This window comes from Oncorhynchus mykiss, chromosome 6 (assembly GCF_013265735.2).
Source record: "Oncorhynchus mykiss isolate Arlee chromosome 6, USDA_OmykA_1.1, whole genome shotgun sequence".
In the NCBI taxonomy this organism is placed as follows: Eukaryota; Metazoa; Chordata; class Actinopteri; order Salmoniformes; family Salmonidae; genus Oncorhynchus; species Oncorhynchus mykiss.
In genome coordinates, this window is record NC_048570.1 from 94,028,535 (window position 1) to 94,134,313 (window position 105,779).

General features: G+C 45.3%; 1 protein-coding gene across 1 annotated transcript; it reads left to right on the forward strand.

Moving 5' to 3' along the window:
- Nucleotides 1–14,995: 14,995 nt before the first annotated feature.
- Nucleotides 14,996–85,473, forward strand: LOC110526873 (CD82 antigen-like). The gene is made up of 9 exons (XM_036981635.1): nt 14,996–15,269; nt 42,163–42,235; nt 43,559–43,631; nt 65,537–65,661; nt 67,517–67,591; nt 74,390–74,488; nt 77,942–78,121; nt 78,747–78,830; nt 83,295–85,473. Exons 2-9 carry the CDS (start codon nt 42,173–42,175, stop codon nt 83,370–83,372), a joined length of 777 nt encoding a protein of 258 aa, XP_036837530.1. The 5' UTR covers nt 14,996–15,269; nt 42,163–42,172; the 3' UTR covers nt 83,373–85,473.
- The last annotated feature ends 20,306 nt before the right edge of the window (nt 85,474–105,779 follow it).

The window sequence follows — 105,779 nt, forward strand, 5'->3', positions numbered from 1 at the left end:
ACTCTGCCCCCCCCCCCCCCCCCCCCCCCCCAGGCAGGTCAATCAATAGTAGAGGGTGTTGGTTAGCTGCCTGGCCTGGCCCTGGTCTGAGCCTGACCTCACTACTCTACCCAGGCAGGTCAATCAACAGTGGATGGTGTCAGCTAGCCGCCTGGCCTGGTGCATGGTGGCATGCAAGGCTGAGTACAGTGGCCTCTCCTGTGTAGCTTCTCTCTGTTGTCACTAAGTGCTACTATGTGTCACTGCGTAGCGCACGGTGCAGGGCTAGCCAGCCCATACAATTACAATGATCATGATGATGACCAATAGAATCATTCTATTTCCATGGGGGGGGGGGGGGAAACCCCCTTCTCTTGGTTTCCAACATTCCAACCTCTCTGACCGACAGAATGATGTATTTTAATAGGATGTCTGTGTCTGCGTTCATTTACCAAGTGGGAAAGTGGTAATTACCAGTTGTGAAGTGTTAAATACCGATTGGATTGGATGCATTCACATGTTTTGAACTCGTTCAGATACGCTGATTGGCTGACAAACCACGTCCACCGTAATCTAACAGTACAGCCATCATGCTCGTAAACAAATTATAACGTTCAAAAACCACATTAATACATTGCTTTTTATAAATAATGTTTTGTTGTTACATTTAAATGCCCCCCCCCCAAAAAAATGCTCCATTAGAGGTCATTTCCTTTCATATGTGATATCAGAGGTCAGTATGTGGGAGTTGTCAGGAGTTCAGAGATGATGAGTTTCCCCCACTAGTAATTACCAGTTGGAGGGGCGTTCAGTGTGGGGGTTTTCCCCCAGTCGCATGCTGGTAAATACCCCCTTCCCGCTTGGTTACGAACACACCTATCAGACCGAGTCCTTTGTGTTATTGTGTGAGAGGAACACATGAAGCTGAACCTTCAGTAGTACTTGTGACATTGAGGAAGGTCAAACACCAGGCTCTGAGAGAACGTCTGCTACATCTCTTCACTGTACATGTTAACTCCGTTAGAACATTAACCCTAGCCTGGGTACCTGTCTGTTTAACGTTCATTACACTCCTTAGAGAACATTAACCCTAGCCTGGGTACTTAACGTTCATTACACTCATTAGAGAACATTAACCCTAGCCTGGGTACCTGTCTGTTTAACATCCATTACACTCATTAGAGAACATTAACCCTAGCCTGGGTACTTAACGTTCATTACACTCCTTAGAGAACATTAACCCTAGCCTGGGTACTTAACGTTCATTGCACTCCTTAGAGAACATTAACCCTAGCCTGGGTACTTAACGTTCATTACACTCCTTAGAGAACATTAACCCTAGCCTGGGTACCCATCTGTTTAATGTTCATTATACTCATTAGAGAACATTAACCCTAACCTGGGTACCAGTCTGTTTAACGTTCATTACACTCCTTAGAGAACATTAACCCTAGCCTGGGTACCCATCTGTTTAACGTTCATTACACTCCTTAGAGAACATTAACCCTAGCCTGGGTACCAGTCTGGTTAACGTTCATTACACTCCTTAGAGAACATTAACCCTAGCCTGGGTACCAGTCTGTTTAACGTTCATTACACTCCTTAGAGAACATTAACCCTAGCCTGGGTACTTAACGTTCATTACACTCCTTAGAGAACATTAACCCTAGCCTGGGTACTTAATGTTCATTACACTCATTAGAGAACATTAACCCTAGCCTGGGTACTTAACGTTCATTACACTCCTTAGAGAACATTAACCCTAGCCTGGGTACTTAATGTTCATTACACTCATTAGAGAACATTAACCCTAGCCTGGGTACTTAACGTTCATTACACTCATTAGAGAACATTAACCCTAGCCTGGGTACCAGTCTGTTTAACGTTCATTACACTCCTTAGAGAACATTAACCCTAGCCTGGGTACTTAACGTTCATTACACTCCTTAGAGAACATTAACCCTAGCCTGGGTACTCGTCTGCTACATCTCTTCACTGTACATGTTAACTCTGTTAGAACATTAACCCTAGCCTGGGTACCAGTCTGTTTACTGTTCATTACACTCCTTAGAGAACATTAACCCTAGCCTGGGTACCCATCTGTTTCACTGTCATTACACTCCTTGGCATGCTATGTTTGGAGTGGAATGTTACCACAAACAGACTGGATATTGGAGAGAGTTGAAAGGCCATGCTTTCTGAGATGATACATATGTGTGGATCATCATGGGAGTTCTGCCTTTATCTGTCCAATGAGATGATACCATATGTGTTGATCATCATGGGAGTTCTGCCTTTATCTGTCCAATAAGATGATACCATATGTGTGGATCATCATGGGGGTTCGGCCTTTATCTGTCCAATGAGATGATACCATATGTGTGGATCATCATGGGGGTTCGGCCTTTATCTGTCCAATGAGATGATACCATATGTGTGGATCATCATGGGGGTTCGGCCTTTATCTGTCCAATGAGATGATACCATATGTGTGGATCATCATGGGGGTTCTGTCTTTATCAGTCCAATTAGATGATACCATATGTGTGGATCATCTGCCTTTATCTGTCCAATGAGATGATACCATATGTGTGGATCATCATCGGGGTTCGGCCTTTATCTGTCCAATGAGATGATACCATATGTGTGGATCATCTGCCTTTATCTGTCCAATGAGATGATACCATATGTGTGGATCATCATGGGGGTTCGGCCTTTATCTGTCCAATGAGATGATACCATATGTGTGGATCATCATGGCGGTTCGGCCTTTATCTGTCCAATGAGATGATACCATATGTGTGGATCATCATGGGGGTTCTGTCTTTATCTGTCCAATGAGATGATACCATATGTGTGGATCATCTGCCTTTATCTGTCCAATGAGATGATACTATATGTGTGGATCATCTGCCTTTATCTGTCCAATGAGATGATACCATATGTGTGGATCATCTGCCTTTATCTGTCCAATGAGATGATACCATATGTGTGGATCATCATGGGGGTTCTGTCTTTATCAGTCCAATTAGATGATACCATATGTGTGGATCATCATGGGGGTTCTGTCTTTATCTGTCCAATGAGATGATACCATATGTGTGGATCATCATGGGGGTTCTGCCTTTATCTGTCCAATGAGATGATACCATATGTGTGGATCATCATGGGGGTTCGGCCTTTATCTGTCCAATGAGATGATACCATATGTGTGGATCATCATGGGGGTTCGGCCTTTATCTGTCCAATGAGATGATAACATATGTGTGGATCATCATGGGAGTTCTGCCTTTATCAGTCCAATTAGATGATACCATATGTGTGGATCATCATGGGAGTTCTGCCTTTATCAGTCCAATTAGATGATACCATATGTGTGGATCATCATGGGGGTTCGGCCTTTATCTGTCCAATGAGATGATACCATATGTGTGGATCATCTGTCTTTATCTGTCCAATGAGATGTTACCATATGTGTGGATCATCTGTCTTTATCTGTCCAATGAGATGTTACCATATGTGTGGATCATCTGCCTTTATCTGTCCAATGAGATGATACCATATGTGTGGATCATCTGCCTTTATCTGTCCAATGAGATGATACCATATGTGTGGATCATCTGCCTTTATCTGTCCAATGAGATGATACCATATGTGTGGATCATCTGCCTTTATCTGTCCAATGAGATGATACCATATGTGTGGATCATCATGGGGGTTCGGCCTTTATCTGTCCAATGAGATGATACCATATGTTTGGATCATCATGGCGGTTCGGCCTTTATCTGTCCAATGAGATGATACCATATGTGTGGATCATCATGGGGGTTCGGCCTTTATCTGTCCAATGAGATGATACCATATGTGTGGATCATCATGGGGGTTCGGCCTTTATCTGTCCAATGAGATGATACCATATGTGTGGATCATCATGGCGGTTCGGCCTTTATCTGTCCAATGAGATGATACCATATGTGTGGATCATCATGGGGGTTCGGCCTTTATCTGTCCAATGAGATGATACCATATGTGTGGATCATCATGGGGGTTCGGCCTTTATCTGTCCAATGAGATGATACCATATGTGTGGATCATCATGGGGGTTCGGCCTTTATCTGTCCAATGAGATGATACCATATGTGTGGATCATCATGGGGGTTCGGCCTTTATCTGTCCAATGAGATGATACCATATGTGTGGATCATCATGGGGGTTCGGCCTTTATCTGTCCAATGAGATGATACCATATGTGTGGATCATCATGGGGGTTCGGCCTTTATCTGTCCAATGAGATGATACCATATGTGTGGATCATCATGGGGGTTCGGCCTTTATCTGTCCAATGAGATGATACCATATGTGTGGATCATCATGGGGGTTCGGCCTTTATCTGTCCAATGAGATGATACCATATGTGTGGATCATCATGGGGGTTCGGCCTTTATCTGTCCAATGAGATGATACCATATGTGTGGATCATCTGCCTTTATCTGTCCAATGAGATGATACCATATGTTTGGATTTTTTATTTTACTAGGCAGTTCAGAACAAATTCTTATTTTCAATGACGGCCTACCGGGGAACAGTGGGTTAACTGCCTTGTTCAGGGGAACAGTGGGTTAACTGCCTTGTTCAGGGGAACAGTGGGTTAACTGCCTTGTTCAGGGGAACAGTGGGTTAACTGCCTTGTTCAGGGGAACAGTGGGTTAACTGCCTTGTTCAGGGGAACAGTGGGTTAACTGCCTTGTTCAGGGGAACAGTGGGTTAACTGCCTTGTTCAGGGGAACAGTGGGTTAACTGCCTTGTTCAGGGGAACAGTGGGTTAACTGCCTTGTTCAGGGGAACAGTGGGTTAACTGCCTTGTTCAGGGGAACAGTGGGTTAACTGCCTTGTTCAGGGGAACAGTGGGTTAACTGCCTTGTTCAGGGGAACAGTGGGTTAACTGCCTTGTTCAGGGGAACAGTGGGTTAACTGCCTTGTTCAGGGGAACAGTGGGTTAACTGCCTTGTTCAGGGGAACAGTGGGTTAACTGCCTTGTTCAGGGGAACAGTGGGTTAACTGCCTTGTTCAGGGGAACAGTGGGTTAACTGTCTGTTCAGGGGAACAGTGGGTTAACTGCCTTGTTCAGGGGAACAGTGGGTTAACTGCCTTGTTCAGGGGAACAGTGGGTTAACTGCCTTGTTCAGGGGAACAGTGGGTTAACTGCCTTGTTCAGGGGAACAGTGGGTTAACTGCCTTGTTCAGGGGGACAGTGGGTTAACTGCCTTGTTCAGGGGAACAGTGGGTTAACTGCCTGTTCAGGGGAACAGTGGGTTAACTGCCTGTTCAGGGGCAGAACGACAGATTTTTACCTTGTCAGCTCGGAGGATTCGATCTTGCAACCTTTCGCTAGTCCAACGCTCTAACCACTAGGCTACCTGCCGATCATGGGGGCTCTGCATTTATCTGTCCAATGAGATGGTCGGAATAGACTCTGCGCCACGGGGTATTGTTGTTATTAGTAGCTGCAGCTTTGGGGCCACAGCTTAATGGTTTCATGACAGTATAGCCCCTACGACTGCATCAACCTACTTCCAACCTGCAATAAAATCCATCTATAAAGTCAAACGTCTCTTCACCTCATCATCCGCGTTGATTTATTATACCTCAATGTAGGTCAACGTGCAATGCTATACGAAATAAATACAATTTCAGTCTGTAGGCCTACCCAATCAATGCATCTGATGTTTGTTCTATACAGACATGATAATTACGCTCGAGCGTCACGGGGATTTAGGGGTTAAAGAAGGGCATTGCGCGCAGGCTCGCTAAAATGGTGGGAGACTGCAGAGGATTCCCTCGCTCTGTTCCGAGCCGTTACACTAACATGCTTGTTGCTGACGCTGAGCCTTTCTAAAAGTTAACAGCTGGTTACGTAACGCCCGGCACTAGAGCTAGGATCTCCACTCTTCTCGGTCCCGTCCGCGCTCCGCTCCGCGTCGTGTTGTTCACTCTTGGCTTTGTTATTATCAGTCCAAAGTCCAACAGACAGAGACAGCTCACACACAACAGGACAAGGAGACCGACCACTCCGTTGCACCAACTTTTATTCCCCCCCTACAAACTTTACGCCAAACCGTAAGTAATTATACCAGGCAAACTTTGCGCATTGGTATTACACAATATGATTTGTAGTTTTTTTTGCAAATGGTTAGCCTACGTTTTTCCTTGGATAGAAGCGCAATTGTTTTTGGGGGTGACACGCTTGACATTTTGATGAGCCCTTTGGAAGAGAAAAGTGGAATGGGAGTGTATGTAGAATGATGAATTTAAACAGAATTCGGGGGGGATATAAACGTTGGAAAGGTTAAAGCAATGGTCCTGTGTTTTCATCAGTTACTGCTGATGTGGCGTGCGTGTGTGGAACTCAAACACTAACGTCTGTAATTGAGACCAGTCGTATCCCAGGCATTGGAACTTTCTAACCATAACGTCTGTTCTCCTGACGATGTGGATACATCTGTAGTGAAGTTATATACTGAATCATTGTTGATGCATCATGATACAAAATATACACACTTTGTTGTTCAACATTGCAACGTCTCTTGTAGTGTTCTACATATATATTTGAGAGGTGTTTTTTTATTTTTTATTGTGAAATTGAATATGGAAGTCTGAAACATGCCTTTTTCCGTCTCTGACAGACTTCAGGGTTTATCTTTATTGTTATGGAAAAAAAAAATAACGCATCTGTTCTGGTTTTTCTTCTCTCATTAGCTGGTCTAGAATGTTCTCCCACGTTGGTATGAGTTCCATTCCTTCCTGTTGTCTTTGATATTGTGTCCGAACGTTCAAACTAAAACGGAGGGTTGAACAGTGTGGAGTCCTTCCAGCCACTGACCTCCACACCTTCTATAGTGTAGATGATACTTCCGACACGTGGAACATACTGCCAAGTACTTCTCCACGGCAGCGTTCACCGTTTTGGGCAGGGAGCCATGTATATTATATTATCTCAAGGCTGATCTCACATCTGTTTGGTCTTATCGTTGTAATGGATAATATTACATGGACAGAGAGAGGGCTCCTGATCCTAGATCAGCGCTCCTGTTTTGAACACGGACCCCAGAACAGAGGTCGTTTAGGAACGTGTTTCTACCAGACCAGTGATGGCTAAAGCAGAGACTGTGTGTTCAAAACCATCTCCCTGCTGGAGAGTTTTTTTCCTGTGTCTCATATGGCATCCTATTCCCTACATAGTACACTACTAGTACTACCTATTCCCTACATAGTACACTACTGTTGACCAGGCCCTGTAGGGTGCTAGATACAGGATAGTTTGCCATTTGGGACTCAACTTAGTAGCAGGTCAGGGGGAAGCAGAGGAGACCTTTAGGACAGCATCAGACTAGTGTGTGTGTTTACAGTAGCTGTTCTAACACACACAGATACAGACACACAGCACTCAACCTACATACTAGTAGCACTATGTAACTGTCAACATAACAGACTGTCGGTCTTGTTTCATATCTCCTCTCTATAACATACTATCAGTCTTGTTTCATATCTCCTCCTCTCTATAACAGACTATCAGTCTTGTTTCATATCTCCTCCTCTCTATAACAGACTATCAGTCTTGTTTCATATCTCCTCTCTATAACAGACTATCAGTCTTGTTTCATATCTCCTCTCTGTATCAGACCATCAGTCTTGTTTCATATCTCCTCCTCTCTATAACAGACTGTCAGTCTTGTTTCATATCTCCTCTCTATAACATACTATCAGTCTCGTTTCATATCTCCTCTCTATAACATACTATCAGTCTTGTTTCATATCTCCTCTCTATAACACACTATCAGTCTTGTTTCATATCATATGTGTGACTGGTTGGCAGAGCTAGCTGTGTGTGTGTGAGACTGGTGGGCAGAGCTAGCTGTGTGTGTGTGAGACTGGTGGACAGAGCTAGCTATGTGTGTGTGTGACTGGTGGGCAGAGCTAGCTGTGTGCGTGAGAGACTGGTGGACAGAGCTAGCTGTGTGTGTGTGTGACTGGTGGGCAGAGCTAGCTGTGTGTGTGAGAGACTGGTGGACAGAGCTAGCTGTGTGTGTGTGTGACTGGTGGGCAGAGCTAGCTGTGTGTGACTGGTGGGCAGAGCTAGCTGTGTGTGTGTGAGACTGGTGGGCAGAGCTAGCTGTGTGTGTGTGAGACTGGTGGGCAGAGCTAGCTGTGTGTGTGTGAGACTGGTGGGCAGAGCTAGCTGTGTGTGTGTGAGACTGGTGGGCAGAGCTAGCTGTGTGTGTGTGTGTGTGACTGGTGGGCAGAGCTAGCTGTGTGTGTGTGTGTGTGACTGGTGGGCAGAGCTAGCTGTGTGTGTGTGACTGGTGGGCAGAGCTAGCTGTGTGTGTGTGACTGGTGGGCAGAGCTAGCTGTGTGTGTGTGTGTGTGTGTGTGTGTGACTGGTGGGCAGAGCTAGCTGTGTGTGTGTGACTGGTGGGCAGAGCTAGCTGTGTGTGTGTGACTGGTGGGCAGAGCTAGCTGTGTGTGTGTGACTGGTGGTCAGAGCTAGCTGTGTGTGTGTGACTGGTGGGCAGAGCTAGCTGTGTGTGTGTGTGTGTGTGACTGGTGGGCAGAGCTAGCTGTGTGTGTGTGACTGGTGGGCAGAGCTAGCTGTGTGTGTGTGTGTGTGACTGGTGGACAGAGCTAGCTGTGTGTGTGTGTGTGACTGGTGGGCAGAGCTAGCTGTGTGTGTGTGTGACTGGTGGGCAGAGCTAGCTGTGTGTGTGTGTGTGTGTGTGTGTGACTGGTGGGCAGAGCTAGCTGTGTGTGTGTGACTGGTGGGCAGAGCTAGCTGTGTGTGTGTGACTGGTGGGCAGAGCTAGCTGTGTGTGTGTGACTGGTGGGCAGAGCTAGCTGTGTGTGTGTGTGACTGGTGGGCAGAGCTAGCTGTGTGTGTGTGACTGGTGGGCAGAGCTAGCTGTGTGTGTGTGTGACTGGTGGGCAGAGCTAGCTGTGTGTGTGTGACTGGTGGGCAGAGCTAGCTGTGTGTGTGTGACTGGTGGGCAGAGCTAGCTGTGTGTGTGTGACTGGTGGGCAGAGCTAGCTGTTTGTGTGTGACTGGTGGGCAGAGCTAGCTGTGTGTGTGTGACTGGTGGGCAGAGCTAGCTGTGTGTGTGTGACTGGTGGGCAGAGCTAGCTGTGTGTGTGTGACTGGTGGGCAGAGCTAGCTGTGTGTGTGTGACTGGTGGGCAGAGCTAGCTGTGTGTGTGTGACTGGTGGGCAGAGCTAGCTGTGTGTGTGTGACTGGTGGGCAGAGCTAGCTGTGTGTGTGTGACTGGTTGGCAGAGCTAGCTGTGTGAGACTGGTGGGCAGAGCTAGCTGTGTGAGACTGGTGGGCAGAGCTAGCTGTGTGTGACTGGTGGGCAGAGCTAGCTGTGTGTGACTGGTGGGCAGAGCTAGCTGTGTGTGACTGGTGGGCAGAGCTAGCTGTGTGTGACTGGTGGGCAGAGCTAGCTGTGTGTGACTGGTGGGCAGAGCTAGCTGTGTGTGACTGGTGGGCAGAGCTAGCTGTGTGTGACTGGTGGGCAGAGCTAGCTGTGTGTGACTGGTGGGCAGAGCTAGCTGTGTGTGACTGGTGGGCAGAGCTAGCTGTGTGTGACTGGTGGGCAGAGCTAGCTGTGTGTGACTGGTGGGCAGAGCTAGTTGTGTGTGACTGGCGGGCAGAGCTAGCTGTGTGACTGGTGGGTAGAGCTAGCTGTGTGTGTGTGTGACTGGTGGGCAGAGCTAGCTGTGTGTGTGTGTGACTAGTGGGCAGAGCTAGATGTGTGTGACTGGTGGGCAGAGCTAGATGTGTGTGTGTGTGAGACTGGTGGGCAGAGCTAGCTGTGTGTGTGTGAGACTGGTGGGCAGAGCTAGCTGTGTGTGATTGGTGGGCAGAGCTAGCTGTGTGTGACTGGTGGGCAGAGCTAGCTGTGTGTGACTGGTGGACAGAGCTAGCTGTGTGTGACTGGTGGACAGAGCTAGCTGTGTGTGACTGGTGGACAGAGCTAGCTGTGTGTGACTGGTGGACAGAGCTAGCTGTGTGTGACTGGTGGGCAGAGCTAGCTGTGTGACTGGTGGGTAGAGCTAGCTGTGTGTGTGTGTGACTGGTGGGCTGAGCTAGCTGTGTGTGACTGGTGGGCAGAGCTAGCTGTGTGTGACTGGTGGACAGAGCTAGCTGTGTGTGACTGGTGGGCAGAGCTAGCTGTGTGACTGGTGGGTAGAGCTAGCTGTGTGTGTGTGTGACTGGTGGGCAGAGCTAGCTGTGTGTGTGTGTGACTGGTGGGCAGAGCTAGATGTGTGTGACTGGTGGGCAGAGCTAGCTGTGTGTGTGTGAGACTGGTGGGCAGAGCTAGCTGTGTGTGTGTGAGACTGGTGGGCAGAGCTAGCTATGTGTGACTTGTGGGCAGAGCTAGCTATGTGTGACTTGCACTCCTTAGAGAACATTAACCCTAGCCTGGGTACTTAACGTTCATTACACTCCTTAGAGAACATTAACCCTAGCCTGGGTACCCATCTGTTTAATGTTCATTATACTCATTAGAGAACATTAACCCTAACCTGGGTACCAGTCTGTTTAACGTTCATTACACTCCTTAGAGAACATTAACCCTAGCCTGGGTACCCATCTGTTTAACGTTCATTACACTCCTTAGAGAACATTAACCCTAGCCTGGGTACCAGTCTGGTTAACGTTCATTACACTCCTTAGAGAACATTAACCCTAGCCTGGGTACCAGTCTGTTTAACGTTCATTACACTCCTTAGAGAACATTAACCCTAGCCTGGGTACTTAACGTTCATTACACTCCTTAGAGAACATTAACCCTAGCCTGGGTACTTAATGTTCATTACACTCATTAGAGAACATTAACCCTAGCCTGGGTACTTAACGTTCATTACACTCCTTAGAGAACATTAACCCTAGCCTGGGTACTTAATGTTCATTACACTCATTAGAGAACATTAACCCTAGCCTGGGTACTTAACGTTCATTACACTCATTAGAGAACATTAACCCTAGCCTGGGTACCAGTCTGTTTAACGTTCATTACACTCCTTAGAGAACATTAACCCTAGCCTGGGTACTTAACGTTCATTACACTCCTTAGAGAACATTAACCCTAGCCTGGGTACTCGTCTGCTACATCTCTTCACTGTACATGTTAACTCTGTTAGAACATTAACCCTAGCCTGGGTACCAGTCTGTTTACTGTTCATTACACTCCTTAGAGAACATTAACCCTAGCCTGGGTACCCATCTGTTTCACTGTCATTACACTCCTTGGCATGCTATGTTTGGAGTGGAATGTTACCACAAACAGACTGGATATTGGAGAGAGTTGAAAGGCCATGCTTTCTGAGATGATACATATGTGTGGATCATCATGGGAGTTCTGCCTTTATCTGTCCAATGAGATGATACCATATGTGTTGATCATCATGGGAGTTCTGCCTTTATCTGTCCAATAAGATGATACCATATGTGTGGATCATCATGGGGGTTCGGCCTTTATCTGTCCAATGAGATGATACCATATGTGTGGATCATCATGGGGGTTCGGCCTTTATCTGTCCAATGAGATGATACCATATGTGTGGATCATCATGGGGGTTCGGCCTTTATCTGTCCAATGAGATGATACCATATGTGTGGATCATCATGGGGGTTCTGTCTTTATCAGTCCAATTAGATGATACCATATGTGTGGATCATCTGCCTTTATCTGTCCAATGAGATGATACCATATGTGTGGATCATCATCGGGGTTCGGCCTTTATCTGTCCAATGAGATGATACCATATGTGTGGATCATCTGCCTTTATCTGTCCAATGAGATGATACCATATGTGTGGATCATCATGGGGGTTCGGCCTTTATCTGTCCAATGAGATGATACCATATGTGTGGATCATCATGGCGGTTCGGCCTTTATCTGTCCAATGAGATGATACCATATGTGTGGATCATCATGGGGGTTCTGTCTTTATCTGTCCAATGAGATGATACCATATGTGTGGATCATCTGCCTTTATCTGTCCAATGAGATGATACTATATGTGTGGATCATCTGCCTTTATCTGTCCAATGAGATGATACCATATGTGTGGATCATCTGCCTTTATCTGTCCAATGAGATGATACCATATGTGTGGATCATCATGGGGGTTCTGTCTTTATCAGTCCAATTAGATGATACCATATGTGTGGATCATCATGGGGGTTCTGTCTTTATCTGTCCAATGAGATGATACCATATGTGTGGATCATCATGGGGGTTCTGCCTTTATCTGTCCAATGAGATGATACCATATGTGTGGATCATCATGGGGGTTCGGCCTTTATCTGTCCAATGAGATGATACCATATGTGTGGATCATCATGGGGGTTCGGCCTTTATCTGTCCAATGAGATGATAACATATGTGTGGATCATCATGGGAGTTCTGCCTTTATCAGTCCAATTAGATGATACCATATGTGTGGATCATCATGGGAGTTCTGCCTTTATCAGTCCAATTAGATGATACCATATGTGTGGATCATCATGGGGGTTCGGCCTTTATCTGTCCAATGAGATGATACCATATGTGTGGATCATCTGTCTTTATCTGTCCAATGAGATGTTACCATATGTGTGGATCATCTGTCTTTATCTGTCCAATGAGATGTTACCATATGTGTGGATCATCTGCCTTTATCTGTCCAATGAGATGATACCATATGTGTGGATCATCTGCCTTTATCTGTCCAATGAGATGATACCATATGTGTGGATCATCTGCCTTTATCTGTCCAATGAGATGATACCATATGTGTGGATCATCTGCCTTTATCTGTCCAATGAGATGATACCATATGTGTGGATCATCATGGGGGTTCGGCCTTTATCTGTCCAATGAGATGATACCATATGTTTGGATCATCATGGCGGTTCGGCCTTTATCTGTCCAATGAGATGATACCATATGTGTGGATCATCATGGGGGTTCGGCCTTTATCTGTCCAATGAGATGATACCATATGTGTGGATCATCATGGGGGTTCGGCCTTTATCTGTCCAATGAGATGATACCATATGTGTGGATCATCATGGCGGTTCGGCCTTTATCTGTCCAATGAGATGATACCATATGTGTGGATCATCATGGGGGTTCGGCCTTTATCTGTCCAATGAGATGATACCATATGTGTGGATCATCATGGGGGTTCGGCCTTTATCTGTCCAATGAGATGATACCATATGTGTGGATCATCATGGGGGTTCGGCCTTTATCTGTCCAATGAGATGATACCATATGTGTGGATCATCATGGGGGTTCGGCCTTTATCTGTCCAATGAGATGATACCATATGTGTGGATCATCATGGGGGTTCGGCCTTTATCTGTCCAATGAGATGATACCATATGTGTGGATCATCATGGGGGTTCGGCCTTTATCTGTCCAATGAGATGATACCATATGTGTGGATCATCATGGGGGTTCGGCCTTTATCTGTCCAATGAGATGATACCATATGTGTGGATCATCATGGGGGTTCGGCCTTTATCTGTCCAATGAGATGATACCATATGTGTGGATCATCATGGGGGTTCGGCCTTTATCTGTCCAATGAGATGATACCATATGTGTGGATCATCATGGGGGTTCGGCCTTTATCTGTCCAATGAGATGATACCATATGTGTGGATCATCTGCCTTTATCTGTCCAATGAGATGATACCATATGTTTGGATTTTTTATTTTACTAGGCAGTTCAGAACAAATTCTTATTTTCAATGACGGCCTACCGGGGAACAGTGGGTTAACTGCCTTGTTCAGGGGAACAGTGGGTTAACTGCCTTGTTCAGGGGAACAGTGGGTTAACTGCCTTGTTCAGGGGAACAGTGGGTTAACTGCCTTGTTCAGGGGAACAGTGGGTTAACTGCCTTGTTCAGGGGAACAGTGGGTTAACTGCCTTGTTCAGGGGAACAGTGGGTTAACTGCCTTGTTCAGGGGAACAGTGGGTTAACTGCCTTGTTCAGGGGAACAGTGGGTTAACTGCCTTGTTCAGGGGAACAGTGGGTTAACTGCCTTGTTCAGGGGAACAGTGGGTTAACTGCCTTGTTCAGGGGAACAGTGGGTTAACTGCCTTGTTCAGGGGAACAGTGGGTTAACTGCCTTGTTCAGGGGAACAGTGGGTTAACTGCCTTGTTCAGGGGAACAGTGGGTTAACTGCCTTGTTCAGGGGAACAGTGGGTTAACTGCCTTGTTCAGGGGAACAGTGGGTTAACTGTCTGTTCAGGGGAACAGTGGGTTAACTGCCTTGTTCAGGGGAACAGTGGGTTAACTGCCTTGTTCAGGGGAACAGTGGGTTAACTGCCTTGTTCAGGGGAACAGTGGGTTAACTGCCTTGTTCAGGGGGACAGTGGGTTAACTGCCTTGTTCAGGGGAACAGTGGGTTAACTGCCTGTTCAGGGGAACAGTGGGTTAACTGCCTGTTCAGGGGCAGAACGACAGATTTTTACCTTGTCAGCTCGGAGGATTCGATCTTGCAACCTTTCGCTAGTCCAACGCTCTAACCACTAGGCTACCTGCCGATCATGGGGGCTCTGCATTTATCTGTCCAATGAGATGGTCGGAATAGACTCTGCGCCACGGGGTATTGTTGTTATTAGTAGCTGCAGCTTTGGGGCCACAGCTTAATGGTTTCATGACAGTATAGCCCCTACGACTGCATCAACCTACTTCCAACCTGCAATAAAATCCATCTATAAAGTCAAACGTCTCTTCACCTCATCATCCGCGTTGATTTATTATACCTCAATGTAGGTCAACGTGCAATGCTATACGAAATAAATACAATTTCAGTCTGTAGGCCTACCCAATCAATGCATCTGATGTTTGTTCTATACAGACATGATAATTACGCTCGAGCGTCACGGGGATTTAGGGGTTAAAGAAGGGCATTGCGCGCAGGCTCGCTAAAATGGTGGGAGACTGCAGAGGATTCCCTCGCTCTGTTCCGAGCCGTTACACTAACATGCTTGTTGCTGACGCTGAGCCTTTCTAAAAGTTAACAGCTGGTTACGTAACGCCCGGCACTAGAGCTAGGATCTCCACTCTTCTCGGTCCCGTCCGCGCTCCGCTCCGCGTCGTGTTGTTCACTCTTGGCTTTGTTATTATCAGTCCAAAGTCCAACAGACAGAGACAGCTCACACACAACAGGACAAGGAGACCGACCACTCCGTTGCACCAACTTTTATTCCCCCCCTACAAACTTTACGCCAAACCGTAAGTAATTATACCAGGCAAACTTTGCGCATTGGTATTACACAATATGATTTGTAGTTTTTTTTGCAAATGGTTAGCCTACGTTTTTCCTTGGATAGAAGCGCAATTGTTTTTGGGGGTGACACGCTTGACATTTTGATGAGCCCTTTGGAAGAGAAAAGTGGAATGGGAGTGTATGTAGAATGATGAATTTAAACAGAATTCGGGGGGGATATAAACGTTGGAAAGGTTAAAGCAATGGTCCTGTGTTTTCATCAGTTACTGCTGATGTGGCGTGCGTGTGTGGAACTCAAACACTAACGTCTGTAATTGAGACCAGTCGTATCCCAGGCATTGGAACTTTCTAACACTAACGTCTGTAATTGAGACCAGTCGTATCCCAGGCATTGGAACTTTCTAACCATAACGTCTGTTCTCCTGACGATGTGGATACATCTGTAGTGAAGTTATATACTGAATCATTGTTGATGCATCATGATACAAAATATACACACTTTGTTGTTCAACATTGCAACGTCTCTTGTAGTGTTCTACATATATATTTGAGAGGTGTTTTTTTATTTTTTATTGTGAAATTGAATATGGAAGTCTGAAACATGCCTTTTTCCGTCTCTGACAGACTTCAGGGTTTATCTTTATTGTTATGGAAAAAAAAAATAACGCATCTGTTCTGGTTTTTCTTCTTCCATTAGCTGGTCTAGAATGTTCTCCCACGTTGGTATGAGTTCCATTCCTTCCTGTTGTCTTTGATATTGTGTCCGAACGTTCAAACTAAAACGGAGGGTTGAACAGTGTGGAGTCCTTCCAGCCACTGACCTCCACACCTTCTATAGTGTAGATGATACTTCCGACACGTGGAACATACTGCCAAGTACTTCTCCACGGCAGCGTTCACCGTTTTGGGCAGGGAGCCATGTATATTATATTATCTCAAGGCTGATCTCACATCTGTTTGGTCTTATCGTTGTAATGGATAATATTACATGGACAGAGAGAGGGCTCCTGATCCTAGATCAGCGCTCCTGTTTTGAACACGGACCCCAGAACAGAGGTCGTTTAGGAACGTGTTTCTACCAGACCAGTGATGGCTAAAGCAGAGACTGTGTGTTCAAAACCATCTCCCTGCTGGAGAGTTTTTTTCCTGTGTCTCATATGGCATCCTATTCCCTACATAGTACACTACTAGTACTACCTATTCCCTACATAGTACACTACTGTTGACCAGGCCCTGTAGGGTGCTAGATACAGGATAGTTTGCCATTTGGGACTCAACTTAGTAGCAGGTCAGGGGGAAGCAGAGGAGACCTTTAGGACAGCATCAGACTAGTGTGTGTGTTTACAGTAGCTGTTCTAACACACACAGATACAGACACACAGCACTCAACCTACATACTAGTAGCACTATGTAACTGTCAACATAACAGACTGTCGGTCTTGTTTCATATCTCCTCTCTATAACATACTATCAGTCTTGTTTCATATCTCCTCCTCTCTATAACAGACTATCAGTCTTGTTTCATATCTCCTCCTCTCTATAACAGACTATCAGTCTTGTTTCATATCTCCTCTCTATAACAGACTATCAGTCTTGTTTCATATCTCCTCTCTGTATCAGACCATCAGTCTTGTTTCATATCTCCTCCTCTCTATAACAGACTGTCAGTCTTGTTTCATATCTCCTCTCTATAACATACTATCAGTCTCGTTTCATATCTCCTCTCTATAACATACTATCAGTCTTGTTTCATATCTCCTCTCTATAACACACTATCAGTCTTGTTTCATATCATATGTGTGACTGGTTGGCAGAGCTAGCTGTGTGTGTGTGAGACTGGTGGGCAGAGCTAGCTGTGTGTGTGTGAGACTGGTGGACAGAGCTAGCTATGTGTGTGTGTGACTGGTGGGCAGAGCTAGCTGTGTGCGTGAGAGACTGGTGGACAGAGCTAGCTGTGTGTGTGTGTGACTGGTGGGCAGAGCTAGCTGTGTGTGTGAGAGACTGGTGGACAGAGCTAGCTGTGTGTGTGTGTGACTGGTGGGCAGAGCTAGCTGTGTGTGACTGGTGGGCAGAGCTAGCTGTGTGTGTGTGAGACTGGTGGGCAGAGCTAGCTGTGTGTGTGTGAGACTGGTGGGCAGAGCTAGCTGTGTGTGTGTGAGACTGGTGGGCAGAGCTAGCTGTGTGTGTGTGAGACTGGTGGGCAGAGCTAGCTGTGTGTGTGTGAGACTGGTGGACAGAGCTAGCTATGTGTGTGTGTGACTGGTGGGCAGAGCTAGCTGTGTGCGTGAGAGACTGGTGGACAGAGCTAGCTGTGTGTGTGTGTGACTGGTGGGCAGAGCTAGCTGTGTGTGTGAGAGACTGGTGGACAGAGCTAGCTGTGTGTGTGTGTGACTGGTGGGCAGAGCTAGCTGTGTGTGACTGGTGGGCAGAGCTAGCTGTGTGTGTGTGAGACTGGTGGGCAGAGCTAGCTGTGTGTGTGTGAGACTGGTGGGCAGAGCTAGCTGTGTGTGTGTGAGACTGGTGGGCAGAGCTAGCTGTGTGTGTGTGAGACTGGTGGGCAGAGCTAGCTGTGTGTGTGTGTGTGTGACTGGTGGGCAGAGCTAGCTGTGTGTGTGTGTGTGTGACTGGTGGGCAGAGCTAGCTGTGTGTGTGTGACTGGTGGGCAGAGCTAGCTGTGTGTGTGTGACTGGTGGGCAGAGCTAGCTGTGTGTGTGTGTGTGTGTGTGTGTGTGACTGGTGGGCAGAGCTAGCTGTGTGTGTGTGACTGGTGGGCAGAGCTAGCTGTGTGTGTGTGACTGGTGGGCAGAGCTAGCTGTGTGTGTGTGACTGGTGGTCAGAGCTAGCTGTGTGTGTGTGACTGGTGGGCAGAGCTAGCTGTGTGTGTGTGTGTGTGTGACTGGTGGGCAGAGCTAGCTGTGTGTGTGTGACTGGTGGGCAGAGCTAGCTGTGTGTGTGTGACTGGTGGACAGAGCTAGCTGTGTGTGTGTGTGTGACTGGTGGGCAGAGCTAGCTGTGTGTGTGTGTGACTGGTGGGCAGAGCTAGCTGTGTGTGTGTGTGTGTGTGTGTGTGACTGGTGGGCAGAGCTAGCTGTGTGTGTGTGACTGGTGGGCAGAGCTAGCTGTGTGTGTGTGACTGGTGGGCAGAGCTAGCTGTGTGTGTGTGACTGGTGGGCAGAGCTAGCTGTGTGTGTGTGTGACTGGTGGGCAGAGCTAGCTGTGTGTGTGTGACTGGTGGGCAGAGCTAGCTGTGTGTGTGTGTGACTGGTGGGCAGAGCTAGCTGTGTGTGTGTGACTGGTGGGCAGAGCTAGCTGTGTGTGTGTGACTGGTGGGCAGAGCTAGCTGTGTGTGTGTGACTGGTGGGCAGAGCTAGCTGTTTGTGTGTGACTGGTGGGCAGAGCTAGCTGTGTGTGTGTGACTGGTGGGCAGAGCTAGCTGTGTGTGTGTGACTGGTGGGCAGAGCTAGCTGTGTGTGTGTGACTGGTGGGCAGAGCTAGCTGTGTGTGTGTGACTGGTGGGCAGAGCTAGCTGTGTGTGTGTGACTGGTGGGCAGAGCTAGCTGTGTGTGTGTGACTGGTGGGCAGAGCTAGCTGTGTGTGTGTGACTGGTTGGCAGAGCTAGCTGTGTGAGACTGGTGGGCAGAGCTAGCTGTGTGAGACTGGTGGGCAGAGCTAGCTGTGTGTGACTGGTGGGCAGAGCTAGCTGTGTGTGACTGGTGGGCAGAGCTAGCTGTGTGTGACTGGTGGGCAGAGCTAGCTGTGTGTGACTGGTGGGCAGAGCTAGCTGTGTGTGACTGGTGGGCAGAGCTAGCTGTGTGTGACTGGTGGGCAGAGCTAGCTGTGTGTGACTGGTGGGCAGAGCTAGCTGTGTGTGACTGGTGGGCAGAGCTAGCTGTGTGTGACTGGTGGGCAGAGCTAGCTGTGTGTGACTGGTGGGCAGAGCTAGCTGTGTGTGACTGGTGGGCAGAGCTAGTTGTGTGTGACTGGCGGGCAGAGCTAGCTGTGTGACTGGTGGGTAGAGCTAGCTGTGTGTGTGTGTGACTGGTGGGCAGAGCTAGCTGTGTGTGTGTGTGACTAGTGGGCAGAGCTAGATGTGTGTGACTGGTGGGCAGAGCTAGATGTGTGTGTGTGTGAGACTGGTGGGCAGAGCTAGCTGTGTGTGTGTGAGACTGGTGGGCAGAGCTAGCTGTGTGTGATTGGTGGGCAGAGCTAGCTGTGTGTGACTGGTGGGCAGAGCTAGCTGTGTGTGACTGGTGGACAGAGCTAGCTGTGTGTGACTGGTGGACAGAGCTAGCTGTGTGTGACTGGTGGACAGAGCTAGCTGTGTGTGACTGGTGGACAGAGCTAGCTGTGTGTGACTGGTGGGCAGAGCTAGCTGTGTGACTGGTGGGTAGAGCTAGCTGTGTGTGTGTGTGACTGGTGGGCTGAGCTAGCTGTGTGTGACTGGTGGGCAGAGCTAGCTGTGTGTGACTGGTGGACAGAGCTAGCTGTGTGTGACTGGTGGGCAGAGCTAGCTGTGTGACTGGTGGGTAGAGCTAGCTGTGTGTGTGTGTGACTGGTGGGCAGAGCTAGCTGTGTGTGTGTGTGTGTGTGACTGGTGGGCAGAGCTAGATGTGTGTGACTGGTGGGCAGAGCTAGCTGTGTGTGTGTGAGACTGGTGGGCAGAGCTAGCTGTGTGTGTGTGAGACTGGTGGGCAGAGCTAGCTATGTGTGACTTGTGGGCAGAGCTAGCTATGTGTGACTTGTGGGCAGAGCTAGCTGTGTGTGACTTGTGGGCAGAGCTAGCTGTGTGACTGGTGGGTAGAGCTAGCTGTGTGTGTGTGTGTGACTGGTGGGCAGAGCTAGCTGTGTGTTTGTGAGACTGGTGGGCAGAGCTAGCTGTGTGTTTGTGAGACTGGTGGGCAGAGCTAGCTGTGTGTGTGTGATTGGTATCACATTAGTGGGTGGGTGCTGAGTACACCGATGACATCAGTTGGCCAGTCTCCCAGTGTGGACGTGCCTTGCCCCCCCGCAGCCCTCCTGCCCCCCCAGTGTGGACATGCCTTGCCCCCTCCTGCCCCCCCAGTGTGGACATGCCTTGCCCCCTCCTGCCTCCCAGTGTGGACATGCCTCTCTCATCGATGCCAGAGATGACTGGCTGTGAGAGACTTTCTTTCACTTTTACTTCAGAGTTGTTGATCTGATCACCTCGCTGGACTTTGTGGGGTTTTTTCCCCTCTGTGTTTTAGAGATGGAAGGAGAGATGTGGCCAACATAGATGTTACTGGCCCAACCCTTAAGATCAATCAATCAATCAAATTTATTTTATATAGCCCTTCGTACATCAGCTGATATCTCAAAGTGCTGTACAGAAACCCAGCCTAAAACCCCAAACAGCAAGCAATGCAGGTGAAGAAGCACGGTGGCTAGGAAAAACTCCCTAGAAAGGCCAAAACCTAGGAAGAAACCTAGAGAGGAACCAGGCTATGTGGGGTGGCCAGTCCTCTTCTGGCTGTGCCGGGTGGAGATTATAACAAAACATGGTCAAGATGTTCAAATGTTCATAAATGACCAGCATGGTCGAATAATAATAAGGCAGAATAGTTGAAACTGGAGCAGCAGCACAGTCAGGTGGACTGGGGACAGCAAGGAGTCATCATGTCAGGTATTCCTGGGGCATGGTCCTAGGGCTCAGGTCCTCCGAGAGAGAGAAAGAAAGAGAGAATTAGAGAGAGCATATGTGGGATGGCCAGTCCTCTTCTGGCTGTGCCGGGTGGAGATTATAACAGAACATGGCCAAGATGTTCAAATGTTCATAAATGATCAGCATGGTCAAATAATAATAAGGCAGAACAGTTGAAACTGGAGCAGCAGCACAGCCAGGTGGACTGGGGACAGCAAGGAGTCATCATGTCAGGTAGTCCTGGGGCATGGTCCTAGGGCTCAGGTCCTCCGAGAGAGAGAAAGAGAGAAGGAGAGAATTAGAGAACGCACACTTAGATTCACACAGGACACCGAATAGGACAGGAGAAGTACTCCAGATATAACAAACTGACCCTAGCCCCCCGACACATAAACTACTGCAGCATAAATACTGGAGGCTGAGACAGGAGGGGTCAGGAGACACTGTGGCCCACTCCGAGGACACCCCCGGACAGGGCCAAACAGGAAGGATATAACCCCACCCACTTTGCCAAAGCACAGCCCCCACACCACTAGAGGGATATCTTCAACCACCAACTTACCATCCTGAGACAAGGCTGAGTATAGCCCACAAAGACCTCCGCCACGGCACAACTTAAGTGGGGGGGGGGGGGGGGGGGGGGCGCCAACCCAGACAGGATGACCACATCAGTGACTCAACCCACTCAGGTGACGCACCGCCTCCAGGGACGGCATGAGAGAGCCCCAGTAAAGCCAGTGACTCAGCCCCTGTAATAGGGTTAGAGGCAGAGAATCCCAGTGGAAAGAGGGGAACCGGCCAGGCAGAGACAGCAAGGGTGGTTCGTTGCTCCAGAGCCTTTCCGTTCACCCTCCCACTCCTGGGCCAGACTACACTCAATCATATGACCCACTGAAGAGATGAGTCTTCAGTAGAGACTTAAAGGTTGAGACCGAGTTTGCGTCTCTGACATGGGTAGGCAGACCGTTCCATAAAAATGGAGCTCTATAGGAGAAAGCCCTGCCTCCAGCTGTTTGCTTAAAAATTCTAGGGACAATTAGGAGGCCTGCGTCTTGTGACCGTAGCGTACGTGTAGGTATGTACGGCAGGACCAAATCAGAGAGATAGATAGGAGCAAGCCCATGTAATGCTTTGTAGGTTAGCAGTAAAACCTTGAAATCAGCCCTTGCTTTGACAGGAAGCCAGTGTAGAGAGGCTAGCACTGGAGTAATATGATCAAATTTTTTGGTTCTAGTCAGGATTCTAGCAGCCGTATTTAGCACTAACTGAAGTTTATTTAGTGCTTTATCCGGGTAGCCGGAAAGTAGAGCATTGCAGTAGTCTAACCTGGAAGTGACAAAAGCATGGATTAATTTTTCTGCATCATTTTTGGACAGAAAGTTCCTGATTTTTGCAATGTTACGTAGATGGAAAAAAGCTGTCCTTGAAATGGTCTTGATATGTTCTTCAAAAGAGAGATCAGGGTCCAGAGTAACGCCGAGGTCCTTCACAGTTTTATTTGAGACGACTGTACAACCATTAAGATTAATTGTCAGATTCAACAGAAGATCTCTTTGTTTCTTGGGACCTAGAACAAGCATCTCTGTTTTGTCCGAGTTTAAAAGTAGAAAGTTTGCAGCCATCCACTTCCTTATGTCTGAAACACATTCTTCTAGCAAGGGCAATTTTGGGGCTTCACCATGTTTAATTGAAATGTACAGCTGTGTGTCATCTGCATAGCAGTGAAAGTTAACATTATGTTTTCGAATAACATCCCCAAGAGGTAAAATATATAGTGAAAACAATAGTGGTCCTAAAACGGAACCTTGAGGAACACCGAAATTTACAGTTGATTTGTCAGAGGACAGACCATTCACAGAGACAAACTGATATCTTTCCGACAGATAAGATCTAAACCAGGCCAGAACTTGTCCGTGTAGACCAATTTGGGTTTCCAATCTCTCCAAAAGAATGTGGTGATCGATGGTATCAAAAGCAGCACTAAGGTCTAGGAGCACGAGGACAGATGCAGAGCCTCGGTCCGATGCCATTAAAATGTCATTTACCACCTTCACAAGTGCCGTCTCAGTGCTATGATGGGGTCTAAAACCAGACTGAAGCATTTCGTATACATTGTTTGTCTTCAGGAAGGCAGTGAGTTGTTGCGCAACAGATCTGTTCACATACCCAGAATAAATAGAAATTAATGTGTCTTTTTTTAGTTAGCTATCAAGTTAAGTTGATTGTGAGTTGTGTGTTGAAGGGGATCGTTGTACTACGAGTGGGCAATTCCACACTAATCAAATTACGCTTCGACTTTTTTTAAACTTTAAAATATATGCCAAACACAAACTTTATTTGAAAGTTTATCAAACCATACAAGTCTATGCACAAGGACTACGTTGAACAAGTTGTCGCTGGTAAATGTAGCAAAAACTAACTTAGTGGAAGAACTGTGCTGAGGTAGACTTTGGTAACAGAATTACAGTAAAATCTCCCTCTGGGTTTCATGATCCCTCAAACACCCTGTTTTAAATATCTGCTCTGAATTAAGATTCAAACGTTTTCTCCAACACCCTGTTTTTAAATATCTGCTCTGAATTAAGATTCAAAGATGTCCGCAGATAGAACTGTCTGTCAGCTATGACCTGGCGCCTTGAGTTTGAGAATATCTATATATTGTTTTTGGGGGTTATTGAACTACAGTACGTGAAGTGGATTTACCCCAAATTAACAGGAATTACGGAAACAAAATGACATAATTGGCCCCTGATCTGTAATTAACAGAAATGCATAATTTATGGATTTGAATGTCTATTTTTCTGCATATCTAAGCACACCTCTTGGAGCTAATCTACATCCTCCTGTCTGGTGGTTATTTTATATTAAAGAAGATAAATATGTTTCTGTGCCCCTCTGCTCAAATCTGGGTGAAGGACTGAAAGGAATGTGAGTTATTCACTACATTTTAGATATAGCTTGCTTTTTCTCTGAAGTCTACCAAAGCTTGCCAGCAGGCATCCCAGCTAAGATAGTTAGACAAGATAACTACTCTAACTTGATTGATAGCAATTTTATGAAGCTGGCTTCAGCTGAAGCTGAATCGAGGACAAATCTTAGGGGGGGGTGAGGGGGGGACGTGCCCTCTCTGTGTATAAAGGCTTCTGGGTGCTCATGGGCCCTTTCTGATGGAAAAGCTCAGAGTACAGACAGTTTAAGTGGTGTTTTAGACTCTCACGCAGTAAATCATTTCAAACAGTTTCTTATGAACGGGATTGCAGTTTGCCTGCATTCCGTGTGTGTGTGTGTCACACTGACGCTGTAGGTTGTGTGTGTCAGACTTTGTTCATAGAACCTGTAATATCTGCTGAGATGTTGTTCATGTATTCTAGGTTCCAGTCTGGGACCGAGGTTACTTGCTTTCTAGGCTTGTTAGTGGTAGACTGCATGAACTGTTAATTAATCAAGCCCACCAATCACCGGGTGCTCTACCAGTGGGGGAGGGCCCACCAATCACAGGCTGCTCTCCCAGTGGGCAGCTGTTCTACCAGTGGGGGCGGGCCCACCCATCACCTATGGGACGATGTCGGTAGTGGTTCCACCCAGCAGGTTGCTTCTTTATTCAAAAGGACATCGTTGAATCAGATTAACTCCTCAAATTCAACCGATGAGCCCTCAAACGTTGACCCCAAAACTCTAACTAGTCCCTAATCCTTGCAGCCACAGTAGAGACCACTGCACCCCTGTAACTACTAGACTCTATAGTCTGAACCATGCGTTTCTCCTCTGTTTACATGTTCCTGGTAGCTGGGGGGGGGGGGGGGGCAAGCATGAGACTTGTTTCTCAGCAGGAGCCTCCCTCATTCAGACAAACACCCCTCCCCATCATCCCCCCCTCCCTCCCCCCCTTTTCCCCCGGTCGGTTGTCATGGGAACGTCACAGAAGGAGTCTTTTTAATGAAGTTATCTGGGAGGTTCAAACTAGTTCTGTTACCATCAGTGGAGTTCAGGGGTACAACCTAAACGGCACACTATTCCCTTTATAGTACACTACTTTGACCAGAGCCCTATGGCCAGGGTGCCATTATATATTACACTACTTTTAACCAGAGCCCTATGGCCAGGGTGCCATTATATATTACACTACTTTTAACCAGAGCCCTATGGCCAGGGTGCCATTATATATTACACTACTTTTAACCAGAGCCCTATGGCCAGGGTGCCATTATATATTACACTACTTTTAACCAGAGCCCTATGGCCAGGATGCTCATGACTGTTGGGGCTCACACTGCTGACAAGTCCAGGCAGCACCCCTCACTGTTGACACCTCTAACCTCTCACCCCCTTTCTGATCCTCACCCTACACCCCCTTGTTTCTCTGGTCCTCCCAACCCAGTTACCTCGACCCCCTCCTTTCTATGGTCCTCCCAGATCAGTTACCTCGACCCCCTCCTTTCTCTGGTCCTCCCAGCTCAGTTACCTCGACCCCCTTGTTTCTCTGGTCCTCCCAGCTCAGTTACCTCAACCCCCTCCTTTCTCTGGTCCTCCCAGCTCAGTTACCTCAACCCCCTCCTTTCTCTGGTCCTCCCAGCTCAGTTACCTCGACCCCCTCCTTTCTCTGGTCCTCCCAGCTCAGTTACCTCGACCCCCTCCTTTCTCTGGTCCTCCCAGCTCAGTTACCTCGACCCCCTCCTTTCTCTGGTCCTCCCAGATCAGTTACCTCGACCCCCTCCTTTCTCTGGTCCTCCCAGATCAGTTACCTCGACCCCCTCCTTTCTCTGGTCCTCCCAGATCAGTTACCTCGACCCCCTCCTTTCTCTGGTCCTCCCAGATCAGTTACCTCGACCCCCTCCTTTCTCTGGTCCTCCCAGATCAGTTACCTCGACCCCCTCCTTTCTCTGGTCCTCCCAGATCAGTTACCTCAACCCCCTCCTTTCTCTGGTCCTCCCAGATCAGTTACCTCGAACCCCCCCCCCCCCCCCCCCCCCTCATTTCTCTGGTCCTCCCAACCCAGTTACCTCAACCCCCTTGTTTCTCTGGTCCTCCCAAACCAGTTACCTCAACCCCCTTTTTTCTCTGGTCCTCCCAACCCAGTTACCTCGACCCCCTCCTTTCTCTGGTCCTCCCAGCTCAGTTACCTCGACCCCCTCCTTTCTCTGGTCCTCCCAACCCAGTTACCTCGACCCCCTTGTTTCTCTGGTCCTCCCAAACCAGTTACCTCGACCCCCTTGTTTCTCTACTCCTCCCAGGCCAGATACCTCAACCCCCTTGTTTCTCTACTCCTCCCAGGCCAGATACCTCAACCCCCTTGTTTCTCTGGTCCTCCCAGGCCAGATACCTCAACCCCCTTGTTTCTCTGGTCCTCCCAGGCCAGATACCTCAACCCCCTTGTTTCTCTGGTCCTCCCAGGCCAGATACCTCAACCCCCTTGTTTCTCTGGTCCTCCCAGGCCAGATACCTCAACCCCCTTGTTTCTCTGGTCCTCCCAGGCCAGATACCTCAACCAGGCAGGGATAGTTAAAACCCCTTTAAAAACAGCCTCTGGTCACTTGGTCATAACTAACCATTGTTCTGGTGAGAAAGGGACATCTTTCATATCGGTCTGCTGTTGTAGTGAAGAGGCCTGTGTCCCAACTGACGCCATATTCCCTATGTAGTGCACTACTTTTGAACAGAGCCCTATGCGCCCCCGGTCCAAAGTAGCGCGGTACATAGGGAATAGGGTGTTATCTGGGGGAACGCAGTTTGAATGTACGGCTGGTCCTCTCTCCTCCTCTCCTCCTCTCCGTGTTGAGTTTCTCCTTTTGTTCAGGGATCAGAGTGGCTGAAAGCTGCCTTTGTTTTGGTGGCCAACTCAAAGCGGGGCCCTGTCCTGTCCTGTCTGTCTCTCTGTCTAGAGGATGGTTGCTGGAGGATGTTGGCTATGGTGTGTGTGTGTGTGTGTGTGAGAGAGAGATGTAGAAGAGGGGGGCCAGTGAGTGCACAGGTTTTGTTAAGGAGGGCAGGTGTTAAGGGACGTGCTGTGTGGGTTTGGAGAACAGTTTGTGTGTAGTCTTAACCAGAGACTGGCTAGACCAGCTGAACGCTGATGAAACTTAACCTTGCCCTGCTTGGAGAACAGGCTCGTTCAAGTGGACGACCGCTCCATTAAAACGGGGTGTGTATGTGTGTGTGATTTGTCCTCTAACAGGGGAAGCCTGTATTCTAGCTTAATTATCAAGCCATTAGGATGATGTGTGATGACAGCCTGTAGGATGGGAGTGACTAATGAGACTGGTGTTAAACATGTCCACACTCAGCCTCTTTGACTCCACACATGAGAAGAAGGGTTGTCACAATCCCAGTGTGACCGTACTACCGGACCGGAGTGTGACCGTACTACCGGACCGGAGTGTGACCGTACTACCGGACCGGAGTGTGACCGTACTACCGGACCGGAGTGTGACCGTACTACCGGACCGGAGTGTGACCGTACTACCGGACCGGAGTGTGACCGTACTACCGGACCGGAGTGTGACCGTACTACCGGACCGGAGTGTGACCGTACTACCGGACCGGAGTGTGACCCTACTACCGGACCGGTGTGTGACCCTACTACCGGACCGGTGTGTGACCCTACTACCGGACCGGAGTGTGACCCTACTACCGGACCGGAGTGTGACCCTACTACCGGACCGGAGTGTGACCCTACTGACCCTACTGCCACGGACTGGAGTGTCTTCCAACACTAGGAGTGTTTTTCTTCCAACACTAGGAGTGTCTTTCCTGAAATGAAGTCCCCTGCATGTTTTTGTTTCCTTACTTTCTTACTTCCTGGTATCAAGATACTGGAAGAGTGACAACCCTACAGCACTGATTTGTCAAATTTAAACATATTTGTTTTGCCTACTTATTTGCTACTAATAAACACAACATTTTATACAGTTGAAGTCGGAAGATTTCATACACTTACACATTTAACTAGTTTTTCAACCACTCCACACATTTCTTGTTAACAAACTATAGTTTTGGCAAGTCGGTTAGGACATCTACTTCGTGCATGACACAAGTAATATTTCCAACAATTGTTTACAGACAGATTATTTCACTTATAATTCACTGTATCACAATTCCAGTGGCTCAGAAGTTTACATACACTAAGTTGACTGTGTTTTTAAACAGCTTGGAAAATTCCAGAAAATTACATCATGGCTTTAGAAGCTTCTGATAGGCTAATTGACACCATTTCAGTCAATTGGAGGTGTACCTGTGGATGTATTTCAAGGCCTACCTTCAAACTCAGTGCCTCTATGCTTGACATCATGGGAAAATCAAAAGAAATCAGCCAAGACCTCAGAAAGAAAATTGTAGACCTCCACAAGTCTGGTTCATCCTTGGGAGCAATTTTCAAATGCCTTAAGGTACCATGTTCACCTGTACAAACAATAGTACGCAAGTATAAACACCATGGGACCACTCAGCCGTCATACCGCTCAGGAAGGAGACGCATTCTGTCTCCTAGAGATGAACCTACTTTGGTGCGAAATCATTTCCAGAACAACAGCAAGTGAAGATGTGAAGATGCTGGAGGAAACCGGTACAAAAGTATCTATAGCCACAGTAAAACGAGTCCTATATCGACATAACCTGAAAGGTCGCTAAGCAAGGAAGAAGCCACTGCTTCATGTTGTGGGGGTGCTTTGCTGCAGGAGGGACTGGTGCACTTCACAAAATGAATGGCATCATGAGGGAGGAAAATTAAGTGGAATTATTGAAGCAACATCGCAAGACATCAGTCAGGAAGTTAAAGCTTGGTTGCAAATGGGTCTTCCAAATGGACAATGACCCCAAGCATACTTCCAAAGTTGTGTCAAAATGGCTTAAGGACAACAAAGTCAAGGTATTGGAGTGGCCATCACAAAGCCCTGACCTCAATCCCATAGAAAATTAGTGGGCAGAACTGAAAAAGTGTGTGCGAGCAAGGAGGCCTACAAACCTGACTCCGTTCCTCCTGACAGAGCTGGTGTAATGGGCCAAAATTCACCCAATTTATTGTGGGAAGCTTGTAGAAGGCTACCTGAAACGTTTGACCCAATTTAAAGGCAATGCTACCAAATACTAATTGAGTGTATGTAAACTTCTGACCCACTGGGAATGTGATGAAATAAATAAATGCTGAAGTAATTCATTCTCTCTACTATTATTCTGACATTTCACATTCTTAAAATAAAGTGGTGATCCTAACTGATCTAAGACAGGGAATGTTTACTAGGATTAAATGTCAGGAATTGTGAAAAACTGGATTTAAAATGTATTTGGCTGAGGTGTATGTAAACTTCCGACTTCAACTGTACACACACATCTAACAAGTAGGCCAAACATGACAGAGTGACTCCAGACAGTGACTCCAGACAGTGACTCCAGACAGTGACTCCAGACAGTGACTCCAGTCAGTGACTCCAGACAGACAGAGTGAGAGCGTCTCCAGACAGACAGACCAGACAGACAGAGTGTATGTAAACGTCCGACTTCGACTGTATAGAGCCATTCCAGAGAGGGCATGTATTTCCCAGAAACCCCTAGACTAAATTGTCTTGTCCTGCACGGCTCTAACCAGCTCACGGGTGTGAAAGGAGTCTGTGTCTAAGTTGTGCACGGGATCGTGTGTGTCAGAATGAACGCTAATGTCAGAAGTTATCGTATCTTTGTCTTATCTTTGTACATTTCACCTTTTTAACACACAAACAGAAGCACATTCTTTCATTATCTCTCTGTAGGCGCTCCAGATACAGTATCTCATAGTTTTAGTTTCTATGTTACCGGGGGGGGGTACTAACATTTTGAAGAAGAGTCCAGTGGCACAGCAGTAATGGAAGTATCGTGTCTTGACACACACATACTGTAAACAAAAGCAGATTCTTATTCCCTTAAACACACTATGTCTAAATCAGGGATGGGCAACTGTAGGCCCGCGGAGGTGAACTCAGTCGGGGTCTCAACTTACTGTTGACATTGAGAATAATAGAATACACAACGTGACATTTTAGATGATTGGTTTTGCATCAGCAGTCAGCCATTTATTGGGGTGGGGGGGGGGGGGGGATTATTCTAGGGGCCATCTATCTAAACATGTAGTGAGCATTAGTCTAAACGTGTAGCGAGCATCGGTCTAAACGTGTCGCGAGCATCGGTCTAAACGTGTCGTTTTGCCTCCAGCCCGTGACAAAATGAGTAGAATTGTAGGGAAAGAGCTGTAACAACTGTTAATTATTCTCTCTGTTCCATGGTAAAATTAGTATAATTAGGGCTGGGTGATATGATATGGCCTAAAAATCAAAACAAAAACATTGAGATATGATTTATTTTTAACTTCTGGGTAATTCACCACATATCTAGGTATTTTATTTCTATGTTTTCTCTAAATAAGCGTTGTACAATGAAAGGTCAAATACACTATTTCAAACAGTCAACAATAATCTAATAGGGGCTTGGTGTGAGGGGAGGGGCTAGGTGTGAGGGGAGGGGCTAGGTGTGAGGGGAGGGGCTAGGTGTGAGGGGAGGGGCTTGGTGTGAGGGTAGGGGCTTGGGGTGAGGGGAGGGGCTTGGGGTGAGGGGAGGGGCTTGGGGTGAGGGGAGGGGCTTGGGTTGTGTGTAAATCATAGAGGAAGAGGCGAAGCAAGAGGTTTTACTCCAAAATCTGTCCACAGTCACCCCAATGCATTTCTATGGGCTTGTTTTGGACCTAAGCTTGCCGCCTGCCTTTCTGCCTTTGGGACAACAATTCCCATTGTTCGGGCTGAGACATGAGCATCTCGTCATTTATTTCCAGATCTCTGGTGTAAATGGGAAGATGCACAGAGAAACAAAGGAGACGAGACCAAAAAGACAACATGAGAACCAGCACCTAAACGCTCAGAAACATGAACAACACAAAACTAGATTCTTGCGATTTTACAGGCATTTGGAATATCATGAAAACAAAAAAAAAATGGATGTGGGTTTTCAGACCCACGAACCACAGCAGCCTGATGAGTTTTTAATTTTCTTGTGGCCCCCATCCCCATCAGTGTCCCATCCCTGGTCTAGAAACAGTGTAGATCTAGTCTAGAATATCCTTACTTTTCCTTTTAGTTTAGGCCCATTTTACCCCGTTTAGTCGACTGGTCGATTTGTTGGGATCGACAGGCTGTTGGTTGAGCAGTGGCAAATTTATATAAAAAATGAGTAAGGACTTGCACCTGATTATACATATCAGTAGGGTTTAGGCCTGGTTGTAGCAACCTCGTGATGGGTGTAGGGTTTAGGCCTGGTTGTAGCAACCTCATGATGGATGTAGGGTTTAGGCCTGCTTGTAGCAACCTCGTGATGGGTATAGGGTTTAGGCCTGGTTGTAGCAACCTCATGATGGGTGTAGGGTTTAGGCCTGGTTGTAGCAACCTCATGATGGGTATAGGGTTTAGGCCTGGTTGTAGCAACCTCATGATGGGTGTAGGGTTTAGGCCTGCTTGTAGCAACCTCATGATGGGTGTAGGGTTTAGGCCTGGTTGTAGCAACCTCATGATGGGTATAGGGTTTAGGCCTGGTTGTAGCAACCTCATGATGGGTGTAGGGTTTAGGCCTGGTTGTAGCAACCTCATGATGGGTATAGGGACAATTAGAGTATCATGTAGTAGCCTAAACCCTATCAATGTTATATTGAACTGGGTGAATGGAGTACGAATGACAGTCATCCAATATGCTGTAATGCTCATAAAAAAGAGTTGAATCCTCCCTAGTCATAAACGGCACCAACCGCCTCTGATGCAAACACATGTAGACAGAAAGTGGAAGCAAAGTGACCTGCAAGCTCTCACTCTGACTTCAAACTCTGATCTTGACTCAGTGCTTTCACTCTCTCTCTCATTCTCGTTCACGCTCTCGCTCTCGTTCTCGCTCTCGTTCTCGCTCTCGTTCTCGCTCTCGTTCTCGCTCTCGCTCTCGTTCTCGCTCTCGTTCTCGCTCTCGCTCTCGCTCTCGTTCTCGCTCTCGTTCTCGCTCTCGCTCTCTCTCTCTCTTTCTCTCCCTCTCTCTCCCCCCCTCTCTCTCTTTCTCTCCCTCTCTCTCCCCCCTCTTTCTCTCCCTCTCATGCACTCTTATCTCACTTTACTGAGTGTTGTATCAGCCAACCCCAATGTGTTCTCTCAGTAGTGCCTGGTACAGATAGAAACAGTGGAGGAGAAGCAGAACAACTAGTAGGGGAAAAAAGAGCGTTCAGAGCGAGAGAGAAACTGAACTGACTTGTTTGTTGACACCCTGAAGTGAAAGCAGAAGAAAAGGTCTGTGTCCCAAAAGGCACCCTATTCCCTAAACACTGTAGTGCCCTATGGGCCCTGGTCAAAAGTAGTGCACTACAAAGGGAATAGGGTGCCACTTGGAAAGGCTGTCATATGATCCTAAAGCCCTCTGCTCTGGAGGCTCCTGGGATACTTTACAGTTTGGAGAAGGGGAAAAAAAACATGATGAGGTGGAGGAAAAGAGATGAAGAGGGGTTAGTGTAGGTTAGGAGAGAGGAGGAGGGGTTAGGAGAGAGGAGGAGGGGTTAGGAGAGAGGAGGAGGGGTTAGGAGAGAGGAGGAGGGGTTAGGAGAGAGGAGGAGGGGTTAGGAGAGAGGAGGAGGGGTTAGGAGAGAGGAGGAGGGGTTAGGAGAGAGGAGGAGGGGTTAGGAGAGAGGAGGAGGGGTTAGGAGAGAGGAGGAGGGGTTAGGAGAGAGGAGGAGGGGTTAGGAGGGAGGAGGAGGGGTTAGGAGGGAGGAGGAGGAGGGGTTAGGAGGGAGGAGGAGGAGGGGTTAGGAGGGAGGAGGAGGAGGGGTTAGGAAGGAGGAGGAGGAGGGGTTAGGAGGGAGGAGGAGGAGGGGTTAGGAGGGAGGAGGAGGAGGGGTTAGGAGGGAGGAGGAGGAGGGGTTAGGAGGGAGGAGGAGGAGGGGTTAGGAGAGAGGAGGAGGAGGGGTTAGGAGAGAGGAGGGGTTAGGGAGGAGGAGGGGTTAGGAGAGAGGAGGAGGGGTTAGGAGGGAGGAGGAGGAGGGGTTAGGAGGGAGGAGGAGGGGTTAGGAGAGAGGAGGAGGGGTTAGGAGAGAGGAGGAGGGGTTAGGAGAGAGGAGGAGGAGGGACTGTGCCTCTCTTCAGTGTCCATATTGTCCTGTTCATTCTGATCTAAAAGACAGAAACTGATCCTGGACTAGGTCCCCCTGTCCATATTGTCCTGTTCATTCTGATCTAAAAGACAGAAACTGATCCTGGACTAGGTCCCCCTGTCCATATTGTCCTGTATCATTCTGATCTAAAAGACAGAAACTGATCCTGGACTAGGTCCCCCTGTTCATATTGTCCTGTTCATTCTGATCTAAAAGACAAACTGATCCTAGACTAGGTCCCCCTGTCCATATTGTCCTGTTCATTCTGATCTAAAAGACAGAAACTGATCCTAGATCAGCACTCCTAACTCCGAGAACCTTTGTGAATGCGGGCCCCGGTCTGTGATTGGTTGGCTACGGTAGTGTGTTAAACTACTGATGGGTCTTCTGTAAGATGTGTGTAGCAATGTGTTTACGGCCTCTTAGAATGACGACAGATGTCTGACACACACACACACACACAAGGTCGATTTGATACGCTGTGTACTGTCTGTATGCTACTGAACTCGCTGAAAGTGTCTAGTGTGTTTTTATTAACCAATGAGGTTGGAGACAAAACATTTTTTTAAAGAGATGACCCTTTATTCTCTCTGCTTTCACTTCGTCTTGGAGACGGAGCCCTGATCTCATCCGGATATAATGGTCTGAATCACTCACTTGTTAGTATTAGATAGTATACTGTATATAGCCCCTCTACTGTGTTATATAGCCTCTCTACTGTGTTATATAGCCCCTCTACTGTGTTGTATAGCCTCTCTACTGTGTTATATAGCCTCTCTACTGTGTTATATAGCCTCTCTACTGTGTTATATAGCCTCTCTACTGTGTTATATAGCCTCTCTACTGTGTTATATACCCCCTCTACTGTATTATATAGCCCCTCTACTGTGTTATATAGCCCCTCTACTGTGTTATATAGCCCCTCTACTGTGTTATATAGCCCCTCTACTGTGTTATATAGCCCCTCTACTGTGTTATATAGCCCCTCTACTGTGTTATATAGCATCTCTACTGTGTTATATAGCCTCTCTACTGTGTTATATAGCCCCTCTACTGTGTTATATAGCCTCTCTACTGTGTTATATAGCCTCTCTACTGTGTTATATAGCCTCTCTACTGTGTTATATAGCCTCTCTACTGTGTTATATAGCCTCTCTACTGTGTTATATAGCCTCTCTACTGTGTTATATAGCCTCTCTACTATATAATGTTGCAGAACTTAACAGATGATAAATAAATCACTGCCATAATGTCATCAACAGCAGTTTTGAGGTTAGAGTCTAGGAGACTTCATTTGACCTTAGTCACTGTGCCTTTCTGGATATGAGATATGCCCGCTAAGAGAAGAGACGCACCGCTAAGAGAAGAGACGCACCGCTAAGAGAAGAGACGCGCCGCTAAGAGAAGAGACGCGCCGCTAAGAGAAGAGACGCGCCGCTAAGACAAATGACCAAAAGCAGCGGAGGCCGCGGTGAGTTCACGCTCACCTGCTGGGCGGCGGTGAACGGTGGCGTTTTTAACAGAGAATTTTTGGGAAAATGTAACAATTTGCGTCCAATATTGTGGTCGGGGGACAATAGCCCGGACCCTCACTGTTTTAGGTCTTTGGTCTTCGCAGGGGCTCTTGAACTTTTATATAGACCTGTGATTGATGAAGGGTAGTGCCACGATAACAAAATGATGCTTAGACTCAGACTTTTCAAGTATAAGCTTTAAAAAATATATATATATGGAAATTGTTAAAGAGTAGTCCTCGTGTATATGTTGTTCGGTTTGTTCAACATTGCAATCAAATATATATATATTATATTTCTGCTAAAACTAAATATAAGAGCATTATTTTCTTGTCATCCAACAAATGTAAACGCCTGGAGTTTACTAAACGGTATTGGCTCGGGATTTGGAACTGGTGCTTTAGTCCAATGAGATGGAAATAAAGCTCTTTGGCCAAGCGGTGAGTTTGGTGTCGAAATGAGAATGAACCTACTGTAAAAAATATAGTGGTGGATCTTTGATGTTTTGGGGATATATTTCTTCCATCGGTCCTGAGGCTGTTGTTAAGGTCAACAGCATCATGAACTGTACCCAGTACAAGGACATTTTTGCCAAAAAAACTGGTTTCCTCTGCCAGGAGAATGACAGTTGGCCGCAAGTGGATCTCCCAGCAAGACGATAACCCCAAGCAACACATTTTAAATCCACATAGAAATGAATCCACACAATCAACATTTTTGCAATGGCCGTCTCAGTCTCCAGACCTTGAGACACATTTGAAAACCTGCGGTTTGAATTGAACAAGGACAAGTTCGTAAACTCAGACGAAGGAGATCAAGGTTCTGGACAGATTCTGTATGGAGGAATGGTCGAACATCTCTCCCAATGTGTTCTCCAATCTCAGAAAACATTTTAGAAAAAGTCTCTGTGCCCTGATCCTCACACAGTGAGCTATTGAAATCAAGGGAAGTCGATCTATTTGACCCCTAACTTTTTGAGTATTAGTATAAAATAATACAATATAGCTCAGTATTTTACATTTATTTTATGCAGTGGTTTTTGCTCATGTTTATCAAGGGTACCAATACTTTCTGAACCCACTTTATTTCTAGTACCTTTTTTAAAGGCCCAGTGCAGTCAAAAACAAGATATTCCTGTGTTTTAAGAGGTTGGAATAACATTGAAAAATTGTATAATAACACCCTTTTTAATGTAAGTGCTGTTTGAAAAGGTCGCTTTACATTTCAGCCGGTCACATTGGTTGAATCAACGTTGTTTTTACATCATTTCTGCGAAATAAGTTGAACCCATGTGGAATAGACATGGGTTGAACCCATGTGGAATAGACATTGAATTGACGCCCAGTGGGTTCACTTTGATTTGTCACCCATTTTGACATGCTCCTATGAACTTCACATGTTGGTGCTCATGGGTCCTTTTACATGGAAATGCCCCTAACTTAACATTGAGTCAACGCTGTAGCTGGCGAGTCAACGCTGGTAGCTGGCGAGTCAACGCTGGTAGCTGGCGAGTCAACGCTGGTAGCTGGCGAGTCAACGCTGGTAGCTGGCGAGTCAACGCTGGTAGCTGGCGAGTCAACGCTGGTAGCTGGCGAGGCAGCGCTGGTAGCTGGCGAGGCAGCGCTGGTAGCTGGTGAAGTTGCAGTGTCTGGAGAATCCCTCATTCTTCATGGAGGTTTTACAAATAGCCTCCCTTTCTCTTATGGGCCCTGGTCTAAATGTAGTGCGCTATATAGGGCCCTGGTCAACAGTAGTGCACTATATAGGGCCCTGGTCAACAGTAGTGCACTATATAGGGCCCTGGTCAACAGTAGTGCACTATATAGGGCCCTGGTCAACAGTAGTGCGCTATATAGGGCCCTGGTCAACAGTAGTGCGCTATATAGGGCCCTGGTCAACAGTAATGCGCTATACAGGGCCCTGGTCAACACTAGTGCGCTATATAGGGGATAGGGTGGGATTTAGGATACTTGGTGTGCAAGTTGGTGTCCACTTCTATATTACAGCCCTGTCATGTTTTCCACTGTATCTGTCCAGCCGCTTCATGCTGTGGTAGGTTGATTGTTGTGCTCGCTGTTCACTTTGCTGTGTGTTGCTGGTTGTACAGCCTGATGGAGGTTGTTGGTTGTGTTTTGCTGGTTGTACAGTCTGACGGAGGTTGTGTTGCTGGTTGTACAGTCTGATGGAGATTGTTGGGGTTGTGTGTTGGTGGTTGTACAGTCTGATGCAGGTTGTTGGTTGTGTTTTGCTGGTTGTACAGTCTGATGGAAGTTGTGTGTTGCTGGTTGTACAGTCTGATGGAGGTTGTGTTGCTGGTTGTACAGTCTGATGCAGGTTGTGTTGCTGGTTGTACAGTCTGATGGAGGTTGTGTTGCTGGTTGTACAGTCTGATGGAGGTTGTGTTGCTGGTTGTACAGTCTGATGGAGGTTGTGTTGCTGGTTGTACAGTCTGATGGAGGTTGTGTTGCTGGTTGTACAGTCTGATGGAGGTTGTTGGTTGTGTGTTGCTGGTTGTACAGTCTGATGCAGGTTGTTGGTTGTGTTTTGCTGGTTGTACAGTCTGATGGAGGTTGTGTTGCTGGTTGTACAGTCTGATGCAGGTTGTGTTGCTGGTTGTACAGTCTGATGCAGGTTGTTGGTTGTGTGTTGCTGGTTGTACAGTCTGATGCAGGTTGTTGGTTGTGTTTTGCTGGTTGTACAGTCTGATGGAGGTTGTGTTGCTGGTTGTACAGTCTGATGCAGGTTGTGTTGCTGGTTGTACAGTCTGATGCAGGTTGTTGGTTGTGTTTTGCTGGTTGTACAGTCTGATGCAGGTTGTGTTGCTGGTTGTACAGTCTGATGCAGGTTGTGTTGCTGGTTGCACAGTCTGATGCAGGTTGTGTTGCTGGTTGCACAGTCTGATGCAGGTTGTGTTGCTGGTTGTACAGTCTGATGGAGGTTGTGTTTTGCTGGTTGTACAGTCTGATGCAGGTTGTGTTGCTGGTTGTACAGTCTGATGCAGGTTGTGTTGCTGGTTGTACAGTCTGATGGAGGTTGTGTTTTGCTGATTGCACAGTCTGATGCAGGTTGTGTTGCTGGTTGCACAGTCTGATGCAGGTTGTGTTGCTGGTTGCACAGTCTGATGCAGGTTGTGTTGCTGGCTGTACAGTCTGATGGAGGTTGTGTTTTGCTGGTTGTACAGTCTGATGCAGGTTGTGTTGCTGGTTGCACAGTCTGATGCAGGTTGTGTTGCTGGTTGCACAGTCTGGAGGTTGTGTTTTGCTGGTTGCACAGTCTGATGCAGGTTGTGTTGCTGGTTGCACAGTCTGATGCAGGTTGTGTTGCTGGTTGCACAGTCTGATGCAGGTTGTGTTGCTGGTTGCACAGTCTGATGCAGGTTGTGTTGCTGGTTGTACAGTCTGATGCAGGTTGTGTTGCTGGTTGCACAGTCTGATGCAGGTTGTGTTGCTGGTTGCACAGTCTGATGCAGGTTGTGTTGCTGGTTGTACAGTCTGATGGAGGTTGTGTTTTGCTGGTTGTACAGTCTGATTCAGGTTGTGTTGCTGGTTGCACAGTCTGATGCAGGTTGTGTTCCTGGTTGTACAGTCTGATGCAGGTTGTGTTGCTGGTTGTACAGTCTGATGCAGGTTGTGTTGCTGGTTGCACAGTCTGATGCAGGTTGTGTTGCTGGTTGTACAGTCTGATGCAGGTTGTGTTGCTGGTTGCAGTGGTATTAAAGTACTTCAGTAGTTTTGGGCGTATCTGTACTTGACTATTTATATTTTTGCCAACTTTTATTTTGCTATATTCCTAAAGAAAATAATGTACTTCTTTACTCCAAACGTTTTCCGTGACACCCAAAGTAGTCGTTACATTTGGACAGGAGAATGGTCCAATTCACACACTTATCAACAGAACATCCCTGGTCATTCCTACTGCTTCTGATCTGGAGGACTCACTAAACAGAGAACATCCCTGATCATCCCTACTGCCTCTGATCTGGAGGACTCACTAAACAGAGAACATCCCTGGTCGTTCCTACTGCTTCTGATCTGGAGGACTCACTAAACAGAGAACATCCCTGGTCATCCCTACTAGCCTCTGATCTGGAGGACTCACTAAACAGAGAACATCCCTGATCATCCCTACTGCCTCTGATCTGGAGGACTCACTAAACAGAGAACATCCCTGGTCATCCCTACTAGCCTCTGATCTGGAGGACTCACTAAACAGAGAACATCCCTGGTCGTTCCTACTGCTTCTGATCTGGAGGACTCACTAAACAGAGAACATCCCTGATCATCCCTACTGCCTCTGATCTGGAGGACTCACTAAACAGAGAACATCCCTGGTCATCCCTACTAGCCTCTGATCTGGAGGACTCACTAAACAGAGAACATCCCTGGTCATCCCTACTAGCCTCTGATCTGGGGGACTCACTAAACAGAGAACATCCCTACTGCCTCTGATCTGGTGGACTCACTAAACAGAGAACATCCCCTACTGCCTCTGATCTGGTGGACTCACTAAACAGAGAACATCCCCTACTGCCTCTGATCTGGTGGACTCACTAAACAGAGAACATCCCTACTGCCTCTGATCTGGTGGACTCACTAAACAGAGAACATCCCTGGTCATCCCTACTGCCTCTGATCTGGGGGACTCACTAAACAGAGAACATCCCTACTGCCTCTGATCTGGAGGACTCACTAAACAGAGAACATCCCTACTGCCTCTGATCTGGAGGACTCACTAAACAGAGAACATCCCTACTGCCTCTGATCTGGAGGACTCACTAAACAGAACATCCCTACTGCCTCTGATCTGGTGGACTCACTAAACAGAGAACATCCCTACTGTCTCTGATCTGGTGGACTCACTAAACAGAGAACATCCCTACTGCCTCTGATCTGGAGGACTCACTAAACAGAGAACATCCCTACTGCCTCTGATCTGGTGGACTCACTAAACAGAGAACATCCCTACTGTCTCTGATCTGGCGGACTCACTAAACAGAGAACATCCCTACTGTCTCTGATCTGGAGGACTCACTAAACAGAGAACATCCCTACCGCCTCTGATCTGGTGGACTCACTAAACAGAACATCCCTACTGCCTCTGATCTGGAGGACTCACTAAACAGAACATCCCTACTGCCTCTGATCTGGTGGACTCACTAAACAGAGAACATCCCTACTGCCTCTGATCTGGTGGACTCACTAAACAGAGAACATCCCCTACTGCCTCTGATCTGGTGGACTCACTAAACAGAGAACATCCCTACTGCCTCTGATCTGGAGGACTCACTAAACAGAGAACATCCCTACTGCCTCTGATCTGGTGGACTCACTAAACAGAGAACATCCCTACTGCCTCTGATCTGGTGGACTCACTAAACAGAGAACATCCCTACTGCCTCTGATCTGGTGGACTCACTAAACAGAGAACATCCCTGGTCATCCCTACTGCCTCTGATCTGGAGGACTCACTAAACAGAACATCCCTACTGCCTCTGATCTGGTGGACTCACTAAACAGAGAACATCCCTACTGTCTCTGATCTGGCGGACTCACTAAACAGAGAACATCCCTACTGTCTCTGATCTGGCGGACTCACTAAACAGAGAACATCCCTACTGCCTCTGATCTGGTGGACTCACTAAACAGAGAACATCCCTACTGCCTCTGATCTGGTGGACTCACTAAACAGAGAACATCCCTGGTCATCCCTACTGCCTCTGATCTGGGGGACTCACTAAACAGAGAACATCCCTACTGCCTCTGATCTGGTGGACTCACTAAACAGAGAACATCCCTACTGCCTCTGATCTGGTGGACTCACTAAACAGAGAACATCCCTGGTCATCCCTACTGCCTCTGATCTGGTGGACTCACTAAACAGAGAACATCCCTACTGCCTCTGATCTGGAGGACTCACTAAACAGAGAACATCCCTACTGCCTCTGATCTGGAGGACTCACTAAACAGAGAACATCCCTACTGCCTCTGATCTGGAGGACTCACTAAACAGAGAACATCCCTACTGCCTCTGATCTGGTGGACTCACTAAACACAACGGCTTTATTTGTAAATGATGTTGGAGTCAGGAACCCCTGACTGTCTGTACATTGTTTTTAAACTACAAAATCATACCGCCTGGTTTGCTTAATGTAAAGGAATTTGAAATGATTTATATTTTGATACTTAAAACCAAATACTTTTTAGACTTTTACTCAAGTAGTATTTTACTGGGTGACTTTCACTTTTACTTGAGTCATTTTCTATTAAGGAATCTTTTACTCAAGTATGATACTTGGGTACTTTTTCCCCACCAATGGATGGTTGTCTATCAGTAATCCTAGAGATCCAGGTCTCTATCATCTCAGCAGCTTAGCCAGGGGGTTCCAGGCATCTGTCTCCTAGAAATCCAGGTCCCTATCATCTCAGCAGCTTAGCCAGGGGGTTCCAGGCATCTGTCTCCTAGAAATCCAGGTCCCTATCATCTCAGCAGCTTAGCCAGCAGGTCAGGGGGTTCCAGACATCTGTCTCCTAGAGATCCAGGTCTCTATCATCTCAGCAGCTTAGCCAGCAGGTCAGGTCAGGCATCTGTCTCCTAGATATCCAGGTCTCTATCATCTCAGCAGCTTAGCCAGCAGGTCAGGTCAGGCATCTGTCTCCTATAGATCCAGGTCTCTATCATCTCAGCAGCTTAGCCAGCAGGTCAGGTCAGGCATCTGTCTCCTATAGATCCAGGTCCCTATCATCTCAGCAGCTTAGCCAGCAGGTCAGGTCAGGCATCTGTCTCTTATATATCTAGGTCCCTATCATCTCAGCAGCTTAGCCAGCAGGTCAGGGGGTTCCAGGCATCTGTCTCCTAGGGATCCAGGTCTCTATCATCTCAGCAGCTTATCCAGCAGGTCAGGTCAGGCATCTGTCTCCTAGGGATCCAGGTCTCTATCATCTCAGCAGCTTATCCAGCAGGTCAGGTCAGGCATCTGTCTCCTAGGGATCCAGGTCTCTATCATCTCAGCAGCTTAGCCAGCAGGTCAGGGGGTTCCAGGCATCTGTCTCCTAGAGATCCAGGTCTCTATCATCCCAGCAGCTTAGCCAGCAGGTCAGGTCAGGTCAGGCATCTGTCTCCTAGGGATCCAGGTCCCTATCATCTCAGCAGCTTAGCCAGCAGGTCAGGGGGTTCCAGGCATCTGTCTCCTAGAGATCCAGGTCTCTATCATCTCAGCAGCTTAGCCAGCAGGTCAGGTCAGGCATCTGTCTCCTAGGGATCCAGGTCCCTATCATCTCAGCAGCTTAGCCAGCAGGTCAGGTCAGGCATCTGTCTCCTAGGGATCCAGGTCCCTATCATCTCAGCAGCTTAGCCAGCAGGTCAGGGGGTTCCAGACATCTGTCACCACTTATACTGTAGGCCTCTCACACCAGCAAATCCAGACACACACTATGTGGATCATGTCCCCTCTGTACTATGTTGTGTTAAACTCTTCAGTCGACCACAGGGATGTCTGACCTGACCTGTGATTTTATCTTCATGATCGTATCATATTAATGCTTAAGTACTCTTCAAATAAAGTATGACTGAATATTTTTGTATTCTGTTGTTCACAGAGCGATCACAATGGGGAAAGGCTGCATGAAGGCAATCAAGTACTTCCTGTTCCTGTTCAATGTCCTCTTCTTCGTAAGTATCTCATTTCCCAGACACAGATAACATGCCTATACAGTGCAGGACCTCAGCCTCTCCTCTGAGTGGATGAAAACCATGACAATAACCGTCTGATCGATATGACATGACCGCCACGGCTCTATTGCCCTGTTGGACCGGTTTGAGGTCGAGTCGGTGGGAGGGAATGTGAACTCATCAACACACACCAACTACTCTGTCATCCTTTGTCCTCTTGTTTCACTCTCTCATTCTCTGACATCATTCACTCTCGCTCTCTCTCTTTCCCTCTCTCTCTCCCTTTCTCTCTCTCATGCCCTCTCGCTCTCTCTCTCTCTCTCTCTCATGCCCTCTCGCTCTCGCTCTCTCTCTTTCTCTCTCTCCCTCCGTTTAGCTCTCTCTCTCTCTCTCTCATGCCCTCTCGCTCTCTTTCTTGCTTTCTATCTCTCTCATGCCCCCTCTCTCGCTCTCCCTCTTTAGCTCTCTTGCTCTTTCTCTCATGCCCTCTTTCTCCCCCTCTATCTCTCCCTCTCACCCCCCTCCCCCTCCACCCCTCTCTTTCTCTCCCCCTGGTTTCTTCATTAGAGAGCAGATTAAGTGATTGTGGCCTGGTTACCACGGAGATACTCATCCGCTCAGTCCAAGGCTCCCACAATCCCCCCCCCCTCTCTACCATCCATCATTCCCCCTCTCTCTACCATCCATAATTCCCTCTCTCTCTACCATCCATCATTCCCTCTCTCTCTACCATCCATCATTCCCTCTCTCTCTCTACCATCCATCATTCCCTCTCTCTCTACCATCCATCATTCCCATCTCTGAACAGAGTAAATTAAGTGTGATCCAGAGCTTAAGGCTTTTAAGTTACACTGTGAATGTATGGTGTGATCTCACTACTAACATGTAGAGACATGTAGATAAACATCACTACTAACAGGACTGATGTAGAGAATCTAGAATGGAACAGGACTGATGTAGAGAAACTAGAATGGAACAGGACTGATGTAGAGAAACTAGAATGGAACAGGACTGATGTAGAGAAACTAGAATGGAACAGGACTGATGTAGAGAAACTAGAATGGAACAGGACTGATGTAGATGGTTGTCTATGGAACATTACTCCTGGCCAACAGCACCCAAAGACTCATTTACAGAACTTAGTAAGGAGTTGAGCTTGTCTTATTTAACATTTTTGTATTGACTCTCTCTCGCTCCTCTCTCTCCTTTCTCTCTCTCTCTCTCGCTCCTCTCTCTCTCCTTCCTCTCTCTCTCTCTCTCTCTCTCATTCTCGCTCCTCTCTCTCCTTCTCACTCTCTCCTCTCTCTCTCTCCCCCTCTGCAGCTGTTTGGCGCCCTCATCATGGGGTTCGGACTGTGGGTCCTTCTGGACAATGAGAGCTTCATGGTCATCCTGCGTAAGTTTATCAAACTACACATACTAATGTTGCAGTCATTTCACCAGAGGAATGACAGGTATGTGGCTGTCATTTCACCAGAGGAATGACAGTAATGTGGCAGTCAATTCACCAGAGGAATGACAGGTATGTGGCTGTCATTTCACCAGAGGAATGACAGTAATGTGGCAGTCATTTCACCAGAGGAAAGACAGTAATGTGGCAGTCAATTCACCAGAGGAATGACAGTAATGTGGCTGTCATTTCACCAGAGGAATGACAGTAATGTGGCAGTCATTTCACCAGAGGAATGACAGTAATGTGGCAGTCATTTCACCAGAGGAATGACAGTAGTGTGGCAGTCATTTCACCAGAGGAATGACAGTAGTGTGGCAGTCATTTCACCAGAGGAATGACAGTAATGTGGCAGTCATTTCACCAGAGGAATGACAGTAATGTGGCAGTCATTTCACCAGAGGAATGACAGTAATGTGGCAGTCAATTCACCAGAGGAATGACAGTAATGTGGCAGTCATTTCACCAGAGGAATGACAGTAATGTGGCAGTCATTGCAACAGAGGAATGACAGTAATGTGGCAGTCATTGCAACAGAGGAATGACAGTAATGTGGCAGTCATTTCAACAGAGGAATGACAGTAATGTGGCAGTCAATTCACCAGAGGAATGACAGTAATGTGGCAGTCATTTCACCAGAGGAATGACAGTAATGTGGCAGTCATTGCAACAGAGGAATGACAGTAATGTGGCAGTCATTGTAACAGAGGAATGATAGTAATGTGGCAGTCATTTCACCAGAGGAATAACAGGTATGTGGCTGTCATTTCACCAGAGGAATGACAGTAATGTGGCAGTCATTTCACCAGAGGAAAGACAGTAATGTGGCAGTCAATTCACCAGAGGAATGACAGTGATGTGGCTGTCATTTCACCAGAGGAATGACAGTAATGTGGCAGTCATTTCACCAGAGGAATGACAGTAATGTGGCAGTCATTTCACCAGAGGAATGACAGTAGTGTGGCAGTCATTTCACCAGAGGAATGACAGTAGTGTGGCAGTCATTTCACCAGAGGAATGACAGTAATGTGGCAGTCAATTCACCAGAGGAATGACAGTGATGTGGCTGTCATTTCACCAGAGGAATGACAGTAATGTGGCAGTCATTTCACCAGAGGAATGACAGTAATGTGGCAGTCATTTCACCAGAGGAATGACAGTAGTGTGGCAGTCATTTCACCAGAGGAATGACAGTAGTGTGGCAGTCATTTCACCAGAGGAATGACAGTAATGTGGCAGTCATTTCACCAGAGGAATGACAGTAATGTGGCAGTCAATTCACCAGAGGAATGACAGTAATGTGGCAGTCATTTCACCAGAGGAATGACAGTAATGTGGCAGTCATTTCACCAGAGGAATGACAGTAATGTGGCAGTCATTGCAACAGAGGAATGACAGTAATGTGGCAGTCATTGTAACAGAGGAATGATAGTAATGTGGCAGTCATTTCACCAGAGGAATAACAGTAATGTGGCAGTCATTTCACCAAAGGAATGATAATGATAGTAATGTGGCAGTCATTTCACCAGAGGAATGACAGTAATGTGGCAGTCATTTCAACAGAGGAATGACAGTAATGTGGCAGTCATTTCACCAGAGGAATGATAGTAATGTGGCAGTCATTTCACCAGAGGAAAGACAGTAATGTGGCAGTCAATTCACCAGAGGAATGACAGTAATGTGGCAGTCATTTCACCAGAGGAATGAAGTAATGTGGCAGTCATTTCACCAGAGGAAAGACAGTAATGTGGCAGTCAATTCACCAGAGGAATGACAGTAATGTGGCAGTCATTTCACCAGAGGAATGATAGAAAGACAGTAATGTGGCAGTCATTTCACCAGAGGAATGACAGTAATGTGGCAGTCATTTCACCAGAGGAATGATAGAAAGACAGTAATGTGGCAGTCATTTCACCAGAGGAATGATAGTACTGTGGCAGTCATTTCACCAGAGGAATGATAGAAAGACAGTAATGTGGCAGTCATTTCACCAGAGGAATGATAGTACTGTGGCAGTCATTTCACCAGAGGAATGATAGAAAGACAGTAATGTGGCAGTCATTTCACCAGAGGAAAGACAGTAATGTGGCAGTCATTTCGCCAGAGGAATGACAGTAATGTGGCAGTCATTTCACCAGAGGAATGACAGTAATGTGGCAGTCATTTCGCCAGAGGAATGATAGTAATGTGGCAGTCATTTCACCAGAGGAATGATAGAAATGTGGCAGTCATTTCACCAGAGGAATGATAGAAATGTGGCAGTCATTTCACCAGAGGAATGACAGTAATGTGGCAGTCATTTCACCAGAGGAAAGACAGTCATGTGGCAGTCATTTCACCAGAGGAATGATAGAAAGACAGTAATGTGGCAGTTATTTCACCAGAGGAATGATAGAAATGTGGCAGTCATTTCACCAGAGGAAAGACAGTCATGTGGCAGTCATTTCACCAGAGGAATGATAGAAAGACAGTAATGTGGCAGTCATTTCACCAGAGGAATGACAGTAATGTGGCAGTCATTTCACCAGAGGAATGACGTTAATGTGGCAGTCATTTCACCAGAGGAATGATCGAAATGTGGCAGTCATTTCACCAGAGGAATGACAGTAATGTGGCAGTCATTTCACCAGAGGAATGACAGTAATGTGGCAGTCATTTCACCAGAGGAATGATAGTAATGTGGCAGTCATTTCACCAGAGTAATGATAGTAATGTGGCAGTCATTTCACCAGAGGAAAGACAGTCATGTGGCAGTCATTTCACCAGAGGAATGATAGAAAGACAGTAATGTGGCAGTCATTTCACCAGAGGATTGACAGTAATGTGGCAGTCATTTCACCAGAGGAATGACAGTAATGTGGCAGTCATTTCACCAGAGGAATGATAGAAATGTGGCAGTCATTTCACCAGAGGAAAGATAGAAAGACAGTAATGTGGCAGTCATTTCACCAGAGGAATGATAAAGACAGTAATGTGGCAGTCATTTCACCAGAGGAATGACAGTAATGTGGCAGTCATTTCACCAGAGGAATGATAGAAATGTGGCAGTCATTTCACCAGAGGAATGACAGTAATGTGGCAGTCATTTCACCAGAGGAATGACAGTAATGTAGCAGTCATTTCACTAGAGGAATTACAGTAATGTGGCAGTCATTTCACCAGAGGAATGACAGTAATGTGGCAGTCATTTCACCAGAGGAAAGACAGTAATGTGGCAGTCAATTCACCAGAGGAATGACAGTAATGTGGCAGTCATTTCACCAGAGGAATGATAGAAAGACAGTAATGTGGCAGTCATTTCACCAGAGGAATGACAGTAATGTGGCAGTCATTTCACCAGAGGAATGATAGAAAGACAGTAATGTGGCAGTCATTTCACCAGAGGAATGATAGTACTGTGGCAGTCATTTCACCAGAGGAATGATAGAAAGACAGTAATGTGGCAGTCATTTCACCAGAGGAATGATAGTACTGTGGCAGTCATTTCACCAGAGGAATGATAGAAAGACAGTAATGTGGCAGTCATTTCACCAGAGGAAAGACAGTAATGTGGCAGTCATTTCGCCAGAGGAATGACAGTAATGTGGCAGTCATTTCACCAGAGGAAAGATAGAAAGACAGTAATGTGGCAGTCATTTCACCAGAGGAATGACAGTAATGTGGCAGTCATTTCGCCAGAGGAATGACAGTAATGTGGCAGTCATTTCGCCAGAGGAATGATAGTAATGTGGCAGTCATTTCACCAGAGGAATGATAGAAATGTGGCAGTCATTTCACCAGAGGAATGATAGAAATGTGGCAGTCATTTCACCAGAGGAATGACAGTAATGTGGCAGTCATTTCACCAGAGGAAAGACAGTCATGTGGCAGTCATTTCACCAGAGGAATGATAGAAAGACAGTAATGTGGCAGTTATTTCACCAGAGGAATGATAGAAATGTGGCAGTCATTTCACCAGAGGAAAGACAGTCATGTGGCAGTCATTTCACCAGAGGAATGATAGAAAGACAGTAATGTGGCAGTCATTTCACCAGAGGAATGACAGTAATGTGGCAGTCATTTCACCAGAGGAATGACGTTAATGTGGCAGTCATTTCACCAGAGGAATGATCGAAATGTGGCAGTCATTTCACCAGAGGAATGACAGTAATGTGGCAGTCATTTCACCAGAGGAATGACAGTAATGTGGCAGTCATTTCACCAGAGGAATGATAGTAATGTGGCAGTCATTTCACCAGAGTAATGATAGTAATGTGGCAGTCATTTCACCAGAGGAAAGACAGTCATGTGGCAGTCATTTCACCAGAGGAATGATAGAAAGACAGTAATGTGGCAGTCATTTCACCAGAGGATTGACAGTAATGTGGCAGTCATTTCACCAGAGGAATGACAGTAATGTGGCAGTCATTTCACCAGAGGAATGATAGAAATGTGGCAGTCATTTCACCAGAGGAAAGATAGAAAGACAGTAATGTGGCAGTCATTTCACCAGAGGAATGATAAAGACAGTAATGTGGCAGTCATTTCACCAGAGGAATGACAGTAATGTGGCAGTCATTTCACCAGAGGAATGATAGAAATGTGGCAGTCATTTCACCAGAGGAATGACAGTAATGTGGCAGTCATTTCACCAGAGGAATGACAGTAATGTAGCAGTCATTTCACTAGAGGAATTACAGTAATGTGGCAGTCATTTCACCAGAGGAATGACAGTAATGTGGCAGTCATTTCACCAGAGGAATGACAGTAATGTGGCAGTCATTTCACCAGAGGAATGATAGTAATGTGGCAGTCAATTCACCAGAGGAATGACAGTAATGTGGCAGTCAATTCACCAGAGGAATGACAGAAATGTAGCAGGCAGTTCACCAGAGGAAAGATAGAAAGACAGTAATGTGGCAGTCATTTCACCAGAGGAATGATAGAAATGTGGCAGTCATTTCAACAGAGGAATGATAGAAATGTGGCAGTCATTTCACCAGAGGAAAGATAGAAATGTGGCAGTCATTTCACCAGAGGAAAGACAGTAATGTGGCAGTCATTTCACCAGAGGAATGACAGTAATGTGGCAGTCATTTCACCAGAGGAATGACAGTAATGTGGCAGTCATTTCACCAGAGGAAAGACAGTAATGTGGCAGTCATTTCACCAGAGGAATGACAGTAATGTGGCAGTCATTTCACCAGAGGAATGACAGTAATGTGGCAGTCATTTCACCAGAGGAATGACAGTAATGTGGCAGTCATTTCACCAGAGGAATGACAGTAATGTGGCAGTCATTTCACCAGAGGAATGACAGTAATGTGGCAGTCATTTCACCAGAGGAATGACAGTAATGTGGCAGTCATTTCACCAGAGGAATGACAGTAATGTGGCAGTCATTTCACCAGAGGAATGATAGAAATGTGGCAGTCATTTCAACAGAGGAATGATAGAAATGTGGCAGTCATTTCACCAGAGGAAAGATAGAAATGTGGCAGTCATTTCACCAGAGGAAAGACAGTAATGTGGCAGTCATTTCACCAGAGGAATGACAGTAATGTGGCAGTCATTTCACCAGAGGAATGACAGTAATGTGGCAGTCATTTCACCAGAGGAATGACAGTAATGTGGCAGTCATTTCACCAGAGGAATGACAGTAATGGGCAGTCAATTCACCAGAGGAACGACAGTAATGTGGCAGTCATTTCACCAGAGGAATGACAGTAATGTGGCAGTCATTTCACCAGAGGAATGACAGTAATGGGCAGTCAATTCACCAGAGGAATGACAGTAATGTGGCAGTCATTTCACCAGAGGAATGACAGTAATGTGGCAGTCATTTCACCAGAGGAATGACAGTAATGTGGCAGTCATTTCACCAGAGGAATGACAGTAATGTGGCAGTCATTTCACCAGAGGAATGACAGTAATGTGGCAGTCATTTCACCAGAGGAATGACAGTAATGTGGCAGTCATTTCACCAGAGGAATGACAGTAATGTGGCAGTCATTTCACCAGAGGAATGACAGTAATGTGGCAGTCATTTCACCAGAGGAATGACAGTAATGTGGCAGTCATTTCACCAGAGGAATGACAGTAATGTGGCAGTCATTTCACCAGAGGAATGACAGTAATGTGGCAGTCATTTCACCAGAGGAATGATAGAAATGTGGCAGTCATTTCAACAGAGGAATGATAGAAATGTGGCAGTCATTTCACCAGAGGAAAGATAGAAATGTGGCAGTCATTTCACCAGAGGAAAGACAGTAATGTGGCAGTCATTTCACCAGAGGAATGACAGTAATGTGGCAGTCATTTCACCAGAGGAATGACAGTAATGTGGCAGTCATTTCACCAGAGGAATGACAGTAATGTGGCAGTCATTTCACCAGAGGAATGACAGTAATGGGCAGTCAATTCACCAGAGGAACGACAGTAATGTGGCAGTCATTTCACCAGAGGAATGACAGTAATGTGGCAGTCATTTCACCAGAGGAATGACAGTAATGGGCAGTCAATTCACCAGAGGAATGACAGTAATGTGGCAGTCATTTCACCAGAGGAATGACAGTAATGTGGCAGTCATTTCACCAGAGGAATGACAGTAATGTGGCAGTCATTTCACCAGAGGAATGACAGTAATGTGGCAGTCATTTCACCAGAGGAATGACAGTAATGTGGCAGTCATTTCACCAGAGGAATGACAGTAATGTGGCAGTCATTTCACCAGAGGAATGACAGTAATGTGGCAGTCATTTCACCAGAGGAATGACAGTAATGGGCAGTCATTTCACCAGAGGAATGACAGTAATGTGGCAGTCATTTCACCAGAGGAATGACAGTAATGGGCAGTCAATTCACCAGAGGAACGACAGTAATGTGGCAGTCATTTCACCAGAGGAATGACAGGTATGTGGCAGTCATTTCACCAGAGGAATGACAGTAATGTGGCAGTCATTTCACCAGAGGAAAGACAGTAATGTGGCAGTCAATTCACCAGAGGAATGACAGTAATGTGGCAGTCATTTCACCAGAGGAATGATAGAAAGACAGTAATGTGGCAGTCATTTCACCAGAGGAATGACAGTAATGTGGCAGTCATTTCACCAGAGGAATGATAGAAAGACAGTAATGTGGCAGTCATTTCACCAGAGGAATGATAGTAGTGTGGCAGTCATTTCACCAGAGGAATGATAGAAAGACAGTAATGTGGCAGTCATTTCACCAGAGGAATGATAGTACTGTGGCAGTCATTTCACCAGAGGAATGATAGAAAGACAGTAATGTGGCAGTCATTTCACCAGAGGAAAGACAGTAATGTGGCAGTCATTTCGCCAGAGGAATGACAGTAATGTGGCAGTCATTTCACCAGAGGAAAGATAGAAAGACAGTAATGTGGCAGTCATTTCACCAGAGGAATGACAGTAATGTGGCAGTCATTTCGCCAGAGGAATGACAGTAATGTGGCAGTCATTTCGCCAGAGGAATGATAGTAATGTGGCAGTCATTTCACCAGAGGAATGATAGAAATGTGGCAGTCATTTCACCAGAGGAATGATAGAAATGTGGCAGTCATTTCACCAGAGGAATGACAGTAATGTGGCAGTCATTTCACCAGAGGAAAGACAGTCATGTGGCAGTCATTTCACCAGAGGAATGATAGAAAGACAGTAATGTGGCAGTTATTTCACCAGAGGAATGATAGAAATGTGGCAGTCATTTCACCAGAGGAAAGACAGTCATGTGGCAGTCATTTCACCAGAGGAATGATAGAAAGACAGTAATGTGGCAGTCATTTCACCAGAGGAATGACAGTAATGTGGCAGTCATTTCACCAGAGGAATGACGTTAATGTGGCAGTCATTTCACCAGAGGAATGATCGAAATGTGGCAGTCATTTCACCAGAGGAATGACAGTAATGTGGCAGTCATTTCACCAGAGGAATGACAGTAATGTGGCAGTCATTTCACCAGAGGAATGATAGTAATGTGGCAGTCATTTCACCAGAGTAATGATAGTAATGTGGCAGTCATTTCACCAGAGGAAAGACAGTCATGTGGCAGTCATTTCACCAGAGGAATGATAGAAAGACAGTAATGTGGCAGTCATTTCACCAGAGGATTGACAGTAATGTGGCAGTCATTTCACCAGAGGAATGACAGTAATGTGGCAGTCATTTCACCAGAGGAATGATAGAAATGTGGCAGTCATTTCACCAGAGGAAAGATAGAAAGACAGTAATGTGGCAGTCATTTCACCAGAGGAATGATAAAGACAGTAATGTGGCAGTCATTTCACCAGAGGAATGACAGTAATGTGGCAGTCATTTCACCAGAGGAATGATAGAAATGTGGCAGTCATTTCACCAGAGGAATGACAGTAATGTGGCAGTCATTTCACCAGAGGAATGACAGTAATGTAGCAGTCATTTCACTAGAGGAATTACAGTAATGTGGCAGTCATTTCACCAGAGGAATGACAGTAATGTGGCAGTCATTTCACCAGAGGAATGACAGTAATGTGGCAGTCATTTCACCAGAGGAATGATAGTAATGTGGCAGTCAATTCACCAGAGGAATGACAGTAATGTGGCAGTCAATTCACCAGAGGAATGACAGAAATGTAGCAGGCAGTTCACCAGAGGAAAGATAGAAAGACAGTAATGTGGCAGTCATTTCACCAGAGGAAATACAGTAATGTGGCAGTCATTTCACCAGAGGAATGACAGTAATGTGGCAGTCATTTCACCAGAGGAATGACAGTAATGTGGCAGTCATTTCACCAGAGGAATGACAGTAATGTGGCAGTCATTTCACCAGAGGAATGACAGTAATGTGGCAGTCATTTCACCAGAGGAATGACAGTAATGTGGCAGTCATTTCACCAGAGGAATGACAGTAATGTGGCAGTCATTTCACCAGAGGAATGATAGAAATGTGGCAGTCATTTCAACAGAGGAATGATAGAAATGTGGCAGTCATTTCACCAGAGGAAAGACAGTAATGTGGCAGTCATTTCACCAGAGGAAAGACAGTAATGTGGCAGTCATTTCACCAGAGGAATGACAGTAATGTGGCAGTCATTTCACCAGAGGAATGACAGTAATGTGGCAGTCATTTCACCAGAGGAATGACAGTAATGGGCAGTCATTTCACCAGAGGAATGACAGTAATGTGGCAGTCATTTCACCAGAGGAATGACAGTAATGTGGCAGTCATTTCACCAGAGGAATGACAGTAATGGGCAGTCAATTCACCAGAGGAACGACAGTAATGTGGCAGTCATTTCACCAGAGGAATGACAGTAATGTGGCAGTCATTTCACCAGAGGAATGACAGTAATGGGCAGTCAATTCACCAGAGGAATGACAGTAATGTGGCAGTCATTTCACCAGAGGAATGACAGTAATGTGGCAGTCATTTCACCAGAGGAATGACAGTAATGTGGCAGTCATTTCACCAGAGGAATGACAGTAATGTGGCAGTCATTTCACCAGAGGAATGACAGTAATGTGGCAGTCATTTCACCAGAGGAATGACAGTAATGTGGCAGTCATTTCACCAGAGGAATGACAGTAATGGGCAGTCATTTCACCAGAGGAATGACAGTAATGTGGCAGTCATTTCACCAGAGGAATGACAGTAATGGGCAGTCAATTCACCAGAGGAACGACAGTAATGTGGCAGTCATTTCACCAGAGGAATGACAGGTATGTGGCAGTCATTTCACCAGAGGAATGACAGTAATGTGGCAGTCATTTCACCAGAGGAAAGACAGTAATGTGGCAGTCAATTCACCAGAGGAATGACAGTAATGTGGCAGTCATTTCACTAGAGGAATGATAGAAAGACAGTAATGTGGCAGTCATTTCACCAGAGGAATGACAGTAATGTGGCAGTCATTTCACCAGAGGAATGATAGAAAGACAGTAATGTGGCAGTCATTTCACCAGAGGAATGATAGTACTGTGGCAGTCATTTCACCAGAGGAATGATAGAAAGACAGTAATGTGGCAGTCATTTCACCAGAGGAATGATAGAAAGACAGTAATGTGGCAGTCATTTCACCAGAGCAATGATAGTACTGTGGCAGTCATTTCACCAGAGGAATGATAGAAAGACAGTAATGTGGCAGTCATTTCACCAGAGGAAAGACAGTAATGTGGCAGTCATTTCGCCAGAGGAATGACAGTAATGTGGCAGTCATTTCACCAGAGGAAAGATAGAAAGACAGTAATGTGGCAGTCATTTCACCAGAGGAATGACAGTAATGTGGCAGTCATTTCGCCAGAGGAATGACAGTAATGTGGCAGTCATTTCGCCAGAGGAATGATAGAAATGTGGCAGTCATTTCACCAGAGGAATGATAGAAATGTGGCAGTCATTTCACCAGAGGAATGACAGTAATGTGGCAGTCATTTCACCAGAGGAAAGACAGTCATGTGGCAGTCATTTCACCAGAGGAATGATAGAAAGACAGTAATGTGGCAGTTATTTCACCAGAGGAATGATAGAAATGTGGCAGTCATTTCACCAGAGGAAAGACAGTCATGTGGCAGTCATTTCACCAGAGGAATGATAGAAAGACAGTAATGTGGCAGTCATTTCACCAGAGGAATGACAGTAATGTGGCAGTCATTTCACCAGAGGAATGACGTTAATGTGGCAGTCATTTCACCAGAGGAATGATCGAAATGTGGCAGTCATTTCACCAGAGGAATGACAGTAATGTGGCAGTCATTTCACCAGAGGAATGACAGTAATGTGGCAGTCATTTCACCAGAGGAATGATAGTAATGTGGCAGTCATTTCACCAGAGTAATGATAGTAATGTGGCAGTCATTTCACCAGAGGAAAGACAGTCATGTGGCAGTCATTTCACCAGAGGAATGATAGAAAGACAGTAATGTGGCAGTCATTTCACCAGAGGATTGACAGTAATGTGGCAGTCATTTCACCAGAGGAATGACAGTAATGTGGCAGTCATTTCACCAGAGGAATGATAGAAAGACAGTAATGTGGCAGTCATTTCACCAGAGGAAAGACAGTAATGTGGCAGTCATTTCGCCAGAGGAATGACAGTAATGTGGCAGTCATTTCACCAGAGGAAAGATAGAAAGACAGTAATGTGGCAGTCATTTCGCCAGAGGAATGACAGTAATGTGGCAGTCATTTCGCCAGAGGAATGATAGTAATGTGGCAGTCATTTCACCAGAGGAATGATAGAAATGTGGCAGTCATTTCACCAGAGGAATGATAGAAATGTGGCAGTCATTTCACCAGAGGAATGACAGTAATGTGGCAGTCATTTCACCAGAGGAATGATAGAAAGACAGTCATGTGGCAGTCATTTCACCAGAGGAATGATAGAAAGACAGTAATGTGGCAGTTATTTCACCAGAGGAATGATAGAAATGTGGCAGTCATTTCACCAGAGGAAAGACAGTCATGTGGCAGTCATTTCACCAGAGGAATGATAGAAAGACAGTAATGTGGCAGTCATTTCACCAGAGGAATGACAGTAATGTGGCAGTCATTTCACCAGAGGAATGACGTTAATGTGGCAGTCATTTCACCAGAGGAATGACAGTAATGTGGCAGTCATTTCACCAGAGGAATGACAGTAATGTGGCAGTCATTTCACCAGAGGAATGATAGTAATGTGGCAGTCATTTCACCAGAGGAATGATAGAAATGTGGCAGTCATTTCACCAGAGGAATGACAGTAATGTGGCAGTCATTTCACCAGAGGAATGATAGAAAGACAGTCATGTGGCAGTCATTTCACCAGAGGAATGATAGAAAGACAGTAATGTGGCAGTTATTTCACCAGAGGAATGATAGAAATGTGGCAGTCATTTCACCAGAGGAAAGACAGTCATGTGGCAGTCATTTCACCAGAGGAATGATAGAAAGACAGTAATGTGGCAGTCATTTCACCAGAGGAATGACAGTAATGTGGCAGTCATTTCACCAGAGGAATGACGTTAATGTGGCAGTCATTTCACCAGAGGAATGATCGAAATGTGGCAGTCATTTCACCAGAGGAATGACAGTAATGTGGCAGTCATTTCACCAGAGGAATGACAGTAATGTGGCAGTCATTTCACCAGAGGAATGATAGTAATGTGGCAGTCATTTCACCAGAGTAATGATAGTAATGTGGCAGTCATTTCACCAGAGGAAAGACAGTCATGTGGCAGTCATTTCACCAGAGGAATGATAGAAAGACAGTAATGTGGCAGTCATTTCACCAGAGGATTGACAGTAATGTGGCAGTCATTTCACCAGAGGAATGACAGTAATGTGGCAGTCATTTCACCAGAGGAATGATAGAAATGTGGCAGTCATTTCACCAGAGGAAAGATAGAAAGACAGTAATGTGGCAGTCATTTCACCAGAGGAATGATAAAGACAGTAATGTGGCAGTCATTTCACCAGAGGAATGACAGTAATGTGGCAGTCATTTCACCAGAGGAATGATAGAAATGTGGCAGTCATTTCACCAGAGGAATGACAGTAATGTGGCAGTCATTTCACCAGAGGAATGACAGTAATGTAGCAGTCATTTCACTAGAGGAATTACAGTAATGTGGCAGTCATTTCACCAGAGGAATGACAGTAATGTGGCAGTCATTTCACCAGAGGAATGACAGTAATGTGGCAGTCATTTCACCAGAGGAATGATAGTAATGTGGCAGTCAATTCACCAGAGGAATGACAGTAATGTGGCAGTCAATTCACCAGAGGAATGACAGAAATGTAGCAGGCAGTTCACCAGAGGAAAGATAGAAAGACAGTAATGTGGCAGTCATTTCACCAGAGGAAATACAGTAATGTGGCAGTCATTTCACCAGAGGAATGACAGTAATGTGGCAGTCATTTCACCAGAGGAATGACAGTAATGTGGCAGTCATTTCACCAGAGGAATGACAGTAATGTGGCAGTCATTTCACCAGAGGAATGACAGTAATGTGGCAGTCATTTCACCAGAGGAATGACAGTAATGTGGCAGTCATTTCACCAGAGGAATGACAGTAATGTGGCAGTCATTTCACCAGAGGAATGATAGAAATGTGGCAGTCATTTCAACAGAGGAATGATAGAAATGTGGCAGTCATTTCACCAGAGGAAAGACAGTAATGTGGCAGTCATTTCACCAGAGGAAAGACAGTAATGTGGCAGTCATTTCACCAGAGGAATGACAGTAATGTGGCAGTCATTTCACCAGAGGAATGACAGTAATGTGGCAGTCATTTCACCAGAGGAATGACAGTAATGTGGCAGTCATTTCACCAGAGGAATGACAGTAATGGGCAGTCAATTCACCAGAGGAACGACAGTAATGTGGCAGTCATTTCACCAGAGGAATGACAGTAATGTGGCAGTCATTTCACCAGAGGAATGACAGTAATGGGCAGTCAATTCACCAGAGGAATGACAGTAATGTGGCAGTCATTTCACCAGAGGAATGACAGTAATGTGGCAGTCATTTCACCAGAGGAATGACAGTAATGTGGCAGTCATTTCACCAGAGGAATGACAGTAATGTGGCAGTCATTTCACCAGAGGAATGACAGTAATGTGGCAGTCATTTCACCAGAGGAATGACAGTAATGGGCAGTCATTTCACCAGAGGAATGACAGTAATGTGGCAGTCATTTCACCAGAGGAATGACAGTAATGGGCAGTCAATTCACCAGAGGAACGACAGTAATGTGGCAGTCATTTCACCAGAGGAATGACAGGTATGTGGCAGTCATTTCACCAGAGGAATGATAATGATAGTAATAGTTGATGCCCATCTATTCCTCTCTGTTTTATATTCTAATGCAGCCGTGATGGCGAGCGGGGATGCAGACCCTGATGAGTCTTCTGTTACTTCTGTTACATTGTTTACTTTGCCTGCACTGCTCCATTGTATCAACAATGTATCATTTCATCTGTTATAACCAAGAGCACAGACCAGTCTGAGTTGACTTTATGTTGATACAATGTATCTGTTATAACCAGGAGCACAGACCAGTCTGAGTTGACTTTATGTTGATACAATGTATCATCTGTTATAACCAAGAGCACAGACCAGTCTGAGTTGACTTTATGTTGATACAATGTATCATCTGTTATAACCAGGAGCACAGACCAGTCTGAGTTGACTTTATGTTGATACAATGTATCATCTGTTATAACCAGGAGCACAGACCAGTCTGAGTTGACTTTATGTTGATACAATGTATCATCTGTTATAACCAGGAGCACAGACCAGTCTGAGTTGACTTTATGTTGATACAATGTATCTGTTATAACCAGGAGCACAGACCAGTCTGAGTTGACTTTATGTTGATACAATGTATCATCTGTTATAACCAAGAGCACAGACCAGTCTGAGTTGACTTTATGTTGATACAATGTATCATCTGTTATAACCAGGAGCACAGACCAGTCTGAGTTGACTTTATGTTGATACAATGTATCATCTGTTATAACCAGGAGCACAGACCAGTCTGAGTTGACTTTATGTTGATACAATGTATCTGTTATAACCAGGAGCACAGACCAGTCTGAGTTGACTTTATGTTGATACAATGTATCATCTGTTATAACCAGGAGCACAGACCAGTCTGAGTTGACTTTATGTTGATACAATGTATCATCTGTTATAACCAGGAGCACAGACCAGTCTGAGTTGACTTTATGTTGATACAATGTATCATCTGTTATAACCAGGAGCACAGACCAGTCTGAGTTGACTTTATGTTGATACAATGTATCTGTTATAACCAGGAGCACAGACCAGTCTGAGTTGACTTTATGTTGATACAATGTATCATTTCATCTGTTATAACCAGGAGCACAGACCCGTCTGAGTTGACTTTATGTTGATACAATGTATCATTTCATCTGTTATAACCAGGAGCACAGACCAGTCTGAGTTGACTTTATGTTGATACAATGTATCATCTGTTATAACCAGGAGCACAGACCAGTCTGAGTTGACTTTACAAGTTCACTGTCAAATTGAGAAATTGTGACAAACTCAACTAAAAGAAGAAGAAACTTTATTATGAAGCCAAGATCAATGATATAAAGAATAATGGGAGTACTTTAAATGGAATTATGGGTATAATTCAACCTCATCTTTCATCCAATCAGATGGCTTTATTCATCACAAAACCATTTGATGTTGCCAATTTATTTTATTGATTACTTCATTGGCAAAGTGGGTTAGGGTTAGGCAGGAAATGGCAACAGGAAACTTAGGCAGGGAATGCCAACAGGAAACTTAGGCAGGGAATGCCAACAACGAACAGTGAACAATTGTATTCATGCATAAAAAAACTAATAATGAAAGAAAAACATTTCAAGTTGGAATTCTGTCAAGTTAGTGTGGCAGAGGTGGAACAATTGTTGTTAACGAACCAATAATGACAAACCTCCTGGCATCGACAACTTAGATGGAAAGCTACTGAGGATGGTAGCTGACTCTATAGCCACTCCTATCTGTCATATTTTTAATCTGAGCCTAAGAGGAAAGTCTTTGTCCTCAGGCCTGGAGGGAAGCCAAAGTCATTCCGCTACCCAAGAGTGGTAAAGCCGCCTTTACTGGTTCTAACAGCAGACCTATCAGCTTGCTGCCAGCTCTTAGCAAACTGTTGGGGAAAAAAATGGTGTTTGATCAAGTACAATGCTATTTCTCTGTAAACAAATGAACAACAGACTTTCAGCATGTTTATAGAGAAGGGCACTCAACATGTACTGCACTGACACACATGACTGATGATTGATTGAACTAAATGGATAATTAGTTAGATTGTGGGAGCTGCATTGTTAGATTTCAGGGCAGCTTTTGATATTATTGACCATAACATGTTGTTGATAAACATATGTGTTATGACTTTTCAACCTCTGCCATATCCTGGATCCAGAGCTTGTCTATCTAATAGAACTCAGGGGGTTTCTTTTAGTGGAAGCTTCTCTAATGTCAAACATGTAAAGTTTGGTGTACCGCAGGGCATCTATCTAGGCCCTCTACTCTTTTTTTTCTATATGACCCATATTACCAGAAGTAACCTTTTATTTCTTTCTCCTGGGATTCGTGCACATTTGATAAAATTTCACAACCACGGCTGTTTTAAACTAATCCCAGGTTGCTAATTATTGGTTTGATAACAAACAACGTCATGTTACCTAGCTAACTAACAACCTGGAAACTTCACACTAGGTTTAGGCACATCTGATTGGTCCAGGAAGAAAAGAAAAGGGTTTGCTACTCGTGAGATGTGATTCCAAGGTAGGATTCATATAGGCCTAATGGGAGACTAAACTATATAGGATTCATATAGGCCTAATGGGAGACTAAACTATAAAACAACTCTCTCTTTCTGCTGCTCCTTACATTTTGTTTGGTGCCTAACATTTTAAAGTTGGGAGGTTGTGTGTGTGTTAACTGAACAGTGAAGCAGGTTTCATGCAGTGTTGTCCCCTGACTGACACAATGACATACAGACCATTATGCTTGCATATTCCTTCCTGCCATTGCAAATATGAGCCAATCAACCAATCTATGCAGCATCCTATTATACAGTGTGAAGTTAAATTCAATGTGTAGTATTGACTAGAAGGATTAATTTCAGTGACAGGATTTTAGAAAACAAACACGTGTCCGGGGGATGAGGCAAACGGGATGCGGGGGACGGGGCGAACAGAATGCTAAGCCACGGGGCGAACAGGATGCTAGGCCACGGGGCGAACAGGATGCTAGGCCACGGGGCGAACAGGATGCTAGGCCACGGGGCGAACAGGATGCTAGGCCACGGGGCGAACAGGATGCTAGGCCACGGGGCGAACAGGATGCTAGGCCACGGGGCGAACAGGATGCTAGGCCACGGGGCGAACAGGATGCTGGGCCACGGGGCGAACAGGATGCTGGGCCACGGGGCGAACAGGATGCTAGGCCACGGGGCGAACAGGATGCTAGGCCACGGGGCGAACAGGCCACGGGGCGAACAGGCCACGGGGCGAACAGGCCGCGGGGCGAACAGGATGCGGGGCAAACAGGATGCTAGGCCACGGGGCGAACAGGCCACGGGGCGAACAGGATGCTAGGCCACGGGGCGAACAGGATGCTAGGCCACGGGGCGAACAGGCCACGGGGCGAACAGGATGCTAGGCCACGGGGCGAACAGGCCACGGGGCGAACAAACAGGATGCTAGGCCACGGGGCGAACAGGCCACGGGGCGAACAGGCCACGGGGCGAACAGGCCACGGGGCGAACAGGCCGCTAGGGCACGGGGCGAACAGGATGCTAGGCCACGGGGCGAACAGGATGCTAGGCCACTTTTTTTTCCCTCCGTCGATATCGCGATACTAATTGGTACTAATTGGCCCAACCAGCCTAACGATCATTCCAGAGCTGGTTGTCCCAAGTGGCACCCTATTCCCTACATATAGTGCACTACATTTGACTAAGTAGTTCCACTCCCTCCTCCCACGCCGTCCTCCCACCACCGTTCTCCCACGCCCTCCTCCCACCATCATTCTCTCCTCCCACCACGTAAACCTATGATTTCTTTGTTTTTGGGGATCCAGCTGCAGGCGTCGTACCCATCTCTCCCTCCACTCCCCCGGATCTATCCCAGGTGCCTCTCCCTCCACCCACCACCCCCCCCGGGTTCTATCCCAGGTGCCTCTCCCTCCACCCACCACTCCCCCCGGGTGCTATCCCAGGGGTGCTATCCTAGCCGTTCCAACATTAGAGTAACGGTAATGAGGAGAGGGATCTGTTCTCTAGCCGTTCCAAAGTTAGAGTAACGGTAATGAGGAGAGGGATCTGTTCTCTAGCCGTTCCAACGTTAGAGTAACGGTAATGAGGAGAGGGATCTGTTCTTTAGCCGTTCCAACGTTAGAGTAACGGTAATGAGGAGAGGGATCTGTTCTCTAGCCGTTCCAACGTTAGAGTAACGGTAATGAGGAGAGGGATCTGTTCTCTAGCCGTTCCAACGTTTGAGTAACGGTAATGAGGAGAGGGATCTGTTCTCTAGCCGTTCCAACGTTTGAGTAACGGTAATGAGGAGAGAGGGATCTGTTCTCTAGCCGTTGTAACGGTAATGAGGAGAGAGATCTGTTCTCTAGCCGTTGTAACGGTAATGAGGAGAGGGATCTGTTCTCTAGCCGTTGTAACGGTAATGAGGAGAGGGATCTGTTCTCTAGCCGTTCCAACGTCAGAGTAACGGTAATGAGGAGAGGGATCTGTTCTCTAGCCGTTCCAACGTCAGAGTAACGGTAATGAGGAGAGAGGGATCTGTTCTCTAGCTGTTCCAACGTCAGAGTAACGGTAATGAGGAGAGAGGGATCTGTTCTCTAGCCGTTCCAACATCAGAGTAACGGTAATGAGGAGAGGGATCTGTTCTCTAGCCGTTCCAACGTCAGAGTAACGGTAATGAGGAGAGAGGGATCTGTTCTCTAGCCGTTGTAACGGTAATGAGGAGAGGGATCTGTTCTCTAGCCGTTCCAACGTCAGAGTAACGGTAATGAGGAGAGAGGGATCTGTTCTCTAGCCGTTGTAACGGTAATGAGGAGAGGGATCTGTTCTCTAGCCGTTGTAACGGTAATGAGGAGAGGGATCTGTTCTCTAGCCGTTGTAACGGTAATGAGGAGAGGGATCTGTTCTCTAGCCGTTCCAACGTCAGAGTAACGGTAATGAGGAGAGAGGGATCTGTTCTCTAGCTGTTCCAACGTTAGAGTAACGGTAATGAGGAGAGGGATCTGTTCTCTAGCCGTTCCAACGTCAGAGTAACGGTAATGAGGAGAGAGGGATCTGTTCTCTAGCTGTTCCAACGTCAGAGTAACGGTAATGAGGAGAGGGATCTGTTCTCTAGCCGTTCCAACGTCAGAGTAACGGTAATGAGGAGAGAGGGATCTGTTCTCTAGCTGTTCCAACGTCAGAGTAACGGTAATGAGGAGAGGGATCTGTTCTCTAGCCGTTGTAACGGTAATGAGGAGAGGGATCTGTTCTCTAGCCGTTCCAACGTCAGAGTAACGGTAATGAGGAGAGGGATCTGTTCTCTAGCCGTTCCAACGTCAGAGTAACGGTAATGAGGAGAGAGGGATCTGTTCTCTAGCTGTTCCAACGTCAGAGTAACGGTAATGAGGAGAGAGGGATCTGTTCTCTAGCCGTTCCAACATCAGAGTAACGGTAATGAGGAGAGGGATCTGTTCTCTAGCCGTTCCAACGTCAGAGTAACGGTAATGAGGAGAGAGGGATCTGTTCTCTAGCCGTTGTAACGGTAATGAGGAGAGGGATCTGTTCTCTAGCCGTTCCAACGTCAGAGTAACGGTAATGAGGAGAGAGGGATCTGTTCTCTAGCCGTTGTAACGGTAATGAGGAGAGGGATCTGTTCTCTAGCCGTTGTAACGGTAATGAGGAGAGGGATCTGTTCTCTAGCCGTTGTAACGGTAATGAGGAGAGGGATCTGTTCTCTAGCCGTTCCAACGTCAGAGTAACGGTAATGAGGAGAGAGGGAACTGTTCTCTAGCTGTTCCAACGTTAGAGTAACGGTAATGAGGAGAGGGATCTGTTCTCTAGCCGTTCCAACGTCAGAGTAACGGTAATGAGGAGAGGGATCTGTTCTCTAGCCGTTCCAACGTCAGAGTAACGGTAATGAGGAGAGAGGGATCTGTTCTCTAGCTGTTCCAACGTCAGAGTAACGGTAATGAGGAGAGAGGGATCTGTTCTCTAGCTGTTCCAACGTCAGAGTAACGGTAATGAGGAGAGGGATCTGTTCTCTAGCTGTTCCAACGTTAGAGTAACGGTAATGAGGAGAGGATCTGTGATGTGCTGCAGGGTCTGTCTCTAATAATCAGAGACATGTCTGGTTAAACTGCTTTTGCTGGGAATGAGGAGAGGGATCTGTGATGTGCTGCAGGGTCTGTCTCTAATAATCAGAGACATGTCTGGAACGAGGGTTCCCATCCAGCGGTTTACATATTCTTTCAGTAATATTGCCACAGTCATCCCGCTTAGAATAACAAGAAATCAGCCAGCATGGCATTATTGAACTTCCTGTATTCCACATTGGTCACACGCTAGAGTATAGCGCGAACCAACCACAGCTATTTCATCACGGTATGAAATAGGATACTGTTTTTTCTGTTTTGCTTTGTCTCTATGACCTATATACATTTGTCCATGTTTCACATCTTGCATAAGCATTTCTTGCAAGTAAGCATTTCACTGTACTGCGCTGACACTGCACTGACACTGCACTGACACTGCGCTGACACTGCGCTGACACTGCGCTGACACTGACACTGCGCTGACACTGCACTGACACTGCGCTGACACTGCGCTGACACTGCGCTGACACTGACACTGCACTGACACTGCGCTGACACTGACACTGCGCTGACACTGCGCTGACACTGCGCTGACACTGCGCTGACACTGCGCTGACACTGCGCTGACACTGCGCTGACACTGACACTGCGCTGACACTGCGCTGACACTGCGCTGACACTGCGCTGACACTGACACTGCGCTGACACTGCGCTGACACTGACACTGCGCTGACACTGCACTGACACTACGCTGACAAAAAAACAGTTTGATTTGCAGTTTGATTTGAATGCCAGATGTTTCTGCCATTATAGTGAAAACCTCTGGGGTTCTCAGGAGCTCGTCTCTGTCTCCAAGGAGGACGTCTCCTTAAACTAAATACTTGAGATGAGGTTGAACTGTCCGTTCTCTCTCTCTCTCTCTGTGTCTCAGTGGTGGGTTTTTCTGGGCTTTGCAGAAAGTTTGGGCCTCCGTGATGGCACACGTCTGGTTCCAGACCTCCGGAGTGATCCACAGAAACATGCTTCTCTCTTTCCTTTGGAAGCCTCAGAATGTTTGGCAGTGACACACACACACACACACACACATACACATACACATACACATACACATACACACACACATACACACACACACACACACACACTGAGAACAATGTCCTCAGAGTAACATATATCATTCCTCCTGTTGCCAGACATAATCTATGTCCCAAATGGCACCCTGTTCCCTATATAGCGTACACTATTTTACGTTTTTTTTAAGTGAACTTTTTTGGTCCAAAGTAGTGCACTATATCGGGAAAAGGGTGCCATTTTGAAATGCATACCTAATCTCTCTCTGGCTCCAGTTGACTTTTAGTTTTATAGAAGCCAGAATTTCCATGACCAGATATGCTGGTTTGAGTTCAGGTCTCCTTTTGGTTTTGTGGGAATGCGTTGCCTTATAGGAAGATGTCTGTTATATTCCACTGTCTGTCTGTCTACCTGTCAGACGTGAGGCAGAACACGGTGTCTGCTAAGGGATGAATGGGTTAGGGTAAAATGCCTGTCACTGTGTAGTAGGTGTGCTAACATGCTAGCCTATATATGTTTTTTACCATAGCGATGCTAACATGCTAGCCTGTGTATAGCCTACATCAGACTGGTTAAATACAAGCCTGCACAGTAGTCGATTGCTAAACTGCTAACCTATATGTGTTAACAGCAGATATGCTAATGAGTCTGCTTGTTCCCACCTCTACAGAGGAGTCCCCCATAGTGTACTGTAGGTATGCTAAAATGCTAGCCTATATAGGGTTTTTACCATAGCGATGCTAACATGCTAGCCTGTGCATAGCCTACATCAGACTGCTTAAATACTGCTAACCTATATGGGTTTACAGAAGATATGCTAACGAGTCTGCTTGTTCCCACCTCTACAGAGGAGTACCCCATGGTGTACTGTAGGTATGCTAAAATGCTAGCCTATATATGGTTTTTACCATAGCGATGCTAATGTGCTAACCTGAGAGTGTTGCTTTGTTTCTCTCTACAGAAGAGTCCTCCACAGCGCTGAAGATAGCTTCCTACATCCTGATAGGTGTCGGTGGTCTCTCCATGTTGATGGGCTTCCTGGGTTGCCTGGGGGCTATCTACGAGATCCGCTGTCTGCTGGGCCTGGTGAGCACACACACACAGGCACACACACACAGGCACACACACACACAGGCCTACACACACACACACAGGCACACACACACAGGCACACACACACAGGCCTACACACACACACACAGGCCTGTCTGGTCTAACTCGCAATCAGTGGTGCACAAATCTAAAGTCAAAACCATCTTTAAAACATTGCTGGCATCTCCAAAATCTACACTGAGTGTACAAAACATTAGGAACACCTGCTCCTTCCATGACATGGACTGACCAGGTGAATCCAGGTTAAAGATATGATCCCTTATTGATGTCACTTGTTAAATCCACTTCAATCAGTGTAGATGAAGGAGAGGAGACGGGTTATAGAAGGATGTTTAAGCCTTGAGACAATTGAGACATGGATTGTGTATGTGCTCCATTCAGAGGGCGAATGGGCAAGACAAAAGATTGAAGTGCCTTTGAACAGGGTATGGTAGTAGGTGCCAAGCGCACCAGTTTGAGTGTGTCAAGAACTGCAACGTAGCTGGGTTTTTCACACTCAACAGTTTCCTGTGTGTATCAAGAATGTTCCACCACCAAAAGGACATCCAGCCAACTTGACACAACTGTGGGAAGCATTGGAGTCAACATGGGCCAGCATCCCTGTGGAAGGCTTTCAACACCTTGTAGAGACCCTGTGGAAGGCTTTCAACACCTTGTAGAGTCCCTGTGGAAGGCTTTCAACATCTTGTAGAGTCCCTGTGGAAGGCTTTCAACACCTTGTAGAGTCCCTGTGGAAGGCTTTCAAGGCTTTCCACTCAGTGTATGCTAGTGTGAATGCATTACAAACTACTGCTACTGTACAGGGAGGGAGGAGTCGCTCACAAAGCCCTGTGGCTGTTCCAGTTGGATATTATAGCAACACAAAGCCCTGTGGCTGTTCCAGTTGGATATTATAGCAACATAAAGCCCCGTGGCTGTTCCAGTTGGATATTATAGCAACACAAAGCCCTGTGGCTGTTCCAGTTGGATATTATAGCAACAGAAAGCCCCGTGGCTGTTCCAGTTGGATATTATAGCAACACAAAGCCCTGTGGCTGTTCCAGTTGGATATTATAGCAACAGAAAGCCCCGTGGCTGTTCCAGTTGGATATTATAGCAACAGAAAGCCCCGTGGCTGTTCCAGTTGGATATTGTAGCAACAGAAAGCCCCGTGGCTGTTCCAGTTGGATATTATAGCAACAGAAAGCCCCGTGGCTGTTCCAGTTGGATATTGTAGCAACAGAAAGCCCCGTGGCTGTTCCAGTTGGATATTGTAGCAACAGAAAGCCCCGTGGCTGTTCCAGTTGGATATTATAGCAACAGAAAGCCCCGTGGCTGTTCCAGTTGGATATTATAGCAACAGAAAGCCCCGTGGCTGTTCCAGTTGGATATTATAGCAACACAAAGCCCTGTGGCTGTTCCAGTTCGATATTATAGCAACACAAAGCCCTGTGGCTGTTCCAGTTGGATATTGTAGCAACATAAAGCCCTGTGGCTGTTCCTGTTGGATATTATAGCAACAGAAAGCCCTGTGGCTGTTCCTGTTGGATATTGTAGCAACATAAAGCCCTGTGGCTGTTCCTGTTGGATATTGTAGCAGCGTCTAGGAGATGATGTGGAAGTTCACATCCTAGTCAATTATTTACGTACATAGTTGAATACATAATGCATTTATATTTGAAGGCAAAGTGGTGTTGATGTCTGAACGATGCTGCAGGGGATGATGTCTGAACGATGCTGCAGGGGATGGTGTCGGGTGTTTGGGTGGATGTGTTTATGCATTGTTATGATGGACTGTTGCCACGGTGATGTCATCTCATATATCCCATGATCCTCTCTTCCTCCCCAGTACTTCACCTGCCTGCTGCTGATTCTGATTGGTCAGGTGGCAGCCGGTGTACTCATCTACTTCCAGAAGGACCTGGTGAGTGATGTCACTTCCTGTTTACACCTGTTGTTGGTCGAGTTCAGGAAAGAGGAATGTCAGAAAAGTATGTAATTTTGTAATTCAGCAGACACACTTATCCACTGTGACTTACAGGAGCAATTAGGGTTAAGTGCCTTGCTCAAGGGCACATCGACAGATTTTTTTAACTAGTCAGCTCGGGGATTCGAACCAGCAATATTTTGGTTACTGGCCCAAAGCTCTTAACGGCCGCTGCTCTTAACCACTAGACTACATGTCTGTTCTACACGGTGTGTCTGTGCACCTGAACATTCCAGAATGTTGAACCCACCTGAACACAACCTGTTCTGAAGAAAATGACTCACTACACCCTTGAGACAACACCTAGTTCTGAGACTGATTACACCTTATTCCTTTCAGACAGAACACGCTACCAAAAGCTGTGTTAATGCATTCTATAGGACCAGAACAACATATACATTCTATAGGGCCAGAATAACATATACATTCTATAGGACAAGAACAACGTATACATTCTATAGGACCAGAACAACATATACATTCTACTGGACCAGAACAACATTCTATAGGACCAGAACAACATTCTATAGGACCAGAACAACATATACATTCTATAGGACCAGAATAACATATACATTCTACTGGACCAGAACCACATTCTATAGGACCAGAACAACATATACATTCTACTGGACCAGAACAACATTCTATAGGACCAGAACAACATATACATTCTATAGGACCAGAATAACATATACATTCTACTGGACCAGAACAACATATACATTCTACTGGACCAGAATAACATATACATTCTACTGGACCAGAACAACATTCTATAGGACCGAACAACATATACATTCTATAGGACCAGAATAACATATACATTCTACTGGACCAGAACCACATTCTACTGGACCAGAACAACATTCTATAGGACCAGAACAACATATACATTCTATAGGACCAGAATAACATATACATTCTACTGGACCAGAACAACATATACATTCTACTGGACCAGAACAACATATACATTCTACTGGACCAGAACAACATATACATTCTACTGGACCAGAATAACATTCTATAGGACCAGAATAACATTCTATAGGACCAGAACAACATATACATTCTACTGGACCAGAACAACATGTACATTCTACTGGACCAGAACAACATATACATTCTATAGGACCAGAACAACATATACATTCTGTAGGGCCAGAATAACATATACATTCTATAGGGTCAGAATAACATATACATTCTGTAGGGCCAGAATAACATTCTACTGGACCAGAACAACATATACATTCTATAGGACCAGAATAACATGTACATTCTATAGGACCAGAACAACATTCTATAGGACCAGAACAACATATACATTCTATAGGGCCAGAACAACATATACATTGTATAGGACCAGAAGAACTAATACATTCTACTGGACCAGAACAACATATACATTCTACTGGACCAGAACAACATTCTATAGGACCAGAATAACATATACATTCTACTGGACCAGAATAACATATACATTCTATAGGACCAGAAGAACATTCTATAGGACCAGAACAACATATACATTCTACTGGACCAGAATAACATTCTATAGGACCAGAATAACATATACATTCTACTGGACCAGAACAACATATACATTCTATAGGACCAGAACAACATTCTACAGGACCAGAACAACATATACATTCTATAGGACCAGAACAACATTCTATAGGACCAGAACAACATTCTACAGGACCAGAACAACATGTACATTCTACTGGACCAGAACAACATATACATTCTATAGGACCAGAACAACATTCTATAGGACCAGAACAACATTCTACTGGACCAGAACAACATATACATTCTATAGGACCAGAACAACATAGACTTGTAGAATAATAGGGAAGACATCAAAATGAAATAACACATATGGAACTAGGCACTAGTGTAGTGGTGGTGATTATTGTTTAAGGAGGCCTTGGCCCCAGGAGGACCAGAGGAAAGCCTGGCCAGGTGTGTGTCTGTCAATGAGAGGAAGTAAGCAGAGGGGTCAGAGAGAGGTGTGCATGTCGGTGAGGAGAGGGGTCAGAGAGAGAGGTGTGTGTCGGTGAGGAGAGGGGTCAGAGAGAGAGGTGACTGCTGCTCGTAGGAACACACTCACACCAGCTGGAGGGATGTGTGAACACAGATGTGGATAATTGGAGAAACATGCACACACACACACACCTTCTATAACTTTCTAGCTGGTTTGGAATGACCTAGCAGAGTGTAGCAGAAGATATAAACTTGTAATGGAACAGAATCCATCCTGGCTGGATAGGATAGTTTGGCTTGGTTCAGCCACCTCAACAACACACACACACACACACACACACACACACACACACACACACACACTGCCTGTCTCTCCCAGTGGACCTGAAGGGAAACATCTGACTAGGAAACGCCGTAAAGCTGAAATCCACCTCTCAGACACAAATATTGTTTGAGTCCCAAACGGCACCCTCTTCACTCTAGTGCACTACTTAGGGAGGAGGATGCCATTTGGGACAGCCATATATATTATCCCTGATGTATCCCTGAAGTAGTACACTATAGGGAAGAGGGTGCTGTTTGGGACAGCCATACATTTTATCCCTGAAGTAGTACACTACTTAGGGAAGAGGGTGCTGTTTGGGACAGCCATACATTTTATCCCTGAAGTAGTGCACTACTTAGGGAAGAGGGTGCTGTTTGGGACAGCCATAGATATTATCCCTGAAGTAGTACACTACTTAGGGAAGAGGGTGCTGTTTGGGACAGCCATAGATATTATCCCTGAAGTAGTGCACTACTTAGGGAAGAGGGTGCTGTTTGGGACAGCCATAGATATTATCCCTGAAGCTTCCTGCTTTTTGGATCTGAAATAGAACCAAGTCTGGATCTAACATTTAACATTCATTTTTAAAATTTTATTTCACCTTTATTTAACCAGGTAGGCCAGATCACCTTTATTTAACCAGGTAGGCCAGATCACCTTTATTTAACCAGGTAGACCAGATCACCTTTATTTAACCAGGTAGATCAGATCACCTTTATTTAACCAGGTAGACAACAAGTTCTCATTTACAACTGCAACCTGGCCATGATAGAGCAAAGCAGCGCGACACAAACAACAACAGAGTTACACATGGAGTAAAACAAACTTACAGTCAATAACACAATAGAAAAGTCTATATACAGTGAGTGCAAATGAGGTAAGGCAATAAATAGGCCACAGTGGCAAAGTAATTACAATTTAGCAATTAAACACTGGAGTGACAGATGTGCAGATGATGAATGTGCAAGTAGAGATACTGGGCTGAATATATATAATAACAGTATGGGGATGAGGTAGTTGGGTGGGCTGTGTACAGATGGGCTGTTTACAGATGGGCTATGTACAGATGGGCTGTTTACAGATGGGCTGTTTACAGATGGGCTATGTACAGATGGGCTGTTTACAGATGGGCTGTTTACAGATGGGCTATGTACAGATGGGCTGTTTACAGATGGGCTGTTTACAGATGGGCTGTTTACAGGTGGGCTGTTTACAGATGGGCTATGTACAGATGGGCTATGTACAGATGGGCTATGTACAGATGGGCTGTTTACAGATGGGCTATGTACAGATGGGCTATGTACAGATGGGCTGTTTACAGATGGGCTATGTACAGATGGGCTATGTACAGATGGGCTGTTTACAGATGGGCTGTTTACAGATGGGCTATGTACAGATGGGCTGTTTACAGATGGGCTATGTACAGATGGGCTATGTACAGATGGGCTGTTTACAGATGGGCTATGTACAGATGGGCTATGTACAGATGGGCTGTTTACAGATGGGCTATTTACAGATGGGCTATTTACAGATGGGCTATTTACAGATGGGCTATTTACAGATGGGCTATTTACAGATGGGCTGTTTACAGATGGGCTATGTACAGATGGGCTGTTTACAGATGGGCTGTTTACAGATGGGCTGTTTACAGATGGGCTGTTTACAGATGGGCTATGTACAGATGGGCTGTTTACAGATGGGCTATGTACAGATGGGCTATGTACAGATGGGCTGTTTACAGATGGGCTATTTACAGATGGGCTATTTACAGATGGGCTATTTACAGATGGGCTATTTACAGATGGGCTATTTACAGATGGGCTGTTTACAGATGGGCTGTTTACAGATGGGCTGTTTACAGATGGGCTGTGTACAGATGGGCTGTTTACAGATGGGCTATGTACAGATGGGCTATGTACAGATGGGCTGTTTACAGATGGGCTATTTACAGATGGGCTATGTACAGATGGGCTGTTTACAGATGGGCTATGTACAGATGGGCTATGTACAGATGGGCTGTTTACAGATGGGCTGTTTACAGATGGGCTATGTACAGATGGGCTGTTTACAGATGGGCTATGTACAGATGGGCTATGTACAGATGGGCTGTTTACAGATGGGCTATGTACAGATGGGCTATGTACAGATGGGCTGTTTACAGATGGGCTATGTACAGATGGGCTGTTTACAGATGGGCTATTTACAGATGGGCTGTTTACAGATGGGCTATTTACAGATGGGCTGTGTACAGATGGGCTATGTACAGATGGGCTGTTTACAGATGGGCTATGTACAGATGGGCTATGTACAGATGGGCTGTTTACAGATGGGCTATGTACAGATGGGCTGTTTACAGATGGGCTGTTTACAGATGGGCTGTTTACAGATGGGCTATTTACAGATGGGCTATTTACAGATGGGCTGTTTACAGATGGGCTATTTACAGATGGGCTGTTTACAGATGGGCTATGTACAGATGGGCTATGTACAGATGGGCTGTTTACAGATGGGCTGTGTACAGATGGGCTGTTTACAGATGGGCTATGTACAGATGGGCTGTTTACAGGTGGGCTGTTTACAGATGGGCTGTTTACAGATGGGCTATGTACAGATGGGCTGTTTACAGATGGGCTGTTTACAGATGGGCTGTTTACAGATGGGCTATGTACAGATGGGCTGTTTACAGATGGGCTGTGTACAGATGGGCTGTTTACAGATGGGCTATGTACAGATGGGCTGTTTACAGATGGGCTATTTACAGATGGGCTGTTTACAGATGGGCTATTTACAGATGGGCTGTGTACAGGTACAGTGATCTGTGAGCTGCTCTGACAGCCGATGCTTAAAGTTAGTGAGGGAGGATGTGCGTCTCCAGCTTCAGGGATTTAGGTAGGTAGGAAGGGAGATATGATCCTCCCCATACCACCACACTGAGGCCTCTCCCTACCACCACACTGAGGCCTCTCCCTACCACCACACTGAGGCCTCTCCCTACCACCACACTGAGGCCTCTCCCTACCACCACACTGAGGCCTCTCCAGATGTGCGTCTCCAATGGGATTTTACAGCATCAGCCGGCGGCTGCAGCCTCTCTGCCAGATGGACAAGACTGGACATGTTGCTGCTTCAGTACTTTAAACAAGATCTGATTTCTCAGTAATACTCTGTTCACTATAACTAAGCATTTCAACACAACAGACATGTTCAAATCATGTAGCTAACCACGCTGGGCCCGCCGCTGGGCCTACGGTTGAGAAGGAGGTGAGGATATAGGAAGTGAGGAGATGGGAAGCGAGGAATGTTGGAAAGGCTCCTTGAGAGAGCACATGTCTCACCATAGGAAGACATGCCAGGTCTCCCTTCTGACCTCAATGAGACTTCCTGGTTCAATAAACGCGTTTCAACAACCATCGAACATGAACTTCCTGTCGCTCTGCTCTTTAACGACACACACCTGAAAGCTTTTAGGGTGGCAGAAAAAAACTCTGACCCAAATGTAGCCCCTTTCCCTATATAATGCACTACTTTTGACTGGAGCCCTATTCCCTATATAGTGCACTACTTTTGACTGGAGCCCTATTCCCTATATAGTGCACTACTTTTGACTGGAGCCCTATTCCCTATATAGTGCACTACTTTTGACTGGAGCCCTATTCCCTATATAGTGCACTACTTTTGACTGGAGCCCTATACACCCTTGTTAAAAGTAGTGCACTATAAAGGGAATAGGGTGCCATTTGGGAGAGAGAGCCTCTTTATCTGCCCTGATTCAACAGAGAAGGAAAGGGGAGGGGTCAGAGATGAGTGGGAGGGGTCAGAGATGAGTGGGAGGGGTCAGAGATGAGTGAGAGGGGTGAGGGATGAGTGGGAGGGGTCAGAGATGAGTGGGAGGGGTCAGAGATGAGTGGGAGGGGTCAGAGATGAGTGGAAGGGGTCAGGGATGAGTGGAAGGGGTCAGGGATGAGTGGGAGGGGTCAGAGATGATTGGAAGGGGTCAGGGATGAGTGGGAGGGGTCAGAGATGAGTGGAAGAGGTCAGGGATGAGTGGGAGGGGTCAGGGATGAGTGGGAGGGGTCAGAGATGAGTGGGAGGGGTCAGAGATGAGTGGGAGGGGTCAGAGATGAGTGGGAGCTGTAACATCTACACATTACAAAACAATGCTAGTTTTCAATAGTCAGGGATATTTTTCTACAGGAATTTACTCAGATTTATTCAACTGATTTGTATCTCTAGTTCTGGGCATTGTATTTTCTCTCCAGGTTTTGTGTTTGTGTTTAGAAACTTTTAGAGTAGTTTAGAAACCAACACTGGCTGTCTGATTTGACTCATTGAATGACTGGTTTACTGACTGGTTTCCCCCCCCCCTTTTCTCTCTCTCGTCTGTCTCTGTGTCTCTCTGTCTCTCTCTGTCTCAGCTAAATAAGGAGATGTCCAACATCGTGACCCAGATCCTGAGCAACTACCCTGGCAAGAACAGCACCACCGAGCAGGCCTGGGATTACATACAGAGGACGGTGAGAGGAGAGCACAGATCTAGGATCATCTTCCCTTAACTCTAACCATTTAGAACTACGGGGGGAGGGGGGGGTATTTTGACTTGCAACGGAGGTCAATTCCAACCAGTTCAAAAGTCACCACACCAGTCGACCAAAAGTGGTTTAACAGGACCTGTAGTTTTTACGGTAAAGTCACCACACCAGTCGACCAAAAGTGGTTTAACAGGACCTGTAGTTTTTACGGTAAAGTCACCACACCAGTCCACCAAAAGAGGTTTAACAGGACCTGTAGTTTTTACGGTAAAGTCACCACACCAGTCGACCAAAAGTGGTTTAACAGGACCTGTAGTTTTTACGGTAAAGTCACCACACCCGTCGACCAAAAGAGGTTTAACAGGACCTGTAGTTTTTACGGTAAAGTCACCACACCCGTCGACCAAAAGAGGTTTAACAGGACCTGTAGTTTTTACGGTAAAGTCACCACACCCGTCGACCAAAAGAGGTTTAACAGGACCTGTAGTTTTTACGGTAAAGTCACCACACCAGTCGACCAAAAGAGGTTTAACAGGACCTGTAGTTTTTACGGTAAAGTCACCACACCAGTCGACCAAAAGAGGTTTAACAGGACCTGTAGTTTTTACGGTAAAGTCACCACACCCGTCGACCAAAAGAGGTTTAACAGGACCTGTAGTTTTTACGGTAAAGTCACCACACCCGTCGACCAAAAGAGGTTTAACAGGACCTGTAGTTTTTACGGTAAAGTGGCAAGTGGTGTAAAATGTAATAAAATACAATGAATCTTAACCGTTCAATTGAAAATAATTGTCAGTTTCCTGAAGTGAAACAAACCGTCTGATGTAACGAGTCTAGGGTGTGAGTGAGGCTGGTGGTGAGGCTGGTGGTGAGGCGGGTGGTGAGGCGGGTGGTGAGGCGGGTATAAGGCTCTCTGTACAGAAATTAGACTTGTGTCATTTGACGCACGTCATAAAAGACATCTAAATGGATTGTTCAGTGGAGCCGAACCACAGCTGTTAGAAAGGGATTGTTCAGTGGAGCCGAACCACAGCTGTTAGAAAGGGATTGTTCAGTGGAGCCGAACCACAGCTGTTAGAAAGGGATTGTTCAGTGGAGCCAAACCACAGCTGTTAGAAAGGGATTGTTCAGTGGAGCCAAACCACAGCTGTTAGAAAGGGATTGTTCAGTGGAGCCGAACCACAGCTGTTAGAAAGGGATTGTTCAGTGGAGCCAAACCACAGCTGTTAGAAAGGGATTGTTCAGTGGAGCCAAACCACAGCTGTTAGAAAGGGATTGTTCAGTGGAGCCAAACCACAGCTGTTAGAAAGGGATTGTTCAGTGGAGCCAAACCACAGCTGTTAGAAAGGGATTGTTCAGTGGAGCCAAACCACAGCTGTTAGAAAGGGATTGTTCAGTGGAGCCAAACCACAGCTGTTAGAAAGGGATTGTTCAGTGGAGCCAAACCACAGCTGTTAGAAAGGGATTGTTCAGTGGAGCCAAACCACAGCTGTTAGAAAGGGATTGTTCAGTGGAGCCAAACCACAGCTGTTAGAAAGGGATTGTTCAGTGGAGCCAAACCACAGCTGTTAGAAAGGGATTGTTCAGTGGAGCCGAACCACAGCTGTTAGAAAGGGATTGTTCAGTGGAGCCGAACCACAGCTGTTAGAAAGGGATTGTTCAGTGGAGCCAAACCACAGCTGTTAGAAAGGGATTGTTCAGTGGAGCCAAACCACAGCTGTTAGAAAGGGATTGTTCAGTGGAGCCGAACCACAGCTGTTAGAAAGGGATTGTTCAGTGAAGCCAAACCACAGCTGTTAGAAAGGGATTGTTCAGTGGAGCCGAACCACAGCTGTTAGAAAGGGATTGTTCAGTGGAGCCGAACCACAGCTGTTAGAAAGGGATTGTTCAGTGGAGCCAAACCACAGCTGTTAGAAAGGGATTGTTCAGTGGAGCCAAACCACAGCTGTTAGAAAGGGATTGTTCAGTGGAGCCAAACCACAGCTGTTAGAAAGGGATTGTTCAGTGGAGCCGAACCACAGCTGTTAGAAAGGGATTGTTCAGTGGAGCCAAACCACAGCTGTTAGAAAGGGATTGTTCAGTGGAGCCAAACCACAGCTGTTAGAAAGGGATTGTTCAGTGGAGCCAAACCACAGCTGTTAGAAAGGGATTGTTCAGTGGAGCCAAACCACAGCTGTTAGAAAGGGATTGTTCAGTGGAGCCAAACCACAGCTGTTAGAAAGGGATTGTTCAGTGGAGCCAAACCACAGCTGTTAGAAAGGGATTGTTCAGTGGAGCCAAACCACAGCTGTTAGAAAGGGATTGTTCAGTGGAGCCAAACCACAGCTGTTAGAAAGGGATTGTTCAGTGGAGCCAAACCACAGCTGTTAGAAAGGGATTGTTCAGTGGAGCCAAACCACAGCTGTTAGAAAGGGATTGTTCAGTGGAGCCAAACCACAGCTGTTAGAAAGGGATTGTTCAGTGGAGCCGAACCACAGCTGTTAGAAAGGGATTGTTCAGTGGAGCCGAACCACAGCTGTTAGAAAGGGATTGTTCAGTGGAGCCAAACCACAGCTGTTAGAAAGGGATTGTTCAGTGGAGCCAAACCACAGCTGTTAGAAAGGGATTGTTCAGTGGAGCCGAACCACAGCTGTTAGAAAGGGATTGTTCAGTGAAGCCAAACCACAGCTGTTAGAAAGGGATTGTTCAGTGGAGCCAAACCACAGCTGTTAGAAAGGGATTGTTCAGTGGAGCCGAACCACAGCGGTTAGAAAGGGATTGTTCAGTGGAGCCAAACCACAGCTGTTAGAAATGGACACGACGGCCTTTACGCTCTTAAAGCTCCGTCCGTCTGGAAAAGGTGATTTCAAATAAAGGAAGTGGAGAAAACTCCACCTCTCAGCTCCTTGTAAATGCCTTCAGCAGCTTCAACATTGTCCTAAGTTCATTGTAAAACAATACTTACAGTATAGGGTTGCTAGTCAGCGTTGATCTATCTGAAAAACGACTGGACTTCTTGGGGTTCCCCTCTCATTCTCTCTCTGGACATGTTTCCTCTCTATTATTGTCTACCTTTAATCACTCCTCTCCTCTCTCGCTCTCTCTCCCCCCCTCTCTCGCTCTCTCTCTCCCCTCTCTCGCTCTCTCTCTCCCCCCTCTCGCTCTCTCTCTCCCCCCTCTCTCACTCTCTCTCCCCCCCTCTCTCGCTCTCTCTCTCGCTCTCTCTCCCCCCCTCTCTCGCTCTCTCTCCCCCCCTCTCTCGCTCTCTCTCCCCCCCTCTCTCGCTCTCTCTCCCCCTCTCTCTCGCTCTCTCTCCCCCCTCTCTCGCTCTCTCTCCCCCCTCTCTCGCTCTCTCATCACTCTCTCTTTGTCTATGTCTCCCCTTTCGCTCTCTCTACCTCCCCCTTCTCTCTCTCATCCCCTCTCTCCTTCCCTCCGTCCATCCCCCTCTCTCTCCAGATGGAGTGTTGTGGATGGAGTGGTCTTATGGACTGGCATGCTAATGCTGTCATAGTGAACAGTTCCCAGCTGTTGTTCCCGTGTTCCTGTCAGAACGTGTCTCTGGTTGAGGGTAACAACTCCTCCTTCGACAGTGGTTTCTGTGAGGCGCAGTCACTTGATTGGCCCGTCTACGACAGGGTAAGACCTCTTCATATATAAGTTGATTGATTGATTGGTTGATTGATTGAGAGAACACTCCTACATTAGAGGCTTGTCATTGTGCTACACGTGTTTCAGTACTCCATGGAAGTCTGTTCCATTGAAATATGGTCACAGTGTTTGACTCCATCACTGAGATACTTACAACATGAGCATCACTCAACACCACCCTCATCTGTTAATATATTGGACTGTGTCTGTCTGTCGCTGTCTGTCGCTGTCTGTCTGTGTCTGTCGCTCTCGCTGTCTGTCGCTGTCTGTCGCTGTCTGTCTGTCGCTCTCTCTGTCTCTGTCGCTCTCTCTGTCTCTCTCTGTCTCTCTCTGTCTCTCTCTGTCTCTCTCTGTCTCTCTCTGTCTCTCTCTGTCTCTCTCTGTCTCTCTCTGTCTCTCTCTGTCTCTGTCTCTCTCTGTCTCTGTCTCTGTCTCTCTCTCTGTCTCTCTCTCTGTCTCTGTCTCTCTCTCTGTCTCTGTCTCTCTCTCTGTCTCTGTCTCTCTCTCTGTCTCTGTCTCTCTCTCTGTCTCTCTCTCTCTCTCTGTCTCTCTCTCTCTCTGTCTCTCTCTCTCTCTGTCTCTCTTTCTTTCTTTCTTTCTTTCTTTCTTTCAGGGCTGTAACTCCAGTGTAGAGAGCTGGCTGTTTGCCAACGTTGGAGTGATCCTGGGGGTCTGCCTGGGAGTGGCTGTCATCGAGGTAAAGAACAACATATACATTCTATAGAACCAGAACAACTAATACATTCTATAGAACCAGAACAACATTCTATAGGACCAGAACAACTATTACATTCTACTGTACCAGAACAACATATACATTCTATAGGACCAGAACAACATTCTATAGGACCAGAACAACATATACATTCTACTGTACCAGAACAACATATACATTCTATAGGACCAGAACAACATTCTACTGGACCAGAATAACATTCTATAGAACCAGAACAACTAATACATTCTACTGTACCAGAACAACATATACATTCTATAGGACCAGAACAACATTCTATAGGACCAGAACAACATTCTACTGGACCAGAACAACATATACATTCTATAGGACCAGAACAACATATACATTCTATAGGACCAGAACAACTAATACATTCTATAGAACCAGAACAACTAATACATTCTACTGTACCAGAACAACATATACATTCTATAGGACCAGAACAACATTCTATAGGACCAGAACAACTAATAAATTCTACTGGACCAGAACAACATATACATTCTATAGGACCAGAACAACATATACATTCTATAGGACCAGAACAACTAATACATTCTATAGAACCAGAACAACTAATACATTCTATAGAACCAGAACAACTAATACATTCTACTGTACCAGAACAACATATACATTCTATAGGACCAGAACAACATTCTATAGAACCAGAACAACTAATACATTCTATAGAACCAGAACAACTAATACATTCTACTGGACCAGAACAACATGTACATTCTATAGGACCAGAACAACATTCTATAGGACCAGAACAACATATACATTCTACTGGACCAGAACAACATTCTATAGGACCAGAACAACATATACATTCTATAGTACCAGAATAACATATACATTCTACTGGACCAGAACAACATTCTATAGGACCAGAATAACATGTACATTCTACTGGACCAGAACAACATGTACATTCTATAGGACCAGAACAACATTCTATAGGACCAGAACAACATTCTATAGACCAGAATAACATATACATTCTACTGGACCAGAACAACATTCTATAGGACCAGAATAACATGTACATTCTACTGGACCAGAACAACATGTACATTCTATAGGACCAGAACAACATTCTATAGGACCAGAACAACATTCTATAGGACCAGAATAACATATACATTCTACTGGACCAGAACAACATTCTATAGGACCATAATAACATGTACATTTTATAGGACCAGAACAACTAATACATTCTACTGGACCAGAACAACATGTACATTCTATAGGACCAGAACAACATTCTATAGGACCAGAATAACATATACATTCTATAGGACCAGAACAACATTCTATAGGACCAGAATAACATGTACATTCTATAGAACCAGAACAACTAATACATTCTATAGAACCAGAACAACTAATACATTCTATAGAACCAGAACAACTAATACATTCTACTGTACCAGAACAACATATACATTCTATAGGACCAGAACAACATTCTATAGGACCAGAACAACTAATACATTCTATAGGACCAGAACAACATATACATTCTATAAGACCAGAACAACATATACATTCTATAGGACCAGAACAACTAATACATTCTATAGAACCAGAACAACTAATACATTCTATAGAACCAGAACAACTAATACATTCTACTGTACCAGAACAACATATACATTCTATAGGACCAGAACAACATTCTATAGAACCAGAACAACTAATACATTCTATAGAACCAGAACAACTAATACATTCTACTGTACCAGAACAACATATACATTCTATAGGACCAGAACAACATTCTATAGGACCAGAACAACTAATAAATTCTACTGGACCAGAACAACATATACATTCTATAGGACCAGAACAACATATACATTCTATAGGACCAGAACAACTAATACATTCTATAGAACCAGAACAACTAATACATTCTATAGAACCAGAACAACTAATACATTCTACTGTACCAGAACAACATATACATTCTATAGGACCAGAACAACATTCTATAGGACCAGAACAACTAATAAATTCTACTGGACCAGAACAACATATACATTCTATAGGACCAGAACAACATATACATTCTATAGGACCAGAACAACTAATACATTCTATAGAACCAGAACAACTAATACATTCTATAGAACCAGAACAACTAATACATTCTACTGTACCAGAACAACATATACATTCTATAGGACCAGAACAACATTCTATAGAACCAGAACAACTAATACATTCTATAGAACCAGAACAACTAATACATTCTACTGGACCAGAACAACATGTACATTCTATAGGACCAGAACAACATTCTATAGGACCAGAACAACATATACATTCTACTGGACCAGAACAACATTCTATAGGACCAGAACAACATATACATTCTATAGTACCAGAATAACATATACATTCTACTGGACCAGAACAACATTCTATAGGACCAGAATAACATGTACATTCTACTGGACCAGAACAACATGTACATTCTATAGGACCAGAACAACATTCTATAGGACCAGAACAACATTCTATAGACCAGAATAACATATACATTCTACTGGACCAGAACAACATTCTATAGGACCAGAATAACATGTACATTCTACTGGACCAGAACAACATGTACATTCTATAGGACCAGAACAACATTCTATAGGACCAGAACAACATTCTATAGGACCAGAATAACATATACATTCTACTGGACCAGAACAACATTCTATAGGACCATAATAACATGTACATTTTATAGGACCAGAACAACTAATACATTCTACTGGACCAGAACAACATGTACATTCTATAGGACCAGAACAACATTCTATAGGACCAGAATAACATATACATTCTATAGGACCAGAACAACATTCTATAGGACCAGAATAACATGTACATTCTATAGAACCAGAACAACTAATACATTCTATAGAACCAGAACAACTAATACATTCTATAGAACCAGAACAACTAATACATTCTACTGTACCAGAACAACATATACATTCTATAGGACCAGAACAACATTCTATAGGACCAGAACAACTAATACATTCTATAGGACCAGAACAACATATACATTCTATAAGACCAGAACAACATATACATTCTATAGGACCAGAACAACTAATACATTCTATAGAACCAGAACAACTAATACATTCTATAGAACCAGAACAACTAATACATTCTACTGTACCAGAACAACATATACATTCTATAGGACCAGAACAACATTCTATAGAACCAGAACAACTAATACATTCTATAGAACCAGAACAACTAATACATTCTACTGGACCAGAACAACATGTACATTCTATAGGACCAGAACAACATATACCTTCTACTGGACCAGAACAGCATTCTATAGGACCAGAACAACATATACATTCTATAGGACCAGAACAACATATACATTCTATAGGACCAGAACAACATTCTATAGGACCAGAACAACTAATACATTCTACTGGACCAGAACAACATATACATTCTATAGGACCAGAACAACATATACATTCTATAGAACCAGAACAACATATACATTCTATAGGACCAGAACAACATATAAATTCTACTGGACCAGAACAACATTCTATAGGACCAGAATAACATATACATTATACTGGACCAGAACAACATTCTATAGGACCAGAACAACTAATACATTCTGCTGGACCAGAACAACATGTACATTCTACTGGACCAGAACAACATTCTACTGGACCAGAACAACATTCTACTGGACCAGAACAACATTATACTGGACCAGAACAACATTCTACTGGACCAGAACAACATTCTACTGGACCAGAACAACTAATACATTCTACCTGACCAGAACAACATGTACATTATATAGGACCAGAACAACATATACATTCTATAGGACCAGAACAACATATACATTCTACTGGACCAGAACAACATTCTATAGGACCAGAATAACATATACATTCTACTGGACCAGAACAACATTCTATAGGACCAGAGCAACTAATACATTCTACTGGACCAGAACAACCTGTACATTCTACTGGACCAGAACAACATTCTACTGGACCAGAACAACATTCTACTGGACCAGAACAACATTCTATAGGGCCAGAACAACATATACATTCTATAGGACCAGAACAACATATACATTCTATAGAATCGGTTAGGCAGGTCTCTCAGCCAGACAGATATATATCATTAAGAGGAATAAATGCCCGTCAGAAGCAGCTTCTGACCTCTGACTTAATCCACGTGACTTCCAAGACAGCAGCTCTTGTTTTTCAATGTATGAGGACACTTCCTGCTACAGGAGCGTACATTGATCACAGCTATTGAGAGAACCCTCCTGAGAGGCTTTAGATGTAGTGATACTGTTAACCTGACCTCTAACCTCTGACCTCTACCCTCTGCTTTCCACAGCTCCTGGGTATGATCCTGTCCATAGGGCTGTGTAAGAGCGTACACACTGAGGATTACACCAAAGTGCCAAAGTACTGAAGATGATGACGGGGGACGCTATGACACACGCACACACACACACGCGCGCGTTCAATGTTTATTTGCTTTCATTTTTTTGTTCAATTTGTTTTTTGTTTTTGTTTGTATTTTTGGGGGGGAGGCACTTGTCTTTTCTCTCAGTCCAGTTTCCATCGGAGCACTTTAGAGACTGTAGTTATGGATTAGAGAGGAAGACGAGAGCAGACCCGGGTCACAGAGACAAACAGGAAAGAGAGATGTGGAGAAAGTGAGGACAGGAAGCGTGAAGAGAGGACAGAGAAGACGAGGATGTAGAAAGAGATGGAGGGTCGTCTCCTACCCTCGGCAGATGCAGTCTACCACATCCTTGACTTCTGGGGAAAGATCAATTTTATCATCAGGAATCAATCGTGATCTCCGTTGTTTGTCAGCTCTCATAGGGTCCAATCCTAACTTCATATATGCATGGGTAACTTTCATGTTTTGAAAAAGTAAAAATTTGAGATTTTCAATTGGAGATTTGTGAAAATGTGAGTTGCGTTCACAGATCTCAAGTTCGGTCAACGGTTGTTATTGAGTTGACCTGACTAGAAGATGAAGAGTTCGGGTTATTGGACTCCTGGGAAATAAACAACGTTTATTTTTTGTATTTTCTGTTCTTCCGTGTTCAGTGAGGAGTTATGCATTTTTGTTTGTTGTAGTACCTTGTATATAATTTAGTTTGGTATTTCGTGAGCCTCTGAATCTGCGTTTTTTTTTTTGTAAAGATATTTTTATTTTCATTGCATGTTTTCTTTTCCATGTATTTCATTTTTTTTGGTGCAGTTTTGATATTTTTCTTGATAATTTTGTTTAAAGTAATAGGAATAATGAGATACTAAAGAGGACCAAGATTCTGCTACTTTAAAGTAAGGGGGGGGGGGGGCTTGGCCCGTAGGGGGGGGGGTTTCCCCGACTGGTGGCCCACAGGGGATATTATTTGCTGCCCTACGTTTTCTGAGCTAGATATATATATGTAAATCTGTTCTATAGTATTCCCACGCGTAACAGAGGGATATATGTGACTGTATACAAATCTAAGCAAGCTTTGAAGTGATTAAGTTTTTAAGTTAAATATTATATCTATTTGGTCTTCTTGAGGTCAATTTTCAGTCTACAAATGATTTGTGTTCCGGCACCATCCGCTCAAGAAACAAATCATCCCTGAATCTAGTGAATGACTGCTCTTAAAGGGGCTGCGCTCTTAATTATCCCCCTAGTGAATGACTGCTCTTAAAGGGGCTGCGCTCTTAATTATCCCCCTAGTGAATGACTGCTCTTAAAGGGGCTGCGCTCTTAATTATCCCCCTAGTGAATGACTGCTCTTAAAGGGGCTGCGCTCTTAATTATCCCCCTAGTGAATGACTGCTCTTAAAGGGGCTGCGCTCTTAATTATCCCCCTAGTGAATGACTGCTCTTAAAGGGGCTGCGCTCTTAATTATCCCCCTCCCATAGTGGCAAAGAAAGTCTCAGTTTACAATTATCTTTTGATGACAAACAGAATACTTTGTTATGAATTTTATGTTGATTGTGGCATCTTTTCGGGTTGTGAGTTACTCTGAAGCTTTTCATCTTTTTTTTGTGATGACGGCTTTCACGTAAATATCTAATTTTCCTTCAGAAGACAAACATACGTGTTTCGTTAAGAAATGAACCATTTTGTTTTAACCCTGATCAAAAAACAAATAATGTTATTTGACCTTTTTCTGTGAGTGAAGAGCAAATTTAAATAACAGAAGCTGGGTTCTGTTTTTTGTTAAGAAGAGAAACGTCCGTTTTGTTCTTGAGAAAAGATCCATTTTGGACCAGAAATTCTTTATGTACAGTAAATCATTCCGAATTAAATTCATGTATATTTTTTAACTTTGAATTAAGGTTTTTGTTTTATATTTAGGCTTTTCCTCTTTTGTTTTGTTGTCTGATTTGATAACCTTTGACCTTGGAGTCATTTTTCATTTTTTTTACCGGTAGGACTATTAATTTAGAACTTGATGAACTTCTGTCTACTAGCTTGATCAGTCGACGTATACTCACCCCCATTGACACTGTTTTGATTTGATCAATAAACATTGAATAAGACTGACTTATGTGTGTCTGTCGATTTCTCCAGAGAATCAAATCTGAGAAACATGTAGCACGCTATTCCCCCTGAAAAAGAGCATATACCATGTGGTGGTCGCCAAAAGAAGTGGCGGTTCAGATATAGGTACAACTATCCAGTTAGAGAGAACCAGTAAGAGACAGGGATACAATTCACACGTTATCACCACACACACACACACACAGCAAACAGGAAGAGGAGACTAGTAGAAGTCCCCAGTGTTTTAATGGTTAAAGATGCGCTGAACACCAGTCAGAGAGAGTCCAGAAGGAGTGTCCATGTTGGAAAGATGCTGAACACCAGCCAGAGAGAGTCCAGAAGAAGAAGTGTCCATGTTGGAAAGATGTGCTGAACACCAGTCAGAGAGAGTCCAGAAGAAGGAGTGTCCATGTTGGAAAGATGCTGAACACCAGCCAGAGAGAGTCCAGAAGGAGTGTCCATGTTGGAAAGATGTGCTGAACACCAGTCAGAGAGAGTCCAGAAGAAGAAGTGTCCATGTTGGAAAGATGTGCTGAACACCAGTCAGAGAGAGTCCAGAAGGAGTGTCCATGTTGGAAAGATGCTGAACACCAGCCAGAGAGAGTCCAGAAGAAGAAATGTCCATGTTGGAAAGATGCTGAACACCAGTCAGAGAGAGTCCAGAAGAAGGAGTGTCCATGTTGGAAAGATGCTGAACACCAGTCAGAGAGAGTCCAGGGGGGGGGGGCTGCCTTAATCGACGTCCACGTCATCAGAGCCCGGGGGGAACAGTTGGCTTACTGCATTGCTCAGAACGATCCAGCAACCTCTCAGTTCCTGGCCCAACGCCCCTGTAGATGTAATGTAGACGTTGTGCCAGCTCATGGTGATGGTCTCCTTCCCAGCTGTTAGTGTTCATCCAGTAGGGGGGGCTATAGGACTCTGATCACAAACTGGCTGTGAGTCTTCATTCCAGCATTCCTCCATGATCTATGGTCTGTTGGAGGATGTTGTCCCTTGATGATGGTCAGTTGGAGGACGTTGCCCCTTGATGATGATCAGTTGGAGGACGTTGCCCCTTGATGATGATCAGTTGGAGGACGTTGCCCCTTGATGATGATCAGTTGGAGGACGTTGCCCCTTGATGATGATCAGTTGGAGGACGTTGCCCCTTGATGATGATCAGTTGGAGGACGTTGCCCCTTGATGATGATCAGTTGGAGGACGTTGCCCCTTGATGATGATCAGTTGGAGGACGTTGCCCCTTGATGATGATCAGTTGGAGGACGTTGCCCTTGGATGATGATCAGTTGGAGGACGTTGCCCCTTGGATGATGATCAGTTGGAGGACGTTGCCCCTGGATGATGATCAGTTGGAGGACGTTGCTCCTTGATGATGGTCAGTTGGAGGACGTTGCCCCTTGTCTGTGAGAGCATTGTGCATGCATGTACACTGTGTGTTGGAGGGATAGCACGTGCTTGTGTTCTAGTAGTATATGTCTTGTATGGTATACTGTATGTGTTGGGGCTGTCAATCAGTTCATTCCACTAGTAGTATATGTCTTGTATGGTATACTGTATGTGTTGGGGCTGTCAATCAGTTCATTCCACTAGTAGTATATGTCTTGTATGGTATACTGTATGTGTTGGGGCTGTCAATCAGTTCATTCCACTAGTAGTATATGTCTTGTATGGTATACTGTATGTGTTGGGGCTGTCAATCAGTTCATTCCACTAGTAGTATATGTCTTGTATGGTATACTGTATGTGTTGGGGCTGTCAATCAGTTCATTCCACTAGTAGTATATAGCAGTATATGTCTTGTATGGTATACTGTATGTGTTGGGGCTGTCAATCAGTTCATTCCACTAGTAGTATATAGCAGTATATGTCTTGTATGGTATACTGTATGTGTTGGGGCTGTCAATCAGTTCATTACACTAGTAGTATATGTCTTGTATGGTATACTGTATGTGTTGGGGCTGTCAATCAGTTCATTCCACTAGTAGTATATGTCTTGTATGGTATACTGTATGTGTTGGGGCTGTCAATCAGTTCATTCCACTAGTAGTATATGTCTTGTATGGTATACTGTATGTGTTGGGGCTGTCAATCAGTTCATTCCACTAGTAGTATATGTCTTGTATGGTATACTGTATGTGTTGGGGCTGTCAATCAGTTCATTCCACTAGTAGTATATGTCTTGTATGGTATACTGTATGTGTTGGGGCTGTCAATCAGTTCATTCCACTAGTAGTATATGTCTTGTATGGTATACTGTATGTGTTGGGGCTGTCAATCAGTTCATTCCACTAGTAGTATATGTCTTGTATGGTATACTGTATGTGTTGGGGCTGTCAATCAGTTCATTCCACTAGTAGTATATGTCTTGTATGGTATACTGTATGTGTTGGGGCTGTCAATCAGTTCATTCCACTAGTAGTATATGTCTTGTATGGTATACTGTATGTGTTGGGGCTGTCAATCAGTTCATTCCACTAGTAGTATATGTCTTGTATGGTATACTGTATGTGTTGGGGCTGTCAATCAGTTCATTCCACTAGTAGTATATGTCTTGTATGGTATACTGTATGTGTTGGGGCTGTCAATCAGTTCATTCCACTAGTAGTATATGTCTTGTATGGTATACTGTATGTGTTGGGGCTGTCAATCAGTTCATTCCACTAGTAGTATATGTCTTGTATGGTATACTGTATGTGTTGGGGCTGTCACAGTGAATCAGTTCACTTTTTTGTAAAAAAAAAATCTCAATCAAAAGAAACTGTAAACATCCTAAATACATGATCTATACAGCTGAAAACAGCAACGCGATGTTACAACAAGTTGACATCGAGGTTAAAGAAGAGATTCTCTGGTACATTTGTATAAAAGATAGTGAAAGTAGTGGCTCACGAGCCAAAAGGTGGTCCCCTGAAAATGGCGTACTAGGTCGCAAAATGTGTTCAGATTTGTGCCCCGCGTCATTGCTCTGTCTCTCGCTCTGCTGCGGGATGCATCGTATGCTTATTACTAGCTGTCACTCATACGGCGAGGGGCTGAAGCTCATTGGTTGAACTCTAATTGCTGGGCAACTGGCCCACGGGGGAGATGGTGCAGCACAGCTTCTAGAAAAACAATCACTTTCACACTATGAGCCTTTCTGGCTCATATATTATTATAATTTAAAAATGTTATTATTTGACCTTTATTTAACTAGGCAAGTCAGTTAAGAACACATTCTTATTCACAATGACGGCCTACCCCCGGGCCAAACCCTAACCTGGACGACGCTGGGCCAATTGTACGCCTCCCTACGGGACTCTCAATCACGTCCGGTTGTGATACAGCCTGGAATCAAACCAGGGTCTGTATTGATGCCACTAAGCACTGAGATGCAGTGCCTTAGACCGCTGCGTCACTCGGGAGCCCCAAGCTAAGATGGGGAAGAGGTCTGTCTGTAATAAAGTGCTGCTCGGCTTTCTTGACATCACTATCAACTAAACAAGTCCTACAGTTCTCTAGTTTTATCCCACCTGGACTCCTGTCCAGTCATATGGTCGAGTGTTGCAAAATAGAACAAGGGCGAATTCCAGTTGGCCCAGAACAGAGCAGCACAGCTGGGCCCTTAGATGTACTCAGAGAGCTAACATCAATAACATGCATGTCAATCTCTCCTGGCTCAAAGTAGAGGAGAGATTCACTGCATTGGCTACTTGTCTTTGTGAGAGGCATTGACGTGAGTCTGTCCATTCAAACAGCTGAACACAAAGTTGGGACACCCATTGCATACCCCACGAGACAAGCTGGGACACCCATTGCATACCCCACGAGACAAGCTGGGCCACCCATTGCATACCCCACGAGACAAGCTGGGATACCCATGCATACCCCACGAGACAAGCTGGGATACCCATTGCATACCCCACGAGACAAGTTGGGATACCCATGCATACCCCACGAGACAAGCTGGGATACCCATGCATACCCCACGAGACAAGCTGGGATACCCATGCATACCCCACGAGACAAGCTGGAACACCCATTGCATACCCCACGAGACAAGCTGGGATACCCATGCATACCCCACGAGACAAGCTGGGACACCCATTGCATCACCCCACGAGACAAGCTGGGCCACCCATTGCATACCCCACGAGACAAGCTGGGCCACCCATGCATACCCCACGAGACATCCCACCAGGGGGGGGGGGGTCTCTTCTTCACAGTCCCCAGATCCAGAACAGACTCTGGGAGGCTCACAGTACTACATAGAGCCATGACCACATGGAACTCTATTCCACAGTACTACATAGAGCAATGACTACATGGAACTCTATTCCACAGTACTACATAGAGCCATGACTACATGGAACTCTATTCCACAGTACTACATAGAGCCATGACTACATGGAACTCTATTCCACATCAGGTAACTGATGCAAGAAGTAGAATTATTTAGAAAACAGATAAAAAAAAATATACACCTTTAGCTATAGCAGATAAAACACACATACAGTACACACACAGAGAGAACACATGTTACAGCTACATACACACAGAGAACACATGTTACAGCTACATACACACAGAGAACACATGTTACAGCTACACACACACAGAGAACACATGTTACAGCTACACACACAGAGAGAACACATGTTACAGCTACATACACACAGAGAACACATGTTACAGCTACATACACACAGAGAACACATGTTACAGCTACATACACACAGAGAACACATGTTACAGCTACATACACACACAGAGAACACAGTACTGGTGTGTGTCTGAGACAACAGAGTAGATTGATTGAGTAGTGGTGTGTGTCTGAGACAGCATAGTAGATTGGTTGAGTAGTGGTGTGTGTCTGAGACAACAGAGTAGATTGATTGAGTAGTGGTGTGTGTCTGAGACAGCATAGTAGATTGGTTGAGTAGTGGTGTGTGACTGAGACAGCAGAGTAGATTGGTTGAGTAGTGGTGTGTGACTGAGACAACAGAGTAGATTGATTGAGTAGTGGTGTGTGTCTGAGACAGCAGAGTAACTTGGTTGAGTAGTGGTGTGTGTCTGAGACAACAGAGTAGATTGGTTGAGTAGTGGTGTGTGACTGAGACAACAGAGTAGATTGGTTGAGTAGTGGTGTGTGTCTGAGACAACAGAGTAGATTGGTTGAGTAGTGGTGTGTGTCTGAGACAACAGAGTAGATTGGTTGAGTAGTGGTGTGTGTCTGAGACAACAGAGTAGAGTAGATTGGTTGAGTAGTACAGAGTAGATTGGTTGAGTAGTGGTGTGTGTCTGAGACAACAGAGTAGATTGGTTGAGTAGTGGTGTGTGTCTGAGACAACAGAGTAGATTGGTTGAGTAGTGGTGTGTGTCTGAGACAACAGAGTAGATTGGTTGAGTAGTGGTGTGTGTCTGAGACAACAGAGTAGATTGGTTGAGTAGTGGTGTGTGTCTGAGACAACAGAGTAGATTGGTTGAGTAGTGGTGTGTGACTGAGACAACAGAGTAGAGTAGATTGGTTGAGTAGTACAGAGTAGATTGGTTGAGTAGTGGTGTGTGTCTGAGACAACAGAGTAGATTGGTTGAGTAGTGGTGTGTGTCTGAGACAACAGAGTAGATTGGTTGAGTAGTGGTGTGTGTCTGAGACAACAGAGTAGAGTAGATTGGTTGAGTAGTGGTGTGTGTCTGAGATAACAGAGTAGATTGGTTGAGTAGTGGTGTGTGTCTGAGAGCAGAGTAGATTGGTTGAGTAGTGGTGTGTGTCTGAGACAACAGAGTAGATTGGTTGAATAGTGGTGTGTGACTGAGACATGTTTGTCATACATGGGATCATGGCAGTTCTCTGTGTGAGGAACAACAGCAGACAGGAAACAGGCGAGTGTGTGTGTGTGTGTGTGTGTGTGTGTGTGTAGATAGTATCTCTATGAAAGATGAGCTCTGTATCTTACACACACACACACACACACACACACACTCAGAGTAATTTAATTTCACCTCACTATGAGGGGTAATGAGGACACAGACAGGAAGTCATGTAGTACTATTAACAGGACAAGGGCCTGATGGGGATGTATTCATTCACAAAGAGGACAGTGGAGTGGAGGAGGGAGCTGGGGTACAATCCTAGTCAACATCTCCATTAATCACATCCTGATTGGAAATAAACCAAGTCTATTGTCTTATGGGGGATCTAGACCCTGTACTGTTGCTGCCTGTCTATAGGAGACTCCACCACCAAGCCAGCCAACTCAATAACACTGACACAGGCTACTGTTGAGAGAAGAGTCTCTACTACTGCCTGTCTATAGGAGACTCCAACACCAAGCCAGCCAACTCAATGACACTGACACAAGCTACTGTTGAGAGAAGAGTCTCTACTGCTGCCTGTCTATAGGAGACTCCAACACCAAGCCAGCCAACTCAATGACACTTACACAGGCTACTGTTTTAAAGAGTCTCTACTGCTGCCTGTCTATAGGAGACTCCAACACCAAGCCAGCCAACTCAATGACACTGACACAGGCTACTGTTTTAAAGAGTCTCTACTGCTGCCTGTCTATAGGAGACTCCACCACCAAGCCAGCCAACTCAATGACACTGACACAGGCTACTGTTGAGAGAAGAGTCTCTACTACTGCCTGTCTATAGGAGACTCCAACACCAAGCCAGCCAACTCAATGACACTGACACAAGCTACTGTTGAGAGAAGAGTCTCTACTGCTGCCTGTCTATAGGAGACTCCAACACCAAGCCAGCCAACTCAATGACACTTACACAGGCTACTGTTTTAAAGAGTCTCTACTGCTGCCTGTCTATAGGAGACTCCAACACCAAGCCAGCCAACTCAATGACACTGACACAGGCTACTGTTTTAAAGAGTCTCTACTGCTGCCTGTCTATAGGAGACTCCACCACCAAGCCAGCCAACTCAATGACACTGACACAGGCTACTGTTGAGAGAAGAGTCTCTACTGCTGCCTGTCTATAGGAGACTCCAACACCAAGCCAGCCAACTCAATGACACTTACACAGGCTACTGTTTTAAAGAGTCTCTACTGCTGCCTGTCTATAGGAGACTCCAACACCAAGCCAGCCAACTCAATGACACTTACACAGGCTACTGTTTTAAAGAGTCTCTACTGCTGCCTGTCTATAGGAGACTCCAACACCAAGCCAGCCAACTCAATGACACTGACACAGGCTACTGTTTTAAAGAGTCTCTACTGCTGCCTGTCTATAGGAGACTCCACCACCAAGCCAGCCAACTCAATGACACTGACACAGGCTACTGTTGAGAGAAGAGTCTCTACTGCTGCCTGTCTATAGGAGACTCCAACACCAAGCCAGCCAACTCAATGACACTTACACAGGCTACTGTTTTAAAGAGTCTCTACTGCTGCCTGTCTATAGGAGACTCCAACACCAAGCCAGCCAACTCAATGACACTTACACAGGCTACTGTTTTAAAGAGTCTCTACTGCTGCCCGTCTATAGGAGACTCCACCACCAAGCCAGCCAACTCAATGACACTGACACAGGCTACTGTTGAGAGAAGAGTCTTGAAGACCCTGACTCATACATCCACCCTGGGTCTAAGGCATATCCACTTCCTCTCCTCACCCTCTCCAGCTGAATCCTATCCTACATGCATATTTCCGACTCAACATAAATCTCTCATTTTCTTCCTTCTATCCCTTTATAGTGTTGTGTCTCAAAGCTCAACATCTGCCCCTTCGCTCACTGTCTTCAGTCTGGAGAGAACTCACAACTCCATCCTGAGTCAAGGTAAACTATTCACTTCCTCCCCAAGGGCTGAATCTATGAGGTCCAAAGGAGTGGTTTAAAGTAGTGGTCTAAAGGAGTGGTCTAAAGTAGTGAGCTAAAGTAGTGGTCTAAAGTAGTGGTCTAGGGTAGTGGTCTAAAGTAGTGAGCTAAAGTAGTGGTCCAAAGGAGTGGTTTAAAGTAGTGGTCCATAGTAGTGGTCCAAAGTAGTGGTCTAAAGTAGTGGTCCAAAGTAGTGGTCTAAAGTAGTGGTCTATAGTAGTGGTCCAAAGTAGTGGTCTAAAGTAGTGGTCTATAGTAGTGGTCTAAAGTAGTGGTCCAAAGTAGTGGTCTAAAGTAGTGGTCCAAAGTAGTGGTCTAAAGTAGTGGTCTATAGTAGTGGTCCAAAGTCGTGGTCTAAAGTAGTGGTCTATAGTAGTGGTCTAAAGTAGTGGTCCAAAGTAGTGGTCTAAAGTAGTGGTCCAAAGTAGTGGTCTAAAGTAGTGGTCTATAGTAGTGGTCTAAAGTAGTGGTCCAAAGTAGTGGTCTATAGTAGTGGTCTAGGGTAGTGGTCTATAGTAGTGGTCTAAAGTAGTGGGGTAGGGTAGTGGTTTAAAGTAGTGGTCCAAAGTAGTGGTCTATAGTAGTGGTCTAGGGTAGTGGTCTATAGTAGTGGTCTATAGTAGTGGTCTATAGTAGTGGTTTAAAGTAGTGGTCTATAGTAGTGGTCTATAGTAGTGGTCTAGGGTAGTGGTCTATAGTAGTGGTCTAAAGTAGTGGTCTAAAGTAGTGGTCTAGGGTAGTGGTCTATGGTAGTGGTCTAGGTTAGTGGTCTATAGTAGTGGTCTAAAGTAGTGGTCTAAAGTAGTGGTCTAAAGTAGTGGTCTATAGTAGTGGTCTAAAGTAGTGGTCTATAGTAGTGGTCTATAGTAGTGGTCTAAAGTAGTGGTCTATAGTAGTGGTCTAAAGTAGTGGTCTATAGTAGTGGTCTAAAGTAGTGGTCTAAAGTAGTGGTCTAAAGTAGTGGTCTAAAGTAGTGGTCTAAAGTAGTGAGCTAAAGTAGTGGTCTAAAGTAGTGAGCTAAAGTAGTGGTCTAAAGTAGTGGTCTAAAGTAGTGAGCTAAAGTAGTGGTCTAAAGTAGTGGTCTATAGTAGTGGTCTAAAGTAGTGAGCTAAAGTAGTGAGCTAAAGTAGTGGTCTAAAGTAGTGAGCTAAAGTAGTGGTCTAAAGTAGTGAGCTAAAGTAGTGGTCTAAAGTAGTGAGCTAAAGTAGTGGTCTAAAGTAGTGAGCTAAAGTAGTGGTCTATAGTAGTGGTCTATAGTAGTGGTCTATAGTAGTGGTCTATGGTAGTGGTCTATAGTAGTGGTCTAAAGTAGTGGTCTATAGTAGTGGTCTAAAGTAGTGGTCTATAGTAGTGGTCTAAAGTAGTGGTCTATAGTAGTGGTCTAAAGTAGTGGTCTATAGTAGTGGTCTATAGTAGTGGTCTAAAGTAGTGGTTTATAGTAGTGGTCTAAAGTAAATCAAATCAAATTTATTTATATAGCCCTTCGTACATCAGCTGATATCTCAAAGTGCTGTACAGAAACCCAGCCTAAAACCCCAAACAGCAAGCAATGCAAGTGTAGAAGCACGGTGGCTAGGAAAAACTCCCTAGAAAGGCCAAAACCTAGGAAGAAACCTAGAGAGGAACCAGGCTATGTGGGGTGGCCAGTCCTCTTCTGGCTGTGCCGGGTGGAGATTATAACAAAACATGGTCAAGATGTTCAAATGTTCATAAATGACCAGCATGGTCGAATAATAATAAGGCAGAACAGTTGAAACTGGAGCAGCAGCACAGTCAGGTGGACTGGGGACAGCAAGGAGTCATCATGTCAGGTATTCCTGGGGCATGGTCCTAGGGCTCAGGTCAGTTGAAACTGGAGCAGCAACCATCTAGTAACCCTGTACCACCACCACCATCTAGTAACCCTGTACCACCACCACCACCATCTAGTAACCCTGTACCACCACCACCATCTAGCAACCCTGAACCACCACCACCACCTGCATCAGTGTAAATTAATCTCCTCACATCCCCTCCTCCCTGTTCTTGTCCAACCCCCGGTGGGCCACCTTCCTTCCCTCTCACAGACTTCTTCTTGCCGCCACTTCCTCCTCCGGTGGGCCACCTTCCTTCCCTCTCACAGACTTCTTCTTGCCTCCACTTCCTCCTCCGGTGGGCCGGGCTGTCAGGGCTTATCCATCACACAGCTGCAGGTTGGGTATGTGGTATGTGTTGGTGTGTGTGTGGAGGGAGAAACGGCAGGGCTGTCACTACTGACAGGGGAGCAGTATGTGAGTTCATTGACAGAGACAGGTTATCCACTACATGGGCACGCACCCCTCGTCTCGGGCTTTTCCCTATACAGTGTATTTGGAAAGTATTCAGACCCCTTGACTTTTTACACAGTGATTTTTGTCACGTTACAGCCTTATTCTGAAATGGTTTCAATAGCTTTTCCCCCTAATCAATCTACACAATCTTCACCCCACAGTGACAAAGAAAAAAACGTTTTTTAGACATTTTTGTATTAAAAAAAAGATATCTAATTTACATATGTTTTCAGACCTTTTACTCAGTACTTTGTTGAAGCACCTTTGGCAGCGATTACAGCCTTGAGTTTTCTGCGGTATGATGCTACAAGCTAGGCACACCTGTATTTGGGGAGTTTCTCCCATTCCTCTCTGCAGATCTTCTCAAGCTCTGTCAGGTTGGATGTGTAGCATCGCTGCACAGCTATTTTCAGGTCTCTCCAGAGAGGCTAGATCGGGTTCAAGTCCAGGCTCTGGCTGGGTCAGTCAAGGACATTCAGAGACTTGTCCGAAGACTCTCCTGCGTTGTCTTGGCTGTGTACTTAGGGTCGTTGTCCTGTTGGAAGGTGAACATTCGCCTCAGTCTGAGGTACCCGAGCGCTCTGGAGCAGGTTTTCATCAAGGATCTCTCTGTACTTTGCTCCGTTCATCTTTCTCTCGATCCTAACTAGTCTCCCAGTCCCTGCCGCTGAAAAACATCCCCACAGCATGAGGCTGCCACCACCATGCTTCACCGTAGGGATGGTTCCAGGCTTCCTCCAGACATGACGACAAGTTCAATCTTGGTTTCATCAGACCAGAGAATCTTGTTTCTCATGGTCAGAGTCTTTAAGTGCCTTTTGGCAAACTCCAAGTGGGCTGTCAAGTGTTTTTACTGAGGAGTGGCTTCCGTCTGGCCCCTCTACCATAAAGGCCTGATTGGTGGAGTGCTGCAGAAATTGTTGTCCTTCTGGAAGGTTCTCCCATCTCCACAGAGGAACTCTGGAGCTCTGTCAGAGTGACCATTAGGTTCACCTCCCTTTACCGAGGCCCTTCTCCCCATTGCTCAGTTTGTCAGGGCGGCCAGCTCTAGGAAGAGTCTTGGTGGTTTCAAACTTCTTCCATTTAACAATGATGGAGGCCACTTTGTTCTTGGGGACCTTAAATGCTACAGAAATGTTTTGGTACCCTTCCCCAGATCTGTGCCTCGACACAATCCTGTCTTGGAGCTCTACGGACAATTCTTTTGACCTCATGGCTTGGTTTTTGCTCTGACATGCACTGTCAACTGTGGGACCTTATATAGACAGGTGTGTGCCTTTCCAAATCATGTCCAATCAATTGAATTTACCACAGGTGGACTCCAATCAAGTTGTAGAAACATCTCAAGGATGATTAATGGAAACAGGATGTACCTGAGCTCAATGTCGAGTTTCATAGCAAACTGTGTAATACATTTGCAAAAATGTTTTAAAAACCAGCTGTTTTTGCTTTGTCATTATGGGGTATTGTGATGTCATTATGGGGTATTGTGATGTCGTTATGGGGTATTGTGATGTCGTTATGGGGTATTGTGATGTCATTATGGGGTATTGTGATGTCATTATGGGGTATTGTGATGTCATTATGGGGTATTGTGATGTCGTTATGGGGTATTGTGATGTCATTATGGGGTATTGTGATGTCATTATGGGGTATTGTGATGTCATTATGGGGTATTGTGATGTCATTATAGGGTATTGTGATGTCATTATGGGGTATTGTGATGTCATTATGGGGTATTGTGATGTCATTATGGGGTATTGTGATGTCGTTATGGGGTATTGTGATGTCATTATGGGGTATTGTGATGTCATTATGGGGTATTGTGATGTCATTATGGGGTATTGTGATGTCCTTATGGGGTATTGTGATGTCATTATGGGGTATTGTGATGTCATTATGTATTGTGATGTCATTATGAGGTATTGTGATGTCGTTATGGGGTATTGTGATGTCATTATGGGTTATTGTGATGTCATTATGGGGTATTGTGATGTCATGATGGGGTATTGTGATGTCATTATGTATTGTGTGCAGATTGATGAGGATTATTTAAATGTATTTATCAATTTTAGAATAAAGCTGTAACGTAACATAATGTTAAAAACAAGTCAAATGGTCTGAATTACATTTGTCCCACCGGGGAACACGTAGTGGAACACGGAACACGGAACACGTAGTGGAACACGGAACACGTAGTGAAACACGGAACACGTAGTGAAACACGGAACACGTAGTGGAACAAGGAACACGTAGTGGAACAAGGAACACGTAGTGGAACATGGTTTCCTTTGGAACATTTGGAGATGGAATCCTGGCAGGACCGTTGGTGAAACGAGCCAAAACAAAACAGTCATTTGTATTCAGAGATGATTTAGATCAGTCTTTTCCTTCCAGCTTGGTCTGACACGGGGCTCTTCTTTACAACGTTACTCTCTGTTACTCTCTGCTCTCATCGACAGTTAGACGACATACACCGTCCTCTGTATACACTCAGAGTAAAAAGGTGCTATCTAGAACCTAAAAAGGGCTCTTACCCAGAGAAGAACCATTTGAAGAAAACCTTTTGGTTCCAGGTAGAACCCTAGGAATCTAAAACAGTTCTACCTGGAACCAAAAAGGGGGAAAATAAATAAAAAGTTTTGGAACCTTTTTTGTTGTTGCTAAGAAACACCTTTTCAATCCACCTGAAATAGATTGCCCCATTTCTCTGCACCTTCTGGTTCTGATGTGTATTTAGTTGATGGGTTGCCCCGTTTCCCTCCACCTTCTGGTTCTGATGTGTATTTAGTTGATGGGTTGCCCCGTTTCCCTCCACCTTCTGGTTCTGATGTGTATTTAGTTGATGGGTTGCCCCGTTTCCCTCCACCTTCTGGTTCTGATGTGTATTTAGTTGATGGGTTGCCCCATTTCTCTGCACCTTCTGGTTCTGATGTGTATTTAGTTGATGGGTTGCCCCATTTCCCTGCACCTTCTGGTTCTGATGTGTATTTAGTTGATGGGTTGCCCCATTTCCCTGCACCTTCTGGTTCTGATGTGTATTTAGTTGATGGGTTGCCCCATTTCCCTGCACCTTCTGGTTCTGATGTGTATTTAGTTGATGGGTTGCCCCATTTCTCTGCACCTTCTGGTTCTGATGTGTATTTAGTTGATGGGTTGCCCCATTTCCCTGCACCTTCTGGTTCTGATGTGTATTTAGTTGATGGGTTGCCCCATTTCCCTGCACCTTCTGGTTCTGATGTGTATTTAGTTGATGGGTTGCCCCGTTTCCCTGCACCTTCTGGTTCTGATGTGTATTTAGTTGATGGGTTGCCCCATTTCTCTGCACCTTCTGGTTCTGATGTGTATTTAGTTGATGGGTTGCCCCATTTCCCTGCACCTTCTGGTTCTGATGTGTATTTAGTTGATGGGTTGCCCCGTTTCCCTGCACCTTCTGGTTCTGATGTGTATTTAGTTGATGGGTTGCCCCATTTCTCTGCACCTTCTGGTTCTGATGTGTATTTAGTTGATGGGTTGCCCCATTTCCCTGCACCTTCTGGTTCTGATGTGTATTTAGTTGATGGGTTGCCCCATTTCCCTGCACCTTCTGGTTCTGATGTGTATTTAGTTGATGTGTCATAGAGAAGCAGCTTACAGCCTAATATTCATATGTGCTTCAGATCCAGAAGAGCCTTATAAAATCACACAACAGAGACAGGGAGACGGGGAGAGAGAGAGACAGAGAGGGAGAGAGACAGGGAAGAAGAGCGAGAGAGACAGAGAGAGAGAGAGAAAGAGGGAGAGAGAGAGACAGGGAAGAAGAGAGAGAGCGACAGAGAGAGAGAGAAAGAGAGAGAGAGAGAGGGAGCGAGAGAGACAGGGAAGAAGAGAGAGACAGGGAAGGAGAGAGAGAGAGACAGGGAAGGAGAGAGAGACAGGGAAGGAGAAAGAGAAAGAGAGACGGAGAGATAGAGAAAGAGAGACGGAGAGAAAGAAAGACAGAGAGACGGAGAGAGAGAGGGAGAGAGAGAGAGAGATGCGTAGCTTGGATAACTGGAAAACACCAAAGGGAGACATTTAGAAACCACAGATGGACTGACCAACTCACCTGCTTCTTTTGATAAAACCCTAATAACTGCATCCCAAATCTTTACCCACCAAGGCCATTTCTTCCTCATCAAAGCTCCTTTGAGACTGTGAGGAATCTACATTAAACAAAAATATAAACTCAACATGTAAAGTGTTGGTCCCATGTTTCATCAGCTGAAATAAAAGATCCCAGAAATGTTCCATACTCACTAAAATCTTACATTTTGTACACGAGTTTGTTTACATCCCTGTTAGTGAGCATTTCTCCGTTGCAAAGAGAATCCATCCACCTGACAGGTGTGGCATATCAAGAAGCTGATTAAACAGCATGATCATTACACAGGTGCACCTTGTGCTGGGGACAATAGAAGGCCATTTTTACAATGAGCAGTTTTGTCACACAACACAAAGCCACAGATATCTGAAGTTGAGGGAGAATGCAATTGGCATGCTGACTGCAGGAATGTCCACCAGAGCTGTTGCCAAATAATTCAATGTTCATTTCTCTACCATAAGCCGCTTCAAACGTCATTTTAGAGAATCTGGCAGTACGCCCAACCGGCCTCACAACCGCAGACCACATGTAACCACGCCAACCCATTTTGGACTCTGGCCTGATGAGTTGAGGTAACGGTCTTCCATTCTGTGATCTGTCTCCCGGCCCAACAGAAGGCCTGGGAGGAGGCTAAGGAAGACTGGTCTGTCTCCTGTCTCAACAGAAGGCTGTCTCAACAGAAGGCTGTCTCTAGGAAGACTGGTCTGTCTCCTGTCTCAACAGAAGGCTGTCTCAACAGAAGGCTGTCTCTAGGAAGACTGGTCTGTCTCCTGTCTCAACAGAAGGCTGTCTCAACAGAAGGCTGTCTCTAGGAAGACTGGTCTGTCTCCTGTCTCAACAGAAGGCTGTCTCAACAGAAGGCTGTCTCTAGGAAGACTGGTCTGTCTCCTGTCTCAACAGAAGGCTGTCTCAACAGAAGGCTGTCTCTAGGAAGACTGGTCTGTCTCCTGTCTCAACAGAAGGCTGTCTCAACAGAAGGCTGTCTCTAGGAAGACTGGTCTGTCTCCTGTCTCAACAGAAGGCTGTCTCAACAGAAGGCTGTCTCTAGGAAGACTGGTCTGTCTCCTGTCTCAACAGAAGGCTGTCTCAACAGAAGGCTGTCTCTAGGAAGACTGGTCTGTCTCCTGTCTCAACAGAAGGCTGTCTCAACAGAAGACTGTCTCTAGGAAGACTGGTCTGTCTCCTGTCTCAACAGAAGGCTGTCTCAACAGAAGGCTGTCTCTAGGAAGACTGGTCTGTCTCCTGGACCAACAGAAGGCCTGGGAGGAGGCTAGGAAGACTGGTCTGTCTCCTGTCTCAACAGAAGGCTGTCTCTAGGAAGACTGATCTGTCTCCCAGACCAACAGAAGGTTGTCTCTAGGAAGACTGATCTGTCTCCTGGACCAAAATAAGGCTGTCTCTAGGAAAACTGGTCTGTCTCCCAGGCCAACAGAAGGCTGTCTCTAGGAAGACTTGTCTGTCTCCTGGACCAACAGAAGGCTGTTTCTAGGAAGACTTGTCTGTCTCCCGGACCAACAGAAGGCTGTCTCTAGGAAGACTTGTCTGTCTCCCAGGCCAACAGAAGGCTGTCTCTAGGAAGACTTGTCTGTCTCCTGGACCAACAGAAGGCTGTCTCTAGGAAGACTGGTCTGTCTCCTGGACCAACAGAAGGCTGTCTCTAGGAAGACTTGTCTGTCTCCTGGACCAACAGAAGGCTGTCTCTAGGAAGACTAGTCTGTCTCCTGGACCAACAGAAGGCTGTCTCTAGGAAGACTTGTCTGTCTCCTGGACCAACAGAAGGCTGTCTCTAGGAAGACTTGTCTGTCTCCTGGACCAACAGAAGGCTGTCTCTAGGAAGACTGGTCTGTCTCCCAGGCCAACAGAAGGCTGTCTCTAGGAAGACTGGTCTGTCTCCCAGGCCAACAGAAGGCTGTTTCTAGGAAGACTAGTCTGTCTCCCAGGCCAACAGAAGGCTGTCTCTAGGAAGACTTGTCTGTCTCCTGGACCAACAGAAGGCTGTTTCTAGGAAGACTGGTCTGTCTCCTGGACCAACAGAAGGCTGTCTCTAGGAAGACTTGTCTGTCTCCTGGACCAACAGAAGGCTGTTTCTAGGAAGACTTGTCTGTCTCCTGGACCAACAGAAGGCTGTCTCTAGGAAGACTTGTCTGTCTCCTGGACCAACAGAAGGCTGTCTCTAGGAAGACTGGTCTGTCTCCTGGACCAACAGAAGGCTGTCTCTAGGAAGACTTGTCTGTCTCCCAGGCCAACAGAAGGCTGTCTCTAGGAATACTTGTCTGTCTCCTGGACCAACAGAAGGCTGTCTCTAGGAAGACTTGTCTGTCTCCTGGACCAACAGAAGGCTCTCTAGGAAGACTTGTCTTTCTCCCAGGCCAACAGAAGGGAGGAGGAGGAAGACTTCTGCATTATTTAATAACACCAGCCAGTAGCAAGCAGGGAGGGAGGGAGGGGGGGATGTGTGTGCGTGCGTCTGTGTTCTGCACCGTGTTGTGCTGCAGGTCACCTCTCTATCTCTGCAGAGTAGATAGTTTATCAGGAATAAAATAAGGAAAAGAGATGATTGAATCCAAGGGTGAGTCATGCTGCACCTTATAAAGACTAATTTAGGAAAGGAGGAGAGGAGAGGAGAGGAGAGGAGGAGGAGAGGAGGAGAGAGGAGAGGAGAGGGGAGGAGAGAAGAGGGGAGAGGAGGAGAGGAGAGGAGAGGAGGGGGAGGGGAGGAGAAAAGGCAGAGAGGAAGATGAGAGGCATAGAGGAGGATGAGAGGCAGATAAGAGATGAGGAGAGGCAGAGAGAAAAACGCAGGTGAACTAGTTTAAAACGCAGGTGAACTGTTTTTTTTGTGATCGTCTTCGTTTTGGAAATGCAGATTTATGAACTCTGTTTTCGCTGCTATCCTGACGCTCGGGGCCAGTAGCCTACATCTGTGGATGCTCCAGATCGCGTGTTTACACGACTGTGTCATGATGGAGACACCAGAGGTGCCCAAAGTGAAGGATTTATGATCCCGCCTGCTGGGTCACCTTGTTGATCTGCTCCTACAGCCTTTATGAATGCAGCTCTCCTCTCTCTCTCTCTCTCTCTATCTCAATTCAATTCAATTCAATTCAAGGGCTTTATTGGCATGGGAAACGTGTTAACATTGCCAAAGCAAGTGAGGTAGACAACATACAAAGTGAATATATAATATATAATATCTCTCTCTCTCTCTCTCTCTCTCTCTCTCTCTCTCTAGTCACTATCACCTCTCCACTTCCTTCTACTCTCCTGTCATCCTCTCTACCTTTCTCTCTGAGCCTATATTCTTTCTCTCTGTGTCTCTCTGTCTCTCTTTCTCTCTCTGTGTCTGTCTGTCTCTCTCTGTCTTTCTCTCTCTGTCTTTCTCTGTCTCTCAAATTCAAATTCAAATTCAAATTCAAGCTGCTTTATTGGCATGAAAAACATTGTGTCAATATTGCCAAAGCAACAATGTATACAATATACATTGTAACAAAATGATAAATGATAGCAAATAATAATATAAAATGGTAGTAAATAATAATACAAAATTAAATACAAAAATAATAACAATAAAATGGTAACAGTCTACAGTAAACATGAATAATTATAGTAATAACAATAATAGTAATAATAAGTAAGTTACTGTTTACTATGCAGATGTTATTATTCAGTGTCCCTCAGGCTATGGCAGGAAAATACATATTTGGCTGCAAGAGGAGCCATTGCTCCTTCGCCCATGAGTATTCTTAGTTTTTCCTCTGGGTTCAATTTGTAAAAATGTGGAATATATGTAGTCATTTCTGTGAATAATGAATCTCTTTGTGAGGAATATTTATCACAGTAAAGGAGAAAGTGCATCTCTGTCTCTACCTCCCCTGTCATGCAGTGACCACATACACGCTCCTCTTTGGGTAGCCATGTCTTTTTATGTCTGCCGGTTTCTATTGCCAATCGGTGGTCACTTAGCCTGTACTTGGTAAGGATCTGTCTCTGCTTCGTATCTCTGACAGAGTAGAGATAATCAGCCAATTCATATTCTCTGTTTAGGGTCAGATAGCAATTTAGTCGGCTTTGGGATTTTGTTTCGTTTTTCCAGTATTGTAAATATGATTCCTTTGATTGGTTCATGATTTTGCTTATTGGAATTCTTTCTTTTGAAGCAGTGCTGGCGTCAGCTTGGTTGGTGAGGTCCAACACCATCTGACTGAGAGGGCTCGTTTCTGGGCTCAGCTCTTGGGCTTGAAGTGCTTTAAATTGCAGACTCGAATTTGGACTTGAATTTAGATGTAGCCAAAATTTTAATGATCTTTTCTGTATTTTCATTATTACTGGAAAACGGCCCAATTCTGCCCTACATGCATTAGTTGGTGTATTTCTCTGGACTTGTAGAATTTTCCGACAGAATTCTGCATGTAGGGCTTCAATTGGATGTTTGTCCCACATTTTAAAATCCAGTTTATTGAGTGGCCCCCAAACCTCACTTCCATAAAGTGCTATTGGTAGGATTACACTGTCAAATATTTTAGTCCAAATTCTAATTGGGATTTTGAATAATTTCATTTTTATTGCATACATTGCTCTGCGGGCTTTTTCTTTGAGTGCCTTCACTGCCATATTAAAGTTTCCCGATGCAGATATGGTCAGACCAAGGTAGGTGTAATGTTTTGTGTGTTCAATTAAGGTGTTGTTCAGGGTGAATTTACATTTGTGTTTCTGACATCTGGGTTTTTTTTGGAAAATCATGATTTTAGTTTTTTGGAAATTTACTGCCAGGGCCCAATTATGGCAATATTGCTCCAGAATATTAATGTTTTGTTGAAGACCTTCTTTGGTTGGTGATAGAAGTACCAAGTCATCAGCATATAGCAGGTATTTCACCTCTGTGTCAAATAGTGTGAGTCCTGGGGCTGGAGATTGGTCCAACATGTCTGCTAATTCATTGATATAAATGTTGAAAAGATTTGGACTCAAATTGCAGCCTTGTCTCACACCTCGACATTGTGAAAAAAATTCTGTTCTTTGGTTTTTGATTTTTATTGCACACTTATTTTCTGTGTACATACATTTTATTAAGTCATACACCTTACCACCAAGCCCACTTTGTAGAATTTTGTAGAATAGCCCTTCGTGCCAAATCGAATCAAATGCTTTTTTAAAGTCAATAAAGCAAGCAAAGATTTTGCCCTCTTTTTTTTGGTGGACGTGTTTATTAATTAGTGTGTGTAAGGTGTATATATGGTCAGTAGTGCGATGGTTAGGGAGAAAGCCAATTTGACATTTACTTATTAAATTTTTTTCTTGAAGAAAGGTTTGAATTCTTGTATTCAAAATGCTATAGAAAATCTTTCCCAAGTTACTGTTGACGCAAATTCCCCTGTAATTATTGGGGTCTGATTTGTCTCCACTTTTGTGGATAGGGGAGATGAGCCCCTGGCTCCAGACATCAGGGAAGCAGCCAGAAATTAGAACCATGTTGAACAATTTAAGCACAGCATTTTGCAACTCAGGTGTGCTGTTTTTCAGCATTTCATTTCTGATGTTGTCTACACCACAAGCCTTTTTTGATTTAATAGATTTTAGCTTTTCATTTAGTTCTTGTTGGGTTATTGGGTAATCTAATGGATTTTGGTTGTTTTTAATGACTGATTCAAGGATGTTCAATTTTTCTTTAATTTCTAATTGGTTCTGTTGTAAGTCTTTTTGTGGGATGTTTTTGTATAGATTATCAAAGTAAGTTTTCCAAATTCCTACATCTTGTATGGCTAATTCTTGTGGCTTTGATGTGCTTAAATTGTTCCACATGTCCCAGAACTGATTTTGGTCAATTGCGTTTTCAATTTCAACAAGTGTCTTGTTGGTATAATTCAATTTCTTGCATTTCAGTGTTTGTTTATACTGTTTCAGAGTTTCAAAGTATTCATATCGTAGCTCTGGGTTGTTTTGCTGCTTATGTTTTTTGTTTGACATTTGTCTTAGGTGTTTTCTAATTGTTTTACATTCATTATCAAACCATTTGTCAGAAACATTTTGATTTTTGCTTCTGATGTTGCATTGCTTTGGTTTTCTCA

What these genes read in the sequence shown, in the direction of transcription:
- LOC110526873 (XM_036981635.1), top strand. Translation starts at nt 42,173, where the DNA reads ATGGGGAAAGGCTGCATGAAGGCAATCAAGTACTTCCTGTTCCTGTTC. An exon ending in GGGATTACATACAGAGGACG is followed by an intron (nt 74,489 to 77,941) that starts GTGAGAGGAGAG and finishes CTCTCTCTCCAG; the next exon opens with ATGGAGTGTTGTGGATGGAG. An exon ending in TGGGAGTGGCTGTCATCGAG is followed by an intron (nt 78,831 to 83,294) that starts GTAAAGAACAAC and finishes TGCTTTCCACAG; the next exon opens with CTCCTGGGTATGATCCTGTC.